Below are 121,896 nucleotides of genomic sequence, written 5' to 3' on the forward strand. Positions count from 1 at the left end.
TCGTCAGCCGCGGGAGTGCATCCTGCAGCCAGTGCAAAGACGTCAGTTCCGGAAGTGATGTCATTGTATTGGGGCCCAGGAGTGCACATGCGAAGATCAAGCCTCCAGTAAGTACTGGGTCCTGCCCCCTCCCACCGGAAGCCAAAAGTACCTGCCAACAAACCTTAGTAACAAACCAAACCATCTCAAAATGCTGTGTTATCTTCCTTGAGCCTCAGTAAGAAAGGCAGACTATAAACAAAGCAAATAAACAAACTGTTGCAAACAATAGAACACAAACAAAGCTGGCTCAGGAAAAATCTACACATGAGGTGGACAGTCCCAAAATACCACTTGTACACACGTTCCCATGCTAACTAAATGGAGCCTGAGCTATGAAGAATTTCCCTTATTGAAACAAAATGGGACAGTCCCTTAGGATCTGACTTTTTTCAATGGGGAAACAGTTCCACAGCTGTAGGGCATCCACCAAGTATGCCTCTCTGCAGGTCCTCAGCACATGCTGGGAATCTGTTTAAAAAAAAAAAGCATGAGACCGTGTGATCAGGAAGATCACGCTGCATCTCCCTGCATGCAACCCTTCGCCATGTTCTGCAGCTATGTTCTCCTCCTTAAAGTGCCCTTCCATAGAGCCACAGCTTTCCCCTCTGGAACGGCTCGGCAGAGTGGCTTCCGAGGGTGCCTTCACTGGTCCCAGATAGAGCAGAACCACAAGTGACAAAAGGCACAGATTGGACACTTGTCAGCTTCCCTCAAGTTTTGATGGGAAATGTAGGCATCCTGGTCTTGCAGCTTGACTCTCTGACTGCTGTCCAATGGACTTTTCAACTGTCACTTGTCCAGCATTCTGTCAAGCTGCCTACATTTCCCATCAAAACTTGAGGGAAGCTGACAAGTGTCCAATCTGTGCCTTTTGTCACTAGTAGTTCCGCTCTTAGAGAAAGGCATGCAAATCAGTCTTATTCCAGAGAGCATATGGCAGAGGGGAAATTGTTGCAGCCGATTTGGCTGTGCACCTTCTAATCCTGTGCCTTTGTTAAGCCTGTGGGGTTTTTTAGTGTGTGTTTTAAATCCGGAATAAGGCAGCTTCGTATATTCATATGTTCAAGTGCCTCGTTGATCTCAGTTATCAAGAACATTCACACTGCTCAACGGGCCACAATGTTTGCAAGTCTCTTGCAAAAAGATCCTAAAGAGGCTCCAGCCCCAACCGAGGGTCAAGGGCAGGGCTTTTTTTCAGCTGGAACGCGGTGGAACGGCGTTCCAGAACCTCTTGAAAATGGTCACATGGCTGGTGGCCCCGCCCCCTAATCTCCAGACAGAGGGGAGTTTAGATTGCCCTCTGCGCGGCGTGGAGGGCAATCTCAACTCGCCTCTGCCTGGAGATCAGGGGGCGGGGCCACCAGCCATGTGACCATTTTCTCCGAGGGCAACCCACTGAGTTCCACCACCTCTTTTCCCAGAAAAAAAGCCCTGGTCAAGGGAAATTGAAAACTTGATGGTGAAAAGCAGATCACCAAACAAGAATCAACAGGGGACACACTGACCCAGAAATTCCGTCCTTCGCCTTAACTCCAGGTGTGTGGGCATTGCTCGTGGTTAGCCCGTGAGTGTATGGGGTGGGGGAGATAGCACTCATCCTGTGCTCAGACACTGGGATGCCACATCTTTCAGGCTGAGGGCCCAGCTACACATGACAAATGACACTTGAACGGCAAGTGGATTGAGTGGAGGGCAAGTGAACAGGGAGAAATACACTTGCTGTTCAAGTGTCATTCGTCATGTGTAGCTTGGCCCTGAGTTTAAGGCTCCACTCCAGAAGATCATAGGGTTGGAAGGGACCTCCAGGGTCATCTAGTCCAACCTCCTGCACAATGCAGGAAAGTCACAACGACCTCCCCCCACTCCACACCCCCAGTGACCCCTGGTCCATGCCCAGGAGATGGCAAAACACCATCAGGATCCCTAGCCAAACTGGCCAGGGGAAAATTGCTTCCTGACCCTCTGGCTGTGTAAGAAGGGGCCACGAGAACTAAGCACTGATGTAACCCTCCCTCTCATGACCTGCCCAGGTTCACAGAATCAGCATGGCTGTCAGGTGGCCATCCAGCCTCTGCTTTAAAACCTCCAAAGAAGGAGAGCCCACCACCTCCCGAGGAAGCCTGTTCCACTGAGGGACCGCTCTGTCAGGAAGTTCTTCCTAATGTTTAGCCGAAAGCACTTTTGATTTAATTTTCAACCCATGGATTCTGGTCCAATCAGATGTGCCTCTGTGGTTCTCCACCCAGGAGTTGTTCAGTGGCTCTCAATTTGCCATGGCTGAAACATTTTGACTATACGGGAATACTAATATGAAGGAAAAGGGCAGCCAAATCCAGTCTGGGAAGAACGGAGCTCAGATCCAGACATAATATTGGATCACCCCAAGATATCCTTGGAATAAATTGAATAAAACAACTATTTGCATTGGGGGTGGAGGGGAACCTGATTCCATGATCTCACTCTTGTGGACATTTTCATAAGACGCATATTAAAGAGGCAAGATTAGATCACATTTCTATGCAATCACAAGCGTTTAAAAAGCAATAACCATTTTTCTCCATAAGACGGTTGGCGATGATAAATGGGATGTAATTTCATGGGCGGCATTTCAATTTCCCAAAGTATTAGCATCATCCCCCAAACGCCACTTCAGAGATGGATTCCTTCTGGCAGCCTCCATTTCTCTCTATTTCAGAATTCGTCGGGAGAAAACCGGGCATAAACTTAATGGCTCAGATTGAGGTCTGGAGGAATCCATCGGCCCGGAGAATCGACGTCATCTACCTTTGTCATCAACTAGGTTGGTGTAATCCAGTTTGAATTGGATTTCAGTGATGGATTGGAAATTCTGCAATGAAAGAGCCTCAAGGAAATGGTGGGTGGGCTTATTGGAAGAAATCCTAGCCCCACTTGCATGAGCCCTGCTGTGGCTCAGTGGTAGAACATCTGCTTGGCATACAAAAGGTCTGAGGTTCAATCCAGAGCATCTCCAGTTAAGTATCAGGTCACAGGTGATATGAAAGATTTCCACCTGAGACCCCGGAGAGCTGCCGCCAGTCTGAGTAGACAATACTGACTTTGATGTAATTCAGTATAAGTAAGCTTCATGTGCACATTAAACCATATGGTTTTGGGGATGCATGTTAGCAATGTGGTTTCCCTGCCACGAGAAAAACGTCTGTAGATTCAAGACCTGATGATCACTCTGGAATGGGATGTCTACTATGGAATCCGCAATGGACCCCAGAAATTTTGCTGAATTCCAGACTTGATGTTGGAAGTAGAAATCTGGCCATCTTGCTGCTGCCAGAAGGTCTCTTTTTGAGGTGGGGTGGCCAGAACTGCACACACAGAGATGTTCTTTCTTACCATTAGGCGCAGAAGGCTGCAAGGGGCAGAATTTAGATATGTGGGGTGGTGGTGAACAGAGGACTAGCTCCTTTGGCTCCTGTTTGTTGGCTCTGCAAAGAAAAAGAAAGGAAAAGGGGGGCAGCCAGGGGTGCAAGGCAGTATGCCCCTGTAGGCCTCAGTGTTGGGAAGGAAGGAAGTTATATCACTCCCACCCTTCCTCACCTGTCAGGTTGCTTGGGCTCTTCCTGTTCTCTCTGGGCGCTTCCATAGGAGAGCAGCCCACTCTGACCGTCTCCTCCACGGCCACGGGCTGCAACGCCTTACATACTCCAGGCCACTCCCCCAAGGCCCATCCCCCAGTTCCCCATTGGCCCTCTTCTTGGGGCTCCTCCCACCCTCCCTGTTGGGAATTCAGCCCTCTGCCCATACACGGCAGGGGCATACACGGCAGCTGTGAGAGCATTGCGGCGGTCCCGGCACCTCTCCCTGGTGGTCGTGCAGTACTCCGAATTTGCCCTATGCCTCCCGGGGGCTACCTCTTGACAGGTGCCATTCCTTTCAATGCTGGGGAGAGCTCGAGGCCTTGGATGAAGAGTGGGAGCTTGGGGTGTTGGCAAGATGTGCCCATTTGGCGCGAGGCCAAGGTAAAGTATGGTAGGGAGGAGAAGGCCAGAGGAAGAGATGGCCCCAATCTCCGGTCAGGTGCCATTCAGGACAGTATACAAATCATGGAGCCCAATCTATCATAAAATTATCTTGCCGCAAGCCTCAGAGTAATGAATAGGAGCTTCCCGAGAGCAACGTCACGAGCGTGCATAATGTTTTATGTATGCGTACGCATCCAGTGCTTTCTCTGTCCTAGGCAGGCCTCATACAAATCAAGCACTTTCTCTGTCTGTAATGATATACTATTGAAAATACATTAAGGGGCCATCAGACCAGCAGTGGAGTCAGATAATACCGAAGGGCATTTCCATTCTCGGAAAGCGCTTCCCTCGTAGATCAGAATGCCTTTGTTCTACTGCTGCTCCAGTGCAAAGCATCAAACTGCCTGCTCCATCACACATCAAAGCTCCCACTGGGTTGCTTGCAAAGGGACCCCTGATCAGTCCCAACCTGGTGCCCCACTGCCCTTTTGGCAGGCCCCCAGGAATTATTATTATTTATTATATTTATATCCCGCCCTCCCCGCAAGCGGGCTCAGGGCGGGTTACAACAGAAGATAAAATATACAAGATAAAATCACAATAAATTAACACAGCTTTCTAATAAAACATCCAGTTGAACACTAGCTTGGGGGGGGGGCAAGAGCATATCCGTCTTCCTTGCAAGCTCCATACCAACCTAGAAGAGGTAGGAAGCTGAGCCCTACGTAGCCCCGATGCCCCAGCAGCTCAGCAGGGAAAGAAGCAGGGCAAGGAGGTGCAGGATGAGAGGGCACCAGCTCAGACCTCCCAAGCCCCTTGAGAACCCCCCCCACACACACACCAATTGCTCAGGGGCCCCCTCCCTGTCCCAGGCAGCTCCAGTCCTCAGGGAATCTCAACCTGCTGTGCAAGATGGTTGTTGTGGGTTTTCCGGGCTGTATTGCCGTGGTCTTGGCATTGTAGTTCCTGACGTTTCGCCAGCAGCTGTGGCTGGCATCTTCAGAGGTGTAGCACCAAAAGACAGAGATCTCTCAGTGTCACAGTGTTCTCCAGCCATGAAAGCCTTCGACAATACTGCTGTGCAAGGATTCAATATACCCAAAAAGACAACTTCCAACCTTTACTTATTTATTATCTGTGTCATTTATAGTCTGCCTTTTTCACTGAGACTCAAGGCAGATTACACAGTGTGAGATTAGTACAGTCAATATCAAGGGCATTTCCATAAACAATGCCACGGGGTAAATAAACACATCGCATTAGCAAGAATCCAATGCAGAGTTGAAGAAATGCTGAAACAGAGCACAAGCCATTCGAGGGCGGATATTAGCTCACAGGAGCACATGTTTAAAACAATAGATAGTACATAAGGCAACATGGTGGTGAAGTCTATGGTCCTTAACTCATTAGTGGAGCATCTGAGAGCCCCTCCCTACAATACATAGGCCGTTTTGAATAATTCGGTTTTGCATTGTTTGCGGAAAGCTAGGAGAGTGGCGGTTCTCCTGACCTTCTCAGGCAGGCCGTTCCACAGGGTAGGGGCCACCGCAGAGAAAGCCTGTGTCCGGGCTGCTGTTGATTTCACCCACGTGCAGGCTGGCACCTGCAAGAGACCCGTCACCAAGACCAATCTCTTAAAAAGGACTGGATGCACCACACACACACACACACACACACACACACACACACACACACACACACACACACACACACACACACACACACACACACACACACACACACACACACACACACACCTTTTGCTTCCCCATTCAGCAGCCCAGCACCCATTCTGTTCCCTTCCTGCCCCTCTAGGCGTTGTCTTTCTCCCCTTTTCTCATTTTCCCAGGCCCTCCACCATCCAGAGGGCTGGGCATTCTTTGCTGTGCCTCCCTGTTGGGATTTTTACAAGTGTCATTCTCTTCAGTTGTAAAAGAGTTCATTTGTTCGTGTTAAGTTAGAGACAACTAGTTTGCATGAGACCAGGGCCGATTCCAGACGGGCACAAATAGAGCGAGTGCTTTCGCTTTTTCAGCGACCTCACTCGTAAAAACCCGCAATTTCCCGTCCCAGCTTACCTGCGGTCCATGGTGCTCAGTTGCGCTCTATAAGCGGACGGTGTGAATGCGGTATTGCGGGTTTGCACACTTCTGGACGCTTCGTCGCTGCGGAGAGGCCCTCCCCTTTCCCTCCTTCCTTTGCCGGCCAGCCGGCAACAATATTCCCTTAATTTTTTTTTAAAAAACGGGTGCCATTTGCGCAGTTGCACGTTTGCACACATCAAACTGCGCAAATGTGCACAAATGCACAAACGCACAAAAGCGCACAAAAGTCAATGCTACATATTCACATACTTGCACATTTGCGCATTTGCGCAAAACACGTAAAAAAATTTTTTTAAAAAAAACCGAAATGCGAACCAATGAAGGCCCCCGACGTCAACTGTGACGGGGAGGAAACAACCAATCCCGGGTACCTCAGTTGGCCGTGCGAACATCCGGAAGCGGGACGGCACGGCATGCTGCGAGACAAAGCGGATGGAGACAAAAGTGAACGCGTGGCCGGTAAGCGATTATTTCCGCAGAAAAACCGCAATTTCTGGCCATCTGGAATCAGCCCAGCTAGCTGTCCAGTTGTTTTTCCAGCCAAGGTAAAAGGGGAATAACAGGGGTAAAAGGGGAGTTGCATGTTTATTGAACAGATCTAGGATTGATTATTGGCTGACCAGTTTTATTGGGGTGGGGGCAGTTGACATTCTTTCCTATTCTCAGGACACCATTGCTCTCCAGTTAGCTAGACCGTTACCTTTAGACCATCAGGATGTAAAGAGGTAGGAACTAAGTTAGCTATTATTTATTTTATCTCCAATTTACCCTGTTTTTCCCTGTACACAGTAAACATTGATTCTAGAAGCTAAAACACACATGTCTATAATTCTTTATTTGCTGCGCATATTCTACTCTGCAACAAGACTTATCCAACACTTCCTCTTTGCAGCAGTCCCCAAACATGATGCGCCAGCCACTGGTTGGAGGGGGTCAGCGCTCAAACTAGCAAGTTATTGGGTTTCAAAGCTGGCATGATGTAAGAAATAGGTCTTCCTCGATGGAGTTTCACATGAGTAGGTGTGCCAGCTACCTCTGGAGCACTTGTTTGTCTGAGTGTCTCTTTGGGAAGACAGCCAGCGGGCAAACCCTTTCGAGGTGCGTAATCAGTTCAGTGTTTACTCACAGAGTTGCTGCACAAACACCTAGCGATGGAGAAATTAAACACACACAGCCTCTAAAGGCGGCATCATCAGCTTAAATTCAAAGGGCAATTAGACGAGTCAAAAAATCTAGCAGAAAGACAGATTGTCAAGCAGCAGCTTGGTGTCAACCGAAAGGCAGGTTAGCTTTGAAAGATAACCATGTGAGCGGCAATTCATGCCCCCGGCCTTAACAGTTACCGAAACCCAACATGGCAAATGGCCTCAAGAGAAACAAACAGGAAAGTTGACGCTCCTCAAGACATTTAAATCTGAACCTATGAATGCAAAACACCTCAAGGGCAAGGGTGGGAACCAAAAACATAACGCATCCCATTCACTCACAAGTAATTGGCACAAATTTAAAAGAGAACCAGTCTGGCAGCAGAGATGATGTGAAAGTCCTCCAAGGAGTCAGGTACTCCAAAGCCTTTCTGTGTCAGCCAGCAGGCTTTTTGCTTTGCATTTTTCACAAGGACCTGACAGGTGAGAGCCAGAAGGGAAACTGGAGATTTCAAGACAACTTAACAGACAACGGAGCTCCTCTGGTTGCTGAGGGAGACTGAGGTTTATTATTAATGACACCGAAGCAAGAAAAATAACAATCCTGATTAATATGGGGGAGGCAGCATGCTGTGAAGCTTAGAGAAAACTGGCAAGGTTTATATCTGGGAATCTACCAGTTTCCAGCTTCCATTTTAAAAAGTACGTCTCTAGCCCTTTCCATTGGGAAGTTACAAGGGGAAATGTGCAGCCTGCATGCTTTGCCTTGTAACTTAGCAAGGAAAACAGTTACAGAATTGGTTTTTTAATGAAAGCTGAGTATTGCAATATATGGTTATAACATTATTACACTATCGTGATCTGCCAAGTACTGATTTAAAAGACAGCCTGACAATAATCCCTCTGGTGGTAGGGCGGGGTTAAGGTAACAGCACGGATGTACACAGGCTTTCTCTGCAGTGGCCCCTACCCTGTGGAACTGCCTGCCTGAGGAGGTCAGGAGAGCCCCCACCCTCCTGGCTTTCCTCAAATGCTGCAAAACCAAATTATTCAAAAAGGCTTTTGTATTGTAGCGAGGGGCTTCTCAGATGCTTCACTAATGAGTTAAAGGTCATAGACTTCACCACTATGTTGCCTTATGTACTATCTATTGTTTTAAATAGGTGTTCCTATGAGTGACCTGTGCTTCATGAGGTCAAATGTCAGCCCTAGAATTGCTTATGTTCTGTTTCAGCATTTCTCCAACTCTGTATTGGATTCTTGCTAACGCTATGTCTTTGTAAACTTGTGTTTATTTCCCTATGGAATTGTTTATGGTATTGACTGTGCTAACCTCACACTCTGTAATCCACCTTGAGTCTCAGTGAGAAAGGAGGACTATAAATGACATAAATAATAATAACAATAATATGTGTGTGTGTGAGGGGGGAATGCACTGCCCCCAAAGTAGCGTTGCCATTCTCTCTTGGCATGCAAGGAGTACCCAAGAGAGTCAAAACAAATGGGACAGAAATGTTGGTTGATCATTGTTCTATCTAGTAAATTAGTGGATGTTACCTGCTCATTTTAATATGATCTATGTAACTTTTAATTTATTAATTATATGTACTTTAGAACTGGTCTTTGAGCCTAATAAATTATATTTCTGTAAAAAAAAAAGAAATGTTAGATTGGCAAGTGCCATCTCTTCCAGGGGCATCGTGCTTGAGGGGCTCCCAAAATCCTGGAGCAGGCGGGGGTGGGTGGGTGGGCAGAAGACCCAGTGAAATAGAAATGATTAATTCTTTCAAACAGAATTCAATTTGCTGACAAACCTGGAATTTCTACTGGGTTGCAAATCATGTTCGCCAAATTAACTGATGGCTCTCGAGCAGAGAGTTCAAAGGAAAGAAAGCGAGCTAATTATAAAGTTGGAGAGATTTATTGTCAGGTAATGAGTGTGTGTTCAAGAGTGTTGGAAGATCAATGACTTTCACATGGACCCCAGGCTCCTCCCCCACAAGTAACACCAGGCCACAGTTGCCGCAGCTGACATCTTCCCCATTTCCCCTTCCCACACAGACATCTTCCTCATATGTAGGGTTCCCAGGTACCCAGCAGTGGTGGGCAATTGCCTGGGGTTCCTGCCTCTGTCTGCCTCTTGCTGGCAGGAGGAGGCAGGCTGCTGGAGATTGCCTGCCATTAGCATGCTGGCTGGGGAAAGGTCCGCATGGTGAAGAGATGCCTTTATGTCCTCTCCCTGTCCTCAAGGGCTCCCTCGTTCCACTCGTTTCTCCCTTCAGGACATGAGGATGATGAGCAAAAAAATAACCCCTCCTCAGAAAAGACTGGGCAGTCTTCTATTGCAGATATGCTTTCCCTTTTTAGCTCTACAAAGAAAAGGACTAGAACAGGGGTCCCCAGCCTTTTCAAGCCTGTGGGCCCTTTTGGAATTTTGAGGAGGGGTGAATATGACCCCCAAATGGCTGCTGCAGAAGGTGGAGTGGGACACAAGACCTCCCTCCTTACTTTGCAAAAGAATTGCAGAAATTGGAATAAAAAGAAATGAAGGAAAGCACGAGGGGGAGGAAGGAAGGAAGAGAAGGGGAAATAAAAAGAAAAGGCAGAAGTGGGAATGAAATGACAAGCCTGCGTGCTTCTCAGACCACCCGAGCGTCCAGTAGATGTGCCTCTATTATAGCCATGGAAAAGCCTTTCAGCCAATAACAAGCCCTGTCTTACAGTGGCCCTGCCCACCTCTGAAAAGCTCAGCAGGCAGGAGTGGGGAGTACGTGTGGGCACTGCGGCGCCCACAGGCACCATGTTGGGGAACCCTGTGCTAGAGATTTGCTTTTTTTAAAAAAAATGAAAGCTGGAAATGGAGAGGAGCTAGAAGATAGTAATTGGATAGGACACCTCCAAAGAAGACCTGGGCCGATTCCAGACGACTAACCAGAAGGCGCTTCATGCCGCCATGTTCCGGATCGCGACGGGGAAAACGCGATATTTCGCGTTTTCCCCGTCGCGATCCGGAACATGGCGGCATGAAGCGCCTTCCGGTTAGTCGTCTGGAATCGGCCCAGGGTTGCAGAGGCAGGCAATGGCAAGCTGCCTCTGTTAGTCTCTTGCCATGAAAACCCCACCAGGGTTCACCACTCAGCCCACCACCCAGGAGATAGATTGTTATAAAATGATTATGCGATAGCGATTTGTTGACTACCAATTAAACCAGAAACATAAAAGCTTTGCATCCCCGGTGATGGGGGCAGTCGTTGCTAGAGATCTGGGGCAGGGGAACTGTGGGGCACTCGCCATGGGGAGGCCCCATAGCCGCTGCACCTAATCTAGCAGTCATGGCAGCCACCGCACCATTACATATAAGTAATAAGGAGAGAAGAAATAATTTTAAATCATATGTTATATCTTTTGCTCTTTACTCTCAGGTAACCGATTTTTATTTTGTTTGTACTACTCTATGCACTGTTTATTACTCTTTTGTTGTTTATCATCCATAACAATGTAAAATCGTGCATGGTTTACTATCGTTAAGGTTACCACAGTACTGTCCACACTTTGTTCTTCTTTTAAATAATTTTTAAAACTTTTTTTTAAAAAAAATTCCAAGATTGGCTGCTGCACAGAGGACAGCCATTGTCTGTCTGTGAAAGTTGGGGGAGGGATTCTTTGTGCTCGCTCTGAAGAAGGCTAGGGGGTCGTCAGCTCCACCTGGGCCCAGGTATGATGGAGGGGCCCCTAGCAGCTTCCTCAGCTTTCCTTGTTGATCCTTTTAGGTTGTCTATGAGGGCTGTGAATGGGGGACAATGGAGCTCTAGTTTATTTATTTTATTTATTTTATTTTATTCAATTTATATTCTGCCCTCCCTGCATCAGCAGGCTCAGGGCAGATTACAATCGGTATAGTAATTTAAAATACATATAGCTTTAAAACCAATAAAATCACATAAATATTTAAAACACACAACAGCAGACTTCTCCAAAAACCATCACCCAACCATCTCCAAAAGTATTTAACAGGCTGGGTGGTAGATACTTCTAGTAGGGGGAACGTTTACGTCTAGTTGGCCAGCGGGGAGACCCAACCAGCATCAACCATACGCCTAGCGGAACAGCTCTGTCTTGCAGGCCTGGTGGAAGGGTAACAAATCCGGCCGGGCCCTGGTCTCTTTAGACAGAGCGTTCCACCAGGTTGGAGCCAGGACCAAAAAGGCCCTGGCTCTGGTCAGGGACCATTAACAGCTGTTTGCCGCTGGATCGAAGTATCCTCCGGGGCTCATATCGGGAGAGGCGGTCCTGCAGATACGCCAGACCCAGTTCGCATAGGGCTTTATAGTTGCATTATAACCTGGAAGGGCCATTATTAAACCACAGCCTCTTTCAAGAATTGTTATCCAAATCATTTCCAAGGGGAAGACTTTTCTTTTCCAGCTGGCATCCCTCCGTGGTGGAGTTTTTAAGGGATTTAGAAGCTGTCGACTTCCACCCTATTCAAAGCGTTTCTCGAATCCGGTTGACCCATTTGCTGTTAGGATCTCCTTGGCAGTTTGCATTCTCCTGTTTCTCTGCAAGCCCGAACCTGCCTCCGTCCCTAAACACCTGCAAGCGTTGCCAAACGTGCAAAGACCGGCTGCCTCCTGAGGCAGCCTAAAAATGCTGTGCATGTCCCTACCACATGTGCTAAGAGCCTGGCGGGACTCCTTGGCTGCAAAGGGTTGCCTCCGAGAGGCACGTGTCTCATTTCACACACGATTCATGTGGAGCAGCCGCAGCCAGGCTTGTCACGATCCAGAAGCTGGGTGGTCTGGAAGCGTGATTCAGATGGCACCTCTCAGGGATGGCCTCCAAAATATTGTCGAAGGCTTTCACGGCCGGATAACGATGGTGGTTGTGGGTTTTCCGGGCTGTATTGCCGTGGTCTTGGCATTGTAGTTCCTGACTTTTCGCCAGCAGCTGTGACTGGCATCTTCAGAGGTGTAGCACCAAAAGATAGAGATCTCTCAGTGTCACAGTGTGGAGAAGATTTTGGCAGGTAATTTATATCTACTCAGGAAGGTGGGTTCGGGCTGAGTCATCCTGTAAGAGTTTCCCAGGGTGTGGAATGCCAATGGAGGGAGGCTTCACTGTATCCTGAGGAGGTTCTTTTGCATATCAAGCACCAATCCATATGCAGGAACGTCAGGAACTACAATGCCAAGACCACGGCTATACAGCCCGGAAAACCCACAACAACCATGGCCTCCAAAGTTTCTTCCTCTGTGGCCAGTTACCTCTTTGGGCCTGAGCCTACTGGGCTCCTGTCTTGCGGCTCTCTTTCCTCCTGCAAGGACAGAACTCCTCCAGGCTAACCGCAGAAACCCTCTCGTCGCCAGGGAGAGGCCTGTTCTGTGAGCAGACAGCGGGCCCTCCTTGCAAAGCTAACCAGAGAGGTGTGTCGATGGGACTTGAGTCCCTGGCACGTAGCTGGCGTGCCTTGCTTTTTTACCCGCCGCAAAGAATGCTCATCTCTCGTCTCAGCCATCTATAAATAGCTCGAGGAAGAATCCTACATAGGCAGAGTTGGACTTCTCCACTTTCTCAGGCGGAGGAGCCAAGCATGCTCAAGAGACGCCACTCAGAATGCCTTTCCGGTGCCAAGTTTCTTCTCTCTCCGAGCTTGAGTAGGTACTGCTGCTGCCATTCAAGCCCTAACTTGGCAGCTGCAGTGTAAGCAGTATTATCAAGCCAATTTTTTCAGGCTAGGGGAGGTTACCCGATATTCAGAAACCAGGTCTTTGTAAGGTCATAAACAAGGCACCCTGAGCAGCTTAGCTGAGATGAACTCCAAGGTGACAATCCCTTGGAGGAGGAAAAAGTGGTACTGGATGTATTCTTAAGAGGAAGGCATTTTCTTGGGTTACCTCGATGCTTTTTGTACTTCCAGAATGAACTGCACTTCTTGTGGCCATTCCTGGAACACATCCTTCGGCTAGAAATGCGCATCGGCAGTTTTCCTCACGCGAAGCCCAGTGACCTTTGTGCAAACACTCACCCCCATCACAGGGCTACAGCCTGAGGAAAGAACAGAGCAACAGCCCTCTTCTGAACAAATATAACGCGAAAGAGAAATTCTTGTAATTGCATGAGGAACTTTCTCAGATGTGAGCTCCCGTCTACAGGAAACCAATAGCGTGCCCCAGAAATCTCAATGGTTTGACTTTTCCATGGCCAGGCCAATTAAGACTTGGAGCCAAGCTACAAGAGATGAATTACATGAGGAGGAGCATGTGAATGGAGTCGAAAAGTTAGCCGGGAAGCTGAGTTTTAAAAGAGATCGGAAGGCTTTGTCAATTTCCCCTCCCTACAAAGCCAGGGAGATCCCTGCTCAGAGGGTTTGTTAATTTCCTCTTGGACTCCCTAGGGCTCTGTCAGTTTCACTTCCCCTTCTAGGAGGCAAAGAGGAAACCCTCTGACCAGGGATCTCCCTGGCTCTGTAGAGAGGGGAAACTGACAAAGCCCATCGCTTTTAAAACTCAGCTTCCCGGCTAACATTGCGACTCCCTTCACGTGCTCCTCCTCATGTCATTCGTCTCTTATAGCTTGGCTCTTGTTTGCATGTCAGTTTAGTGCAAGCATCAGCCGCAAAGGACGGACTCTCCTTGAGGGGAAAAGGGCTCTTTGTCAATTTTCCTCCACTTCCCTTCCCATAGGCAGATGGCACATTCTTATGGGCTTTAGAGAATACAGCGCCAAAGAGATGTTTACAAATTGCACAATCTTTGTTTGCAGGCAAGAGGAGGACTTTGTGGCGTCTTCAAAAAGCATTGGTTGTTGTGGGTTTTCCGGGCTGTATTGCCGTGGTCTTGGCATTGTAGTTCCTGACGTTTCGCCAGCAGCTGTGGCTGGCATCTTCAGAGACAGAGATCTCTCGGAGTCACAGTTGTGTCACGCTGTGACACTGAGAGAGATCTCTGTCTTTTGGTGCTACACCTCTGAAGATGCCAGCCACAGCTGCTGGCGAAACGTCAGGAACTACAATGCCAAGACCACGGCAATACAGCCCGGAAAACCCACAACAACCATCGTTCTCCGGCCGTGAAAGCCTTCGACAATACTTCAAAAAGCATCTTCAGTGGCAGTAATATCCAATCTATGTGAGCAGGTTTTTTTCCTAAACTGCAGTGACAATCTTTAGTGTAGCTTACTTGCATTGGAAGTACTTACACAAGCTTTAAAAATAATGAATCTGTGTGGTGTGAAAAATTGTTTTCAAATCTTTAAGGAACCATCCCTCATTCCATTGCCTCTGTCAGCCTTCCTGGGACCATACCATTTAGCTGTGCCCCTCCTAGAACAACTCGCTATAGCTGGTCCTTATAGAGGAAGTTATATAATAATAACAATAATAATAACATTCGATTTATATACCGCCCTTCAGGACAACTTAATGCCCACTCAGAGTGGTTTACAAAGTATGTCATTATTATCCCCACAACAAAACACCCAGTGAGGTGGGTAGGGCTGAGAGAGCTCTGAGAGAGCTGTGATTAGCCCAAGGTCACCCAGCTGGCTTCAAGTGGAGGAGTGGGGAATCAAACCCGGCTTGCCAGATTAGAGTCCCGCACTCTTAACCACTATACCAAACTGCCTATAAGTTATCTAAACGTTAGTATCCGATTTTTTAAAAAAATTATCTTCCCTTTCTGCCTCCTTTTTGTGTATATACTCATTTCAGTCCTTAGAAGCATAGGAAAAAGGCTGGCATATAAATATTTTAAATAAATTCCGTATATAAATATATTGCAATGATGTAACCCTTATATTCAAGCCAAGAGCAAGGTTCATAGAATCGTAGGGTTGGAAGGGACCTCCAGGGTCATCTAGTCCAACCCCCTGCACAATGCAGGAAATTCACAACTACCTCCCCCCTCCCATACCCCAGTGACCCTTGCTCCATGCCCAGAAGATGGCAAAACACCGTCAAGATCCCCAGCCAAAGTGGCCTGGGCAAAATGGCTTCCTGAGCCCAAAGTGGCAGTCAGCATTACCCAGGGCATGCAAGAAGGGGCCACAAGAACTAAGCACTGATGTAACCCTTCCTGCCCTCCCTCTCATGAGTCATGACCTGCCTAGGTTCACAGAATCAGCATTGCTATCGGGTGGCCATTTAGCCTCTGCTTAAAAACCTCCAAAAAAGGAGAGCCCACTACCTCCTGAGGAAGCCTGTTCCACTGAGGTTCACTGTCTCTTGTTCCAAGCCTTACCTCAAAAATCATGGGATATTTAAATATTGAGCATTTCCTCCCACCTTGGTAGCATAAAGCAAATCTATTTAACTAAAATGGAGAATATACAACATAAACAGGACCAGATGTTAAAATGTTACCTGAGTTCGCAATAGCAAGACGCCAGCCCTGAGTCTGATAATTTGGGTTGGCCTTTCAAGTCAGGGCCTTAATTCACAGTTCCAGTCGGAATTAAGGTTGCAAATTGGGACTCAAGAAACTCATGGAGATTGAAGGAGTGCCGGTGGAGTTTGGAGAGCAAAGAGAGATCAGTGGAGATGTGATGTGCTAGAATCCACTGAAGCAGCTATTTTGTGTAAGAGAATCATGTGTGTAGTAAGGAGATTAGTTGTAATTTCAGGAGAACTGCAGTAGGAGTTCTGGTGGTAATGTTGCAAAGGGTGGAAACAGGGCTTTTTTTCAGCAGGAACACGGTGGAACGGAATTCCAGAACCGCTTGAAAATGGTCACATGGCTGGTGGCCCCGCCCCCTGATCTCCAGACAGAGGTAGATTGCTCTTGGAGGGCAATCTAAACTCCCTTCTGCCTGGAGATCAGGGGACGGGGCCACCGGCCATGTGACCATTTTCTCCGAGGGCAACCCACTGAGTTCCACCGCCTCTTTTCCCAGAAAAAAAGCCCTGGGTGGAAACATTACTGGTAGTGAAGGATAATTTGTGGGAGGATTCCTGAATGATGCTGGGGTGAACTTCGTTATCCCCAGTGAATGATTTCAGTAGAAGTTAAAAAAAATGTAATATCAAAGCCTAGGTTGTGAGCTGTCGGAAATTTAGCAGGATCAGCTCTGGTTAATACTTGGATGGGAGACCGAAAGGAAGCTTAGGGTATCTCTACAGAGACAGGTGATGGCAACATACCTCTGTTCATCCTTGCTTAGAAAATGCTACAGGGTAGCCGTAAGCTGACTGCAACTCGAGAGCACTTTCCACCAAAGGTGGCGATGGAGTTGAATTTTGTTGCATTAGTGAACCTATGCAGATCATGAGAGGGAGGGCAGGAAAGGTTACATCTGTGCTTAGTTCTCGTGGCCCCTTCTTACATGCCCAGGGTAATGCTGATCGCCGCTTTTGGGTCAGGAAGCAATTTTCCCAAGGCCACTTTAGCTAGGAGTCCTGGTGTTTTGCTATCTTCTGGGCATGGAGGTGGTCACTGGTGGTGTGTGTGTGTGGGGAGGAGTAATTGTGATTTTCCTGCGTTGTGCAGGGGGTTGGACTAGATGACCCTGGAGATCCCTTCCAACCCTCTGATTCTATGATTCTAATAAAGTCCATTAGCCTCCTGAAATCATCTTCAGTAGAAGTGTTAGGCAAGACAGGCCTATACTAAACTAGTAAGATAACAATGACTGAAGAAAAGAAGCTCAAAAGAAGCTTGGCAGAAGTTATTGCTTTCCTACTTCCTCCTTCTACCTTTGCACTCATCTACGTCAACGACTTACCTCTATCTAGCGCCCTACTGACATCTCCCCAAACTTCTCCCGCCTGAACTTTTCTTCTCCTCACCTCTTGAGGTCTGGGTGGCAACATGTGCCATCACAGCAGTACAGCAACCAGTCACAACAACCAAAAATATAGACATTTTAGCTTCACCGTTGACCCAGTGGTTGTTACAAAGCAAATGTTGAAATCCCCTTAAGTATGCAGATTAGATGACTTTGCCTTCTTAGCCTTTCCACTTTGCCACTAGAGGGCTGCGATATTTATATTTCCCACACATTTCCACTGTCAACTGCACTTAACGCAATGGCAGGAAGGCAGTATAGATAGACATCAAATACAGAAATATCCTTCCTTTCACTATTTAGATACCAAAGAAAAGCCACTTGAAGCCAGCGGGGTGACTTTGTAATAACAACAACAACATTCGATTTATATATTGCCCTTCAGGATGACTTAACACCCACTCAGAGCGGTTTACAAACTATGTTATTATTATCCCCACAACAAAACACCCTGTGAGGTGGGTAGGGCTGAGTGAGCTAGAAGCTGTGACTGACCCAAGGTCACCCAGCTGGCTTCAAGTGGAGGAGTGAGGAATCAAACCTGGTTCTCCAGATTAGAGTCCCACGCTCTTAACCACTACACCAAACTGGCTCTCAGTCACAGCTCTCTCAGAGCTCTCTCAGTCCCACCCACTTCACAGGGCGATTGTTATGGGGATAATAATAACATTGTAAACTGCTCTGAGTGGGTGTGTTAAGTTGTCCTGAAGGGCAGTATATAAATCAAAAGTTGTTGTTGTTGTTGTTAAATGCAGTGCAGGAATTGTGTGGAGGGAGTCAAGAGTACAATCTGTCTGATACATTCACTGCAGTCATTGATCTAGCAAACAACCAGAGTGATGCAGTAGTCAATGTGTTAGACTAGGATCTGGGAGATCCAGGTTCGAATCTCCAGTCTGCCATGGAAACTAATCTACCTGACAGGGCTGTTGTAAGGATAAAATGGAGGAGGATAGAACAATGTAAACCACTTTGCATTTTATTAGGGAGAAAGGCAGGGTATAAAATATGTGAATAAGTAAATACTTGGCTCATTTCGAGGGGGAACATGCAGGAATGTAGCTCTGGTAGTTCCCCAAAGAGGTCACATGTCAGGTAGCCCCACCCACCTGACTCTCAGCCATTTTGGGCCCGTTTTGGCCTGGATTGGGGCCGAAATGGCCCGGATTGGGCCTCTGATGGGTGGTGTATCACTCTCCCGCTCAGCAGTGGCCCGATCCTGACCATTTTGGGCCCCTTTTTGGCCATTTTCAGCCCCTTTTTGCCATTTGGGGTCCAATTTTGGCTCTAAATGGCCAGGATTGGGTCCAAAACAACCAGGATAGGTGATGGCAGGGTGTGTGGCATATGCAAATCAGTTATGCTAATGATACGTTTCCGGTAATGGCAAGGGGTGTGGCATATGCTAATGAGCTATGCTAATGAGTTATGCCAATAAGTTCCTCCAGCTCTTTTTCTACGAAATGACCCCTGAGTAAATAAATAAATAAATCCCAAAGAACTGGGAGTCTTCTGTTCTATGTCAACTGTTGAGGAAAATCACTGGGAATTCCTTGTCTTTCTCTGCTAGCTACAAAACCATTCAAAACCAACCCACCTCTCTCAAGCAATCGGAATGGTATGAGATGGCTAAAATGTGTTATAGGCTGCAGAGGCAGGTGCGTTTGGCGTACCTCCCCTGGGCAGCTGAGTACAGCATCCCGTGCTTTTCGGATTTGGCTCTGGCCATTATATATGATAAAGGGCATGGATCGACTGCAAGGGAGTTAGCAGGAAAGTTACAGGCACAACACAAATATTCTCTTTTTAAAATATTTTATTAACATTTTTAAACTTAGTTATAAAACATAAAAAGGGGGAAAAGACATACTAAAAGAGAAAGCAAAAGAAGAAAAAGCAAAAAAGAGAAAAAGAAGAAAAATTGTATGACCAGGAATACATACCATTTTCTTTTTTTAAAGGTATAGCAATGTTACCTATTATATACTAACTGGAGATGGGCAGAGACTGGAAAACGGACCAAAATTTTGCACAAACTGGGCTGGTTCAGCGTTTGCAACTGGTGGGTCATGGATGGCCCGTTTTCCATGGACCCACGGACTTTTCCTCGGTCTGTAAGTCCATGGTCCATTAAAGCTTTCTGGCCCTGGAGCACTTTTACATTTAAATCCCCCCCTTGCTCCTGCTGACCAGTGGCTGGTCAGTCAACTGGAGCGAGGGGTGGTTAGAGTGCTTCCAGCGCTGCTTCTGGCGCCATGGGCCAGCTGGATTTTAAAGGGCAGCAGGGAAAGGGCCCTTTAGTCGCCAGCTGGCCGTGGAGGGGGGATCCCCCCTGTGTGGGCCACATGAAGCCCGGAAAGGGCCATTTCCCTGCTGCACAAGTGGTAGGGAAAGGTCCCTTTAAACGTCAGCTGGCTCACGGGGGGATCCCTCCAGTCAGCTGGAGCAAAGGGGGATTAAAGCACTCCCTGGGCTGGCTCAGACCAACGAACCAGTGGGTTCACGAACCGGTGTTGGACCATGAAAAGTTCGTGGTCTGTGAAACGCCATGGACCACGGACCCACAGCCCTTAGGTGTTTCCCGGTCCATGCCCACCTCTAATATTCTCAACTCTAAAATTACCGTAAATAACGACTTCTCCTTTCCATCTAGACGTTCTTTCCCTCTCCCTAATCTTCAAAAGCACAAATCATTAGTTCATCAAATATTCTCAAGAGCATCTGCATATTTTATTTGGGGAAAGAACCTAATTGGCCTATATGAAAATGAGGCCATGTGAAAAATCAGTTGGGTGCTGGAATAGCTGCCATGGTACCTGCTGTCCTTCTTCATGCATGGAAGGGAGTGCTTGAGGATGGCACCAGGTGTTTGCAAGGAGCTTCTTCTAGTCCCTCTTGGGGATTTGATCACCTTGATGACTGCTGAAGATTTTATCCTGTATAAAGACAGAGCCTCCAACAGCCAGAGATGGAATTACAAAAAGCTCAAGCTGTATACACAGAGCCAGCCACCTGCCGCCCCAATTGTGTAATAATAACCATTCCTTTTGATGATGATGAGTTAGGTATTTAAAAGCCTCATGACTCAATTTGGGTCTGACTCAGCAGCACACAAGGAGTGGACCCGATCCAGAAAGCCCTGGTGTCAGTAATGTCCCAGGATAAGCACAGAACTTTGGGACAAGCTTATAGTTGGAGGCAGGGGTCATTTCGTAGAAAAAGAGCTGGAGGAACTCATTAGCATAACTCATTAGCATAACTCATTAGCATATGCCACGCCCCTTGCCATCACCGGACGTGTGTCATTAGTATTGCTGATTTGCCTATGCCACACCCCCTGGGATCGCCTATTCTGGCTGTTTTGGACCCAATCCTGGCCATTCAGGGCTGAAATTGGGCCCCAAATGGCAAAAGGGGCTGAAAATGGCTGAAAAGGGGCCCAAAATGGTCAGGATTGGGCCGCTGATGAGCGGGAGAGTGATCCACCACCCGTCAGAGGCCCAATCTGGGCCGTTTCGGCCCCAATCCAGGCCAAAATGGGCCCAAAATGGCCGAGAGTCAGGTGGGCGGGGCCACCTGTCATGTGACCTCTTTGGGGAACTACTGGAACTGCATTCCTGTGTGTTCCCCCTCAAAATGAGCCCTGGTTGGAGGGGGGGGCATTGAGACCACGAAGAAAGTGACGTGTTGAGAAGCTGGGAGCACCTGAAAAATTTCAGAGCTAGAAAAAAATGCTGGTGAAGGCGATATCGAGGATTGCAGAGTTCTCCATTAGTACTAAGGCTGATTTTTAAAAAATTCCACAAGTGGTACAGCTGGAGAAAGAACACTGTTCTTGTGTGATGAAAACTACAATCAGTGTTTGGGAAAGAAAAGTCCTCTGTTGGTTTCATTCTTCTCTTTTTGGCAGGAAACTGAAGTATCGGAGGAGAGGCAGAGTCAGTTAGTTGGGACCTGATGGTGGGGTGGAGATTGCTAAGCATCCATTTAATCCCTAATGCCTTTGGCCAAGATCATCAGGAGCTTTGGAGTGGGTTATCACCAATGCCCTGATGAACTCGTGGGCACTCAATGACATCGCTGAGCAGTCGGGTTAGAACGGATAAAAGGAAGTACGTCTTCACCCCAAGAATGATTGACACATGGAATTCACTGCCACAGGAGGTGGTGGCAGCTTCAAGCATAGACAGCTCCAAGAGGGGATTGGATCAACATATGGAGCAGAGGTCCATCAGTGGCTGTTAGCCACAACGTATAGATGGAACTCTCTGTCTAGGGCAATGATGCTCTGTATTCTTGGTGTTTGGGGGGGGCGATTAGTGGGAGGGCTTCTAGTGTCCCTTCCCCACTAGCAGACCTCCTGAGAACACCTGGTTTTTGGCCACTGTGTGACACAGAGTGTTGGAGTGGATGGGCCATTGGCCTGATCCAACATGGCTTCTCTTATGTTCTTATGACACCCAGGATTATCCAAGCCGCTGGAGGCAGCTGTGGAGTTCCTTCCTGAGCCATTGCCTTGAGGCGGTGGCCAAGCTTAATCCAGACAAGACTGAGGAGACATTGGTTCGGCAGGCAGAATGTTTGGCTGATGTCACTCTTCCGGACTTAGATGGGCTTCGTCTTTCTATAGCAGATCAAGTTAAGCGCTTGAGGGTGTCTCCCGGATCTGGCCTTGTAAATGGATAAAAAGGTCACTGCTGTTCCTGGGAGAGCCTTCTTTCTGTTACATCTAGCTCATAAGTTGGGCCCCTTATTTAGACTCGGCTGACCATACTCCAGACTGGACTACTGCACTACGCGGGGCTGCCCTTGAAGGCTCCTTGGAAGCTCCGATTGGTGCCACTTGGAACATATAATTCCAGGGCTGCATCAACTGCCCTCGGTGTCTGTTTTTTCAAGGCCCTCAACTCAAAGTGCCGATTATTTTCTCCAGTTAGGTTCTTGCAGGGCTCATTTCGAGCGGGAATGCACAGGAACACAGTTCCAGCAGTTCCCCAAAGAGTTCACATGTCAGGTGGCCCCGCCTATCTGACTCTCGGCCATTTGGGGCCTGTTTTGTCCTGGACTGAGGCCAAAATGGCCCGGATCGGGCCTCTGACGGGTGGTGGATCACACTCCTGTTCAGCAGCAGCCCAGTCCTGACCATTTTGGGCTCCTTTTCGGCCATTTTCAGCCCCTTTTTGCCATTTTGGGCCCAATTTCGGCCCTGAATGGCCAGGATTGGGTCCAAAGCAGCTAGGATGGGTGATGTCAGGAGGTGTGGCATATGCAAATCAGTTATGCTAATGACATACTTCTGGTGATGTCAGGGGGTGTAGCATATGCTAATGAGGTATACTGATAAGTTATGCTAATGAGTTCCTCTAGCTCTTTTTCTACGAAATGACCCCTGGGTTCTTGGGGATCAAAATTCTTGGGCATAATCATGTATTTGTTTTTCTTTGTTTTCATGCCATTCTATTTGTTAAAGTGGTGCCTTCTCTTTCTGCTTGCTTTTTTGCCCCTTTTTATGCCAGGAAATCGCCTACAATAGGAGTTGGACTTCTGGTACCTCTTCGAACAGAAAGCCTCCCCTTGCGAGGCTGGTATTTACCTTCCCGTTCATCTACTGCATTTAATGAGAGAACTTAAACAGTTATATGAGCTTTTGATTAAACCAGTCCCAGCTGAAGCTGCTCCATGTCCGCCTGGCTTGCGCTGATGGATGCCCTTTTCATTTGGAAAAGAAGATCCAGTAATCTTGGGTATCTTAAGCTCCAACATCAACACAGGCTGTTCTCTCCAAGGGTCAGGGCAGGGAAACTAAACAAGGTTTGCTTGCTTTACAGACACCCATCAGGCAGGACTTTTTTCTGTTTAGAAATGCAACATAGTTTGGAAGAGCTAAATTGGGCCCGCCATGCACACAGGCCCCTTCACACACACTGCAAGAGCTTCAGAGGCACAGAGAGGCGTTTGAAACCCTTCCAGGCTCCTTCAAGACACTCTGCTGGGTCGAGAAGTGGACCCCAAAGATCCATGCGACGCCATAGGAGCGGGAGCTTGAATCAACTGATCTCACAGACGGAGATGAGCGGTTTATGTGTCTGATCTTCCATCCCCTCTCCATGGCACATTTTGAAACCATCTTCAAACCGTAAGTGTTACACAGAACTGTGCCCCTTTGCCCCCAACCCGATCTGAGACAAAGGAATGAGACGAACAAGGGCTGGAAAAGTTGATTTATATATTGCAATATAGAGAACACGATCTCAAATCAGGGCCCCATGTGTTCTAGTAAGACAAAGAAATGCCTGATCTTTTATACCTTTTGCTTACATCACTAAGAGCATCATTTTACATGCAGAGGAGTTAGCCGTGTTAGTCTGTGATAGCAAAATCAAAAAGAGTCCAGTAGCACCTTTAAGACTAACCAATTTTATTGTAGCATAAGCTTTCGAGAATCACAGCTCTCTTCGTCAGATGCCTGATACAGAGACTGGTCAAATACAGAAGAGCAGGAGAGAGAAGAGGCAATTAGGGGAAGGAAGGGGGAGGGAGCAATCAAAACATTCCTTTGCTAGTATATGTAAACATCTCCTTTTGGTGTGTGTATCAGTTGGCTTCAAAGGAGTTTGCCCTGTTAGTTTGTAGAAGCCAAACAGCTAGACCATCCAATTCCAATGCAGTATGGGCCTTCGATAACCACAGCTCTCCCTGCCAGATGCATCTGACAAAGAGATCTGTGGTTCCCGAAAGCCCACGCCAGGTACCACTGAGCTCCCCCAGACCCCACCTCTGTAAAGGAAATCTGTTACCTGTGGTAATGTGATAACCATTCATAGTCCCCTATTCAGTCCCAGCTTGACAGAGTCAAATTTGCATATGAATTCCAGTTCAGCAGCCTCCCGTTGGATTTTGTTTTTGAAAAGTTTCTGTTGAACTACAGTGACCTTTAAGTCTTTGATGGAATGTCCTGGTAGATTGAAGTGTTCTCCCACTGGTTTCTGGACGTTTCCATTTCTAATGTCAGATTTGTGTCCATTTATTCTTTTGCGTAGAGGTTGGCTGGTTTGTCCAATGTACAGAGCAGAAGGACATTGTTGGCACATGAGGTTAATTATTGGTTTTCACATACACCTGACCACCTATGTATCCACTGTATACCCACCTATACCCACTGTATACCCACCCACTGATTGGTTTTGTTCACACAGTTATTCTTGTGAGATTTCTGCAAGCGGTCTGGGTGCAGCCTGGCTTCACCCCACCAGGGTGCAATATAAGCATTGCAATATAAGCATAGGAAGTTCACTCCAGAAGGAAAAGTGACCCCTCCCCACATACACAAGGAGAGAAGAAGCTGTGATGCTTGTGTTAGCTCTGCTCCAATTTTGAATTTTTGCAGGGGAAGCACAGCAAACAAGCACGCGCACAGAAATGTTTCCTTTTTTGTTTTGTTTTGTTAGTTTTAGATAGGAAATAGGAAATGTTGTCAGGTCGGGATCCAGACCTCTCACCATTCCAAGGGGAAGATCCAAATCTCTTTGCAGCTTCTGCTACACTGGACAATTCAACAGTGATCCAAATGGAGAGTATGCACCTCACTTCCGGTTGGGAAGAGAGGAAGGAAAAGGAAATCAGGGAGGCAAGAGAACATGAAGAAAAGATGCTGCGCTTACAAATGGAAGGAGAACGTTTACAAAACTTGAGAGAGGAAAAAGCACATGAGACACTAGAGATGGGCACGAACTGGGAAAAAACCGAACCACGCAGTTCATGGTGCATCACATTTCACGAACCATGAACTTTCACAAACCTGCCCCAGTTCACGAATTGGTTCGTTTTGGTTTGTGAAAAGGTCACTTCCGGGTCAGCAGAAAGCCACTTCCAGGTCAGCAGAAGGTCTACAGGAAGTCCATCCCCTGTTGCCTAGGAAACTGATTAATCGGCGCCAGGCTGTCTGCAGTGACAAACCAAGAAACGAACCAAACAAACCAGCCTAAAGTTCGTGGTGGGTCGTCAGAAACGGGCTCTGATGAACCGTTTGTTCGCAAACCATGAACCGGCCTGGTTCGTGCTGAAATTTGGTTCATATTTCGGTTCATATTTCGGTTCTCTAGTTGGAACTTGCTAAGGCAAACGCAGCCTTGCCGAACATGGGAGGGAACCCATCGATAGAACCCCGGCATTTCCCCAATATACAAAGGATAGAGATATAGAGACCTTCTTTACTTCCTTTGAACGTGCCTGTCAGGACTTCCATATTCCTTCCCCCCCCCCTTTAAGACTAACCAGCTTTATTGTAGCATAAGCTTTCTTTCTTTTTTTTCGAAAGGTCTTTTTAAAAAATTTCATGAGGTACATACATTCTGAGATTACAAGAGGACTGAAAGAAGTCTACAGAGACATGGCCGAGATGGAATATGGGGATTATGACCTTCTTAAAAAGAAAGTGATGGTGCACTCTGGAAGCCCAGCTGTCTCTGTGACCTTTGATGTGGCTTCCAAGGGTCCAGAGAGGCTTCACATAAGTGCCCTGTTGGTTGTGTAAGCTTGCTGTGCTAAACCATTGTTTTCAGAACGGGTCTCCTGTGCCCATCCCACCACCAAGATAGCCCACTGCCCTGTCAGCTGGGCCCTCCTGCTGCCCCCAGGGTTGCCAGCACCCCAGTTCCAGTGTCATCTCCCTGGAATACCACTTGTGCACGTGTGCGTCAAAGGGAAGCTTGGGGGCAGGGGCAGTTTGAGCAATGGTGAACACCAAGGCAAGGGAAGGGAGGATACTGGCAGAATGCCTTCACAGGCCCTGTATGCAAGCTCCAGTTCAACCTCCAAGCAGTCTGAACAAGCTCTCTGACCACTGCTGCTGAACCCCTCCTCATTTCCATCTCCGTGCATGCAGGGCTCAAACCCCCAGTAAGTCTTGACTTGGTGGCCTGAGAAGGGATCTAAGGCAGGCGTCGGACCTGACTGCTACCACTGGGTTTTGACCCTCTGCAACGAAAGCTCTTGACCCAGAACAAGCTAAGGGCTGCTTCCTGGTTTCTGCCGAAAGCTTCCAGGACAGACTTGACTGTTGGCTTGAACGCCTAGAAGGGCTTTCCTTGCTGCTGGACACAGGCTGCCTTTTCCTTGCTCCGCCCCCCCGATGAACCACCCCACGTATGATTCTCTCAATGGGACCAAGAGGGGCGGCTCAGCAGGGCTTTGCTGGGCGCATTATTTCTGCCTGTCCTTGGCCAACCAATTGCAGGGCTAGCAACGACTGTACTCGAGTTGCCCGTCTGGGACACTGAGCGGGCTGGGCTGTCAAACACAATCCAACTGAACACACACTCTGCCACACAGAGGGACTGCACCTGCTTGCAATTTCCACCCCCCACCCCCCATTTCGACAAGGTTTCTGAAAACTTGCACAGTAATTTACAATGAAGACATAGGAGCGGTGACATTTACGGCAGGCCTCAGACTCATTAAAACAGCCTCGTTGCCTCATTAATTCCATTTTTCAGAGATTATGTTCATATTTATGCACCAGCTCATGCATTTCCCATTCTGCTTTCCCCGGTGCCAAGGGAAAGTGTCTCAAAGATGCCTCCAGATAAGCAATCCCAGTGACCTAGAAGCAAAATAATTATTTTTTCCCCACTGCTAGTCTCCTCTCGCCCACTCAAGATAAATAAAAATGAATGCACTGACATTTGTCAAGCGAGATTCATTATTCCAGACAGTATTCCCCTCCCGCACTAACGGTGCTGTAAATGAGCTTCATCGGTGGCCAGGCCCAGGACAGTGAAATGTAACGGCAGGCACCGGTGAGAATTGCAACCGCTCTGTCCAAAAACCGCACCAGGACTCAAGAGCCATCACTGTTGTGTGAAGCCCCATCAGTGGAGCCAAAGATGCTAAAATGTACCAAGGAAAAAGCTCAAGCAGACACCCAACCACCTTGCTCAGTCATTCACAGGACCGGGGGCAGCGCCAGGGTTACTGGCGCCCGCAGCTGCCCCTACGTGTAGCTGCACGTAGTGCGCCCCCCCCCCGGACTGCGTGATGATGTCACCCCGTGATGACATCATCACGCAGCAAAGCTGGCCCCATTGGCTGGCGGGTGGCTGGGATGGCGCGCAGAGGCTGCCCGCGCTCTGCATGCCACCCCGGACGCCTGCCGTGCCTGGCCTGTGGCTGCTGCGCCCAGCCGGGGGTGTGTGGTGGCAGCAGTGCAGGGCTGGCAGGGGCAGCAGCTGCAGGCCAGGCACACCAGCTCTGTTGCACACGCCTCTGCCCCTGGCACCCCCTCCAGCGCCCCCTCCAGCCCCCGCCTCACTGCTTCAATGGTGGCGCCGGCCCTGCACAGGACATGCCTGCAAAGGGCAGCTTAGGAATATGGGCCGGGCATAGGGTTGCCAGCTTCAGGTTGGGAAATTCCTGGAGATTTGGGGGGTGGGCCCTGAAGTGGGTGGGGTTTAGGGAGGGGAGGGAGCTCAGCAGGGTATAATGCCATAGAGTCCACCTTCCAAAGCAGCCATTTTCTCCAGGGGAACTGATGTCTGTCAGCTGGAGATCAGTTGTAATTTTGGGCGACCAGCTACCACCTGGAGCCTGGCCGGAGATCTCCCGAAATTGTTAGACTGGAATCTTTCTGTTGGAACGGAAGTCAGAAACCGATGTTACATATTTCTATTGTTATTGGATGTTATGAATTGTAATAGGATGTTGGTGGATCATTGTGAATGTAATTGCTATTTTGCACCTGCACCTTATATAAACACTTATAGATCCACATTTATAAATTGTAATTCTTTAATTGCTCTTTAAGCGTCGCTGAAGTGAAATGTTTATTCCCTACTAAGCGTTTATTGCGGGGGATTCTCTTCTTTTTTGTTATCTATAATTGCCGTAATACTCCTTTGTTTTGTACCACCTGGAGCCTGGCAACCCTAACTGGGTAACAGCCTGATGGGTACTGGGAAGATACACCATAAGGGTGCAGGAAGACACATTTCTGGCCCAAGTGTGCACAGTGTGGGGCAACAAGATGAGTGTCAAATATGGGCCTGTGAAGATGAGAACGAGGTAGCTATTCATGAGGCATGGCGGTGTGGCACGTGCAAGCGGTGGGGGAAAGGGACGCCAATCAAAAAACCCGCTGTTCTATCACTCGTCCAGGCTGCAGGTATAAAAGGGTGTCTAAAAGTCTGGCCATCACTCGTGAGCTTGAAAATGTACCCTAAAATCCCCCCAGACCACTGCAACCCAGAATTTGCGGGCCGGGGGATTCTGCCATTGCCTCGTGTTTTCCTTTCTATACCCTTTCCAAGTGCCCCGTTCGGCGGCAGAGCGCACCAATACTCATAGCTACGCAAATAGCAACCCCTTGTCTGCATTGTTTGCTGAGCTAATATTGACTCTCCCGCCTGACACAACTACCACCGAGTTTGGCTGTTCACAATGATGTTTGACTAGCATTAGAACAGCGCTGCGATCACATTGAGCACAACGGGAAAAACCATCCGTCAGCCAGAAAGAGGCTAAGGACATAATGGAAGCTGGGGAGGACCGAAGGGGGGGGCGGCAGACGGGGGTCAAGTACGGCTTTTGAATTTAATGCGGGCGCTTCTCCCCTGCGATTCAAAGAAGCCAAGGTTATCGGGCGCTCGTGCAGTGTACACAGTCGGCGGGGGAGCAGCAAAGGTGGGGGAGCTGCTCAGGGGTGATGCTTTGCATCTAGGTGAGGCTGGCTTCAGCTTTGGTGGGGCTTAGGGCAAGCTGCCCTCCGGTGGTCAATCCTACACGTTTAACCAGAAGTAGAGGTAGGTAAAGGTAGTCCCCTGTGCAAGCACCGAGTCATTACTGACCCATGGGGGGACGTTGAATCACGACGTTTTCTTGGCAGACTTTTTGTTACAGGGTGGTACGCCATTGCCTTCCCCAGTCATCTACACTTTACCCCCAGGAAACTGGGGACTCATTTTACCGACCTCGGAAGGATGGAAAGGCTGAGTCAACCTTGAGCCGGCTACCTGAACCCAACTTCCGCCAGGATCGAACTCAGGTCGTGAGCAGAGCTTGGACTGAAGTACTGCAGCTTACCACTCTGCGCCACGGGGCTCCTACCAGAAGTAAGACCTTCTGTATTTTACAGGATTCATACTCAAGCAAGCATGCACAGGATTGCAGACTGGACTGAAGGGAGTTTGGTTTCCTTTGAGCCAGAAAGGTTATACTGGGGCGGGGGGGAACATGTCAGCCTTGTTCGTTAAATGCATGTTATGTTCAACAACTGAGTTACTGAGCAAGAGTCCAGTAGCACCTATAAGACTAATAAAATTTGTGGTAGGGTATGCGCTTTCGTGAGTCACAGCTCACTTCTTCCGATACAGCTAGAATGTGAGTCCATCTCACATTACTCCGCTCACGTTCTAGCTGTATCGGAAGAAGTGAACTGTGACTCATGCCTGGCACCGTCTCTTTGGCAGCAGCCGTGGGCTGACTTATGGCGACCCCTGGTGGGATTTTCATGGCAAGAGACTAACAGAGGTGGTTTGCTGTTGCCTGCCTCTGCAACCCTGGTCTTTGTTGGAGGTCTCCCATCCAATTACTAACCAAGGTTGACCCTGCTTAGCTTCTGAGATCTGACGAGATCAGGCTCCCCTGGGCTATCCAGGTCTGGGTGCTGAGTAATTTATTTCATTTGTATTCCACTGTTCTCGCCAGTGAGGACTCACAGTGGCTTACATCATTCTCCCGTTCACCATTTTATCCTCATATCAACTCTGGCAAGGCAAGTCAGTCTAAGAGTGTGCCATAGGCTTTCCAGGTTCCGACATGGCTGGAGATCTCCGACCGCCTGCCATCGCTGCCTGCTGCCATTCACCTGGACAGCGGGAGGCGACTGGCTGGCAAAACAGAGTTGTGTGTGATCATTGCCCTGATGTGATGACACTTCTTCCAGTGCGACCTACAAGTGACATCTTCGTGTTGAGGGTGACACTCGGCAAGTGCTAGAGCATCGCCTTGGCATGATGATGTCACTTCCGGGTTGTGCTGGAAGTTACATCATCGCATCGTGGAAGATGATCCCCACCACTCCATATGGTCCTTGCTCCCGTATATCCTGCTGGTTGCCCAACCAACTTCCATGGCAGAGTAGGGATTTGAACCTGGAACTCTTAGATGCTGGTCTGACACTCTAACCACTTCACCACAATGGCAACACCAACAATGGCACCAGCAAAGGCAACACAGAAACTGGCTTTGCTGGAAGCCTCCAAGGCCACCCCCTGGCAGCAGCCTGAGTTGGTGGGCACTACCCCATTCGCCCTAACAGCCGGCTTCAAGGATGAACTGACCAAAATGAGCCTAATGCTGAGCATCGATGACAGGCACAAAAATGTTCCCTTCCATTGCCATGACTCTGTCTGGGTGTAGTGCAGCGGGCGTGTCCTTTTCTCCTGCTTCTCCATTCCAACCAAAACTCTCCTACGTTGTGTTCAGCAGAGGATTTTAAGCCACGGATTGGGGCCCTCAGATGGGCCCCTGAAGAGCTGCCAAAGGGTCTGCTGCCCATACACATGCAGAGAGAAAGGGCACCATGAGAAAAACACATCCAGCTCCTTCCGCTTTTCTTCATAGGGCCCATTCCCCAGACCTTCAATCTTTCCTTGTAGGACCCATTTTCTGGCCCCCAGCCTCGTTTATTAATTGCCCGCCTCTGAGCCCATTCTGATTTGTCTACATATTTTCTAAAGTGCCGTGTCCAGAACTGGCCACAGATGAGGTCTGGATGGCAAGAAGTAGATGGGAACTTTTACTTCTTTTGACTTGGATGCCACATTTCTCTTAACACAAGCTAAAATTACATTCACCCTTTGTGCATCACAATGCCAGATCATGTTCGCCATGGGAGCGGCCACAATTGCATGGCCCTCTTCTGCTACCAAAGTAGGTATTCCCCCATCTTCCATCTGTGCATTTGATTCCTTTTGCCTCAATACAGAACTTAGCATTGGTCTCTGATGAATTTCATCTTACTAGTTGCGGCCCTGCTTTCCCACCTGTGAGGGCCAATTTGAATTCCATTTCAGTCTCCTCACGGGTGAGCTATCCTCTCAAGTTTTGGGCCATCTACAAATCTGATAAAGTTTTCCTCCACCCAGCGATTATTGATAAAAATGTCAGGGCAATGGCCCAAGGCCCGGCCCACTTGATGCTTCCTTCCAAACTGATAAAGCATCTTTGATGAACACACAAACATTCACTAATTAATCTTAATACTGCCCACTTGATTTCAGTGTTTTACAACATTCACCTTATGCCTGGTGATCAGGTCTCCCCTGCACAGGGAGAAATCTGCAAGTTTGGAGGTCGAGGAAGTGGAGATCCAAGGATAATTGCTGGCTTTTGTCATCTCAGTGGAGAAAAGCTATTTGTTTTTTTCCTGCTCACAAAATCCAGGGTGCAACTGGGCACTGAAAGCAGATCTGTTTGCTTGCCAGTACAAAGCACAGGAACACTGGTAGGAACAGACCTTAAAATTATGGCCTGAAACACCATCTCTCTGTCCCCCCCTGCCCACAACCCTTTTGTATTGTAACATGCAGCCTGGTGAACTCAAAAGCTTGCTTGTGTCACTTGGGTCGGTCCTAATAAGAGACATTACATAGATTGTGGTTTGTTCTTTGTACATTAGTTAGTCTTACAGGTTTTACGCTTGTGTTTTACATCGATTGCACGCCAGCCAATTTCACATTGAATCACCCCCCCCCCCACACACACACACATTTTTGTTTCATCTCTCTTCCAGGCGTCTTGGACTTCTTTTCTCAAAACAGCCATAATGGTCATCCGGTACCTTATGCCCTATGAAGTGTCCGGTAGATATGCTTTACCAGGGGTTATTCTATGTGGCTGCTGTATTTTAATGCCCTGCAACTTTGTGTTTTTTTCCTGCATCAATTCGGTTGGCAAGCTCTCTTTGGCCGGAATGGAAATATGGGGTAGAAATATTTTAATCAATGAATAAACTGCTCTCAGGACACAGTAATCACCCTGAACCCAGAGGGACTTACTTCTGAGCAAATACCAGCAGGGCTAGGTTTGGGCTTTTCAGCTCCTCCAGTAAGAACAGCAGCTCACCGCTGCCTGATTTTGACAGTCAGAATTTGGAACAATTAGAACAGCCGGGAATAATAAATTGCAAATGCTAATAAATTGCTTGGCGGTATTGGGAGATGCAGGACAGGAGAATCAAGCCCACCTCCTTAAGCTGGAATAGGTTTTGAGTACAAAAATATCCTTCTTTCTGTGACTGCAGATCCACGTACACAAATTTCTGATTGGGCAATTGAGAAATCTGCTCTATGGAAGTGAGGTTTTGAACAAGACACCAGCTCAGGAGACCAAAACAAAAACCCAAATCCATCCACTTTCCTCTTGCGCCATCTTCTGTTTGAATTTCTCAATTGCAACGTCAGCGAATGGAACACATGGAACCCCCAGAGCAAAGGACTCTCCCCCAGTTATCCCGATAGGCCCATCACTGGATTCTTAATGCCCTGTCCACTTTTTGACTGTGGAAATCCATTGGACTATCAGATTCACCTTACAATCGTATACAGAGTCAACCCCCATGGAGGCCAATAGGCTTAGAAGGGTGTGATTCCACTTAGGACCAGGGCTTTTTTTCAGCCGGAATGCGGTGGAACGGTGTTCCGGAACCTCTTGAAAATGGTCACATGGCTGGTGGCCCCGCCCCCTGATCTCCAGACAGAGGGGAGTTCAGATTGCCCTCCACGCCGCCGAGCGGCGTGGAGGGCAATCTCAACTCCCCTCTGTCTGGAGATCAGGGGGCGGGGCCACCAGCCATGTGACCATTTTCTCCGAGGGCAACCCATGAGTGCCGCCACCTCTTTTCCCAGAAAAAAAGCCCTGCTTAGGACAGTGTGATCTTTCTGGTTGTCAGATGACGCAGCAGCTTCCAGAGCACAGAGTCTTGCCCAGTCAGGTCTGTCAGGAGGAAGAGCACCGCCTGACTGGGCAGGGCTCCTGGTCTCTGCATGCAGAAGGAAAAGCTCTCTTGTTCTTGAGCCATTGGCGAGGAGGATTGGCCTTGCTCATCCCTCTCCCATGAGCTGTCACAGCAGAGTGAGCCATTACCCTGCAAAACCTGATAAGCTCCCCTTTCAGGAGCTGCACTGGGAAACGGTCAGGTTTGTTCCCTGAGCCCAGCTGCGTGGAGGATTACTTAGCAGCACAGTCCACCATAACTACAGTCCAAACCAGGCAGTACGTTTGGACACAAGTCCGGGAAATTTGATTTCTCTGCATCCAGATGGCAGCTGTGGGGAAGTGATTTCCCAAGAGTTGTAGGGCCGAGTTCAGATCAGAACTGCGGTGCAGGAGCAGGGCCGTATCAACCCACAGCCAGGCCCCCAGGCTTTCAGGTATTTCGGGCCCCCTCTAGCACTTCAATCTTTCACCCCACTACAGCTGACAGCCTGACCCTGGTACAGTAGGTACTAGACTGCAGTACATAGCTCTATATCCAACTGTTTTGGCTGGTCCCAATGGCCCGTGGGAACGTTCAAGCACATTCTCCCACCGTTAGTTGTCAATTTTCAAGGCTGTATGGCCATGGTCTTGGCATTGTAGTTCCTGACATTTCACCAGCAGCTGTGACTGGCATCTTCAGAGGTGTAGCACCAAAAGACGGAGATGTCTCAGTGTCAATGAGAACCCGGAAAATACAGCCCGGAAAATCGACAACAACTAACCTTCTCCGGCCGTGAAAGCCCTCGACAATATAACATTCTCCCACCCAGGGTTTTTTTTTCTGGGAAAAGAGGTGGCGGAATTCTCAAGAGGGAAATGAGGAGGAAACACATGGGAATCGATTCTTTGAAATAATATTATTTTCAAGCACTATTTCCAAGTATTTTCAAGAGGTGCTGGAACTCCGTTCCACCACATTCGCCCTGAAAAAAAGCCCTGCTCCCACCTTTTATTACTCTTGCCAGAATATTGGAATAGAGATATGGACAAAAAAGGAACCAGTAAGCAATATGATGTTAAAGTAATGTATATAAATAAATATATAGTATACTTGTGAGAGAATATATATGGATAAATATATATGTATAAGTATTGATACAGCGCAGTGCAGAGCCCTACGGCGCAGGTAACAGTGCCTCAGCAAAAAAAATTGACAGGCCCCTAGACCCTGCGGGGCCCCTAGGCTTCAGCCTAGTCAGCTTTATGAATAATATGGCCCTGTGCAGGAGGGGAAGGGGCTGCTTCAGCTTCTCTCCCCAAGAGGTTTTTCTGACCCTAAACGGTCTTGAGCGGAGACTAACAAGTTTGGCCAGACAACTTGAGTAGAAGGAGCCAAGCAAGTGACCCCAAAGCCCTCAGTTCAGATCTCGCGCGGTTCTCTCAGCCTCAGGGATTGCTAATCGTACTGGCCTACTTTATAGGGCTGGTTAAGGATTATTGGGATCATTGTAAACGACCGAATGCTTGTTTCAAGATCAGCAGAAAAACAACTGGGATCACAGTGTACAAACCCAAAGACAAACAATGACTGTGATTTATGGCTACTATATTTATACTTAGTAAAAATTACATATGATCCTTACATATTACATAGATGAGGGAAAGTATCGTAACGAATAATGTGATCTTGAATCAAAAATGGTTCTCTCAGCCTCGCTAATCATACTGGCCTACTGTACAGGGCTAGTGTAAGGGTTATCAGTATTGTTGTGAACGACCCTGAATGCTTGATTCAAGATAAACTCATTATTAAAATTAGCTTAACTCTGTAGAGGAGAAGGGAGTCAGAACCCAATTCATTCCTAACAGGAGCTACCCAACACACACATCTCATCAAAGAGCATGTGCTGGTGGATTGGGCCCACAGGCAGCATCTTAGGGAAAAGGGGCAAAAGAGGGTTTCTCTCCCCCTGTATGTATGTATCAGACCTAATTAAGCTCTCCTTGGTAGCCCTTGAATGAAAATCACTCTTTGAGTCTCTCTAAATGAGATGCCTTGTTGCATGTTCGTCAAGTGTAGGGAGACGCAATGTTCGCCGGGAAGCGTAGTTTTAAAAGACAGAGCAGGTGGAGATCACTCCCCAGAGGGTTTGTTAATTTCATCTTTGCCTCCTGGAAGGCTCTGTCAATTTCACCTCTCCAGCCTAAAACTGTGTGGGATCCCAACCAAAGGGCAGCAAGGAATGGAAATGGGCTGGAGCTGCCTTCCTGAACCGGGCTTGGACCTGGAGAGATTATAGCGAACTGAAGTTTCTCTTCTGGCATTTCACATGCCCTTCACACAGCTCCAGCAAAGCCTTTGCCCTGCTGCCAGCTCTGCCTTTTTAAACTACCCTTCCCAGCTAACATTGCATCTCCTGACAGGTGTTCTTCACGTGTCAGATGTCTCGTGTAGAGAGACTCTCCTTTTTACAATTATTCTGACGTTTATCTCAAGAGAGAGAGATTTGGTTACCAAAACATGTTGGGGAAAGCATGGCCCAGCAGATCCCAATTATTGGGGGGATTCTCCAACCTTTCTTCTTTACAAAATGCGATCAGTTAAACATAACCTGAGCTACTCCAAACGGCCTCTAAACAAACTGCCCACGAAAGGAATTGCTATCCTAAGGATACACCTGTACAAGACAACCATCTGTCAACCCTCAGGGGGAACCAGAAGAGATCTAACCCTTTTATGCAAGTTGGGTTTTAGAAGGTGTGTGCAAAGGTACCCAAGAAGAGGAAGAAGCAAAAAGAGCCATGAGGGGGCAAGGGGGAGGAAGGCTGTCTACAGATAGCACAAACACACCCATAAACAAGAGCCGCCCGTTCAGTTCAGGACTAATGAGGACGTTCTATTTGTGAGCTTACATTCAAATGGCTGTAAGTGGATGCTGTCACTCACTCCTTGCACTTGACCTACAATAGCCATTCCCCTCCCTTCCGTGATCCAATCCAACAGGGTAGCTGCTTAGGTATTTATCACCATTTAATCCTGGCATATGTGCATCTCTCCAGCATTCACAACAGCCCCATAAGGTAGGTTAAACTGCAAGACAGTTGCCGGACCAAGATTACCCCTGCAAGTTTCATAGTGGGGATGGGAACGGGGGCCTCCGAAATCCTAGTCTTTATGTCCTCTGTAATTGGTCTTGAGCAGGGAAAGCAGCATGGGATGGCCCAGTCTCGTCAGATGGGGGAAACTAAGTAGGGTTGATTCTTGGATAGGGGATCACCAAGGCAGAGGAAGGCAAAGGCGCACCACTTCTGGCTTGTCTCGAAAGCCCCTTGCTGTGGCTGCCATTGGTCAGTTGCGACTCGATGGCTCATGTGTATGCAGGGCTCATTTTGAGGGGGAACGCGCTGGAATGCAGTTGCGGCAGTTCCCCAAAGAGGTCACATGTCAGGTGGCCCCGCCCACCTGACTCTCGGACATTTTGGGCCCGTTTCGTCCTGGATTGGGGCCAAAACGGCTCGGACCGGGCCTCTGACAGGTGGTGGATCACTCTTCTGCTCCACAGCGGCCAGATCCTGACCATTTTGGGGCCCCTTTTTTGGCCATCTTCAGCCCTTTTTGGCCATTTTGGGCCCAATTTCAGCCCTGAATGGCCAGGATTGGGTCCAAAACAGCCAGGATAAGTGATGCCAGGGGTGTGTGGCATATGCAAATCAGTTATGCTAATGAGTTCCTCCAGCTCTTTTTCTACAAAATGACCCTTGAGTGTATGTAATCTGCCTTAAGTAGCATTGAAAAAGGCAGCCTACAAATAAGCTAAATAATTAAATAAATTACCAACCACCAGGGCTTTTTTTCAGCCAGAACGCGGTGGAACAGAGTTCTGGAACCTCTTGGAAATGATCACATGGCTGGTGGCCCCGCCCCTGATCTCCTAAACTCCCCTCTGTCTGGAGATCAGGGGGTGGGGCCACTAGCCATGTGGCCATTTTAGCTGAGGGCGATTTAAATTTTAAAAAAACTCCTCCCCTTGTTCCAGGTGACTCAAAGTGACATCATTGCGCGGTCCTGGAAGCGTGCGTGCACTTTGCGCATGCGCATGCGGTACCAGGGGCACCGCCTCCCACCAGGAGCTGGCAACACCCTGCATTCCACCACCTCTTTTTCCAGAAAAAAAGCCCTGCCAACCACTACAGACTGCTTCCTACTGGTAGGACAGGGCCTTTGACCTGGGAAGGGAAGCATGGAAAGAGAGTGTGGGTGGATGGGTTGCCTTTTAGGGTCAGGTTGTTCCCTTCAATGACAGTGACATCCGAGGGCTTCACAACCACTACAGCCTGTATAAACACAACCTCAAACCCAAGGTCAGGCAGAGTTGTGCTGGCTTAATGGCATGGAGATGTTCTGTTTTTTAAATGACAACAGTCTGTGTTAACACAACTTATGCAAATCCCCCCTCCTTTTTTTTTCAAAGGTGGCGCAATAAAGACACTGTTTGTTTTCTGTTCCTTCCATCAGCTAGAATTATACATTCTGTTTGCTCAGAGTTAACCATTAAGCGAGAGCATTCTCAGCACAAAATGTCTGTTCAAATGCCTTTTATACTTAAAAAAAAAAAAAGCACCGAGAGTCAGTAAAAGTTTGGGCAAATATTGGCTTTGGCAGAGTTTGCTGTTTGTATCAGGAAACTGATTGGTGTTATTGATTGACAGATGGGACCCAGTGTTTAGACAGGGAGTCCCTCTATTGGATTCTCAGAGGTGTTTCGGCAAACAGGTCTAATGCTGAGCAAACAGAGGGATCGCACGAAGTACCGGCTTGTGTGAGCAGAGTAAACGGAAGGGCTCCGCAAACAGCTCAGGAGGAATGTCGCCAACCTTCGCCTAACCTTTGATGTAGTCACTGATCCTTCAGAAGGTGGCCAACAAAAAAAAAAAGAGAGTTTGAACAGGGAGTGAATGGACTTTGAGAGGGATCAGACGCATGCAAACACCGGAGAATGCAAATGTTATCTGTGCGAGCTGGCCTGGAGGGCTCTTTGGAATTTATCTTCCCCTAAAGCCTGAAATCCATGAGGCAATAAAAATTAACTGCAGCTTTTTGGAAGGCAGCCTCCCGTCCTCCTGTGTGCCGCCCCCTTCCCTGAATCAGGCTGGCCTCTCTGAACTCTTCTAAGCCACAGGGAAGCACTTGAAGTAACCCTTCCAGGGGGAGGCTGAGGCTAGGATGGGGAGGGGGTGTCTCTCCAGGGGTGGCCTGCCTCTTCCTTTCTAAAATGTGAGGTTCTAGATCCAGCCTAGAGGAGCCCCACCAGAAAGCCATTTTGGGAAAGACGGCTGAGCAGGAAATTCTGTCAACCCAAATATGGGCCAGTTGATAGCCTCCAAAGAAACACCACCAAAGGTTCCCGCAATTCCATGAATCCACAGGGAAGAGCTCTTTCCTGAATGCCTCCCCCCAAATCCAAGTGACTAGCACCAGTGCTCCTCTCCGGGCAGCTGTGGGGGAAGAGAAGGAGCCTCGGCAGTTATGGAGCGACAGTACAAGAGACAGCGCTTATAGCAGAGCGCCCCCAATAAGGCATGGATTTCCGAGGTTGGTTGTACACCATTTTCTCTCTTGTTTGTAGATGTAATAACAGCTTAGTGAATTCAGTGGTCCAATTCTTCTGAAATGAGCATACTCAAAGAGGAGATGCTTGACCAAACTGGTTCAAGAAGAAAATCCAGGCTTGGTCAAAGACCGACGGAGTCTCTCTGCAGAAGACATCTTACACAGGGACGCTCAAGTGATTAATTTTCTGTGTGGTCACAGGCCTTCTTCGGGGGCTGCCCTCGGCCATCCGCTATGCCCGTATACAGACTCCCAATATTTGTTTAAATAACCTGCTCCTGGACTATTTTAATGACTTAAAAAATTATCGATTTTATGTTTTTGTGACTTTTAATGTATTTTTAAAATGTTGTTAGCCGCCCTGAGCCCATCTGTGGGGAGGAAGGGGTATAAATGAAATTAAATACATAAATATTCAAGTGTATTCTGTCTCCCTAGCAATGCCTGTGTATCCACAATGGGAGAACAAGTGTAAGACGTCTTGTGCAGAGAGACTCCGAGAGAGTTACTGCAAGAGGGCTTTTCCTACTTGTACTGTGGTTGGCTGGGACATGCACAAGAGCAAGAACCTGGGATACCTGCCCACTTTTCACGTGGACCTTCACTGCATGGGGGAGAGGGTTCCCCCAACGCTGTAGAGGATGAGGAGGCCATGCGAGCGCCCTTGTTCCAATGCCACCACTTCCTCTCTCCTATTGAAAATGGGTTGCACTTTCAACTACGGCAGCGATGCCTCGCATTTGCTATCAATTAGGTTGTACTTGCAAATCATAATGGTTTCTACAGGGAGAGATTAAACTGCCCCTGTTGATAGACGAGTGAACCATCAATAAGAATGGGGGGGGCATCTGTTGCTTGAGGGACCCCCTGCTGCTTGAAGAGTCAGGGCTGTGCTTGACTGGGAAACAATTTGGGGTCCTCCTGTCCGTTCAGGAGTTGCCAGCAATAAAAAGCGTATAGTGTGGAGAGCAGAGCTAGCAAGTAAGTCATCATACATCACAAATCAGTCAAGGGTGGAAAAGTCAAATGAAGGATCCTTCCATTATTTCCAGTGTTCCTCCTTCCAGCTCTCGAGAGAAGTTTCCAAACTGCAGCTCCTGCCAAGTGTAAGAAACCCCGAGCGGCATTAGCGGTCTGGCTCAGAGCACTCAAAGAGCCTGGAGACACTCCCCCGCCCCTTGAAGCGCCCCTCCAGAAAGCACAACTGACTTCTCCGCAGGTTCCCAGCTAGTTAACAAGAAGGACAACAGCACCTCATACAATCCAAGAGCCCTGATTAAAATGACCATTACTTTGGAAAGATCAACATTGTTTACATAAGGAAACAGCCTGTTTAAGTGGCATTCAAATCAAAATTATTTGATCAATCGGTGATTGCAGTTCATGAAGCTGGAAAGGGAACCTTGATAAGACGCACTCCCCCATGCCAAGAACACGGGAACAGCAGGATTCTACATTGTACCTGAGGATTAATAAGTGACTTATGCATACATGAAAGGCTTCGCCACCCTTTCCAACTGGCTATTGTCTCGGCTGTAAAGGAAACGGTAGGTAGACCCAATGGAGCCCCATTCATTAAGTTTAAGCACTTTGGGGGCAACCTCCAGGAGTTGTCTCCATAACACAGTCCTTTCGAAAACACAAGTTTGGCTCTTGCTGAAAAGAAGCCTCCAATCTCAGAGTCTCTCTGCACAAGACATCTTACACAAGTAGGATCAAGTGAAAGATTTTACACTTGTTCTCGCATTGTGGATGCACCACACTGCTAGGGAGACAGAGCGGTGGTGGTGGAGAGTGCCATCAAGTCATAACTGATTTATGGCGACCTCTGGTGGGGTTTTCATGGCAAGAGACTCACAGAGGTGGTTTGCCATTGCCTGCCTCTGCAACTCTGGTCTTCGTTGGGGGTCTCCCATCCCATTACTAACCAAGGCCGACCTCGCTTAGCTTCTGAGATCTAACAAGATCAGGCTCACCTGGGCTACCCAGGTCAGTACAATTGAATATACTGAAATACCGAATATACCGAATATACCGAAAGTAAGTCACTTGAGTGTCCCCACGTAAGGTGCCTTGTGTAGAGAGGCTCTCCTGCGTTACTCCACATTTCTGAAAAGCAGGCCTACCAAGCTAAGGCAACAGAAACAGCTAAGCAATGGCACTGCGGCGTTCAGAAGCCGCCACCCACTTTCTCCACTGCAAAACGTGGCCCTATTTTTATTGCATCACTATTGTCAGATTCTAACGATGAGGAAAGCCGTCTCCTGAGCATGCTTGCAATGGGGTCATCCCTGCACCGGGGCTGGGGCAAGCTTTGAACTTCCTGCAGTTATTGAGATGATAGAGGAGGTGAGAATGCGAGCCAGAGGGTAGTGGGTTGAGGCTCTGTCCGCAGTGTTTTAGGACAGCCTGCCCCACTGGAAGCAGGGCTGCTAACAAGCCTGGAAAAAAATATCCCGTCCATTTAATAGTGGCTTAATGTGCGGAGAGAGGCAGCTGAAGCTTTTCATGGCATGGAGGTACATAACGTTGCCTGGTAAATAGTATCCTATTAAGCCACTATTGCAGAAACAGGAAACAACAAAGGGCGGCCCCGGTACCAATTTAAAGCAAAAACGACAAAACCGGGACTCCACAATGTTAAGAGCCAAAGTGTGATCTAATTTTCTGTATTATAAAGTGCAAACAGTGCAATAAATACAAACATGGATACAGAATACGTTATACAAAATTTTTAGAAGTGCAATAGTACAGAGTCCAAACATTTACACATATATCACAATACTTCTGTTGTCCGGAATAATCAGAAAAATTTTAAAGTAATTAGACGATCCAACTTTATGGACTGTGAATATATAAGTACTGTGCACAACTCCCTACCTACCGGCTCCCTTGAAATATTGGCAACTGGCACTTTAAAAAAAATTTTCTGATTATTCCGGACAACAGATGTCGCATCATGATGTTTTCTTGGCAGACTTTTGTTATGGGGTGGTTTGCCATTGCCTTCCCCAGTCATCTACACTTTACCCCCAGGAAACTGGGTACTCATTTTCAGGGCTCATTTCAAGGGGGAATGCGCAGGAACGCAGTTCCGGCAGTTCCCCAAAGAGGTCACATGTCAGGGGCCCCCACTCACCTCTCAGCCATTTTGGGCCCATTTCAGCCTGGATTGGGGCCGAAACGGCCTGGATCGGGCCTCTGACAGGTAGTGGATTACTCTCCCGCTCAACAGCAGCCCGATCCTGACCATTTTGGGCCCCTTTTTGGCCATTTTCAGCCCACTTTTGCCATTTTGGGCCCAATTTCGGCCCTGAATGGCCAGGATTGGGTCCAAAACAGTCAGGATAGGTGATGTCAGGGGGTGTGGCTTATGCAAATCAGTTATGCTAATGGAACACTTCTGGTGATGTCAAGGGGCATGGCATATGCTAATGAGTGATGCTAATGAGTTATGCTAATGAGTTCCTCAAGCTCTTTTTCTACGAAATGACCCTTGCTCATTTTACCAACCTCAGAAGGATGGAAGGCTGAGTCAACCTTGAGCCAGCTACCTGAACCCGGCTTCCGCCAGGATCGAACTCAGGTTGTGAGCAGAGCTTGGGCTGCAGTACTGCTGCTTACCACTCTGTGCCGTGGGGCTCTTCCTGTGGTATTAGCTCTAGAGAAATACTTTTACTACATATCAAGGGAAAGGGTACATTTGGTGAGAAAATAAAAAATAGCTGACTGACTCCTACATCTTGACGGTCAGACTAGAACACGATACAATCTGAACAAAGACTGAACAAAGAGCAAGGAATCCCTAGTATATGTTGCTAGTTAATTGCCCCCCAATAAACTGGTTCGTCCAATAGACAACCCTAATCCCTTAATTAAGCATAATACTTCCCCCTTTTTTGGCAGGAACTCTTACTCTATTCAAACTCCCTATTTAACTAAACAAACCGAAACACAATTTGACCCTTTCATGACTGAAGTGAATGACACTAAAAATCCAAACCCTATCACACCTTCAAGCCCAGTTTGAGAGTTTCCCAGAAGGGCTGGAGCCAAGGCAGAGCCAGTGGTTAAGCAGGCAAATCAGATTTGTCCCACTAAGGTAGTGGGGTTGTTTGGAAACTGAGGGCCAAGCTACACATGATGAATGACACTTGAACGGCAAGTGGATTGAGTGGAGGGCAAGTGAACAGGGAGAAATACACTTGCCGTTCAAGTGCCATTTGTCATGTGTAGCTTGGCCCTAAGCTTTTTCGTTTGTGACAGTACATCTCATATTAACAGCATGAAAGTAAGGATTTGGGGTGGGTGGGTTCTAGTTACATCAGGAGTCAAGGTTGGTCAGTTCCCTCCCCCATCCTGCCCCCAATTTCGCTGCAAATGCCACCCACCTGACTTGCTCAGTTCAGCCCATCTAATTCCCCCCCACCTTGACCATTTTTGCCCCTACTGTGCTTCAAGGGTAGATACGGGCTTCTGGCAGCCTCAATTTGGGCTAGCTTCTACAGCACTGAAAAAGAAGAGTGGCGGCTCTTTCTCACTCTCTCTAGGACCCAGCGGCAAAGAGGCTCAACCTGCAAGAAGCGTCTAATGACCTCACTTCATGACTCCTCCCTAGCATTGCCAACTCTGGGATGGGAAATTCCTGGAGATTTTGGGGAGGGGAGTTTGGAGAGGAAGCTCAGCAGGTTACAATGCCATACAGTCCACCCTCCAAAGCAGCCATTTTCTCCAGGGAAACTGGAGATCAGTTGAAATTCCAGGAGATCTCCAGGTCCCACCTGGAGGCTGGCAACCCTACTCCCCTACCAGCTCCTCTTACCATGAGCAAAGTTTAGCCAAGCTGAGGAAGTGCATATAGGAAATTGTTCCATGCCTGACAATTGAACTGCAGTGAACTTTCATTTCTTCAGAGTTGGTTTAGAACAAAAATTGCAAACATATAGTCCTATTAAATGTTATTTCATAATATTTATTCATTGTGGGGGACTTTTGGCAGTAATTTTAAAGCCCCTTTTTAACGCATGGGTTCATTTAATTTACTGTCTGCCCCAGTCCTTTGGGTAAAATCTAACTGTTCGGTTCTAAATCCTGTATAAATTGGCATCGTTCTCAACATTCCCTGTTGTTGTCGGGATTGTTTCCAAACTGAAGACAGCGCAAAGTCTTGAATGAATTCCTTCTAAATTAAGTTTAGATCAGCCATGCCTTTATGATAAAAAACATCATGTGTTTTTAAATGAGGACCCTTGCAAACAGAAACGTTAAAAAGAAAAGAGAGGTGCAGAGAAACAAAGAGAAGCCAGCAAAAGGTGTTGACCAACGAGGCTAGCAAGCATTACCCACCACCAAGCATGCTATGTGGGACTTTTTTTCTGAGAAGAGATGGTGGAACTCAGTAGTGGAACTCAGGACCGCACAATGACGTCACTTTGGGTCAGCTGGAACAAGGGGGGAGTTTTTTAAAGTTTAAATTGCCCTGGGCAAAAATGGTCACATGGCTGGTGGCCCCGCCCCCTGATCTCCAGGCAGAGGGGGGGTTAGATTGCCCTCCATGCCACTTGGCGCGGAGGACAATCTAAACTCCCCTCTGTCTGGAGATCAGGGGGCGGGGCCACTGGCCATGTGACCATTTTCAAGCAGTGCCGGAACGTTCCACCACGTTCCCGCTGAAAAAAAGCCCTGATGCTAGGGAACAAAAGCCCAGCAAGCCCAGCAAATGTGGGGAGCCAGAGCCAGAGAAGAAACGAAGGGCCGGCATCCTGGCCACAGCTGAATGTTCCAGAAGAGGTTCTCAGATGGAGCCGTTGGGTCCCAGGATCTCGAGGAGCAGGGCTAGAGCCAAGAAGGAGGCACCACATGGTTGAAAGGAATTAACATTATTTTTTATCATACACATTTTTATTTCAGCCAATAAACTCAAAACATAGGCTACAATCATAAAATCATCTAAGTCCTACATCTACAACCATCCACTACAGTCATTTTCTACAATCCTCTAAGTCATACGCATTCTATAAACACAATCATATAAATAATACAAAAAGCCCATACGAGATAAACTGGTGGTGGTGGAGAGTGCCCTCAAGTCATAGCTGACTTATGGCGACCCATGGTGAGATTTTCATGGCAAGAGACAAACAGAGGGGGCTTGCCATTGCCTGCCTCTGCAACCCAGGTCTTTGTTGGAGGTCTCCCATCCAATTACTAGCCAAGGTTGACTTTGCTTAGCTTCTGAGATCTGATGAGATTGGTCTCACCTACATTATCCAGGGCAGGGCAAAAGAAACTACTATCATTTAACTCATATAGTCATCAATCAAATCATGTATCTATATAGAATTTGCTTATATGTCCTTAATTTTCCACTTCTATTTAAATATCTTTATTCTATCTTTTCCGTCTATCTTCATATCTAATAATAATTTTATTACAAACATATACTGCCAAATTCTTCTCCCCACTTTATCCTTTATGACATTTTCTGTTTTAATTTAAATTTATTCTTAATTATTCTTAGTTTTCAGCTACGTAATCAAAAAATACTTTCCATTTTTCTTGAAATTCTGAGATCGGCCTGTTGTGTATATAAGATGTTCGTTTTGCCATTGCCGCATATTCGTATAATTTGTTCTTCCATTCATTCAGATCTGGACCTCTTTCTGCCTTCCAATTTGCTGCAAATATTACTTTTGCCACCAAGGAATGAACATTTTCATCTGGAAGAGGATTGGAGTTCACAGCAGCAAAGATGGTTGTAATTTAAGGAAAACGAAAAATGCCTATTGTTGAACTGGGTTAAAAGTTAATATTTTAGAATGTTGAATAAAAAATGCTGAGTAGCAGAAATCTAAGAAAAATGGAAGAATGGTTACTGTTGAAGTGGATCAGTTTTGAAGTCAAAATTTTAGAATGCTGAATAGAAAATGCCGAGTACATATAAGTAATAAGGAGAGAAGAAATAGTTTATAGTCATATGTTATACCTTTTGCTCTTTATTTTCATGTAACCGATCTTTATTTTGTTTGTATTAGTCTATTCACTTTTTATCACTCTTTTGTTGTTTATAATCCATAACAATGTAAAATTGTGCATGGTTTACTATTTTTAAGGTTACTATAATACTGCCACTCTGTTCTTCTTTTTAAATAAAATTATTTTTTTTAAAATTTAAAAACAGCAAAGATGGATGGGAGTGACAGTAGGCAGCTCCTCGGGAGCCACAATGCAACTTCAGCAAGAAAGAACAAAATACTGGGCTTGGGTCCCACTCCTGAGAAATGTAGCTACAGTGACTACAAGGCACTTATTTACAGTATTTATACCCTCCCTTCCTCTCCAATGGGGACCCAAAACACCTTGCATTTGAATCAGCGGCTTCAGCTTTGGCTCCTGCTTCAAAGCAGATGTTCCGGTAAGACTAACAACATTTGTGGTAGGGTATGTGCTTTTGTGAGTCACAGCTTCAGTATCTGGTACTGAAGAAGTGAGCTGTGACTCGGGAAAGCTCATACCCTACCACAAATTTTGTTAGTCTTATAGGTGCTACTGGACTCTTGCTCTTTTCTACTGCTACGGACAGACTAACACAGCTACCCTTTTTAAAGAAGATGTTGTATGGAGAGAATTTTTCTGTGCATGTGGCTACATGGTGAGAAGTTAAAAGCTGGTATCACAAGTAGAGATGGGCACGAACTGGAAAAAAAACCGAACCATGTGGTTCGTGGTTTGTCAAATTTCACGAACCACGAACTTTCACGAACCTGCCCCTGGTTTGCGAACCAGTTTGTTTGGTTTGTGAAAACGGCACATCCGGGTAAGAAAATCACCACTTCCGGGTCAGCGGAAGGTCACATCCGAGCCAACAGAAGTTCACTTCCGGGTCAGCAGAAGGTTGGCAGGAAGTCCATCCCCTGTGGCCTAGGAAACAGATTGATTGGCACCAGGCTGTCTGCAGTGACGAACCTAAAAACAAACCAAACGAACCAGCCTAAAAGTTCATGGCGATTCATCAGAAATGGGATTTAATGAACCATGGTTTGTGAACCACGAACTGGCCTCATTCATGCTTAATTTTGGTTCGTATTTTGGTTCGTGCCCATCTCTAATCACAAGTGATCCCCCTCTCCACCCCTTATTAAACAAACTTAAGTGTTGCCAGCCTTCAAAGGAGTCGGGTGCAACTAAAGTGGTCCTACCTCTGCACTCTCCTTCCCTCACTGTCTTACAAAGGAAGCTCTCCTTCAGCACTCCATGTTTATTTGCAGTAATATGACTTGTTTCTAGATGGGTTCCCTGCAGTAATGAGCAAGAAGCCAGCGGTTTCGAAATCCCCCATCCCCCTTTATCTTTGGAGTGAGCTGTTTTTGTGTATTTCTTTAAAACCAAATTAATATTTAGAACTTTCCAGCGAGAATGAAAGGCTGTTTCATCTAGCAAAGAATGGCTGGCATGGGGGCTTAGAAAGCATTTATGTTTTTACTCTAAGGGAGCAATGCCTCCCTTGGAAGTGAAACTACTTCCACCTTGAAGCAACTCTGGCATCCTTTTGAATTTGCTATGTGCAAATTGAGGAACTCCTAACGAGCCAGCAGCCATTGTAGGCAGAAAGCAGAAAGCCAATTAACTGTCTTTAAAATGATGTGTTCATTAGCATGAAAATAAAGCAAAACTTTTCGAAGATAATTGCATTTTTTTTGGATGAGAGGAAAGGTATTTCTGATCTGTGACTGTCTCATAAATATGCATTAGTGTATAAATCATTTTAAAGGCATGTTTCCCTTAATGAGGTATATACCCCTCAAATGTGTAAAATATCTTAGAGAGCGACAAGAACCCCGAAGAAGCCCCTTCCCACAGCAAAGGAGCTGCAGAACGGTTCTCGCCCCAGTGATGCCCAACCCCCCCTATGCTGCTGGAATGTGAAGATGGAAGAAAGTGTATGTGGTGGGGAGGGGGCATGTGGCTAAAAGGGACAGGCTTCTATAGAAGGCTTTCCTGCCCTGGAACTAGGGTTACCAAGGTCCAGGTGGTGGCTGGAGAACTCCTAGAATTACAACTGATTCCCAGGCCACAAACATCAGTTCCCCTGGAGAAAATGGCTTGTTTGGAGGGTGGCCTCTATGGCATTATACCTTGCTGAGGTCCCTCTCTTCCCAAAACCCTGCCCCCTCTCCAGGCTCCACCCCCCCCCCCAAATATCCAGGAATTTCCCATGCTGGGGCTGGCTACCCTATCTGGAGCTCTGATAGTATGACATTGTGCCAACCAGGGCTTTTTTTCTGGGAAAAGAGGTGGTGGAACTCAGTGGAGGAACTCAAGACCGCACAATGACGTCACTTTGGGTCAGCTGGAACAAGGGGGGAGGTTTTTAAAGTTTAAATTGCCCTCGGCGAAAATGGTCACATGGCCGGTGGCCCCACCCCCTGATCTCGGCGGCACAGAGGGCAATCTAAACTCCCCTCTGTCTGGAGATCAGGGGGCGGGGCCTCTGGCCATGTGACCATTTTTAATTGGTGCCAGAACTCCATTCCACCGCATTCCTGCTAAAAAAAGCCAATGTGCCAACCATATGGCTGTTGCCAAATAAAAAGCTTCCGCTGAAGAGCGCCAAATGATGGCCCCATCTGCCCCTCTGCCCTCCCCCAACAATAGCAGAGACTAAGGGCCCAACTAAAAGGATGCAGGTGATTATGGTTCCTCTGCAAGCCTTGCCTACCTTGCAGGCTTGTGCGGGGATAGCTAGCTTGGAGCTCCTTTGAAGAAAGGCAGGAGAATCTGGGAGTTTCAGATTAGAAAAATGGTGGCTGGGGCGGGGAGGAGGTATGTAGAGGTTGATAAAATTATGCATGGGGTAGAAAAAGTAAGAGAGAACTTTTTCTTTCCCATACTACTAGACCTTGGGGGCACCCAGTGAAATTGTGGAGAAATGGGATCAGAACAGAGAGAAGGAAATACTACTTTACTCAGTGAGTAATTAAATTGTGGAATTCACTGCCAGTGCATGTACGATGGCCACAGGCACAAATGATTCAAGCCCTCTTCAATGAAAAGGGGCTTAGACAGATTCATGGAGGATGGAGAGGTCCATCAATGGCTACTCTCTAAGGTGAGTTAAGAGAACTTCCATATCCAGGGGCAGTCAACCTCTGAAAGCCAGTGTTAGGGGGCAGCAGCAGAGGAGAGCCTCAGGCTCCATGCCCTGTTTTTTGACCCTCTGGGGCCACTGGTTGGCCACTGTGTGAAATAGGATGCTGGACTAGATGGACAAATAGTCTGGCCCCTCTCTTACGTTCATAGGAGATGGAAGGGTAGGATAAGAAATGAACCAAGAGTATAGAAAGTCTGGATCTCAGGCACCAGGGCAGCCAGGAGAGGTATGCTTTCTCCTGATCTTGGCACCTGGGCAATGGGTAACTTTGGACAAATAAGATACCCATCAGGAACCTCGACTCCTATATGTGGCTGAAGGGCCTTAAATTTATGTTAAGTTCGAGGTTGAAAGACATTTTTTATAAAATGATGCATAGATGATATCTATCACTGGGAAAGTTAGCAAAAATGTATAAGAAGTTTTCATATAAATACTGGAAATGCAACAGCCAGAGGGAACATTTTACCATTTATAGTGGACATGAAACAAAGCTAAAAAAATTTGGATACAAATATACACAATTGTCCAGAAGATTTTAAAGATTAGTATACAAATGAAACCGGAGGCATTCCTTCTGGGATTAATGGACAAACAGTTAGAAGCTACTCATGGTACACTCTTTTTGTCTATACAGCCATTTGGGGCCGGTTTTGTCCCAATTCTGGCCGGAAATGGCCAGGATCAGGCCACTGTTAGGCAGGGAAGGGTTCAGCCGCACAGCAGCAGCCTGTTCCAGGCTGATCCAGGCCATTTCAGGCCCAATTCGGTCCGATTCTGGCCTGAAACAGCCAAGATCGGACCACTGCCGGGCAGGGGAGTGCTCTCCCACGTGGCAGGGGCATGTTCCAGGCCAATTTCAGCCCAAATTGGGCCCCTTGTGGAGCACGGGAGCACTCCCAGGGTGGCCACGGCCTGAGGGATGACGCCACTTCCTGGAAGCACATGTGTATAGGACCCAGTGAGTTCCACCACCTCTTTTCCCAGAAAAAAAACCCTGATTCAGGGGTAGGGCAGTTTAGAAATCAAAATTATAAGTAAAGAAATAAATAATACCCTGGACCCAGATTTCAAGAACTGTTGACCAGTCTCAAATGTTCCACCGTGGAGCAAGATGACTGAACGAGTGGCGACTGGCCGCCTTCCCTTTTTCCTGGATGAGGCAAATTATTTAGATCCCTTCCAATCTGGTTTTGGCCACAGCATGAACTGCAGGAGTTTGCCATTCCGTCTCAGTCCTTTCCTACTGGAATGACAGCTGAGGTTAGTAATGAGCAGTGCATGGGCTTGAACCCAGATGGTGGTGTAGGGAGGAAGGAGGCAACTGGCAGGCCTACACCTATTACCCCTACCAACAGGAGGGTTTGTGTCAAGCAATCCCTGCAAACATTGCTGCAGGGGCTTGGCTTACCCTGGCCACCAGCATCTCTTCAGGGCGGGCACTCACTAGGAACTCCCCAAAGTTAAAGGGCTGATAATCCCCAAAAGGCCTTTTTCAAAACACATCTGAGTCCCAGAAACTGCCATTACATATTAGTCTGATTTATCAATTGGACTGTCCTTAGGACATGTTTTCAATCAAGGAGCAAATTCAGAGCATAATAAAATATCGCGCAAATGTTTACGTCAATTCTGTCCTGACTTTAAAAAGAGGTTGGTTGTTATTATTTGTTGTGGGCACTGCCCAAGTGGTTAGCTGGCAAAGCCTCTGAAAATAAGAGTTGTGGAGGAAGAGAAATCACATTTTCCTGTAGGATATATTCCACGCTGAGCAGTTGGTTTATTTTTCCCAGACCTAGCCCAGATTCCGTCATCTCCCTTGCCTAAAAAATCCCATATGTGGCCAGAATGTTCAAACATACAGGTGAAGGAGACATATGCAAGGGGCAAATCTATCAGAATTAAAGGAGATGGGGAAGGCTGGCCAGGTGCGTGTGTGCGCCTGGAGGGGATTGGGTGCAAGCCAGAAGGCATCGTAAAGAATTTATTAGATGTGTTGGGTGGTGCCAGCTAAGTTTAATATGAATCTGCATCAGATGAAACCATCTAGTTCTCCATAATGAATATTTAATTGTGCACAGATCAAGCCCTTTCTGCCGAGGTAATTAAAAGCTTACTTGTTCCTCCAAATTACAGGTTCCCCGTGACCTGCTGAGCAAAGAAGATTGAATGTTAACTGCTGACACTGCGTTATTAGATGAGGATTAAGGCCAATTGCCTTCCTCCTTCCTAGCTAATAGTTCTGAAGATCTCTTGTCTTATTGGCCCACGGGGAGAGGAAGAATCCCTTCCCTTGCTGCCCCATGGAAGGAGAGCTCTTCAGCATATGAAATCAAAGGGTCAACGAGAGCATCAAATCTTGAAAAAAACATGGGCAATAGTGGTTAATACAGCCCTGATTTTGTGCAAAGTCAAGGATTATAGAATAAGATGCAGTGGGAACCAGGACTCAGATGTGTTTTAAACAGCTGCCTATACACCAGCATTCTCTGTGGCAGGCCCTACCCTGTGGAACGGCCTGCCTGAGGAGGTCAGGAAAGCCCCCACTCTCCTGGCTTTCCGGGAAAGATGCAAAACCGAATTATTCAAAAAGGATTTTTACTCAGGTAGGAGGGCTGTGTTGAAGGGAGAAGATCTCAGATGATCCGTTAATGAGTTAGGAACCACAGACTTCACCACTATGTTGCCTGACATCCTATCTGTTGCTTTAAGTATGTGTTCCTATGTGCTACTTGCGCTTCAAGTATGATCCTACTGGGTAGCTCTATGTTGTCTGATGTCCATCCTAGAATTGCTTATGCTCTGTTTCAGTATTTCTTCAACTCAGAATGGGATTCTTGCTAATGCTATGTCTTTGTAAACTTGTATTCATTTACCCTACGGCATCGTTTATGGAAATGTCCTTGATACTGATTGTCCTAATTTCACACTATGTAATCTGCCTTGAGTCTCAGTGAGAAAGGCAGACTATAAATGACATCATCATCAACAACAATAATAATAATATAAATCAATGGAGGGAAAATGTTGATGGTTATTTGCTTACACAAAAGTTGCATGTTTAAAGGCAGGTGAACTTGAGAAGATCAGCTAAGAGGAGGGGAAGGCAAGCAAAGGGATCGGCCATTGCTTTTCTGTCCAGCCTGTAGGTTTCTCAGGGGTATCTATCTGGCTTCGGTGGAAACAGAACGCCAGATAAGATGGACCCACCTTGATCTTCTTCATCAGGTACTCCTAGTGACATGTTGTTTTTAGTGCAGAAAGTTGTGTATTTTTTTTCTGTAACTGGCTGCCTAAAGGAATTCTTTTTTTAAAACTGAACTGTCCTTGGATGAGAAAAGTTGGGCGAGTTTATTTGAACAGTGGTGTCAATCCACAGAACTGTAAATCGCAACTTGATCTCTATTAGGCGAACGGCCCAATGAGCAAAACAGCAACAGTTCATGGCAGAACACATCCTGCCTTGAGTCTCAGTGAGAAAGGCAGGCAATAAATGAAGAAAATAAATAATAAACAGACCATGGTGCAACCCAAAGACCACAAATTGACATCTAGTGACAGAAGGAAACATTAGCTCTCTGAAGGCCCGAGAAGAGAAGAGCGAAGCTTCCAAAATGGTTGCTCCTTCCCAAACGAATCACGGTAAGGCAGAACAAACTTCTCTTATTGTAGGAGAAGAACATGGGTATAATTTCCAGTTACACAGAATCATGCAAGACAAAGAACAAAACATCAAAACCTCCAGAGGAAAACTGGTTTTAAAATCAACCACATGCTTTTAATCGTAGGAAGCAAATTGCCTGTGTGAGAATGGCAGTCAAACGCCTATCTTGTCTTATATCTAATTCTGAAACTTGGATCCCAGCACGCAGACCAAAAATCCACACAATGAGGCCACGTTAGGCAGAGGAGACGTTTCTACAACCTTGAAGGAGCCACTTCTCATATTTCCTAGATCTGAAAACACTGTGTTGTTTTTCTGGTGTCTCAAAATGGGAAATTCCCAAACTGTTTAATCAGTTACTTCCTGCAGCGCAAGAGCTGCTTCCATGTGGTTCCTTCTACAGTCGAATGGCAAGATCCTATGGACCGACAGGCACCACAGCGGGCACCTCGAGGGAGTCTCCCTGTGGTAAGGAGCTGAATTATTCCGGACTGGACACCATCCCCTCCCCCTCCAGTTCCAAACATTAAGATAATGTGAACGTTGTTTGGCCACCATGGATTGCGGAGTACTTTGTGGAAAAGAACAATTTAAGGTGATGTCTGTCCAGTACTGCAAACCCTGTTATCTTATGTATGCTAACGTTAATGCTGGTCACATAGCATAATTAAGATATGAATTCTGATTTCTAAGCCAAGCGCCGCTTTCTCAAGGTCAAAAAACAAGTCCAGACCCCAGCATTATCTCCTGCGTCATACAACTGATTGCTTCATCTGCATAAGGAATGAAACATAATTAATATTTGCCATGCACAGTCAACTGCAAACCGTCTCCCTTCCCCCAGCTCCTCTCTACTAATCTGTTAGCAGCATCTGGCCAGCTGCACATTGCAATACATGCACAATCCTCCTGCGACCAGAGATAAACCTCTGTTGTCAGCCAGGCTGGAAGGCACAGAGCGGCTTCACTGGAATCCATGACCTTACTTTGGACCCATTTGCTTAATTAAGAGAAAATGGTTTTTCACTAGATCGAGTGGTTAATGAGTAACACCAGAGGAGTAGCCTAAGGAGGAAGGTTTGCAAGCGAAGAAATGGAGCAAAGGGACTAATTGTCCCCTCCACCCAAAATTACTCTGGGACTGAAAGCGAGAAGGTTCATAATCCTATTCATAGACAGCAATGCTCTTTGCAAGCAGAGCTCCTTTCCATAACACATACAAGTTATTTGCTCCATTTCTACAATCTCCAAATGATGTAGAAAGAGGACTAATTTTGATCCCGCCAACCACAGGTAGGAAAGGCAGTGGACCGCGTGTGCACAAAGCAGCCATTCATCAAGGGGCCTCCAAAGCCTGGTTCCCCCAACTATGAGCAGCAGAGCTTCTGAGCAGATCAGCCTGGCTTTGCAGAAGACCTTGTCCAGTTAGCCCTCTGCCTTTCAGTACAAGGACAGAAAGCTCCAGGACATCCTCCCATACCTAACTGGGAAAATTCACCAAGAGGTGATTTTTTTCAGGATAGTCTAATGAATATGTTCATGCTTCTGAAAACAAATATTCCAGGTAACCAAATCTTTCTGGGAATCATGCACTCACAACATCTGCCAAATGTTGCCCCTCCCACTGCCTGGAAGACTCAAGCCAGATAGCGAGGCACCAGGATAACTAGTCAATCTCTGTCAGAAATCTCTGTCAATCTCTGTCAGAAACTAGTCAATCTCTGTCAATCTCTGTCAGAAATAATTTGGCCTTGTAATATTTACAGTACTTCAAAATGGGACTGGTTTGCAATGGATCTTGATTCGCACTATCTGAATGCACATTCCTCGTGTTTGGAATGCTTCTTTCCACCAATAAGTCTCTCCTAAGGTAAAGGTACTCCCCTGTGCAAGCACTGAGTCATTACTGACCCATGGGGGGATGTTGCATCACAACATTTTCTTGCCAGACTTTTTATGGGATGGTTTGCCATTGCCTTCCCCAGTCATTTACACTTTACCCCCAGGAAACTGGGGACTCATTTTCCCGACCTCGGAAGGATGAAAGGCTGAGTCAACCTTGAGCCGGCTACCTGAACCCAGCTTCCGCCGGGATCAAACTCAGGTCATCACACCAGGCCAGGGACACTGAAAAGACCTGTCAGTTAGAAGCTGCCAGCAACTGGGAGAGGACTAACATCTGGGAGGCTCTCCTCCCATCTCTAGCAAATTACTATTCCACCTTCTCCGTGTTCTGTGGGGCTGCAGATACATCAAAAGAAGTCAAAACCTGTGAAATGTTGCAGACGTTTTCAGGTGGGTTGGTCTAGAGTAGAAGAGCAAGATTCGAGACTAGTTGCAGCTTAGAGACCGACTAGATTTCCAGGGCATCACCTTTCAAGAGCCTTTGTGCCTCTCCCTTGATGGGTCCACCAAGACAAGAATCCCCAAACCCTCCTCTTTAGCAGCAGCTCCGAAGGGGTCTGCGGGGAGCATGCATAAGCACGTGTGTTTCAGGGCATCCATTTGTGTGAATTGTTCTCTCTCATGCACACACATTTTTTAAAAAAAAAACCTGGCATCACACTGACATCTTCTGGTAGAAACTCCTCACTACAAAGCTGAAGGATCAGGAAGTGAGTGGAGCAAGCAAGCATGCTGTTTTCCCTAACAGGCGGGAAGTCTGGGATCAGTTTCCTTTGAAAAGGTACTTTTGGGTTCACCGCGACGCAGGTGCAGAACCTGCACTTCCAGCGACCTGGGATTTGTCTCTGGGCCATGCAGACATGCACGCCTCGCTGGGCCCATCAATTAAAACAGTCTATAGATCCCCAAGCGAGGGCCCCGACCTGGTGGAACTCTCTTGTCCCCAAGATCTTCCATCCTTCCAGCGGGCCTGCAAGACAGAGATGTTCCGCCAGGCATTTGGTTGAGGCCAACATTAAATCCATCAAATAAGTCTCCCTGCCGGCCTCCCACCTGGGGGGGGGGCTATATGGTCATTTGCCCTCCACATACGAGCAGCTGCAGGATATCAATCCACATCTTCACCCTTGAGCGGGTGAATTGTTGAAGTGCTGTATTGTAAGGTTTGCGATTTTATTGTATGCCTGTGTTTTTATTTTGTTATAACCCGCCCTGAGCACACATGCGAGGAGGGCGGGCTATACATTAAATAATAATAATAATTTTTAAAAAGCTACAGATGCAGAGGAGTTAGCCGTGTTAGTCTGTGGTAGCAAAATCAAAAAGAGTCCAGTAGCACCTTTAAGACTAACCAATTTTATTGTAGCATAAGCTTTCGAGAATCAAGTTCTCTTCGTCAGATGCATGATACAGAGACTGGTCAAATACAAGAGGTGGGAGGAGGAGGAGAGAGAAGAGCAATTAGGGGGGGGGAAGGGGGAGGGAGCAACCAAAACATTCCTTTGCTAGTATATGTAAACATCTCCTTTTGGTGTGTGGATCAGTTGGCTTCAAAGGAGTTTGCCCTGTTAGTTTGTAGCAGCCAAACAGCTAGACCATCCAATTCCAATGCAGTATGAGCCTTCGATAACCGCAGCTCTCCCTGCCAGATGCATCTGACAAAGAGATCTGTGGTCCCCGAAAGCCCACGCCAGGTGCCGCTGAGCTCCCCCAGACCGCACCTCTGTAAAGGAAATCTGTTACCTGTGATAATGTGATAACCATTCATAGTCCCTATTCAGTCCCAGCTTGACAGAGTCAAATTTGCATATGAATTCCAGTTCAGCAGCCTCCGGTTGGATTTTGTTTTTGAAAGGTTTCTGTTGAACTACAGCGACCTTTAAGTCTTTGATGGAATGTCCTGGTAGATTGAAGTGTTCTCCCACTGGTTTCTGGGCGTTTCCATTTCTAATGTCAGATTTGTGTCCATTTATTCTTTTGCGTGACCAGTCTCTGTATCATGCATCTGACGAAGAGAACTTGATTCTCGAAAGCTTATGCTACAATAAAATTGGTTAGTCTTAAAGGTGCTACTGGACTCTTTGATTTTAAAAAGCTACAGGATCTTGCTCATGTTTCCCACACAAGGGAATTCTCATCCTCTCTTGAGCGAAGGGCTATGGTTGCTCATTATTATTATTATCCTCAACAACACTGACAATGGTAACTAATATTCCCCTGCTGTTGGGGAACAGAGAAATATGGGAGTTCAAATCTCTGTCTGCTGCTGGATAGCGTGTTCAAAACACACAAAGCATACAGGAGGCAGCATTCCTGGGCACTTGGAGCTTAGCAAAACTGCAGTAATTGTTTTCGTGCTCAGAGCAGAGATCTTGTAATGCCCAGCAGACGTTATTTGAGGTAAGGCCCACTGAACCAAAGAGGACTACCCTCAGAATAAGAATACCGAGCAGCTCATTGCAAGACTATAGATCTTAGTAACGGAACACCTACTTTTGCCATGGGACAGAGCGTTACGGAATTGTTATGGGGAATCAAGGCAGGGCAGAACTATGGCAGCTTTGCTGAGAGTTAGCAGGGCAGAGGAATGGGAAAAGGATCCGTTGGTCTCTAAGAAAGGCTCACGCTGATTCAAATCAGCTGCCCAACGCACATCTGTTCTTCCGCTCCTGAGTCTAGCCCTTTTCCTCCCCGTCAGGGGGTTGATTCTGTCCCCTCCCCGCCTACTTCAGGGGCAAAGGCAATTGATCTGGCCACGCTGATCCATGCTTCTATAACCTCATGGTTGGATGACTGCAACACTCTCTACGTGGGGCTGCCCCTGAAGCCAGTCTGGAAACTACAGCTGCTCCATGTCTGTTGTATATGCTCACTGAAAAGCCCTTCAATGGTTTCACTCTTTCCTCTCAATACACAGTTTCCACTGGAGGTGCAGAATCAATTGGGATTTATCTCGTGGAGTGCCACAGATCTCTGTTCCCTCACCCATGCGGGTGTGTATGAGGCTACTGAATAAGATCACCCAGAGCTTTGGAAGCCATCAATACACAGATGACACCCAGCTCTGTATTTCATTATCCAAGCCTCCAGATGCGTTCATCTTAGTTCTAAACAGGTGGCTAAGGCAGAACAAACTGGAGATGAATCCAGACAAAACAGGTAATGCTGGTTGGGAAGGCTAATGTCCCAGAGGGACTGCGTCCACCTGTCCTGGATGGAGTGAATCAGGCTTTCTCAGAGCAGGTCAGGAGCTTGGAGGTACTCATGGAACGAGCCTTGCTCTTTGAAAAGCCGTTGGCATGGTGGTCCAGAGTGCCTTTTATCAGCTGCATCTGGTGTGCCAACTCTCTCACTAGCTGGACTCCGCTGATCTGGCCACACTGATCCATGTTTCTATAACCTCATGGTTGGATGACTGCAATACTCTCTACGTGGGGCTGCCCCTGAAGCCAACCTGGAAACTACAACTGGTCCAGAATGTAGCAACCTGATTATTGTCCTGCCAGGGACATGTCCCCCACCTGGAAACAGCCATATTGGCTGCCAGTTTGTTTCCAAGTTCCATACATGGTGCTGACCATGACCTTCAAAGCTTTTCATGACCATTTGAAAGACCACCTCCTTCCGTACGTTCCGATGTGCCAGCTATGATCCTCAGGCAGCCACCTGTGGGCTGTTCCACCACTTCAGGTGGTCCACTTGGCATCGACCAGAGCCTGGGCCTTTTCCACTGTGGCCCCTGCTTTGTGAAATGGCTTCCTTGAGGCGAGGGGAGTCCCTGAGCAGGCACTGCAAGGCTTATTTGCCATGGCTTTTGAGGGGGTGGGAAGAGAGGGAGAGATTTTTATATTGGTTTTAATTTCGAGATTTTAAAATCATTTTGTAATTTTCCTTGAATGTGGAAAGGGCGTAAATGCTTCAATAAAATAAAATTAGCTGCCCTTTAAGATCAGACAGTTTAGCCAAGCCAGTGGGGCAAGGAAGCAAGGAGGGGGCAGGCAGCCCCTTCCATTCAGAGGCAGCCAGATAACAAGGCAAACATGCAGAACAAAGGAGGGGATCTCCAGAGCATATTTGATCACAGGCCTCGCAGAGCCAGCTGGAGGGACATGCGATCGTGGTTGTTGAAATCACTTAGCAGCTGTCGTGTTACCAGAGAACAAAACCAAGGTGTTCCAAAGTCAATATTTTTACAAGCCATCAGCAGGGCAAAGGACCAGAGCGCCACAGCAAAAGGCAAGGCTCCGTGCCAAGTTTAAGGTGATTTTGATCCACATTTGGGGCATAGGGGAGAGAGGCAGGGCACCATCCTCCACCGATTGGCCAGCAGACATTTCCCACCCACTTTTTTGCTTAAAAGTTTTGGGTTGAATCCTAAAATATTTTGGGTGGGGGGAGAAGAGACCCAATGGCCAGAACTGAGCTCCCATAAATAAAAGAATGCTTGTGTGAATTGGCCACTTCCGTTTCCTGCAAAGATTCCTTCAAACATACACAACTGCAGGGCACTATTAAAAAAAACAAAGCAATAGTAATGGGTTGTGTGTCTGAGCAGCGTCTGCCTCTCCCTCCCCTCAACAGAATACTTGTAACTCAGGAGCAATTGGGAGAATATTTGGATACTGCAACTGGTTTTCTTAGTGTTATTCCCACTATATGAGAAATGGGGCCATTGATGTCCAGCACGCTAGCCGAGATTTGCCTGTGTGTGCTTGCAACTTACTTCCCTGATTTTTTTTTTAAAAGCCTAATTTAAGAACTTTGCAGACTGCAAAAAGCTTGCATTCTGTTAACAAAAGGAATTAGGCAGACTTGTCTTGGACCAATGGAACTGCCTGATAGAATCGCCATTAATGAAGACCATTCAGCAAAAGCAAAAAACCAGCCAGGACACACAGGCAAGGGTTAGATCACGAGTAGCCGTTTTAGTCTACCTGCAGCAGTAGAAAAGATCAAGAGGCTAATAGCACCTATAAGACTAACAAAATTTGTGATAGGGTATGAGCTGGATCTGAAGAAGTGAGCTGTGACTCACGAAAGCTCCTACCCGACCACAAATTTTGTTAAGTCGTATAGGTGCTACTAGAATCTTGATCTTTTCTACGGAGACAAGGGGATCGGCTTTCGGAGGGGGGGGGGGGAGGGAAAGGTCAAAATGAGACCAAGTGGACAAGTCAAAATTAGGCTGTACCCAGGAAGCCATGTGAACATTTCACTCGTGTTCCCTCATCCGAGTTCTGCTCTTTCACAAGCCAACAGGCTGCTGTTGTGATGTTCCTGTACCAGTCAGCACTTCAGTCCAGCTGACCATCCACACCCACACCCACCGAACATCTGCACACATACAGCGCCAGACCTCCCCAGGGGCTCTTTTTGTCCCTGCTTTGCTCTCATCTAATATGCTGGCCTCCAGCTTCACTTTTATCTCAACTGCAACTTCACCATGTTGACATGGTTAGAAACAGTGATGTCAATAAGTTTGTTACGTATATTTGGACATGGATCCAGAGGAGTCAGCCGTGTTAGTCTGCGGCTGCAAAATAGTAGAGCCCAGCAATTCATCTGACGAAGAGAGCTGTAGTTCTCAAAAGCTTATGCTACAATAACGTTGGTTAGTCTTAAAGGTGCTACTGGACTCTTTATTTGTATTTGGAGTGTTGCTTGCTTTGGAGATGGAAATGATTTGGGAGAAGCTGAGGTACTCCACGGGGAAGGGATGCTGCTCCCTTGTAAGGGCCGTCTCATCTGGACTGGGCAGAACTTTTCAGCACCAGGCCTCACTTACACCAGAGGGACAAAGGTCTCAGTTGGTTTTGACAGAACCCAACTGGGTCATAAAAATACAAATACATGCAGCTGCCTCAGTCTCTTCTGAATACACCCAACAACCCTGTACGGCCGTCTGTGTGTCCCCTTTACCCTTTCCTATCGCAATTCAACTAAAACAACTGTACCTCTGCAGCTCAGTTTTGAGAAATGGGTCCCATTACTGGAGGCTGCTGGAGTCAGGCCTCCCCAAAAAGCAGCTTCCTAACAGTGGGGCATTTTGCTTGCGAGCTGAAAGCGCGATGCACAAACAGAAAAGGAATTCAAGTTTGTCCCTGACCTTGTTGACACATACCTAAGGAAGCCAGCCTCATATTTTAGGCATGTGTTGGGGGCAGGGTGGGGGAGAGACTCGAGACCTCAGCCTCACTCCAACCAAGGGAGTGACAAGAGATAACCAGCCTTAGTAGCAGTCAATTATGTGCTTAGCTGTGCCTTACAAGACCCTTTGCAAGGTAAACACTTCTGCTATACCAGCACTCAGGCAAGCTAGGCAGATCTCGGAAAGGTGACTTCAGCCCTGTGCAATGTCACCCAGAGAAGGGGACTCCGGCCTTGATCAGGAAAGCGGGGGGCTGCTTCTTCCCTTGTGATTCTGCTCGCTTCTGGTGGAAGTCACCTTGGCAAGGCAAAACACTCCTAACCACAAACCCAGTGGCGGAAGCAGCTCTGCCAGCTTCTTCTAGAAAGGGCAAAGGCTGCTGCTCAACCACAACTTGTTAGGGCTTTAAAAAAAACCATCCTGCCAGCAGAAAAGCCTCGTGTCAGAAGGAAGCTCCTTGTGCTAGAGGGATGTGCTGAGCCGGGTGGTACAATACCTCCTGCTGTTTGCATGAGGAAGACCAATTGTAGCCCATCTTTGTCAGTCAGGACAGGAAAAGGGGCTCCTGTTGTAGGATATAACGTTTAACAGTCAGGTGTAGACAACCCCAAGTGTGTGAATCCAAGTACAGGCGGCCATGCAAATTGGGGGAGGAAGGAGAAAGCGTGCTGTTCCTGCAGCGCAGCGTCGTTCTGGGAGGACACCCTTCCCTGCCTGCTGTGGGTGGCCGAGGAGACACTCCCTGCTTTAACTCCTTCCAGAAGATTGGCTTCCTCCAACACTTCCAGGAAACACGTTCTCTGAAAAGAGGATGCAGGTTGGCTCTGACCCTTGCCGGGAGGGCGCCAGACAGGTGAGGAGACGGACAGCAAAATATTGTGCATTAAGTCTTTATTTGTCATTTGAGACTTAAGAAGCGACGAGTCCTTTTGCTCTGCACTGCACGTTGCGCCAGAGGTAATAAATGGGCAAAAGGAAGCCAGCTCCTGGGGATCCGACGTCCCCACAGCTCGGAGGGGTTGGGGACAAGGTCCTCCTCCACCCCCCGAAGAGCCACGCTCCTGCTTCATGGGCAGCACTTTCGCCCCACGAGAAGCTCAGGCGGGAGCTGTTCCTAATCAAGGCCGCAATCCTAACCTAGCACCCAGACATCCTAAAACACTTCAAGAGAGCTAAATAAATAGCAGCATACTTTGATACAGAGTCTCTTTTAAAAAGACATGGGAAGGCAAGAGGAAAAGAAGGTTGTGCTACGTAGAACACGAATGGGTCGTGAGGGGCAGCTTTACAAGGCGGTGGAGTCGAGAGGTAAGAGTAGAAGCAGGCCGTCTTCCTTAAGTGCCGAGGCGTAGAGCGAGGCCAGATGTCGTTTCTGTGAGCCACTGCTGGGTATAGCCGGCTAGGAAGCCCGGAAAGATCCTTTGGACAAAGGAGCAGCTCTAACAAGCGCCTCACGGTCTCCTGCGCCTACAAAGAGAGAGAAAGATTGCGCTTGGAATAATCATCCCTCACAAGCAGCGTAGGAAGCAACTGGGAAAGTGCACTTCCGCTCAATGCAAAACTCACCCAATGCTCCTCCACCCCCCCTCCCCTAAAACCCTCTTCTTGCCAACAGGAAGCAACAGCTTCTGCCCTTGGATCTTGGGAGAACTGGTGCCCAAATGCAGAACTCTCCCCTGCAGGGAACACTGGTTTCCAACTCTCTTTCCCCCTCCCAGCAGTTCATCTAATGACATCACAGAAGGTAAACCAATAGCTGGCTAAAAAGGGAACACACAGGGAGCAGCCAGTTCTTTGCATCCACATGAACAATGCATCTGTGGTTAGGGGCTTGGCAGGGGCAGGAGCCAGCATCCCAAGAATCGCTTTTTGAGGAGAAGCAAACAAAACTCTTGTTTGTATAGCGGTAAATCTACCTTTACTTATTTCATTAATATACCCCTGCTTTTCTCTCCAATGGAGACCCCAAAACAGCTTACATTATTCTCCTTGCCTCAGTTTTATCCTCATAACCGCCCCCTGTGAGAGAGGTCAGGCTGTGTGTGACTAGCCCAAGGTTCCATAGGCAACCCGGCATGGCAGAGTGGGGATTCGAACCTGGGTCTCTCAGATCCTAGTCCGACACTCTAACCGGTACACACAACACTAGTTCTCTAGACCTGCAAGAGTGAGCAATGCTTAGATCATATGGGAATGGGGAAGTCTCCGGTGGCCCCCCCGTACAACTCCTTGCCCCTCCTCAAAGCTCAGGAACAGATCTGCCTAGCAGACTCCAGAAGCCAGATTTCTGCCTTTTAAATAAAACAACCAAATAACTAGTGTGTGTGTGTGTGTGTGTGTGTTTTTACCTCTGATGTCCCTTCCTGCCTGTTAACTGCCTTGTAAAACTGCCAGTTTTCCAGATTGCTTCCACAGTGTGGCCGGCACCTATCTGCAAGAGGCCAAACCTTGATATTTACTTCTCTTATCTTTAGAAGGTTTTTTTTTAATCCTGCAATCTCCAATATCTGCCTAAGATGTATAAACACCATTTGAAATAAAAATATAACAATTAAAATCATTCAAAATTCTTAACACACTAAACCAGCAGAACTGCCATAATTAGAAGAAAGAACAGGGCAAGGAGATAAAATTCAGTTACAAGCCTGCACAAACATTATTTTATCACTGTACAGTGTATCACGGTATAATGTTGTAACCCGCCCTGAGCCCATTTTTGGGGAAGGCGGGCAAGAAATCCAACTAATTTAATTAACAAAAAGTTTTTAGTTTGGCACCCAAAAGCTGGCAACACGGGTGCCAAATGGACCTAAAGATGGAAGACATTCCAAAGACAGGGTGCCACCACCAAGAAAGCCCTGTCTTTAGTTGACATTTGCCTCACCTCTGCAGGTGCAAGTGCAGAAAGCAGGCTTTGGGGAAGGTTCGTAACAAGCGAGCAGGACAGAAGGGGAGGAGGTAGTCCTGTGGGTACCCTTGGTCTCTCAGCCCATCAAGAATAAGGACCAGCACTGTGTATTGAGCCTCACTCCAAACCCACAGCTGATCGCTCCAGTGTCACATGGTCAGCTACCCCCATCATAGGAGTAGTGGGATCTCCTAACTTTTTGTGGAACCTCCCAACTTCTTGCAACTGAAGAATGCACAATCATTTTGTGATCGGTCCCATCTCCATGGCAGCTATTTTGCTGTGGTGCCTGCGACCTGTTCTCAAAATTCTAGAAGTGCCCACAGGCTTGACAAGGTTGGAGATCCCTGGCAAACAGCATAACTGCCGCAGGGCAAAGCAGCAGCTCTCCCCGCCCCACACCACTTTCTGAAAGCAGCCAGCTAAGGGTGGAGCCCTGACCTCCAACACAGCTAACCACTCCGAAAGAAGCTGTGGCCCGTGATACCAATAGCCGCCAAAGAGCCCAAGAGAATGAGCAGGGATGCATTCCCTGTCAATCAGGGCAGCCGAGGCCGACGGTCTTGAGGGACACCAAGCTCCTCGCTTTTGATGATGCTCGCTGGCTCAGTCAAGATCCTAGGGGTGATACTGGATGCAGTACTATTACTGAAGAAGCAAGTTAATGCAGCTGCCGCAAAAGGCATTCTACCAGCTTTGTTGAGCCTGGAAGATGCCCCCTACCTTTGACTTGGCGGATCCAGCCAAGTGGATCCTCACTGTGGTTACCCTGAGGCAAGACTGTTGTAATGCACTCTATGTGGGTCTACCCTTAAAGACAACTTGGAAGCTCCATACGGCAAAATGCCTGGTTGCTATTAGGCACCGGACAGGACCCAGATTGTAACGGAAATATGGATTAAATCACAACATACTCTAGTTATGCACATAAATTCTAGCAAACTTTGTATGAATGTCAATGTAGTTGGATAGCGGGTTGCATAAAGCAGAACCGTTTCTTTTCTCTTTTGATAACCCATTAAAGATAGTCAGGCAATGGTAGATTAATGAATCCTTAATTGCTAGAATGGACCACTAGTAATCTGCTCATCTTAATTTTTTTTTTAAATTGGGTTGAACATGCAAATACAAAATACAATGATAAACAGCGATATATCAAGTACAGTCTTTGGGATAACACTTGTTAGATTAACTATATACATTGCTTTTATTGAACTTACTAAAATCCTATATAGTATGACTATTATGCTATAGATAAAGAAGATGTTGGCATAGCTGGTTTGGAGTTTGAAGATCCTCATCTTAACTTTTTGACAACCTTTAAAGATTTATAGAGTCTATCATGCACCTGACCATTAACATCACACTTTGCTTTAATAAAATGTAACATGATTGAAAAGAATCAGCTATATCTAAGACCAATCGTATTTTTTATTGTCACATGTAAAAGTATATGCCAGTTAGTATAAAAGATGTCACCCACATATGAAATTAGGATTTTGACAAACGAAATCCCATGAAGAGTATTTAGCTGAGAGATGTGTGTGTTTGTGTGTGTTGAGAATTCAATGCATTTCATAGTAGACTAGGATGACCAGATTTTAAATTATTCTTAGAATTGAGAAATGTAATAATTACTTTTTACTGCATGTATACATTCATTAATTATTGGTTTCACAATAAGCCTTTGTGGTTTAGTATCTTGCTTAACTGAAGATATTAGAGTTTATTTCAATAAAGTATCAAGATTAAAGGAAGTCTCTGTGTGCCTTGACGGAAAGGGTTAAATAAGAACTTACAAAATAAACTGTAATAAGAAGCAGGTTTTTTTCTAAAGAAAAACCTCTGCTTTTAGGCCTGATTTGAAGTTTCTGAGCTTAACCAGAATTTGAGATATAAATCTCAGGAACTGGACGGTTTAGAGCTTTAATGTGGCAGATAAAATTATTCTGTTTCAAGACGTCACACCCGTTCCACAGACACTCCCATCAGTTTCTGAGTCCAATTCAAGATTCTGGTTATTACCAACCAAGCCCTGAATGGCCTTGGACCCACATACCTGCGGGACCACCTCTCCTGCAAAGCTCTCCTGACAGCTTTGCTCATCCGAGCAAAAGCCCTCTGAAGGTGCCAGTGGGCAAGATTGGCAAAACTATAGTTGAATGGAAAACCCCAGGAAGACATGGGGACAGACGTAGCCCGTTGCAATGATTATTGAAGGCATCTCCTGCATTTACTGTATTGCCTTTACCTGGCAATTTCACTTTCTGTATTGTTTACCTTTGTCTTAGATCAGTGGTTCCCAATCAGGGGGCTGGGGACCCCAGCACAGGGGTGGGGGTGGGTGGGGAGTATTGCAAGGGAATCCATATATATACTAAGCACTGTCATTTTGATCTTTTTATTGCTATGTATTTTCTTAGTCAACGGATATAAATAGCTCAACTACTGTCTTGTGGGGGCCTGCAACATTTTTTGGTTTTAAAAAGAGATCCTCATATTCTAAAAGGTTGGGAACCACTGCCTTGGATAGCTTTTGTTCACATTGTTTTCCAATTCTTTATTCCTAGTCCTATTGCATGTCTTTGCTGTCTTGATTTATATCGTGTAATCTGCCTTCGGTCACAGTGAGAAAGGTGGACTATAAAGTAAACAAATTCCATCCTGAATTCAAGACAGAATCTGGATTGAAATGGGCCTGGATTCCCATCTCCTTCAAGATGGCCTGATTTATATCCTGTAATATGCCTTTGGCCACAGTGAAAAAGGTGGACTATAAAGTAAACAAATTCCATCCCAACTCCAAGCCAGAATCTGGATTGAAATGGGCCTGGATTCCCATCTCCTTCAAGATGGCCTGAAGCTGCGTAGCCACTACATGCTCAAGCAGCAGAAACAGAACACTGGCCAAAGGACATTCATCATTTCGGTCGCTGAGGTCCAGGAAAGCCACATGCAAGAGGGGTTTCACACTGAAGGTGGCCAGCAGCTCCTCCCCTTCATCAGCCCTCACCGAGAGAAAAGTCATCCATAAAAATCTGACAACATCCCAAGATTAAACTTAACGGCCAAGCCTGAATTGATGTCAATCTGCGAAGTGCCTCCTGAGCAAGGGATGGTGAGCCCATCCATTTTGCCTTACCTTCCTATCGTACTGAGAAAGAGACTTACTTGGGCTGAGCGTGATGCTGGTATCCAGGTCCAAGGTTGGAGCCTGCCTTCATTTCCACTGCAACGGAACACTGCAAAGAAACGTATGCGAGTTTGCGCGTGCAGCCTGGGGTCAAGAGGCAGCTCTGCAGCACACACGCACCTCAGTTAAGCTTAACACACACAGACACACACAGACACACACACCGTTCCTCAAACTTACTCGTGTTTCTACATCGGTCCATTCCGACTCTGCAGCGTCATTTGGTGGAGGATCCGAGGGAGATGATCGGCGCTTTCGACTAGAAGCAGCAGAGAACAGTTAGAGCCCAACGATGGTTCAGTACCAGCCATTGTTAGGGACTTAATTGGTCCACAGACTCCTGTGCCAACCTTCTGCCTAAAAGCGGCTAGCTGACAAGGGGCAGGCAGAACACCCACCAAGACAAGCAGGTTGCTTAGGACCAGATTTGGGTGTTCACCGTGTCTTATGATTTCAAAGGGCAAGAGGGTCATTTTATTAGATATATTTTTTTCCCTTTATGAGATGCTTATTCCTTTTTGGGAAAAGGACAATATATTTAATCCCAAGTGAACAGAACACACCACTGGGAGATGGTTGTCCTGGACTTGGTTTTCCCCATCAGGGATCTACATGCCGGGCCAGACTCACCCGGTTGGTGATTCCTGTTTCAGGGTTTCAATCTCTGTAAAGTGGACTGCCTGGCCACCTCCTCTGGTCTTATAAACATCACCCTAGAAGCAAAACACAGTTAAACTTTTCGCTGCGTAGATCACTGAAGTGGGAAGTCACTTTGGTATTTCCAGTTTGTTCAGATGTTGCAGACCAGGCCCAAAGGAAAAGTTCTCTTCTCTGAACATCCAGCTAAGCTGTGCCTTAGAGAAGACAGTCTAGCCAAAAACCAAGCCTGCATACTCCCACCACATCTTGTGTCCTTCATCACGCACCTACATACAATATCTTTTGGCATAATCCTGCCACAGTTACCACCCCAGCAACAATCCCAGGGGCTTTTGACAAATGATTAATGGCACAAGAACGGCTGCTGCTTTGGAGCCATTATCTCAGTCCTCATGGCCAAAGTCTACTTGAGAGGGACTTTGTTAGTTCTCTTCTACAAAGAAGTCGAACATTTGCATCCTTTAATTTCCCCATCTGAAAGAACCTGCGCTTCTCCTTTCCCCCACAAAACCTTTCAACCCTCAGAGCCCTGCCTAAAAAATCCCTTTTACCTTGATCAACTTCGTCTCAATCTCCCCGTCGGAAGCCAGCTCCTGGTGGGTCAGCATGTACTTGTCACACTTGGCCAGGGCTTTCTCGCTGGCAGAGGCCACCGTGATGGCATGGGGGACTTGTGGCTGCATGACCGTTTCTGTCTGTATGTTGGAGGACGGCTTGTGATCCACCCATCTCTCCCCAGCTGAGCGAGAGCGCCTGTGCCTGAGGCGAACTGGCGGAGCGTTCTAGATCAGACCGCAGAGACAATGGGAAGAGCCACAGGTGAGCAGCTACAGAGTTCTCCCAAGCTCAGAAATGCATCTTTAGCGGCCTCCCTAAATCACATCACCAAGTTACTAAATAATACAAAAAAAGTCAATAAATGTCCCTTGATTCTCAGCACAAAACTGGAAGGCAAAAATAGGGTCATTCTTGCCAACATGAGTGAATTTCTAGCACAGGGCAGGGGAGAAAGATAATCACACCAAAACCATACTGAGTTTGAAGAGACTACTGGCTGCCTCATACACACTATGGGGTCCTGGGCACGAAAGATGTGACATCATCCATAGGAAAATTTTGGATTACACTCATTCTTGTTCCAAAGAACTCTATAACCAACCAACTAACACAGATTGTTTTTAAACAGCCACTAAATTTAACAGATTTACCAAGGCATTTGTTTCTATGGACTGTAGCCCACTGCACTGGAGACAGGACATGTGCCCTCCCCCTCATTGGCAAGCAGGCACCAGAAAGGAAAAAAATCGGAAAGAAGTGGGCCAAAAAGCCATGGCGTTCAAGGGATCCCACTTGACATTTCTACACAAAGCTCCACCGTTTCCCAGGTGAGAAAAGAGATCACCTGGAAGGGCAGCAACAGGCAAGGACTTCGCTAAGGATCTCTGTGCTCACTTGATATGCAACACAGCTTTGTGACAAACCGTCAGGCTTGTGTGTCAGGGCCCTGCCACTTATTTTTTGGCACAGCACTTTCTTTTTATTAATTCATTCCTTGTTTCAGGTCGCAGGATCAATGCCTGCTACTACTATTCACAATAGTTCATTTTGATCCCAGGAGATCTCTACCAAGGTGCTAAGAGATACCAAGAGAGGTTTTTTTGTTTTAAAGACTTGACTGGATTTGGGCAAACGGACGCCTCAGCTGTTGCTATTGACAAGTTTCAACTTTAAGCTATAATGAGCTGTCCAAGGCGGCCACAGCCTGGGCACCAATGGGGCAGGCTGTTCCCCAAAGGACCCAGCAGGCGCACAAACCACTGGGCTACCCTCAAAGGGAGGAAGGCAGCTTCTCTAAGGGGATTGAAATCAGACTTCCCAGATTCTTCCTTTCCCCTGGCCATGTACCCTCTAAGGGCCAAGTGGTAGTCTAAGGAATTGTGCTGTAGAGGACTTTTGTGTCTGCGTGTGAGCAGTGCAGGGCTGGTGAAGAGAGAAAGAAAGAATGACCACAAGAAGATCAGAGCTCTGTCACCAATCAGGAAGCCATTCAAAGGTCCAATGAGCCTCTCTTGTGCCACTGAGCCCCGCCACCTCTGGCCTAGCGAACAGCAGGTTCATTACAGCCCAACATCATAAGCAGCAGGTGCAGAAAGGCCACTTCCCCCCCTAGTTTTAAGCAATACTCTATCATACGAAATAAGAAGAAGACCTGTGAGGATTCATGGGGGAAAAGGACATCCTATCCTCCCCTTCTGTCCTCATCCCTGCAGTCGCTGATAAGCGCCCCCCCCCCCCATACACACACACAGGCCAAAGGATGGGAGGAACTTGGGCGGAAAGTGCACTCCCTGTGCTTTCTACACCAATCCCCTCCCATCAGCTGGCCAGCAGCAGGCAGAGAGATTTGGAGCATAAAGCATGTGGGGGAGTCTATAAAGATCTGCTTTCTGTTCCCAACCCAGATTGGGCCAATAGTAACAGGATGGTGGACAAACTTGGTGCACCCCAATGGCACCCCATTCCCCAGTTGCCATTTCTGCTTCCTCCATCCTTCCTCACCTGCTGCCGCCACCATTTTCGCCACCCACCTGCACAGCAGCTGCTAAGCAACACCGCCTGGCTCCCCTCGCGCCCCCCCCCCGCCGCCCCAGTAGGTGGTGTCTGCCACCTTGCCTTTTCTCCCTGGAGGTAGGTAGCGAGTTCTTTTTCTTTAACCTGAATAATCTGGGGTGATGTTTAAAATTCCCCATTTTCTTTTAACTTTGACCAGGCAACAATGGCCGGTATCCCAATGGATGGGTCTGCCAGGTGGCTATCCCCACATAGCAAAGCTACACGTGGCCCAGACACAACTTCATCCATCCCATCAGCTACGCTTTCCAACAAAAGTCATGCTTGTTCAACTGGGCAATACAACAGTAACAGGCAGCGTCAGGCTGCTCTGCTCTCATACGACACAGGCAGACACAAAAGGACCTCTCTGCTTTGCGGCCATGATAGACCTGACTGAGATGTCAAGGAAGATCTTCACAAACGGAGAGCCTGTCTGGAAGTGGTAGCCAACATGCTCAGGTGTGCACTGGAGGCAGCTCCCCAATGGAAGGACTCTTGGTTAAACTACGAATCTTCAACCATAATGAGAGTAAAGTGCCAAGCTGACATTTTACAATGTAAGAAAAACAAGAGGCAACATAAAGAAGAGCCCTTCTGGGCCAGACCAGGGGGCCATCAAGAGCAGCATTCTGGTTCCCACAGCAACCGGCTAGTTGTTCTACATACAAGATGGTTTGGATTTTTTTTTTTAAGTCAAGTGATTCAACTGAAGCCACCTAATCTCAAATACATCACAGTTTAATTCTGGCCAGGCAAATCAAAAATAAGAGCTAGCCACGGCTACATCTAGGCAATGATTGCACGTGTAAAAGCCTGTTTTTCTGAGTGCAAAATTCATGCAGCAGCCTGCTTATCAGACCCTGTTCAACAGGAAAGAGCAGAGGGACTCGTGGCATCTATCCAACGGGGACCAGCAAGCCTGAAGAGAGGACAGCGTAGAGCGAGGAGCCACACTCATGCCTTACATTACCAGAGAGACAAACACAGACAGACAGAATGTGTATGTGAAGGACGTACACATGTATGAGAGCACAGAGGCCAAATCTGGAGGCAGCTCAAACCAACTGCAGCCCCCCAAAGCCCCGCCTGCATCCCAGCTCAAAGGCCAGCCTGCGCACTGGAGTTAAGGATCTTCTTGGAACTCCTGCAGAACAGCCGTTCCCAGGGAACGAGAAGACAATTCTGCCTCTAAGGCCCTGGGGCCTCTTCTGCTACTCTTTGGGGCCTGACTCTGCACCTACGCACTGCTGGGAGTAGCTGTAACCCTGCGACAGAGTCCCTCTCCTACCTCTAGCACCTCTCTATCGCTGGGGAACTCAAGGGCTCCGGTCCAGTGCATCCCCCGCCTTCTGTCTGCCATGGCACAGGGCCTGGCTTGCTCTGGCTCCTGCAGCCTAGTCCTGGCTCGGGGTGTGCCGCCACTGACGCCACTGAGATGCTTGCTGCTGTAGGCAGGCCTCCTCTGCTCCCATTCCGAGATGCAGGAGGCCACGGAAATGCTGTCGCACGAGTTAGAGCGCCTGTGCAGCTGTGGCTCACTTGCGGCAGGCGGGTGAGCAGGGAGTTGAGTGACACAGTTACTAGAAAACTGAAGAGAGGTGAAGTTAGGGAACAAGGCACAGGGAAAGGCAGGCAAGACAAAACCAACACAGCCAGGAGACTCTTGGAGGGCAGAAGCAGGCTGCAGACCCCCACGTTCTTCCAGCCTGGGTTTAGAAGACTCATGGCAGGGAAGGGGTGAGGGAAACCTGCTTCCAGGTATTTAGAGAGGGGGGGCAGGCTGGCAAGAACAGAGACCCACACACAGGATGGGCTCCCTGCAGCCTCACAACCAAGGATAATGCCCAGCCACAACACACACCCCCACTCTCACACAATGATTTAGCCAGACGCCCAAGAGACTTCAAAGCTACCTACGGGGACCGGTGGAGGCGACAGCGATCGTGGCAGGACTTTCTCCCGATCCTTTTCCCGAGAAGGCCTCTCTGGCTTGCCACTCTTGGGTTCCGTGACGATTGCTTTCAGCTGCTTCAGCTTCTCATCTTTCACCCAGAGTTTGTTCTGCATCTCGAGCTGCTTGGCTGCCACTCGCCGCTCCTGCAAGGGACAATGGAAGAGTAGAAGCTCACCTTTGAAAGTTTGCCAGCCACATGTATCATACGTGCAGTGAATTGTTACGAACTAGAAGGCGAGAGAACCACCATTGCAGAATGGCAAGTCAGACTTATGGCGACGGTCCCACCAAATGCACAGAACTGGGTGTTTGGGCCCTGGGCAACCCTTCCCGTCTGCTTCAGGAAGCAACCACCCCCAGCAAAAAACAGTGGGAAATATTGGTGGTTGTTGTGGGTTTTCCGGGCTGTATTGCCGTGGTCTTGGCATTGCAGTTCCTGATGTTTCGCCAGCAGCTGTGGCTGGCATCTTCAGAGGTGTGGCACCAAAAGACAGATCTCAGTGTCACAGTATGTAAAAGGTCATTACACACATTACAAATCTTTTCCACACTGTGACACTGAGAGATCTCTGTCTTTTGGTGCTACACCTCTGAAGATGCCAGCCACAGCTGCTGGCGAAACGTCAGGAACTGCAATGCCAAGACCACGGCTATACAGCCTGGAAAATCCGCAACAACCATCGCTCTCCAGCCGTGAAAGCCTTCAACAATATAAGTGGGAAATATTTTCCCAGGTTTCAGGAGTTTTTTTCTTTCCCAGGAGGATGAGACTGAGGCTATGCTCAAAGGAGGTAAACTTTCCCCCTGGGGTATCCCCAGGAGCAGTGGTTGGGCTGCAAATCAGCACTCTGCTAGTTCTGCTACTGCCACGAACTCTGCAGGTGGCCTTGGGTGGGCCTCTTCTCTCAGCCCCAGGTCCTCAAGCGGTATCATGGGGTTAATAACAACACTGACTTTGTTCACCACTCTAAGCGTGGCACTAATCTGTCCAGAAGGGTGGTGTATAAGCACACTGTTGTTATTACTACGTCTACTACTACTACTACTAGGGACTGACAGCGGAAGGGAGATGTCAGCATCTCAGTTCTCTGTGCTACCTTTCGCCAGCTGTCTTGGCAAGCTGTAGTATTACATTGCGTCAGGCAACTTGGCAGGGCCAGACCGACTCAATGCTCAAGGGGAAATCAAATCTGCGCCTCATTCCTTCTCCAAAACACTTGCAGAACGGGTCTGCGTTGTGCTCTCTGCTTTACTGGGTCCTTTCTCCCTGAATGTTGGGAAGCTGGGAGAAATGGCGCTGCCCAGAAGGCCGTGTGGAGAGTGTGCACCAATTCTTTCCCCACTGTAACGGGAAGGGGAGCGTGCTGAGGGCGGGCTGCAGGCAGTTCCATTAGTTTCTCAAGAGGCAAACAGGAATGAAAGAAACACCCCAAAGAGCTAGACAGGTTGGAAGGCAGTTTTAGAATTCGCAAGGAGCTCAATAGTTCTGTCCCTTAACCTAAAATGCAAAGACAAAACCTGTAACATTTCTCCAGAAGAGGGACTTCAAGCTAGCTGGCCCTACCTTCAATGTAGTTAGAAGAAAAGGCCCTTTCCTACCCACTCTCCTTCAGACCACACACTTGATTCCCCAGTATCACTCCAGCATGGTGGAATTACTAACAGGGAAAAAAACTGGGAGGATCTTGTGATGGGCAGGTGAATACCACATAGGGCGTGAACTTATTTTCTCCTCTTACAGCCTGGGCTTGCGAATCAAATCAAAGGGCAATGGTACCTCAAGCCTTGGCTCGTGGCCTAGAGACTGTGTTAGCCAGTTCAGTGACTTAGACCCCACTTTGGATGTTCTTGTTTTGTTTATTCAACTTCTAATATTTAAACTGATTGTGTTGTAATTTGGATGTTTCTATAAGTTGCTTTGGCTCCCTCACTATAATGCCTCCTAGAAAGGGGGAGCGCTCACTTTTCCATCAGAAAAGCTTCACCATGGATGCCTTTCCCTCAGCACTCGAGGTTCCAAAGCCCAGCTTACACAGAAGCCCCCCGCGACTTACACATTCCTTCTCCCACTTCATCGTGGTCTCCGTCACCATGCCCTGCAGCCGGTTTTCAAGCCGACGTTTCTCAGAAGCCTGTCGCTGCAGCTTCTGGCTCCTGGTGTCCAACTCCAGCTGCAGGTTGCGCTTCTCCTCTTCATAAATGGCCGTGGTTTTCTCCAAGATGTCAATCTGTTGGGACAAGCGGCAGCTAGCAACAAGGGGCTTTGAGGGTGCTACCGTCTACATTCTAACGGATGCTGCGACAGATATCCTCTATGGATAGTAGCCATTGTCAGTTCAGTATAAGCATTTCCAGTGAACCCAGCTTCTAGAATGGTAAGAGGTGCATTCGGTCTCCAGGTGATTTCTGAGCAAGGGGACAGACAGTCACCGTTTATACAAGGCAAGGCCACCGAACACAAACCTTATATTCCAGAGTTTTGGCTTTCTTCTCCAGCCGCTCGATCTCTGTTTTTTGTCCTACTATCGCTTTGTCTTTTTCAGCCATTTTCACCTGAGTGTAGTTCTCCCTGGAAGCAAGGCTGGCATCAAGTTCCTGCAGCATACCCTTCACAAAAAGCACTGCAACGCAAGGGGGGCACTGATTAGCCAGACTGGTAGTGGAATTACCCCGGCTCAGGCCAGTTACCACCCTCCAGTCTGCACTCACATCTGTAAAATGGGGAGAAGTGTAGAAACTGAACATGGATTTTACAAAACAGATAAAAATGTCAGAGTTTCTTTTGGCAGCACAGCTGACACAAGCCAGGCCAGGTTCAGTGCTTTGGTCTCATCAACTTCATCACTGGGACATGATTAACTCTCTCCCTCAAAAGTCTAGGGGGACTGAAATGTACGATTTCTGGCCAAATAGGGAATTATCCAGACCTGTACAGAGAGTACCAGTTGGAGAGAATTCCTCCCAATGCCAGAAACACGCTGGGAAACAAAACCCAGATCGCATCATCTGCATGTGCAAAACACAGATCACATCTGGTTAGAGGGCCATCTTCTGCTCCAATGGCCATCAGCAAGAGGGTAAGCTGGTCCACGTAGTCCAGATTTTCTGAAAAACACTCCAATTGTGCCATCCCCAAGAGAGCAACCAGGCTATCACAGACATCTATTTTGGGCACTGCTGAACACAGCCTATGAGGGACTACCATTTTTGTTGAACTCTTCTGTGAGTATCTGACGGATACTATGGCGCTTCTCAAGCACTTCAATCAGTCGAGGAAGGGTCTGGTCGTCATTGATGTCTAGGAGTTCACAGGAGGGCATCGGAGGAAAGCTCTGCAAGAGTGCCTCCGTGACAGACCGCTCTCGATCTGCAAGAGAAAATGCAGGCTGCATGGGTTTGTGCCTCCCACCTTAGCCACAGGCTGAGCTGTCAGTGCCCATCACGTTCTTGCTTCCCCTCCCAGCCGCACATATTTATTCCCAAATGCCCACCCACGTAGAAGTGGCACTGCACCACTTCAAGAATAAGAGATACACCTTCAGTGTTGAGCCACTGCCAAGAACCCTCAACATCAGCTCTCATTCGAACATGATGCTCCAATCTGATGGCACACTTACAAGGTGACAACTACCAAGTACCAGATGTTGCTGGCACCACTCTGGGCTAAATTATACATGATGCTGCAACCTTGTCCCAGGATAGCCTGATGGCCAACTGAGAAGAGCCTAAGTCAGCGCTTGAGATATAGAAAGCGTCTTGGGACTTACCACCATCTATTGGGCCACCTCGGATTTCCAGCTGCCGTGAAAGCTCCTCTCTGAAGGCCTGATTCTTAAACCGGCGGCCGGGGGTTAACCCACACAGAGGCTTGTCAAGAGGTCTTGCCACCTCTACTTCTTGGGTTATCTCTGCAAACCGCATCACTTGCTGTAAGAAAATAATGTGTGGGTTCATTTGCCACACTGAAAAGCAAACTTGTGGGCCAATTAATGGGGCACACCCTTGCTTAGCTGTATTAGAAGTTCTGGGTCCCGCAGAGGGATTCTTACTTCCTACGCAACTGAAGTGCCATGCTTCCACACATGCTGGAGCTGAGCATTTGCTGTCAAGGACATCATGCAACCACACTGATGCCTACAGGAATTAGCTCAGAAGACTTCAGGATCCTTCACCAGATACAGGGACACAGTCTTCCCAAAAAGCTACCCTAACCCCACACATAGCACCGATTTTTAAGTGTACCTTAATATTAAAGGTGCCCACCCCCAATCATAGGAATTCAACCCCTTGCAATTACCAAACTCTCATCGTAGTCTTCAGCCCTTGGGTTCACACAGACAATCATCCGTACTTTTCCTTCTCCGTCAAAGTAATTCTTGAAAAGATGGGTCAGTTTGGAGTCTCGATAGGGGACCATCTAAAGAAATTGTGTTTTTTTTTTAGTAAGCACCAAACAGTAAGAGTAAAGACCACACAAAAGTCACACAAAAGCCATGCCACACACCTTGTTAGTTCCATAGGTTTGGTTCTCCCGCAGAGCCTCTATGCAAGTCCTTAACGTCATCAATGACTGATTAATATTCCCTGCAAGGAAGGACAGCTGTTAGAATCAAGGACCATGCTTGTCTCCCTTCCCCTTTCGGGGACCCTGGTTTCCACTTGTACACTTTAGGGATTCCAGGGCAGACGGCTGGCACTTGGCTTTTGCTCCAGGCAAAAGGGGCACAACTGGATGCCAACAAACCAGCCCCCCACAGCACTTGCCTGCTTCACGTAATCGGCTGCCTTCCGCTTTGGTTCTGTTTGTCCTTTCACTTCCTGCCAGGTCAACCAAAGAAAGCTGGCTCAAGGTTATCAGTTCCCTCTCCTGGGAGAGAAAAGTGGAAAACAAACTTGTGTTTTTAATTGAGAACCACTCTTCAATCCTTTCTCCCTCTCTGCCAAAACAGTTTTGTTATCTGCAAACTGGAAATAGTAGCACCTTGCCCAAGGCTTGGTGAGCGGACATACAGTGCCACACGTGACATCCTAGTCATCAAACTAGTTTGTGTTATGCGTGGGATGGGGTGGCATGCAGGGAATGAGGATAAGTGCTCATGAGCCCCTCTTCATTTCACCTGTAAAACATTGTCTCCATCCGCATCCAGCGGAGCCTGGGCCAATTTAATTAGAAACACACTATGCGAACGGCTGGATTCACGATTGAGTTGAGTGTTGGCAATGCGTCTCTTCTTCTGGCCTGTTAACAAAAATGTTTAATGTGAACCTGAAGAGGGGACTGAGGAGAAGACGGCTAGTGTCTTTTTTTATTTGAATTTTTTTTTATTTTTAATATCTAAAACAGAAATCTACAAAAAACCTACAAAAGTACTAGGAAAGGGGAAAAGGGAAAGAAGAAAGAAAAGGGGAAGGAAGGCTGGAAAAAAAGGGGGGGTTACATACAAACAATAAACACTACACTACAATGTTTTCCCTTCATACTGCCATGGTTAAAAATTTAAGCCTTCATAAAGTAATGATGGAGTGGTTGACCTTGCAAAATACAAAATACAACCCATATTAAATTTTCTCCCCCCCCCCCCGGGCCTCGGACGCAGTTCTCTCTGAGCAGCTACAGCCACTGCGCTCACTGCCTCCCCCCTCCCTTCAGGCTTCGAGTCTTCTTCATTTTGCATGGTATCTTGCCCGAATTCTTGATTTTTGTCCACAAAATCCCTTAGCTGATCCTCTGAGTTTATCTTGTAGGCTTGATCTTTATAATTAAACCAAATTCCTTCCGGAAATAGCCATTTATACTTTATTCCTCATTCCCTCAGGAGAGCTGCGAGCTTTTTGTACTTAAATCTTCTTTTCCGAACTAGAAATGGAACGTCCTTCAGTATCTTGACTTTATTTCCCAGAAAGTCCAAGTCCGCATTATATGAGTTAAATAGGATAGTGTCTCGGACCTTCCTGGATGAAAACTCAATAAAAATCTCGCGAGGCAGCTGCCGCTTCATTGCATATTTTGAAGAAGCCCGGCGGACTTCCAAAATGGCGCTTTTCACCTCTTCCTTAGTTGCCCTCGCGGGTGACGCCAATAATTCCCCGAGGCAAGCTCCCTTAGATCCTCGTTTTCCTCCTCTTTAACATTCTGGAGACGCAAAACAGTCTGTGTTCGTTCCACTTGCAGCCCGATCAGCTGGTTTTCGACCAGCTTCAGCTCCTTGTTCGTTGCTCTCATGAGTGATGCATTTTCCCGAGCAGACTTCTCTGCCCCCCCCACTGCTTCCTTAATGGCTTTCACATCGCTCTCAATTAAGCCCACCCTTTGATCTGTTTCATCCAGCTTGTCAACAAAGGGTTTTATGGCTTCGATGACCGATCTTTTCACCAATTCCTCGAGCGACTCCGCTTTTCCCTGCAGGGCAGCCGAGATCGACTTGCCCAAAGCGGGACTCTGCTTTCTCGCTGCCATTTTAGGGGGGGGGGGGACCGCCAACCTTCTGAAACTCAGCGAGGGGGAAGAAATCCGAGTCTTCTTAACTTCAGATCCCACCACTCGTTCGTATACGCTTGTAATAACAGAAGGGATTCGCTTACTTACAGGCTTCCGCCTAGTCCTGTTCTTTGCCGTTTTCCGTGGCCCGGCAGCACACAAGGTGCCGCGCACGTCTGCCGGCCTCCATGGGGACAAACGGGCAATTTACCCCCTGCCTCGATTTGCCAGAGGGCTCTTCCCACAGCGTCCCGGACCCTGACTCCCTCCCTGGGAGTCCTGGGGGCTAATCTTTGCAGATCAGCTGCCCGGTCAGGCTGCTCGGACGTTTCCTTTCGGACCTGCGGAGAGGAGCGTCCGACATGGCCGTGAAAACGAAACCGAAATCCGAGAAGATGGTTAGTGTCACTGTGCCTAATGCACATGTACGGTATTTCATGTCATTTCTCAGACTTATATCACACCCTCTCTGCAAGCAGGCTCAGGATGGGTAACAACACTAAAAGATAGATATAATTTACAATAAAACAATTTACATTAAAACAATTTTTAAAACCAACAGTTATCAACAGTTACAAACACAAAGAGGCGTCTGCGATCAGATTCAGTTTAAGGCTGAATATGCCATAAAGCAGCTGGCAGATTAAAATTCATATCCTGGGCAGGGGTGGTGGGAATTGGGCAGTCAGGAGAGACAAATTGCCTCAGCCAAAGGCCTGGCGGAACAGCTCCTTTTTACAGACCCTAGGGAACTGCCGCAGATCTTGCAGGGCCCTATCTAAACCAAAAGAGCATTCCACCAGGCCAGTGCCAGGGCCAAGAAAGCTCCGGCCCTGGTCGAGGCCAGGCGAACGTCCCTCGAGCCAGGGACCAACAGCAACTGCTTGTCTGCAGAATGCAGAGCCCTCCAAGGGACATCTGGGAAGAGGCAGTCCCGCTGGTACGGTCACCCGCAGAGTAGCACACAGTCCAGAGCGGGAAAAACAGCATAACAGGATAGCCAAAAATATCCAGAAAGCAGGACACCTCTTCTGAAGAAAGACTGAAGAATTTGTGACTCTGGAGTTTTAAAAAGCCAACTAAGTGGAGATTTGCATCAATGGGGTAAAGACACTGATTTTTTCCCTCCTTCTCCACCAATACTGGAACTCAGGATCGCCCAGGGAACTTCTCAGTAGGTAATGCGAGGCAGACAAATACCACTTAATCACCCTGCCACTCCTCCAGTGTGCCCACCTGTCAATCCTGTGGGTATCATTAGGCTGAGAACGGACAGACCTAAAGAGGAGATCTGAACCAACCGCCCCAGCCCGCTGCATCAAGATAAAATGTCACCGACACAAAATGCAGAGACAGCCACTGGCCTAGACAGCTTTCAAAGAGAAATATATGGCCAGGGCTTTTTTTCTGCAAAAAGAGGTGGTGGAACTCAGGACTCAGTGTTCCACACTGGAGCGGCGCGGAGGGCAATCTCAACTCCCCTCTGTCTGGAGATCAGGGGGCGGGGCCACCGGCCATGTGACCATTTTCAAGAGGTGCCGGAACTCCATTCCACCGTGTTCCAGCTGAAGAAAAGCCCTGTGTATGGCCTCTCAGTGGCACACAGTCACTAAGAGATTCATGTTCCCTTTTACAGATTAGCTGAACAGAAAACAAACAGCAGGTGTCTGTTGCTTTTCTGCTCTGCTTATGACTCTGTAGAAGCACGGCAATGAACTAGAAGGGGTTCCGTCCACCAGGACCACAAAGATCTTCACCACATGCTTAATGCCCAAAGCCACCCCTTCATTCTGTTGAAGGCACACAGCAGGAAAGTTCTTACCTCTCCAGAAAACTTCAAAAGCTTCCTCTGTGGACTTCACTTCCACTTCTGTGCATCCTGCGACATACATGTTGTGATTCTGATCCTCACGGAGTATTTTGGACTGTGGAGGCCTGCAATGGGTAGGATCCCAATGTAGTCCGTCGCCAGCACCACATGTATTTTGAGACAATTACAGCGCAAGCTACCAGACAGCATTAACAGTCAGGCAAGCTGCAAGGGCTCCAGGAGGGTTAGCCACAAGTCATATTTTACATTTAAGAGGGAGGCGTTCACTCTGCCATGCGCAAACCATCGAGAGCAAAAGCCTCAGCGTGAGAGAAGCAGAGAGCAAAGAAATTCACAACAGGAAAAAAAACAGCAGCTCACTAGTTATCTCTACTACTACTAAGAGGGGAAGAGTCTGTGCACATACATAAAGTCAACGTTTCGCAGCGGGGTGCCACAGCCGTTCCACCTACCAAAGGAACACAGTTAAAGGGTTATACTCATCACCCTTCCCCTTTCCTCCCAGTTAGCATAACAAAGTGGAGAACATTTTCTAAAGATCATCATAAACCAAATGGCTGTATTTGTGCTCTGAAAAGCTATTTCTGCATTTTGCTAGATCTGGCCAAGTATGTGGCCTATTTAGGAGCTACTTGCCTTATCTATTGTCAGCCAGCAAACTACCAGCTGGACAAGATTTTGTTTCCAGTTAAGCTATGCCAACCTCCGGAGCAAGCAACACTCAATGTTTCTACATGACCTTGGGAAAAACAATTTCCCAAACACTCCAAAACAGCAAGAATCAGTTGGGTACATATGAAAGCTGGATCGAGCACCCTGCTGAAGAAGGCTGACTCACTTTGGCTTGATGGGTTCAAAAGGGGCTTCATCCAGTAGATCATAGATGTAGTTGTTATAAATCTCGATGTAAGAGACAAATACGCTGTAAACATTGTCTTCATCGACTTCTTCCAGTTTGCAGTTATCTTGAACGTTGATCATGTCAGCAATTTCTGGGTCGATCTGCCGCCTGCTTAAAAACAACAACGTGCAACGTCAAGACGACACAGCAACAGCATCGCCCCTTCTCTGCTCCGAGAGCAACTTACTTGCCAGATGGAGTTTTTGGAACCGGCAAAGCTTCCCTCTTCTGGCGTTCAAGCAAGGCATCAACTTCACATTGTACCTCGACCCCATTCTTCTCATCAAGCTTAAAAACCTGAAAGCAAGTACATCACACCATAATGGGGGAGATTTTCCAAGATCTCTGCCTCACAGTGTGGAAGCAAAGGTCGCAGCAAAGCAAGGATCTCAGGCTGCAGGGACTCTGTATATTGCACTGAAAGATTTGAAGACAAAAGTTGTACCGCTCTAAAGAAATGGTTAGTAAGATTTGGCCGACTAAATGCAATAGACTTTCAGGTTGCTCACCTGCCCCTAAGAATAGTCTGCATTGTGAAATATCTAATAACATAATAATAACATTCGATTTATATACCGCCCTTCAGGACAACTTAATGCCCACTCAGAGCAGTTTACAAAGTATGTCATTATTATCCTCACAACAAAACACCCTGTGAGGTGGGTGGGGCTGAGAGAGCTCCAGAGAACTGTGACTAGCCCAAGGTCACCCAGCTGGCTTCAAGCGGAGGAGTGGGGAATCAAACCCGGCTCTCCATATTAGAGTCCTGTGCTCTTAACCACTACCCCAAACTGGCTCTCAAATCTAGCACAACGCATGCCTGTCAGTCAGATTTGGTGCCAGTTGCCAAATGTCAAGATCTGAAAGCAAGAAACTTACATATCGCTTGGCCTGGAACAGTCCTATGCTGTTGAAGATCATGTCTAAACACCGGGGAAGAAGTCCACCGTCGCCCGGGGAGCCCGTCATCGTGTGGGTTTTCCCACTCCCTGTAACTCCATATGTAAACAGGAGACCTAGGAGTCAAGGAGAAAGTCAACGCCAGTATTTGAGAAAACTTCATATGAGCCAACTACGATAAAAAGCTCTACTGCAGATCAACAAGGCTTCCCACCTGAAAAATAAAAAGTACTCTCATGTCCCTGCAAGCATTTTCCATCCATACCCTCTAACTGCAGGAAGATTGCTGGCTGTAGCCGTTAGTACCACAGAATTAATACCTCGTAAGGAACAGGAACATATTGTGGATCTGAGAGGTACAAGTGCAAAAATAAAACAACTCCCTGGGCAGACCAAGTTTGAAGCAGGCTTACAAAACCACAAGGAATGTCCGTAGGACTGGGAGAAATGTCCCCAATAGATGACGCCCATGAGGAACAGCCGAACGGAGAAGAGAAGGGAGCATACTTTATTACGAAGACTCCAAAGAGTAATGCTTTAGGAATGAGCCTTTGGGGCTGTGCTCTGAACTGTGTTGACCAATTGACTGGAAAGCTTGCCTTGTTGGGGGAAAGGCAAATTACAAACTGAACATCACCGCTTACGCGCATTCCTTTCAAGGCGAGCAAACCACACAACAATTTATTTCCTTCCAACTAGATATTCTGATTTTCTTTTCAAATTCATTCTGCCATAACAGCATTCTGTATCGATACTGAATGAAGCCAGTCCTCAACAGCCCTAGCAGGCAGTGCGTTCAAGGGAAAAAAAGAGAAGGTGTGTGCGAGTTGGTCGTGGCCCATAGCATCAAATCATTCCAGCAATCAGAGCATACCATTTTTTCCATGGATGAGGTCTTCAACGAGAGGTCTAGCAACCGTATCAAAAACCCATTTTTGAGAGACGTTGGTTCCAAACACTTCTTTAAATGAATACTGGACCTGAAGAGAAAGGCAACAAGTTGTCGCGAGGCAAAAGGACGCAGGCATTTGGTTACAGTTCGCTTGTTTCGGCAAGTTAGGCAGGCCATGCCGCAACGTTGCTGCTGTTCTATAAAGCTGTCTATCCGGCAGCTCTTCCTAGTCCAAGTCATGAAGACAATAGAGGCACTTGTAGCATAGTGGTTAAGTGGTTTGGCTGCAAGTTAGCACTCTGCTGGCACTAATCCCACTACTGCCCTGAGCTCAGTAGGAGGCTTTGGGAAAGCCAGTCCTCTCAGCCCCAGCTCCCCAGCAATACTGTGGGGATAATAACACTGGCTTGTTCACTGCTCTGAGTGGGGCACTAATCTGTCTAGAAGAGCGCTATATAAGTGCAGTCGTTATTATCATCATCACCACCACCACCACCACCACCACCACCACCACCTCATGGCCCTTGCCACCCCTGCCACGGATTGTCACTACCTGCAGTAGGGTACCATCTCACAGCCAATGAGCTAAGCTCCAGCAATATCCAGCTGTGGGCCTTTTCCAACACCCTTATCTGCAACAGCAGGCTTGGGGACCTGCGCAAGATATATAACCTGTCTCCCGAGGCAAAGGCAGCTTTCTACTCAAGGATTCAGCAGATCCAGACTTGTAAAATCCTCAGTTCGGCAGTTTTGAACTTCTAGGTATTCTCAGCACACCTCACCTCTTTATACTCCCCATTGCGGCTGCTGCGGTATCCATCAGGCGGGTGAACCTGGACTGTCGTGCTACTGATCACTTCGATGCAGCACTCTTGATCCGGCACTGGGCGCACCCGGCAGTACACCTGAGCGGTGAAAACCACAATGCTTAGAAAGCCAAGTAATAATTTACAAGGTTAGAGCCTTGTTAAGCATAGGAAAACAAAGCTTGTCTTTTCCCTCCATTCAAATAAAACAAGTAGGATTAGCTTCTAGGTATGTTCAGGACTGGGGACAGGGGGCAGTCGGAAAGGCAATCCGAAACAGCCATTTTTTAAAAAAATGCAGTGAAAAACACTGGCCTCCTAAGAGAATACTTAATGTAAAACATATTCTCCTTATGAAACTAGAAAATAAGGCAGTCCCGATTCAGTTTTTTAACCAGATGGTTAAAGCCTTCAGTCTTCGGTAAGCCTTGAGAATGCTATTTGCATTATCAAGCTGAGCTTACGGTTGCTGTCAGAGAAGTATTCTCATGCAAGCAGGAAGACATGCTGTGCAAAATGTTTTTGGTTTGATTTATATCCACCCTTCAGGACAACTTAACGCCCACTCAGAGTGGTTTACAAAGTAGTAGTAGTATCAGCAGCAGCAGCAGCAGCAGCAGCAACAACAACAACAGATTTATATACCGCCCTTCAGGATGACTTAACACCCACTCAGAGCAGTTTACAAAGTATGTTATTATTAGCCCCACAACAATCCCCCTGTGAGGTGGGTGGGGCTGAGAGAGCTCCAAGAAGCTGTGACCCAAGATCACCCAGCTTGCTTCAAGTGGAGAATCAAACCTGGTTCTCCAGATTAGAGTCCTGCTGCTCTTAACCACTACACCAAACTGGTTCTCTAATATCAACAGGGAGAGAAAAAGCTGGAGCAACAGGCAAAAGGGAATTAGTCCTGCCCCCACTTACCCCAACAGGGTCCTTCAGACTGTTGCTGGATACTTTCTTCAGCACATTCCGCCTGGGGGGTTTAATTCTACTGGGAGTAAAGAATCAAAAGTCAGACAGTCACCACATGTGACTGCTCTGAAACCGGCATGACAAGGCAGAAGAGAGTCCGGAACAAGCCTTGTGAATCTCTGCCCCCGTGGTGGCCCTCCGCAAGAGGGCCACCACGGCTGCTGACAGCAGTTAAAGGAGATTGTGTATGACAATGAAGTGTGTTCAATTTCACACCATAAACAATCACACAAATATCCCAAATGCAACCCTCCCCCTCTCATGACATCTGACTTGGTGTTGAGGATCCCAAGTGGATCATTCTGGGGAATTTCAACATCCAACAGAGAGGTCACATTCAGGACTTCCTGGCTGCCATGGAGACTATGGGACTGCCCCAGCTTGTTATGGGCTCAATACATGAAAAACGTCCTATGATGAATTGTCTTTTTTAATAGAGCAGAGTGGGGAGGTCAGATTAAGGCCGTTATCATAGTCAGATCACTGCCTGATAGAGGCACTGTTGATAACATCCCCTCCACTCCACAAGGGCTCTGACCAAACTTGAACAGCCCCACCCTGGAAGACCAGTTGATTCAATTGTCTTCCAAAAATGCTCTTGGTGTTTTGGGACCCTAATAACTGCTCAGAGGCCCTGGTACAGGCCTAGGACGACAGACAGGAAAAACACAGAGCTGCTCTCCAGGATCCTCTCCTGCTTGGGCCTTGCTTCCCTGATTTATGAAGGAGCTGAGGGAATTAATGAGGGTCTTAAAGGGCCATCGTGGAGGCCCATCGTGCTATGGCTGAAAAATCATTTCTTTCCTTGCTGCTTCCTTACATCAATTAAGCCATGCTGCTGCAACCTTAAGACTAGATTAGTGCAACATACTACAAACTGAGATGTTCTGAAACACATCCCGGGATACAACCGATGAAGAACACAACTTTTTACTAAAGCTCAGCACTGTAAACGTTACATAGGTCTTAGAACCCCTGCACAGGCTTCCTTTTTCTTTCAGAGCTCAATTTAGGGTGCTGGCTTTCTCCCATTATTCCTTATATGGCCTGTGACCCACATGTCTACACAGCTGCCTCTCCCAGTATGCCAATATGAGCATGCAAGTTCTCTTTACCATCCCCACCCTCAGCACAGCAAAGACCAGTGACCCATTTAAGAACTTTTCCAGGAAGAGGTCTGAAACAGGCTTCTAATGGAGCAAGCAACACTCTCTCATGCCCTTTCCTGCCACCCCATCTTTGCAAAACATTCTTTTAAAATTCATTTTAACTGGAGATTCTGAATCCAGTAGTAAAACTTCCAGAAGCAGTTTTTAGACAACTAGTGTTTTAATTGAGTGGTCTGGTCCTGTTTTCTTCACTACCTTGGGTTCACTTGAATGAAGGAAAGGCAGCTTAGTACCATTTTAATAAATCCATATATTAACCTATATTCAGTCTTTCTTCTTAACGGGGAACCCAAAGTCTGCTGCATTTTAACAACCCTGTGAGATCGCAGTAGAAATGAGTGGGCGTCCAGAAGCACCGCTAACAACATTTGTGGTAGGGTATGAGCTTTCTTAAGTCACAGCTCTCTTCTTCACAAGTGAACTGTGACTCACAAAAGCTCACACCCCACAACGAATTTTGTTAGTCTTAGAGGTGCTACTGGACTTCTGGTATCTGAAAACGTGAGCTGTGACTCATGAAAGCCCATACCCTACCACAATTTTTGTTAGTCTGACAAGTGCTACAGGACTCCTGCTCTTTTCTACTGCTACAGACAGACGAACACAGCTGCCCATCTTGACCTACTAGGTAGGTTAGGCTGAGTGACTACTCTGAGCTCACCCAGCAAGACCCCATTGCATAGCGGGGACTCGAAATGGGTATCCCAGGTAAACAAAGCCACAGCCAAGCACGACCAGCAGATTTCCCACAATAGCCTTTTATTCTGAATTATTTTAACGCAGCCTCTACACGGGGAACCTGCCACACGCAGCTCCCAAAATAAAACATCATTAAAAAAACCCCAATATTAAAAGTTCTTAATTGAGAATCCAGCATCAAACCCCCAGCCAAAGCATACAAGCACCCAGTGGCAGTGCGTTCCACAGGCACTACTAAGAAGTGGTGGTTGGTATGACGTTCTACAGCCTTAAGGCGGAGGAAAAGGAGGAGGCCGCCGCTCCGGTGCTCGCCCCAGGCACAGCGGCCGCCGCGGACCCTCCCCTCGGCCGGAGCCCGCGTGGGGAGGGGAGGAACTCCGCCGCCTTCCCTTCCCGCCACTCACGCCGCCGCCTTCATCCCGCCTCGGACTTCGGCGCCGTCCCGCTGGTTGCCTCACGCCGGAGGGATTCGGTTTGAACGCTCCCTCCCGCTTCCCGGCATCCGCTGCGCGGCCTGCTATTTTTCAAATCCGACCAATCACGGTGGATGGAGCGCAAGGGGCGGGGCCAGTAGCATCGCCGCGCGCTTTCTTTTCCCCCGACAAGAGTTTGTGGTGCGTCGTGTTGATGTCATAAAAGCGCGCAGGGGGGAAAGGATGGAAGCGTCTTTCTGTTGCCACGGCAACGCTTCTTGATCTGATGCTTTGGTGCCCGCGACCAGACCCGAGGAGATAAAACTAGGAAAGAACGGAATAAAAAGAAAGGGATGAAGGTAGTCCTAAAGATCACATTTCTCCCCACCGTAGTCTTTCCGCCTAGCTTATCTCACAGGGTTGTTAGGAGAGAACTATATTTATTTATCCTTGAGCAGAGGTCATTTCGTAGGAAAAGAGCTGGAGGAACGCATTAGCATAAGCCACACCTCTTGCCATCACCAGAAGTGGTATTAGTATAACTGATTTGCATACGCCACACCCCCTGATATCACCTATCCTGGATGTTTTGGACCTGATCTTGGCCATTCAGGGCCGAAATTGGGCCCAAAATGGCTGAAAATGGCCAAAAAGGGGCACAAAATTGTCAGGATCAAGCCGCTGCTGAGTGGGAGAGTGATCCACTACCCGCCAGAGGCCCAATACGGGCCGTTTCGGCCCCAATCCAGGCCGAAATGGGCCCCAAATGGCCAAGTCAGGTGGGTGGGGCCACCTGACGTGACCTCTGGGGAACTGCTGGAATTGTGTTCCTGTGCATTCCGCCTCGAAATGAGCCCTGTCCTTGAGTCACACAGACTGAGAGCAGGCTGGGGGAAAAGAAAGCTGAAACGGTTGACAGCCTCCAGGTAGTGGCTGGAGATCTCCCGGAATTGTAACTGATCTCCCGATGACAGAGATCAGTTCCCCTGGAGAAAATGGCTGCGCTGGATGATGGATTTTATGGCATTATACCCTGTTGAGGTTCCTCACTTCCACAAATCCTGTCTTCTCCAGGCTTCACCCCCAAATCTCCAGGAATTTCCCAATCCAGAGTTGGCAACCCTACCTATATTGGGGCCTGGATCTCTTCTGGAATTAGAATGGATACCCAGGCTATAGAGATCAGTCCACCTGTAGAAAATCATGGGTGCTTTGGCAGGTGAACTCTATGGCATTATACCATGCTGAGAGTCCTTTCCCAGGCAGCACCCCACATCTCTACGTTTCCTAACCCAGAGACTGCAACCCTATGTGGTCATCTCTAGCCTTGGTGGCAAAGCCTCAGAGCTGCCATCCTGAGGGACAGATCAGGGTAACTGCCTTGTGCCCTGTGTGTAGACTTCCCCTAGAGATACATATCTGACCCCTGGTTGGAAACAGGAGCTGCACAAAATGCATTTCAGTCTGGTCTGGCACAGTTCTTATGTCTGAATGTGCAGTTGACCTTGGAGGAGATACAACCAAGGCTGGGGACTGAGAGCAGGTCAGTTGTGTTGGAAATAGCAATGTCTGGTGTACTGCAGCAGCAAGAAGGAAGAAGAGCCTTCTATGCAGGGGGCAGCAAGGATCACTTAGTTAGGATAGTGAGAGCAGCATCTCTCTTGATTCCTGGGGTCATTTCCTTGTCTTGTCTCCTATTGGGCTAAACAGGGCAAAATCCTGCTTCTTCTCTCTCCTGCCACACTTCTCTCTGCAAGATGTAGTCAGATAGCAAGGAATCTCTCTCTCCTCTTCACTCTCAAGTATGTATTTCCTCAACCTTTTTGCCTCTTTAATCAGCACAGCGTAACTTAACTGCATTATTTGCACTCAGCTATCAAGTTGAAGGACCAGAGACTTCTCCTCTCTCTACCCTCCTGTGCTGCCCTCCTCTCTCTACCCTCCTGAATTCACACAGGAATGGTTCACCTTTCTCTCTGTCCACAGACCGAGGTTTCTGAACACAGCAGGTGACAGCAAAAGGATCTGAAAGCTGCTCCCTCCTCCTCTCCCCACTCTCTAGCCATCTCTCTCTTTCCCACCTCAACCTGCCACCTCCTCTGGTGAAGGTGAACCCTTCAAATCTTGGGGGGCTGAGAGGGTGAAAGTGTCGCAGCTACCAACCCTCCAATGGGTTGGTTGGTGGACTGGTTCAGGGAGCCAGAGACAATACCAGCCTGGAACCAAAGATGTGGCTCTTGTGTTAGTATTTGTGGTAAGCTAAGGTGGATGGATCTTTTCAAGACTACTAGTTATCCCTAAATTGACTTTATTTTTCCACTGTTACTGAAAAGTGACTGTGTGACATTTCAGCAGAAGCTATGTACAAAAATATGGGTGTATACAAACAATTTTCAAGAAGTTTGATAACTTTTCATTGCAAGTTTGTGTATTAGAAAACCATGTACAAATGCTACAGAAATATTACATCCAGGTATGCTTGGCAGCACCATGCCTTCCCAAGTAGAGTGAAAATACTTGAAAGGGTCCTGGGACCTCTTTGGCATGTATCAGACTGTGAACTCTGACAGCAGAAATTAGCTCCACTTGATCAATGGCCATTGGTGCAGTAGTTACAGCTGTTGCAAATGTCGGTGTTTGGTTTTCTATGAAAGTCTCCAGATATCAAGTCCTAAGGTATGCTAAATGGTCAAGATCAAATGATAGGAAAAACTGCAGTACAAAATCTCACTAATAAAAATCCCGATTGAGTAATTTCTCAAAGAATAGTTTCAACAACTTTATCACAGTGTAATTATTAGCACCTGATAAGTACTAATGCATGTTAACAAAAGTATAGTTATTTTAAAAAATTTAGTCCGCGTGTTTCTTTTCTCTCCTGGAGAACTTTGGCATGGAATAGAGAGTCATTGAGAAAGCAGCAATGATGAGGAGGCTGATGGTGAAGGAAGCCACCGTTGGGCCGACTGTCTGAGAGAAGGAAGGAATTGGTGAAGAAGCCAGCAGCTGGTCACGACGGTCTGTCATGTCTGTAAGGAGTGCTTCCATTTGGAAGTGTGTCCCTGTGATCCCACAGATGTGGAAAAGCTGATGGCTGTGCCCTGGAGGAAAAAGAAAAAACACAACATTCAGCAGGCCCTTGGACTCTTGAAAAACACCACGAGGAACATCTTCCGTTCAAGCCGTTTTGAACTGATGTGCGGGAGAATGTGCTCTTCCAGGGCTCCCATGTAGGTGCGCTTGGCATGTACAGAGAGTGAGTTCCTGTCGGGTGCCCAGGGACATGAGAAGAGATCGTCGACTTCGTAGCGGTACAGTGCAGCCATGGCATAAAAGAGCAACATTTATTTAAAAGTGAAAACTGAATATCGGGCACCTACGAATGCAGAGATTTTGGAAATGTGATGGTTAAAATTGCTAACAACTTCAAGAGAAGAAAAAGATGGAAAAGCCTACAAATTCATTTACTTGAACTGCACTCTTTTGTTGCATAGTTTAGAAGAGGGTTCATCAGTACATGTTAGATATATCCATGGCTAAGCCACTTTTTTAATGCTTCAAGGTATTTTTATCGGGAAACAGAATATAGTATTAAAAGTTTGTTTACCAGCAGTATGTTTACATTCTCTGGGTGTCTGAAAGACTATAGACAAAATAAGGAACGTCCTTCCTTTCATTCTAGGATAAGCTGCTCAAGTTCAGCATCGCAGCATTTATTTACTTTCCTTCTTTTCAGGGCTTTTTTTCTGGGAAAAGAGGTGGTGGAACTCAGGACCCCACAATGACGTCACTTTGGGTCAGCTGGAACAAGGGGGGAGTTTTTAAAAGTTTAAATCGCCCTCAGCGAAAATGGTCACGTGGCCGGTGGCCCCGCCCCCTGATCTCCAGACAGAGGGGAGTTTAGATTGCCCTCCGCGCCTCTGTCTGGAGATCAGGGGGCGGGGCCACCGGCCATGTGACCATTTTCAAGAGGTGCCGGAACTCCGTTCCACCGCGTTCTAGCTGAAAAAAAGCCCTGCTTCTTTCTACCCCAAAGTGGCCAGGGTGGCTCTTAAAATATTTTAAAGTATAAAAACAATCACAACATTTCCTAATTGCAACAAAAGCCTAGCGAAACACTCTCTTCAGATGCAACATCTAGCACAATTTCACATCCCTTATAAGTGTCCCATTTTGTTACTCCCACGGGTTATGACTGCCAATGAAACAAACCAAACACTGCGCAGTCTGCATTGGTTTCAATGGCACTTGCAGGGGGGATCGTGTCCTATTTTTTGCTCTCACCAATATAGTCAAAGAGTCCTGGTATCAGCCGCTCTGGCAAGTGCGTAGCAAAGATGAAGCAGGTAAGGAAGGCAAACACAGTATGCCTGTAGTGGATGGAGAGGACGCTGTCCGCACAGCCTCTTATGGCACATAAGTAGAGCTGTGGAAAGGGAACATTTTTAAGATATAGCAGCAAAGAAATGATGGGCACAGAGTTAGCACAGTTAGAGTGACAAATTAAGATATGGGAGATCTGGATTCAAATGTTCACAGTGCTGAATAATTTGGGGCCAGTCACATTCTTTCAGCCTAACCTACATTACAGGCTTGTTATGAGGGTAAACAATGGAGAAGGAAAAGCTATTGTGAGCATCTTCACAGTACAGCAGAATAAAAATGTTCTAACAGATACAGAAAAGTGGCATTGAGTGAGGTTATACCAGCAATGCCTTCAGCTTCTTCCACTGGAAAAACCCATATGCACAAGATTAATGTGCGCATAGGTGTACATACAATATTTTGAGAGAGATTTTTCAACATCACTGTACATATGTTTATTTTAAGTTCAGTGGAAAGTACCACTTAGTAAGTCTGCAGCAATGATCTCTAAATTACAGATTAATTCTTTCATTTCAAGTGTGTTTTGTCAAATATTTAGATCTACATTTCTAGCCCATCCCATGCCCAAAGTTCCAGTCTTTCAAAATATGCATTACAGTAACCAACACACCAATATGTATTCACAAACAGCCCATCTGGAGGGAAATTGCTGTAAATTCATACCCTGTAGAAAAGTGGCAGGCTGTCAAACATATAAGGATACGCAAAGGCTAAAGTGCGAATCGCTTTGGTGTACCTGGGCCGCTCTGCTTCAGTGAACCTGAACAACAACAAAAAAATCCAAGTAAACTGGCAAAGAACAAGAATTTGGCTTGCAGAATGCCTGGTGGTTGGTGTGTGGGTTGGTGTTTGTGCCTCATGTTAGCAAAGCAACCGGGTACCACCAAAAGGGAAGCAGTTCCAATAACTTTTAATAACCAAAGTGGGTTCTTGAAAGTTACGCTCAAATATACAAAAAAGTTGGAACTGGCTAAAGTAAGAGTGGCAGCCATTGCCCGTTCTCTGAGAGCCAAGCTACAAGTGACGCCTTACACAGGTTGGACACTTGTCAGCTTCCCTCAAGTTTTGATGGGAAATGTAGGCATCCTGGTTTTACAGCTTGGCTCTCCATTACAGCTGCAAGACCAGGATGCCTACATTTCCCATCGAAACTTGAGGGAAGCTGACAAGTGTCCAACCTGTGTCAGGCATCACTTGTAGCTTGGCTCTGAGTTGCACACTGCTAAGGCAAGACCAGAAAGCCCAATGAGCACCTGTTTGTGTTCAAATCACTGCTTTGGCAACAGTCCTTTAAATGCAAAATATGCCCACACTGTCCAGGTTTACCCCTGTCCCTTCTTGGACCACACCAAAGCTTCACTTTTGGCTGAGATGGTTCTGAAATCTTTGTACAACTGAGAAGAGTTTATACAGTCAGGGAGAATCAGAGCAGAAGCAGCCAATCAAAACATTTGGAATGAGAATAAATTGTCTGAAGCTATTAACTTTTGTTATTGTTGCCCCCACTTTCTGACCGCACAACAGTATTAAGGAGTGCCTTGACAGATGAATGGTCCAGATGTGTTGCATGCTGGGACCATCTTCAAGGCAGTTCAAAACTCCTGCACCATAAGAAGATTCTCCATGTTGACTGCAAACCAAAGAGCTTCCTTGACCTCCTGACGCCAGGCTTTGGAGTTACTCAACATATGCACTGCATAAACACAATTGTGCTATAGTCATTAAATTCACTGGGGACAAGTCAAAATGTGGCAGCCCTGACTCTGCCTATGACAAAAAAAGGATTATGGAAATGTCCTTGATATTGACTGTACTAATCTTAAACTGTGTAATCCGCCTTGAGTCTCAGTGAGAAAAGCGGGCTCTAAATGACATAAATAAATATTTCCAATGCGTCGGACTACAGCTACACAGAACTGCTGACCTTTTACTGTTGTGATTTATTTATTTATTAAAATATATCACGCCTTTCCTCGCGGCTCAAGGCAGACTGCAAGCTGCTATTAAAACATCACGGCTCTCATTCCTCTGTAGATGCGATTACATTGTGTCGTGTGGCAATAAACCAAGATAAATTTGCACTTCACACTGTGGCCACCAAGTCACACATTAAATCGGAAGGTTGCTTCACTGTTCAGCGCGTGCAATCTGCTTCGGAATATGCACATCTGCCAGAATGAACTGCAGGAGGAGGGTATGTGGATGCTAGTCGAGGCTCTTGGGCCGTCGTCACACGGGGTTTTATTTAGCGCTAAAATGGCGCTATTTCCCGGCAAACACCCACCTTATTCCAACACTGTAGCGATTTTCCCTCTTCTGCTTTGTGCTTGATAGTCGCGCTATATTGTGCCTCAGTGTGAATGCCTCACATCGATGTATTTCGCCTCGCAACGTCCTATGCCCTCCCTTCAATCCCAGGATCCATTTCTTCCTGTGACTCCCCTTTTTAAAAATTTTATTATGTCCTTATAACGCCATAACACAATGCAAACTTTCTGCTGAAGTAAAAATGACTCAATCGCCATGGCAGAGTCTTCAGCGATGGGGATCACCGGGCAAAGGGCTATTTATCTAATTTCAACGTTGGAAAAACAAAAGGGTCATAATGTTTTGCTCTAATGGAATGTTTATATGCTGTTATTCCGTTATAGCGTAATTAAACGCCAGAATAATAAAAGGGGGGGGGAGCTGCTTCTGCACGGTTAGAGAGAACAGAACAGACTGCTTCGGTGTGGACAGCTGGTGGCGCGAAGAGCCGTTAGGTGACCCAAAGAAACGTTACTGTGCCGATAACAGGTAGGACGCTATATGCTGTAAATTTAACGGAAGAGATGCCCGTGTGACGACGGCCTTGGTTACAGATATCCAGTAAATACAAAAGTGATATGTACATCTCTTAACAAGCCGAGTTATTTTTTTTAAGGGCATCTTCTCCCCTGTGGTGTCTGAGCTTAACTTGGTGCTTTAAAAGCAATGTCCAGGCTACAGAAATTTTGCTTGGGTGCACAGACTCTTTTCTAAATTCCCAACTCCCCTTAGTAAAACTGATGGTGGTCTTGCACACACACACCAAGATCCATTCATAGCGACTATTTTCCCTTGTGTTACTCTAAACCACCAGGTACATGGATGTGTTTCAACACAACAAGCAGTGTCTGACAACTGCTGAACTATTTTACATACTTCATGGGGGAGATGCCTCTCTGTAGTGTGACTGGTGAGGTTCTCGCTGAAATATTTTCCTCAGGGCTTTTTTCAGCTGGAACGTGGTGGAATGGAGTTCCGGAACCTCTTGAAAATGGTCACATGGCTGGTGGCCCCACCTCCTGATCTCCAGACAGAGGGGAGTTGAGATTGCCCTCTGCCGAGGGCAATCTGAACTCCCCTCTGTCTGGAGATCAGGGGGCGGGGCCACCAGCCATGTGACCATTTTCTCCGAGGGCAACCCACTGAGTTCCACCACCTCTTTCCCCAGAAAAAAAACCCTGATTTTCCCCAACCTGCTTTCCCAAGTTCCCGAGCTCTCCATGGCACTTCGGCAAGAAAGTTCTACAATACCTAGAATAGCAGGAAAGGCTTGTGCTCAGAACCGCGTTAAGCACAGCAGTGAAGACGTAGCAATGGTGGAAGGTGCTGCCGATCCATTCGTCTGGGAAAATGTAAGCAGAGTAAGCAATCGCAGAACCTGAAAATACACAAAAGGCATGCCCCAGTCAGGCTACGTGGGCTTCCACCCCAATTGCATACTTGTGGTTCCGCCAGCCAACATAGTCTACAATCAACTCTGCGCATATATGCTTTTCACTTAAGGTTTTTGAGACCTCAAACACCAACAAGATTCCTCTAACAGGAAAGGAACATTAAACAGCAAGAGCTGTTGTTTGGAGAGGAGGCCGGACAGGGCAGAGGCCAACATTCCTGCTCAATGAAAGCAACTGGATTCCATTCCTCAGAACAGCCAACACCTCTGATGTCCCGGCTGTTTCCAAAGATGCAGCGGGGCACCTCCTCCAAAGAAAGGGGAAGATCAACTGTTACATAATTCCTTTGGGGAAACATCTTTTTAAAAATAAAAGGAACCATACATTTTTAAAGGCCAGTGTGGTCACTTTGACACGCCTCTCAAAACTGATAAGGAGCTTTATATTTTGCTTTCTCACCATACGTAAGGTCAAATAATAACTAAGCACAAGAAGCAGGGCTCATTTCGAGGGGGAACACGCAGGAACGCAGTTCCCCAAAGAGGTCACATGTCAGGTGGCCCTGTCCACCTGACTCGGCCATTTTGGGCTCGTTTCAGCCTGGATTGGGGACGAAACGGCCCGGGAGGTGGATCACTCTCCCACTCAGCAGCGGTCTGATCCTGACCATTTTGGGCGCCTTTTCAGCCATTTTCAGCCCCTTTTTGCCATTTTGGGCCCAATTTTGGCCCTGAATGGTCAGGATTGGGTCCAAAACAGCCGGGATAGGTGATGTTAGGGGGTGTGGCATATGCAAATCAGTTATGCGAATGACACACTCCTGGTGATGGCAAGGGGCGTGGCATATGCTAATACATTACGCTAATGAGTTCCTCCAGCTCTTTTTCTACGAATTGACCCCTGACAAGAAGTATTCTTCTTCTGAGGATGCTGTCACAGACATTACATAAAATGAGTTTATGACACTCGGACAATTGCATCTCATGTAACATTCAGCATCTCAGTTTGTAGAGAAAAACACATTTCCTATGCTTTGCAACGTCAAAGTTAGGAAAAGGCCCTAAAGAACACCGGAGCACATTCACAGCACCCTCACCTAGGCTGTATAAGGAAAGAGAACCATAATCAAAGAAATAGCAGATGTGCCTTGCTTGGCTGGACATGGTGCTGAAGGTGTGAGCTAAGCTGGATGCCAGCGGGTAACTGCAGCACGTGACCATATAGGTGAGAAAGGGCCAGGTGTAGGGGTCGTTCCAGACGTCCCAGGAACAGAGCAAGACGAAGAGCTTCCATAGGAAGTACCTGAAATGCAGAACAGCCAGTCAGCCCTGTTCTTTGACAACTTCTGTCCAAAAGGGCTGGGGTATGTTTCTTAGGGCACAAGAGAGCCAGCATGGTGCAGAGCAGGGCTTTTTTTCAGTGGGAATGCAGTGGAACAGAGTTCCGGCACCTCACGTCAGGTGGCCCCACCTCCTGTTCCTGTCTCCTCCCATGCGCAGCCCAATGTGTCCAGCTCTTTAGCTTCGGGCAAAGAGCAACACTTTTCTTGCTGCTTGCAAGTGGCAAGAAAAGTGTTGCTTTCAAAGCCCACTGCTTTTCAGCTGATGGGAGGGGAATCCCCCATCAGCTGGAAACAAACCCACAAGCCTTGAAAGCAGTGACACTGCTTTCAAACGCCCGCTTGCTTTTTTCAGCTGAGGGGGAGAATGAGGAGGTCCCTCCTCTTCCTCCCCCTCAGCTGAAAAAGGCGGTAGGGTGTTTGAAAGCAGCAACGTTTTTCTTCCGTGCGTTTCTCCCTCATTTTCCTTTGAAGAGTTCCACCACCTCTTTTCCCAGAAAAAAAGCCCTGGGGCAGAGGTTAGAGTGTCAGGTGAGGAACTGGGAGACCCCACTCTTCCATGGACGCTCACTGAATGAGCTTGGGCCAGTCTCTCGACCTAACCTACCTCACTGGGTTGTTGTGAAGATAAAATAAAGGAGGGGAGAACAATGTGGTAAGATGCCTTGGGTAACCATTGGAGGCAGAAAACTGGGAGGAAAAATATATAAATATGTTTAGATAAAGAGGAACCCTGATTCCTTATGGTTATACTGACATGGAGTCAGGGCTCATTTCGAGGGAGAACACGCAGGAACGCAGTTCCGGCAGTTCCCCAAAGAGGTCACATGTCAGGTGGCTCCACCCACCTGACTCTCGGCCATTTTGGGCCCGTTTCAGCCTGGATTGGGGCCGAAAAGGTCCAGATCGGGCCTCTGACGGTTGGAAGATACCTCTCCCACTCAGTAGCAGCCCGATCCTGACCGTCTTGGGCTCTTTTTCAGCCATTTTCAGCCCCTTTTTGCCATTTTCGGCCCAATTTCAGCCCTGAATGGCCAGGATTGGGTCCAAAACAGCCAGGATAGGTGATGTCAGGGGGTGTGGCATATGCAAAACCAGTTATGCTAATGACACACTTCCGGTGATGGCAAGGGGTGTGGCATATGCTAATGAGTTATGCTAATGAGTTCCTCCAGCTCTTTTTCTACGAAATGACCCCTGCATGGAGTAATATAATGAACAAAAACAGGACTTTGAATCAATTGAAGACTTCAGGAGGTGGTGTGGGGATATACTGACCTATGAGCTTCCTTAGCCCACTTGTGATCATGAGTAGAAGGCATTTGTGTGAGTGTCGCAACTGTGATAAGAGACACCTTAAACTCCATGCCCACTCCATTTGTATGTGTACAGTTACCCTCAGTAGTAGGATTAACAGCTTTAGAGTTTGAATTAATTCCCCTATTCATATAACTTGCTCATGTGTACACATAGGAGTGGCCATGTGGCTGAAAAGCTCAACCACCAATCTATCAAAAGCCAGTAAAGCCTACCCTCTCTGCCTGCAACAAAGCCTTGCCATTTCACCAACCTTCAGTGGCTTACTTTTAGAGTAGGTTTAGGGTGGAGGTAGTGGAAAGAAGCAATAGAAAGGTTAAGCCGCACCTCTTCTGGGCATCCCTTTATAGTGAGAAACTCAAGGACTGAGATTGGGGGTGGCACTAACAATATCATTGGAGGTGGAAGAATAGTCCCCTGGAAAGCCCCAAAGAAGGACGTGTAGTGTGCAAAGCGCACAGCGGCACCACAGAGGTTCAGGATAATGGTGGCGCAGCCCCAAAAGCCCGCGGAGGCCTCAAGACCAGTAGCAAGATGGGGAGGGGAGTTGTTTAGATATGTTACAAACACACCAAGAAGGGAGGAAGTGCGTCCATATATTGACAGTTTCATTTGTCATTTGGAAGGCACTGAAGATGCAATCCGTCGCAGAACTCCTTGGGTGACGATACCCAAACAGGATGCCCTGCTCGCGGAAAACCTGCAAAAGGACCAATAATTCCTGATGAGTTTAGACTGACCTAAGCCTTTGTGGCTTACATCTTCTCATGACACTGTGTCTGATGTGCTGAACAGGAATTTGGGAGGTGATACATGGAACATGTCGAAGATGTCACCTCTAGAGATGGTTTAAAGTTTTTAAAAAATCTCTGGTGTGGCCAGCCAGCTGTACCAAGATTGAGCCCCCTTTGCTCTCCAAATGGCCACCAGGTGTCTCTACCACCCCAGCTATCGAGACAGCCAATAAAGCACAGTCTAATTGCCCTTCCTCTGGACACATTTTGCATCCAAATACCAATGTTCTCTTGACCTAAATGTCTCCCCACCCTCCTTACTTAGGTCTACAGGTTACATCTTGTGCATCTCAGTGGGCCACATTTACACAAACGCAGCTGGGTCAGTCCAATGAGTTTTGTGACATCTTAAATAACAACAACATTCAATTCATATAGCGCCCTTCAGGACAACTTAATGCCCATTCAGAGCGTTTTACAAAATATGTCGTTATTATCTCCGCAACAAAACACCCTGTGAGGTGGGTGGGGCTGAGAGAGCTCTGAAAGAGCTGTGACTAGACCAAGGTCACCCAGCTGGCTTCAAGCAGAGGAACGGGGAATCAAACCCGGCTCTCCAGATTAGAGTCCCGCACTCTTAACCACTACACCCAACTGAACAAAACATTTGGGAGGGCCGCAATCCACTTTGCCGGATGCATTCAGAGGTCACCTAAGGTTGCCATCGGGCCAGTATTCTACCGGCATGACTTTCTCTCCCCTTTTGGCATGTTGCCAGATGCCATTTTAAAAAATGATAATGGGGGGAATAGAAGAGGGGCGCACTTTTAACTGTTTAGCGCCTTTTAAGGCAAAGGAATTTGCTGAGCTGGACTTCTAAGGCCTTTACGACATTAGGCCTGCAGCCAATTCAACTGTTATTCGCAGCCCAAGCTATTCTGTGTCTCAAAAGCAACGTGGCTACTTCTGCTTCCCTTTCCTTCCTCATATTTCTTTAGCCAGAGAGTGGAGGGGAAAAAAAAACATGTACCGTGCACTTCAACCTCAAACACTTGAACCCTTAGTTCCTCTCTTAGATTTGTCTGCTCTGTCCCTGGGCACACAGGCTCAATTCCTTGACCTCCCTTAGCTATACAGTCCTACCCCAGGTGGGCCAGGGAACCAGAGAGAGAGTTACTTTCTGTGGTAAAGCTAGCAGCCATGCCCAGCCTCCACAGTTTCAGACGCGCTAATGAATTCTCATTCAGCAGCTTCACGCTGGAGTCTGCCTTTGGAACCATTCTCGGACTGTGGTCCAGGATGCCCTGGGGGACTGGAAGGCTCCCCCACCTGTTTCTCTGTGCAACACTTGTGTTTGACTGAGGAGAAAGCCTCCCTCTTTTCTACAGGAGCCTCCTCCTTAGTGGCCTAGCTGTGCAGCAGACAGCTAGCACAACAGAGGTCCCTTCTTTCTTGGGAACTGGCAGCAAGGAAAGCAAAATGCGATCCCAACAAGCATCAGTTTGGAACTCCGCTGCAATAAACAGCACCAGAACAGCATAGATGGAAAAAAATGGGGGTCTTGAATCGCTGCCTGACTGCTGTGGTCTAACGGCCGAAAGCAAGCAAATTAAAGAAAGTAACAAGTTTTTCAGACTGTAAGCTTCTGCCTGAAGAAGGGAGCCTTGACTCTCGAAAGTTTATACTCTGAAAATCTTGTTGGTCTCTAAGGTGCCACTGGACTCAAATCCTGCTGTTCTACTGTAGACCAACACAGATACCCACCTAGAAGAAACTGAACCCGGACAAGACATAAGTGATGCAGGGAAGGCGGAGCTCTTGAGGGGCACTGTGCTTTGATGGGGTCCAGCTGACCCTGTCTGACTCATGAAAAGCCTAGGGGTTATATTGGATCCAGCACTGCTCCCAACGTAACATGGAAGATGGCCCCCTACCTCAACATGGCTGATCTGGCCACCTGGATTCATGCCACGGAAACATCGAGGCTAGACTACTGTAAAGCATCATGCATAGTTCTCCCCTCAAAACCAACCCAGAGACACCAGTTGGTGCAGAACGCCGTAGCTTGGCTATTACTAGGAACTAGACAGAGCATGCGTATTATTTCTGTTCTGCAGTCATGCCATTAGCTATCCATCAGTTATCAGGCTCAATTCGAGGTATTGACCATTGCATGCAAAGCCCATCCTGGCTTTGGTCCCTCGTGTCTCTGGGACCACCTGTCTCCTTATACTCTACTACAGCAGCTTTGTTCATCTGAATGGAGACTTTTACAGGTGCCACCTTGCAAATGGGTAGAATCAACAACTGTCCATCCACATACATTTTCCACTGGGGTCCCCGTCGTAAGAAACGGCCTGCCTGATGAATGTAGGAGGGTCGTCGTCACTCTCTTGGCTTTCTCTGTGTAAAACTGGGTTACTCGGGAGGGCTTTCTAACACAGGTAGGAGGGCTGTGCTATAAGGAAAGGGTACCTGAGAGATGCTTGTTAAGGGGACAGGGTTGCAGACTAAACTGCCTGCCCTTTGTGTCCTTTCTGCATTATATCATGTTAAATTTGCTTATGCTTTGTTTCAGCATTGTTTTTCAGTTCTATATCAGATTGTGCTTGTATTCAAATTTTCGCAATCCATACCTGACTGTATTGTTTTTAAACATTTACTCATATTGACCCATAGATCCAGAGGAGTTAGCCGTGTTAGTCTGTAGTAGCAAAATCAAAAAGAGTCCAGTAGCACCTTTAAGACTAACCAATTTTATTGTAGCATAAGCTTTCGAGAATCACGTTCTCTTCGTCAGATGCATGGAGGGCAGAAAGAAACTCGCCCTCCCCTCTATAATTGGCCAGTTTCTTTCTGCCCTCCATGCATCTGACGAAGAGAACGTGATTCTCGAAAGCTTATGCTACAATAAAATTGGTTAGTCTTAAAGGTGCTACTGGACTCTTTTTCATATTGACCCATACTGTGTAATCTACCCTGAGTCTCAGTGAGGAAGGAAAACTATAAATAAATAATTTTTAAAAAAACTAATGCCCAGGTATTTTATAGAGCGATCAAGATGAGTAGCCATGTTAGTCTATCTGTCGCAGTCAAAAAGAGCAAGAGTCCAGTAGCTCCTTTAAGAGCCAAGCTACAAGTGACGCCTGACACAGGTTGGACACTCGTCAGCTTCCCTCAAGTTTTGATGGGAAATGTAGGCTTCCTGGTTTTACAGCTTGGCTCTCCATTACAGCTGCAAGACCAGGGTGCCTACATTTCCCATCAAAACTTGAGGGAAGCTGACAAGTGTCCAACCTGTGTCAGGCATCACTTGTAGCTTGGCTCTTAGACTAACAAAATTTGTGGTAGGGTATGAGCTGTGGCTCACGGAAACTCATACCCTTCCACAAATTTTGTTAGTCTTATAGGTGCTATTGGACCCTTGCTCTTTTCTATAGGTATTTTATGCGCTCAAGCAGCATATTCAAGAGATTCCATGCTTACGTACTTTGGGAACTTGATTAATGCTGAGGAGTCGGGGAAGCTTGAGGCTCAACATAGTCAGGAATTGTGTGGGGTCTTAGCAGCCGGCGACAAGCTTGGAGTTCACTCTTCCCCTGGGCCTTTGTTTCGAGTTGGCCTTCCTTACGCCCTTGGGACACCTTCCCTCATCTCTTACTGCTGAGGCCCTGAGATGTTTTCTGAGGGAGAAAGATAACAAACAAGTGTCAGCAACGTTACTATAGGAATTAATATTATCAAAAGACGGCTTGCTCCAGCTCAGCACAGGAAACAGCCAGTATTATGGTCTGGACAAGAGAGGAATTTGGTACTCTAGCAGAAAATCTATCCCCCCCCCCCGCCTCAAACACACACTACTCATCAAGGGGCACAACTCACCTGAAAGTTCTCTTGTGCCAAACTTCACTATAACGAACAGAATCCATATGGAAGCACTCTGAGACTTTCCCAGGTGAGCAAACAGGTGACATCCCATGCAGCTCAGAGAGTGGAGTGGGAGAATCCGGTTGGCCAGATCTGTGCACCCTGAACGTGTGGCTTTATGCATAGCAAGAGATGGCTGGAAAGGGGTATTTCTGTGCCGAAATTTTCGAATATGCTCCTTAACAGCCCAACTCATTTGCTAAGAGGCCCATAAAAATACTTTAGACTACCAATGAAAAATCAAATGAAATTTCCAAGGTTTAGTCGACAACTTTTAATTACTTACTTACTTGATTTATACCCTTCATTCATACGCTGCCTTCAGTGGGGATCCAAGCAGCTCACGTCATTCTTCTCTCTTCTATTTTATCCTTTAACTAAGGCTAAATTATTTCACGGTACTTAAAAGAGTTCTGGGCCCAGTCTGATGTTAGTATCTGAGCTATGCTGTTTGTTGGTGGTGTTCTTATTACATTTTTATAACACTTTGTAACCCGACTTGAGGTTTTTTTTGTTAAGGAGAGTTTTAAAATGTCATGAATAAATAGCTAAAATATTTGCAGGAAATCTGTTTGCTAAAGTGACCACTTCCTTTCTTGCATCTCCCCAGGAGCACCTGCAGCACCCTGCCTCAGCGCACTTTCCATGTGCCATGCTGAGCAGCAAGAGCACATGAGCGGCCACCACAACAGAGCCCTGGACTCTGAAGCCCAGGCAAGACTCACCAGAACTTATCCTGGCTGTTTTGGACCCAATCCTGGCCATTCAGGGTCGAAATTGGGCCCAAAATGGCAAAAGGGGGCTGAAAACGGCCGAAAAGGGGCCCAAAATGGTCAGGATCGGGCCTCTGCTGAGCAGAAGACTGATCCACCACCCATCAGAGGCCCGATCCAGGCCGTTTGGGGACCAATCCTGGCTGTTTTAGGCCTGATCCTGGACATTTTGGGCCAAATCCAGGCTGAAACGGGGCCAAAATGGCCAAAAATCAGGTGGGCGGGGCCACCTGACATGTGACCTCTTTGGAGAACTACCGGGACTGCGTTCCTGCACGTTCCCCCTCGAAATGAGCCCTGCCCCCACCTCTGCCCCAGTGGCTGGGATCACTTTGGGAAGAAAGCTTTGTTTTTTGCTAGGTGAGGGGCTGGTACCAAACTTTCAGATCAGGAAAGCAGCAATAAATAGATGACAAGGAGGTCACAAAAAAGGCTCACCAGAAAGGGTTCGTGGCATTCTGTCCCCCAGCCCCGCTCCTTTCCTACCCCAGATGAAAATCCAGCACAGCTGTCTTACTTACTGCAGTTCCTTGGGACTGGGTGAACGACAGATTCAAGACGACAAACAATCATGTTATATTTACCGCAAGCTACTCAAATATTTTCTTGTGTTGTTCTTCCCTGTGAACAGCCACCCGAACTTGAGTGGGATTCTGCTAGGCACCTGCAGTCCCTGAGCGCCTGGCAGGAATGGACTTGGAAGAGAGGTACTGATCCACCCCAGAGAGAATCCCTGAGCCGTGGGAGAACCTGCATTGCTCAGCCATGCCCCACAACTATCAAAAACTTCCCCTCCTTGCCTGTCATTCTGTTCTGCACCATCTCTCCTTGCAACAGAGGCCAACAAATTATTTCCCGGGGGTGGGGAGGTTGGCTCGCAGTGCTGCCAGCCATGTTAAAACTCAACATTGAGGTAGCACATGTCAGGGCACATCAGTGGAGCATAAAAGGCAGGCATTATTAATTTCCCCTCATCTACCAGTGGGGACTGTAGGTAAGAGAACAGTGGCTGGCCTCACTTTCCAGGTTGAAGAGAGAGATCTGAAGCAGGAACTTGCCCAGCTCCAAGCCCAGATTCTCAGCCACTCGGCCGCCTCACTTCCACAAACGCCGTGCTCTTTCCCTCACATCAAACCCTTGCAGGCTCCCCCTTCCCCTTGGCTGCAGGCAGAGGAACACATACCTGCCCTGTTCCATTCAGCAAGAGGCACCCTGGAGGGGCATCCTTCTCCCCTGGCTTTTCTCTGCAGACCAGCTTGCAAATCTCTCCCCTTGCTGGCTTCTTCGGGTGCTTATCTCCAGACACCAGCATGCATGCAAGCTCTTGCAGAGGGTGGGAATTCACCCGAGCCACAGCAAACTAGAACCACACCCGCTTCTGCAGAAACAAGTTTTTTTTTTCCTGAAGGAACCTTTCTGCCTGGCTGCCGAGGACCCTGGCCAGTATCTGTCTGTCTCTCTTGCCTAGAGCAGTCTGGCCAACTGGCCTGCCCTCCAGAGGGGAAGTGGCATGCCGGGCATCTCTTGCTGGGCAACTCCCAAATGGCACCTGCCGAAAGACTCCAAAACCCTGGGCAGATATCGGAGCTGTTAATGAGTAACTTTTTTACAACTTGCCCGTTTGTTTGGGAGGTAGCTCAACCACGAGAACTGAGATTAAGCCACGCAGTGGGCAGCGATCCGTGCAGGGCATGAAAGGTGAAGGGGACAAAACATGTGCGGATCTTGCACAGGAGAACTGGGTTTGGCTAGCTCTGTGATGATTTGGGGGCTGCAACCTCCTCTCCAGCCAGCCCCCTGGGAGCTGGAGGAGACGCGCATTCTGATCAGCTCACTCCCCCCAAACTCTTCAAGCTGAGCATGCCCTATAGGGCCTCCTGAACCCTCACGAGATTCCCTCACAAGCATCGAGGCACCATTTTGGTGTAGTAATAATAATAACATTCGATTTATATGCCGCCCTTCAGGACAACTTAATGCCCACTCAGAGCGGTTTACAAAGTGTTATTATTACCCCACAGCAATCACCCGGTGAGGTGGGTGGGGCTGAGAGAGCTCCAGAGAACTGTGACTCGCCCAAGGTCACCCAGCTGGCTTCAAGTGGAGGAGTGGGGAATCAAACCTGGCTCTCCAGATTAGAGTCCCGTGCTCTTAACCACTACACCAAACTGGCTGTAGTGGTTAAGAGCATGGGACTCTAATCTGGAGAACCGGGTTTGATTCCTCCACGGTGATTGTCATGAGGTTAATAATAACACACTTTGTAAACCCCTCTGAGTAGGTGTTAAGTTGTCCTGAAGGGCACAGTAGTTGAGCGGTTCAGCTGCAAATCAGCACTCTGCTGGTTCAAATCCCACTCTTGCCATGAGCTCAGTAGGTGGCCTTGGGTGAGCCGCTCCTCTCAGCCCCAGCTCCCCAGCTGGATTGTGGGGATAATAATAACACTAACTTGTTCATCACTCTGGGTGAGACACTAATCTGTCGAGAAGAGTGGTATATAAGTGCTGTTGTTGTTGTTGTTTTTATTATTCAAATTACACACAACACAATAATAAATAAATGGCCAATCAATGATAACATCATCATCATCATCATCAATCAATCAATTCCCAGTCTAAAGAAAAACCCAAGTGGGCAGACCAAGGCAGGTCCCCATTGAGTCAAGCAGAGAGTGCATCTGCCGGCAGCCAGACTGATGCCTTCATGAAGACCAGAGAGGCTTTCCCTATGGCATGCATCTGCCAGCATCCGGTGCCCACAGGTATAATGCCTCTGAACATGGAGGTGACCTCTTGGCTGCTTGTGGCTATGTCGAGCCCTGGCTCCTCCCAAGCTTTGCCGATGCTGCAGAACACATCTTGGGATGGGGCCGAGGGAGTGGCAAAAACAAAACCAGCCAACATAGTTGGGCTGTGTGTAACTAGGGCTGTATTTTGCAGGCGCACAACAAGAGGTTGCCCCGGGGAACACAGCAAGGTCAGAATTTCCATGGCAGGCATCCAAGGGGTCAGTGACTCGACAAACAATGCCAGCCATCCTGGAGTTGAAGCGGCTGCACCCCGTGACTCACTAGCGAAGGTATCTTGCGGAGCGAGCAAGAGAGCTTTTAATGTTTAAACCTAGGAGCACTTTATATATTACAAAAACTCTATACCAAGGTCATGTCTATGGAGGAAAGTGCAGCAAAGTCTGTCAGTTCCAACAATCCTACATGCGCAGCATTCTGTCTGCATGGCTGTGCTGGGAACTTAAGTTGCCCACTTTCAAAAATGGCAGCAGTTTAGGATGCGCTTCTGAAGATCAGCTGCTATTGCCTGTATATTGCAGATGGGAAGCTGTAGGCAAGTGACTCGCTCTCAGCTTCTTGTCTGCAATCTAGGGGCAATGGTACAACCACCCTGTAAAGTAGGTCAGATCAGGGCTGTATTAACCCATGGCCGGGCCCCCAGGCTTTCAGGTATTTCGGGCCCCCTTCGGCGCTTCAATCTTTCACTCCACTACAGCTGACAGCCCGACCCAGGAACGGTAGTTATGAGACCGCAGAACATAGCCCTCTATCCATCTTGAGGGTCTCTTGAAGAATTCTATTCACAATTTTAAAATATTTTTATTGCGCGAGAAGAACTCTTCAGGAAACCACATTTTCGGGGGTATCATTGTTCAATACTGTAATATTTTGAAGTAAACAAAATTATTATTTGTTGAAAGTATATAATTTAGGAATAATTTTTTTAATATGAGATAATTTGTTTCCCTTCAATAAGGAAGCAGTTAACTATCTTATGAATAGAGGTTATATAAGAGAACGAATTAATTGTAATTTATGTGGGGGTGTGCCTCAGCAAAAAAAATTGACGGGCTCCTAGCCCTTGCGGGCCCCTAGGCTTCGGCCTAGACAGCCTTATGAATAACACAACCCTGGCTCAAGTTGGGATCACAACCAAAGAAGCATTTTGAACACTAGCACCATTGGTTGTTATGGATGGCAGACGGTCCCTCTGAAGGTCCCAATCTTTTTGCTTTAAAGGAAGTTGAAAAATAACTTTTTTGCTGTCTTTGCATTCTCCTGTTTTGGCACAGAGAAGCACACGTGAAATTTTGGCTGGATGGCAGATATTTGGGCCAGCTGACACTGAAGAGGGAAGCGGAGCCCAACAGAGCGGCCTCCTACAGGCATTCGCCCGCAGTGTGTTTGGTGACGTTTCGTGTGCCAAATAACCTGGTGCCTGTCATTTGGTGGGGGGGGGAGCGCTATTCCCCACCACAACGTTCAGCTTCATTGTACTTCCTCCTTGATACTTAAATTCCTGGTTTCCTTGCCCACAAAACCTCCACGTACAGAACCACGCCCAGGCCAAAGCCCAAATAAGTTGTTTTTAATGCTATGATACTTCTCTACAAGCAAATAAGATGGGAATGCCCCTGAACATGTACAGAGTGCTTTGATTCGCTCCTCCTATGATTAGGTCAGAGATAGAGTGTGTTGTTTCCTAGCAGGCAGAGACCATTCCAAAATGAAGCCCTGGATCGATTCACTAGTCAAAGCCTCCCCTACCTACCTGACGGAAGAAAGCCCTTAGGCCTGTCTCTCATGGAGTTCAGATTAGATTCACACAACCAGGGGTTACTCTGGGTGTTCAGGAGAAACCATCAGCACCCTTGCTTAAATCCTCTGCTGGAGACATGAAATCTGAATTGCTCTAAACTGACCGTGCGGAATGGGCCCTAGTTTTTTCTGCCAATTTAATTTTTTTAGAACAACAATACTTCAATGCTGTTGTTTAAAAGCACTTTTTAAAAACCTTGCAATGTTGGAGGAGAGCCAAGGCAGCAATCTCTAGGGCTGATGACTAATGGAAGAGAAGACAGACAGTAAAAGTCTCTGTGACTCTAGTCAGCCACAAAGCAGCAGGGGCGGTGGCAGAGATGGCGAGAGGTTGCCCAGGCTGGCTTCGTTGTCTCCAGCTGTTTTTTTTTATATCCAGCTGCAACATGCCTGGTCTCTTTGCCTCACTACAGCTGTCACCTCTGCCCCCCAACCACAGGGCCAAGCTAGAAGTGACAGCTTCCCTGGGTTTAAACCTGTGTAGACTGACACTATTTTCAACTGATTTGTAGTTTTTTTTAACAAAGAGCCATGAGATCCACCCTGTAGGACAGACCAGCAGTGGGGCAGCCCTAGTTGAGTGGGCTTGCTGACCGCCAGCTCGCCTGTGGAAGATGCAGGAGGAAGACAGCAACCCAGTTGCCCCTCTCCACACCACTCCAATCATAAGGCGGATGCTGCCTGCCCGTGTCCCCTTGCCTAGCTTAGCACTGAATTCATGTGTAGAGAGGGGAAGGCTCAGACTCAGCTTTGGGCACTTCTTGGCAAAGGGGCCAAGGAGAGAGATGGCAGGGCAGGAGCACTAGAAACTAGAGGGGCACAAGAAACTAGAGGCATCTAGCCCCCCCCATCCCAGCTCGTTCCAGTATTTTCCCCCAAGATTATATTATATACTATACACCATACACTATATACACTATACTATCAAGATGGGTAGCTGTGTTAGTCTCTCTCTACACAAGACACCTCAGCACATGTCTGTCAAGTGTAGGGAGATGCAATCTTAGCCAGGAAACGTAGTTTAAAAAGATAGAGCCCACGAAGATCGCTCCTCAGAGGGTTTGTTAATTTCATCTTCACATCTTCACCTCTCCAGTCTAAAACTGTGTGGGACCTTTCCTGGCTAACATTGCCTCTCCTGACACATGTTCTTCACATGTCCGATGTTGAAAGCGTCTTAGTCTGTCTATAGCAGTAGAAAAGAGCAAGAGTCCAGTAGCACTTATAAGACTAGTCTTACAGGTGCTACTGGCCTCTTGCTCTATACTCCACTCCCAGTTTGGAAAATTTCGTGAACTCATCACTGTCAACATTCACAGGATGCTGTACCGGGTTTGTAAGCTAGGCAGAATCTGTGCTTCCATTTGGGCACTTTCACAATGCACCCCTCCCACCCCTTTCCAGGACAGTTGCGTGGTCATGACTCACTCTGTGCTTTTCCTGAGGAACACACTGACACTGCTTTTCAAAAGAAAGAAAAACAAGGCAGCCCATAATACAAAATCTGTTCATTTTTGTACACAGTGAGGATTGCCAAGTGACACCCCCCCCCCCCCCGGCACAGTAAACTGCTTGGACATCTCTTGCACCTTGAGTACATCCAGTGGGTATCGTTAACAGCAGGGAGACAGCAGTAGGGCTCGCTAGCCAAGTTGCCATCTTCCTCTTATGAAAGGAGGCGTGAACAGGAAGAAAGCTGTGGTGGTGATGCGCAGAGGGCTGAGGGGCAATTCCTCCCCCCCCCCCAGCATGCTGGGGTGAGGCAGCAAGGCCAGATCTCCAGGCGAGCTGTGTGACCAGCAAGCCTGCACAATTAGGGGGTGCCCTGCTGTGTGCCTGTTCTGGAGGGGGGCCTTGCGGCTCTGTGTTAAAAAAAAAAACACCCACAAATCAATTAAAATGGTGTCAGCAGACATGGGTTTAAACCCAGGGAAGCTGTCACTTTCTAGCTTGGCTCTACAGCCACGGCGGCCTCTGCACCAGCAGGGGCAGTACTTGGGCTGCAAGAAAGAAGAAAATGACAGCGAGGCAGGATCTCTGGTGCACAGATTTCTCCCCAGGTTGCTGTATAAAGGGAAGTCAGGCCAGGCGCTTTGTCACAGGCACCATCGCAGGTGCACAGTGTGCATTGCAGAGAGTCCTTGGGGAAATTACACACTGAAACCAGCCACTGTTTTCATAAGTCAGGATATTTAGCAATCTCCTCTCTCTAAGTTTATTACTAAATGGGCAGAGGAGCCAGGAAAGGGCAAGGCCTTACTTGCAACTGCCCCGTAAACAAACTCCAGTAAAATCCAAGAAGCAGAACCGCAGTACAGCAACCTGTTGGCCAATGGCAAAGAGATGGCGGAATGTTAGCAATCCTTTACTAGAGGGACTTCAAGAGTTTTTGCCCAGCTAACCAGCAGGGATTATATAACAGTAAACACGTAAAGTCAAGAACAGCCAAGAGGCTTCATTTGGCAGTGCCCTGGGGGAAAAAATTTTTTTGACCTCTGAATTAAAATTTGCCCGTACTCATTTTTAGTTTCAAAGGAAAAGGTTGACACTTTCCCTTGCAAGAAAGGAAGCTTGGGGGGCAGAGCAGGCAGGGACTTATTGGGGCTGATCAGAAGGACTGGCCAACCACAGAAGGCGCTGCAGCCTTCCTGACAAAGATTTTGTGTCTCCAGAGTAGTGCCCTGACCTGGATAGCCCAGGTGAGCCTGATCTTGTCAGATTTCAGAAGCTAATCAGGGTTGGCCTTGGTTAGTAATTGGGTGGGAGACCTCCAGCGAAGACCAGGGTTGCAGAGGCAGGCAGGCAATGGCAAACCACCTCTGTTAGTCTCTTGCCATGCAAACCTCGCCAGGGGCCGCCATGAGTCAGCTATGACTTGAGGGCACTCTCCACCACCACCTCCAGAGTAGTAGAAATTCAGGCAGCGCAGCTTTTTCCTGAAGAGAAACCAGATCTGTTGAATTTCTGCATGTTACAAGGCGGATAAAAGTATGCATTGCCAGAAGAAAACCAAAAGTAGGTTTCCTTCCAGCCCATTTGCCTTGAATGGGATAGAAAGCAGAGACCTCACCAACTGGGTTTGGGATCCTCCAAGCATTTTATCTTCAGAAGTGGATTTACATTGCCCAAACTATTTGCAACCCACCTTTCACCTCCACAGAATGCCCAAGGTGGCGCCTCCTCTGAGGTTCCAGAAAAGACCCCCTGGGCTTCCTTAGGTAGCTTGTCCTGATGTCACATAAGAATTAAAGCCTTAATAGGTTTGTTGTGACAAGGTTTATTGTGCCTTGGCCAATGCAAACTACCGCAAAGAGCAAATTGCAGAGCCCACTGCCACCGAATCTCGGTGCCTAAAACTAATACATCTCCCCCTCCCTTTCAAAGGACACCAACCAACCCCTGGCTCTAGGGAAGGGTCATGGAGGCCACATCGCTGCTCAGAAAAACTGGGCACCATCTTTCCAGAGCTCCCAAGGTATTCATCCTTCAGACTCTAAGGAAAGTGACCAAACATGTTTGAGCATGTGGAAACGGAGGGCTGCTCTGTACAATCAGGAACTGCCTTAATTAAATAAAATAAAAAAACTTTTAGCAGCCTGCAAGACAGGAACAGCATGAAATCAAACATAACAAAACCAGGACAAACAGCCCAGTCGAAAACCTCACCTTTGTTCCCAGTTAAAACAACTGTGATTAGTTTATTCCTGCTACAACAGAGAGGAACTTGTCTTTAAGCCTCTTGCTGACCCAAAAGTGCCAGAGGAATGAAAAGGGCGGTTTCTTAAGAAAGCCTGAGGGCCAAGCTTCAAGTGACGAATGACACTTGAACGGCAAGCAAACAGACTCACGTGTATTCCTCCTTGTTCACTTGCACTCCACTTGACGTGATAAAGTGGAGCGCAAGTGGAGCGTAAGTGAACAGGGAGGAATACACAAGTCTGTTCACTTGCCGTTCAAGTGTCATTCGTCACTTGTAGCTTGGCCCTACGTCTACAGTCCAAAGTGGCTCCTTTGACATTGGTGGACCAAGAAAGAGCCATTAGAAAGCCAGATGCACCCAATTTGCCCACTTCCCCAAACTCAAGATACGGCATGCTTTGTAGGTCTCAGGTCATCAAGAAACAGCACTCATGGGCAGAGAGACCCTTGCGTCCAAGGATTAACCGCAAGGCTTGCTTTGTGATACTTCGAAGGAAAGGCTAAAGGACCACCCCCTCAATTCTTTCCCGTTGTTGCTTGTGCTCTCTGCTCTGCACGTGCCCCCTCTGTGGGCGGAGGAATAGCCCACACCTCTTCTGCAGGTCTGGTCAGTTGGGGGACCCAAAAGGGAGTGTGCCACATGGAGCTAGCCAGGCTGTTCCAATGCCCGCTTTCCCTCTTGTAGTGGGAGCTGCCCTTCTGGCCCACTAGGACTCCTCTGTGCTTATTCCTACCCTTCCCAAATGCTGGTTTTAAAGTAAGTCTCTCCACGTTTTGATTTTGCACTAGATAGATATCTGCAGTGGCTTAAGCTGAGGTCCAGACCTTCACAGAACTCTCTTTTCCAAAGTTGCTAGGACGCTCACTGCAGTGGGAGACCTTCCCTCCCCTACCACTGGCTTTTTGCACTGCCACCCAGTGGGGAAAGGGTTAAGCCTAGAGTTTGGGGTGAATACTAGAGTATTATCCCTACATGATGGCAATGTCACCAGCAAGCCACTCCCTTCCAGTAAGTTGAGTCTCCTTCCAGTTGCCACCCACAGACTGACAATCCACCTCTCTAATTTGAAACCATATAGGTCATGGAGGCACAGACCTTCTCCGCACAAGTTACTTGTCCTGGGTTTGGTGCTGGGAGGCTATAGCCCACCCTCTTGCCCCACTCACCTGGCTGGTGGGGGGGAAAGGTAGGGGAACGGGCTTCCCAGGGAAAACAGGGTTGTACATACCTGTAACTATTGGGTTTTTTTCCCCTCAAGTTTTTTGAATATATATTTATTTTATTTTATATATAAAGAAGTACAAGAACAGTCAACACTATACATAGATATACATAGAAACCAAATAGTTAACATCTAACTAGGCAATCTGAATGATTATATATACAAAGATATGTCACCAACACCATAGAGATTTATGCAGTTTGATTGAGGGTGTTCTTACAAGCTAAGTAGAACATCAAAACAGTCTTTAGATTTAACACGTTTTTTAGTATAATCGTCTGTTGACAAATATTCTAAAACCGGAAACCAAAATTCAATAAACTGCGATTTGTAGTTTGGGTTTTCACGTTGTTTGGTGTAATCAGTCAATTTAGCTAAAATAAATAAATCCCAGATCTTTAGTAACCAGTTAGATATGGTTGGGCACTTCTCACTTTTCCAGGGTGCCGCAAGAACAGATTTACCTGTTGCCAACAGTTGAGCTATTAATGCTTTTCTTTCCTTCGGAATGGTAACTATTGTTAATTGCCACCGACAATAGAAGAGAACTGAAGGAAAGGGCCATTTCTTGCCGTTAGTCATGTGACTGATTAGGCAGGAAAATGGGTCTCAACGTGACTTGAGGGAAACGGCCCCTAACAGAGCCTTAAAGAAGCGTTGAAGAATTTCTCCGGTCGGCAGGCCTGCGCATGCGCTGTCCCATGTGTGCCTGCACAGAAGAACGATGATGAACACTCCTGTCATGGAGCAACAATATCATTTCCAGGAACGAAGTTATTGCACTGTGCCTGGGGTGCACACAAAGTTAAGGTTGCCAGATCCAGGTTGACATTCCTGGAGATTTGGGGAGTGGAGTCTGTAATAGGTGGGATTTGGGGAGGGGAGGGACCTCATCTGGATATAATGCCATAGAGTCCACCCTCCAAAGCAGCCATTTTCTCCAGAAGAAATGAGCTCTATGGCCTGGAGATTAGTTGTAATTCTGGGAGTTCTCCAGTCACCACCTGGAGGCTGGCAACCCTATGCAAAGTGCTTCGACAAGTGCATGCCGGGTTCCTCACCCCTCCTGCCCAAAGAGTAAAGGGACTGGGCAACCCTAGTTGCCAGCCTCCAGGTAGGGCCTGACATTCTCCTGGAATTACAATTCGTCTGTTGACTACAGACATCAGCTGTCCTAGAGGAATTGGCAGTTTTGGAGGATGGGATCTGGGACCATACTCCTGCCCGGCTCCCCAGACTGTTCTTCCCAGGCAGGAATTCCCCAGACCAGAACTGGCAATCCTAGAAAGATCACAGCCAAGCCTGGATGTCTGCTATGTAGGTGGGAAAGATGGGATTTCCCCAGTCCCAACCACAAGGCAACTATGTTTCCCTGCTCTGTCCCTCAGCAGTCACTCTCTCCTCCTGCCACCAGGGAAGCATTGTTTGTTTTTGTTATAGAGATATGTTTTTCCCCTTATACCTCCATAACAAAAAGGGCTAGAGATATTTTTTTAAAGGAAAGCCAGGAATTCAGAGATACACATATTGTAATGTTACAAAGATATAGTGATATCCAATTGCCATTTAAAAAAAAAATTTAAAAGCCCCATGGCAAGTGGGAGGAGGGCAACCGCTGCCAGCTGGTTGGGGCAGGGAAAATATGGGGAAACCTACCATGTGGCAGCCCCACTGCCATGTAGTGCTTCAGCAAACCCAATAACTGTTTGGGTTTGCTGTGGATGATGTAAATTACTGAGGAGGAATGCAGAAAAGCAGGTCTAATTTCCGTCTCTGAACTTTTCTCACACAAACATCCATGTTAAATGTAAATTAGAGGCCTTTCCTGTGGGCCACTTCCTTCTCTTGCCTAGTCAGATTGAATAAATAGCCAGGGGCGGCAATGGAAGCTTCTAGAGATGGAAAATGGAGGAGTTTGGGGGAAGTAAAGGGCTTCCCTGTCCTATCAGTTAATTTATAGACCATCTTTCGACTAAAAAAGCCCTCCAGGTAGCTTACGGCATGTTTAGTACTTACAATGCAATAAATATAAACCAATAAAACTACCTCAAGAACATCAACTAACAGTTTCAACCCTACACACAACTTTTACACACTGCATCACAGTCAACATGGCAGATCCAAAGCAACGTCCCTTTAGTCCTGCGAATCGGCCATGATCACAGGAATGCTGAATTCTTTAGCTACTGTCCGTAATTCCAAAAGAAAAGGAAGGACAGGACAGCCGATGACAACCAGCCAAATGTGAGAAAGCAGCTAACCAATCAAAGGCCAGACACATACTCACGGCAGGATTCACAGGTGGGTTTTCGGTGTGATAACTAAGGGCCAAGCTACAAGTGACGAATGACACCTGAACGGCAAGTGAACAGACTCACGTGTATTCCTCCCTGTTCACTTGCCCTCCACTTGAAGTGGACACTTGCTGTTCAAGTGTGATTCGTCACTTGTAGCTTGGCTCACAGTGATACAGCAAAAGAGTGCCCCATCACAAAGGAGCGCAGTTGCAATATCCATTAAAACGCATTTTGAAAGAAAAAAAACCCCGCCCTACGACCCTTTGCATTGCATTAAAAAGTGTTATAGGTTTACTATTCAATGCATTAGAAATAAAACACATCCCAGGATTAAAATAGCCCCCACCTCTGCAAAGTATGCAGTTCAGGAACTGGCGGAGGGGGCAACACTGTACCTCAGCTGGAGTGATGCACTCCCTCAGAGCGGACTGGCTGTTCTGCAAACGCTCTCCTGCAAAAAAGCCATCCCTGTCCCGGCCCAACTTCACCCTGCATGCCCCTTCCCTTCCCCGCCCTGCCTTGCTCAAATAGGAGGGCCTGTTCTTATCAGGCATTTCCATGCATCAAAAACTGGCAACTGTTCCTGGAACCACCTATGAACGGCAGCTAAATACAGAAGCAAACTGGAATTGCACAACTGCGAAGCAGCTCGCTTCTGTGGCGTCTCGGGGCGGGGGAGCGCCAGCAGGTGCAAAATCACACACGTACCCAACAGCAAGATACAGTAGCCATCGCTGTGCAGCACCAGACAAAACTCTTTCTCACCTCTACAGCAGCGGCATTGCATTGGGTCAGCTCCATAAAAAAACAAAACTTAAAGGTTGCCAGATTAGGGTTGGTAAATTCCTGGAAATTTTGAGGGTAGAGCCTGGGGTGGGCAGAGCTTGGGAGGGGACAGAGCTCAGCATAGTATAATGCCATAGAGCCCACCCTCCAAAGCAGCCATTTTCACCAGGGGAACTGATCTCTGTGGCCTGGAGTTCAGTTATAATTCCAGGAGCTCTCCAGCTACCACGTAGGGTTGCCAGACCCTTCCCCACTCCCAGTGCGGGTGGGGTGGGGGGAGAGATCTGGCACTTACATCATGCTGCTCACTTGTCCTTTGCATTTGTGCTCCTGACACATGCGCCATGACGTCACTTCTGGGAGTGACATCATCGTGCCAACCCCACGAATGCTCCTGCGCTCCACATGGAGCCGCTCTGGCCCATTTGAGGCCAAAATTGGCCCCAAAGAAAGTGTGGGAGCACGTGACTGGCTGGTGCAATGATGTGACTCCCGGAAATGATGTCGTTGCTCCCTCCAGGAGCACGTGCACCATGCGTGTTCCCAGGGTACTTGCAGGTGGTGTGCAACCTCCGGGAGGGCTTTCCACGTCCTGCCGGTCACGGGTGGATTGATGGGCAAGGAGGCAAACCCCTGGGAGTTTGCCCACCACTGGTGGGCACCTGGAAATCCTAGCAGCGATCTTACTTGAAAACTTCAGGTGTAAAGAGAAAGAGATGCAAGCAGTGAGTAGAGAAAAAGCAACTCATTGTATACATCTGGATATTTTTTATCTTCTCCCCTCCTCCCTGCCCCAGGAAAGGAGGCTCACAGAAGTTCTCACCAACACAACAGTCCAGCGATGATACAACCAACGCCTTTGCAGAACAAAGCGTTGCACAAGTCAGACTCTGGTCTGGCTTGAGAGCAGCTCTTGAGACTCCGTCCCACCTCCCCCATTAAACCTCGGCGTGGGGGAGAGATGCAGCCAGCTGCCAGCTCCCCAAACCTATTCGTGTTTGCAATGGGAGGTTGTATTGAAGCTCTCTTTTTAAATGTGTTGCAAATACTTGCTAACTTAATCACTAATTAACTGAAGATTTTAAGCATAATGGATAGTCGAAGTGTAAACAACTGAAAGCAAGTATTTCCAGTTCGGCCTCAGAGACGATGGTTTTGCCTCGCAAAAGTGGAAAAAAAACCACGGCTTCTGTACTTGGCCTCTAGTAAACTGAACAGGTCGCAGCGTTAAAAACAAAAATGAAAGCCAACCAAAACGATGAACCCACGAAAAGCTGCTTTGGGTCTGTCCAGGTCACAACTGTCTGCTTTGGCTGACAGTGGCTCTCCCAGGCCTCAGGTGGAGGTGATCAATGTATTTTTTTCCTCAGGCAAAAGCAAACCAATGCCATTCTTACCATGCATCTGACGAAGAGAACTTGATTCTCGAAAGCTTATGCTACAATAAAATTGGTTAGTCTTAAAGGTGCTACTGGACTCTTTTTGATTTTTTGCTAAAAGCCTGTTCCCCAGACGGGCAGCCTGCATAAGTCAGAATTTGGGCAGACGTCAATTTGAAGTATGTACATCCTGCCTTTCCACAATGCCGAAGGAGGCTTACAAAGCAGACACGCACAATTAAAAACATAATTAATGCACATAAATCAACACACATCAAGTTAAAGCTCCAACTTGTGCAACAAACATCACCTGCTAGGGACATTCATTAGTTACTTCCGCCAAGCGTGCTTCAAAATAATTCCACTTTGCGCCTTTTACAGAAGAGAGGGAGGGCAAGAGCTTTCCCAAACAGGTCTGATGGGCGATTCCAGTCACTGAAAATGATTGTGCACGAGCTGTGGTTGAGTGGACCTCCCAAAGAGAGGAGACTCCCAAAAGCGAGGTGGAGGGTTACCTTAGCTGGCACACGGGATCATATGGAAAAAGGCAGCCCATTAGACAGGTGGGTCCCAAAGGTGCCTTGCTAGGGTTGCCAGTACAAAGCCCCGTGGCGCAGAGTGGTAAGCAGCAGAACTGCAGCCCAAGCTCTGCTCACGACCTGAGTTCGATCCTGGCAGAAGCCGGGTTCAGGTGGCCGGCTCAAGGTTGACTCAGCCTTCCATCCTTCCGAGGTTGGTAAAATGAGTACCCAGTTTCCTGGGGGTAAAGTGTAGATGACTGGGGAAGGCAATGGCAAACCACCCCGTAACAAAAAGCTTGCCAAGAAAACGTCGTGATGCGACATCCCCCCATGGGTCAGTAGTGACTCGGTGCTTGCACAGGGGACTTACCTTTACCTTTAGGGTTGCCAGGTTCCTATACCCTCCCAGCAGGGGCTTGGCATTTACCTCATGCCTTCGGTGTGACTTCTTCATGCACACACACTCCCAGTGCTTGTGTGATGATGCCACTTCTTTGTGTGATGATGTCACTTCTGGAAGTGACTGACTTCTGGAAGTGACATCGACACACCGGCCACAGGAGCGATCCTGTGCTCCGTGCAGGGCCGATTCTTTGAGAACCAGCCCGTTTGGGGCTGATTTCAGCGCCAAACGAACCACAGGAGCACTTCTGCAGCTAGTGCAACGACGACATTTTCAGAAGTGATGTCGTCATGTCTGCTGGGAGCATGTGCGCCGTGCATGTTCCCGGAGTGCCTACTTTTGGCGGGCGACCTGTGTGTGGCTGAAAACCTCCCACTGGCCACTGGCTGGTAAACCACTGGGAGATTGCCTGCCACCGGTGGGCAGCTGGGGGTCCCCGCTCGACCCCGCAGCCCTGAAGTCCAAGAAGCTGCGGCCACTCACCATCTCTCTTCTGAGCCACAGCAGAGAAGGCAGAAATTCTGGTGAGCTCAGGGGCGTGGTCCTCTAACGAACAAGACTAGCATCAGGCTACACGTGTGTGCTCAAAAATGGCCACATAAATCTTAGATTCACCCCAGTCAATTGACCATTGGCCTTGTGCCTCAATTCAGGTTAAGGATGCTGAGAATTTCAATACAACATGCATACCTGGTCTGAGCTCCATCAGTGACTCGAGAGGCCACCTCCCAATCAGACCAGTGTTTCCTGCGAATCATCTTTACCTCTATGTCGAACAGCTTCTCACCTATGCAGCACCTGCTTGTGCTACAGGTGATAGTCAGGTTGTGCCTTGACAATAAGACATGGATTTATTTATTATTTTATTTATTTCGAACCCGCCTTCCCCGCAAGCGGGCTCAGGGCTAGGTACAACATTGATTAAAATACAACTTAAAATCAATCAGCAACAGATAAATTACTGTACCCCTTTCGGGACAGATAAAATACTGTACCCCTCCCTCTCCATACCCCTTGTAGAGGGAGACCAGTGGAAGGCTCAGCAATAATGGGCTAAAATTAGCCTCCACCATATGCCTGGCGGAACATCTCCGTCTTACAGGCCCGCCTGAAGGAGACAAGATCCTGGCGGGCCCGAGTGTCCTCAGACAGAGAGTTCCATCAGGTTGGGGCCAGGACCGAAAAGGCCCTGGCCCTGCTTGATGCCAGCCGAGCCTCCCTAGGGCCAGGGACCACCAGATGATGTTTTCCGGTTGAACGAAGTGCTCTCTGGGGCACATACAGGGAGAGACGGTCCCTTAGGCATGCTGGTCCCAGTCCGTTTAGGGCTTTATAGGTCCAAACCAACACCAATTTGAGTTGCCCTTTCTGGCTGCTTTCGGTACGTGCACAAGCTGCAAATGAAATATTCTGAATTACCCAAGAAGAGGCAGGGATCCCCCAAGGTCGGGTCAGGTCATTTTATCAAGCACAGCATCACCTGCAGTTCACCCCCCCCCCTTTGTGCTTGCGCAGTCAAGCGCATCCTTTGGATAACCTCCCAGAAGAGACGTTTCCTGCTTTTTGTGCCTGTGCACTCATTGGCTGCATCAGCTCCCCATGGGGGAGAAAAGCAAGATATAAATAAAACAATAATAAAGTCGGCAGCAGTTACAAGAACTGTCTACAAGATTAGCTTGATTCAGGCCACAAGTTCAGACCACAAGCAGACTGGGAGGACAAAACAGCCCTGTGAAGGACCCCGCCTTACCCCTCCCCTGCCATGCCCCCCTGATGGAGGAGGGGGCATGGCAGGGGAGGGCCTGAGCCTGCTGTGTGGCAGTGCAATTTGCCAGGACTAATCCAGTCACTCCTGGCCTGGCTGGGCCTGGGAAGAGGGTTTAGCAAAGTCCATTGGCCCACCAGAACCTTGCCAGGTAACCATAATGGCCAATCCATCCCTGCTTTAGGGCAGACACCAAAGTCACACAGAGACACCTAAGTAGTAAGCCTCAACTGGTGAAAAAAAACTAAAATAGCATGTTTTTCCTTCTAACAATGTGCCTTTTATCAGCTGGAGGTGGTAGCAGATAGGTTGCATGGGTAGCAACTGTGAGAAAGCAGACTATAAATGTGCACGTGGGCAAACCCAAACAGCTCAGTGAATGAGTGGCTCCCTGATTCAGACTATCAAACAGGACACCGGCTCAGTAACCTGCCGATTCAGCAGTTCCGATTCAAATGCATCTTTGAAAAGTGCTATAAAGGGATTCGCTCCTGCCCGTTACTAAGTCTCTCTACACCAGAGCTCTTACACGGGGAAGTGAACTGTTCTAACGTAGAGTCTCTCTATATGAGACCTCTTTACACAAGGACGTTCAAGTGAAGGGAGACGCAATGTTAGCCGAGAAGCGTAGTTTAAATTTCACCTCTCTACAGGAGAGTAGTTTAAAAGGACAGCTCCTCAGAGGGTTTGTTAATTTCATCTTTGCCTCCCAGGTGAAACTGACAGAGCCTTCTAGGAGGCAAAGGTGAAATTAACAAACCTTCAAAGGAAAGATCTCAGCTGGCTCTGTCTTTTTAAACTAGGCTTCCCGGATAACATTGCGTCTCCCTTCACTTGAACGTCCTTGTGTAAGAGGTCTCATATACAGAGAACAATTCACTTCCCCTTTTACCTCTTTACTGTACCTCCACTGAAGTTAACCAGTTTGTTCATTGAGTCTGATTTATAGGTGATGCACACAGACAGGAAAGGGGGAAAGGAGATTTTATTTGAATACAATTAAGCAGGGGGGAACAGAAGGAAGAGGAGGAGGAGAATGCTCCCCAAACCTTTTGCTGCTTCTCATAAGCAGGACCCAGAATTATTCAGCCTTACATGGTGGCAACTGCCATAAACTTCCCTGGAAAATTCAACAGGCAAGCCCCCCGGTATATTATCAACTCATCCCCTGCCTTATAAATACACAGCACATACAGTTTATATGGATGCCAGAATTCAGAAAATGCCAGGCTTCGTGATCTACAGAAGCTGCTCACATTAGGAAAGAGCTATTTATCCTTTGGCTATTGAAGGGAAGGAACTGTGCACAGTCCTGAAGCCGAACCTCCTCTAATGGGCTACAGAGTTGTCAATCTATACCTGGCGATCCCGAGCGTACGCTTTTGCAGGATGAGAGCGGGAAACAGCTTCCGAGTCTTCTACCTCTTCAACACCTGTCCTCCTTTGGTGAAAACAAGCAGGCAGCCAAATCAATCATTGACATGCTAGAAAAACCTCAGGCGCCTGCCTTTCCCTGCATCTGGGCACGCCCAAGCAGGCCTGGCTCACAGCAGTCCGCCCTCTCCAGGGCTGTCTGCCCAAGGTGAGCAGCCAAGGAAGGTGAAAAGCCAAGGAAGCAGCTTGTTAGTTGGGGTGGGGGGAAGCATCTTCAATGCCAAGTGCTGGTCATAACCTTTAAAGCCCTTCGCAGCCCAGAACCCACATCCCTCAAGAACTGTCACTTCCTGGGCGCCAACACCACTGCCTGTGTGTTCCCTGGCTAAAGGGAACATCAACAAGAGCTGGAGAAGTATCTGAAGAAGTGAGCTGTGACAGCGGTGTAGTGTGGGTTGAGTGCGCCCTGGGCAAGGCAAGTATTGGGGCTTTTTTTGCTCTATATCACGCTCCTGGGCCCACCCGATGACGTCACTTCCGGGGATGTCATCACGCAGGGCGCGCCACCCCCCTCTGCTGCAGCGGCTCGTGCCTCCGCAGCCAGCTCGGTGGCTGCAGGAAGACCAGCTCGGCACTCAGCGAGCTGGCCACCCGTCAGCGCGCAGGCGGTGTGGGTAGCCTCCCCACGAGCACGGCACAGGAGAAACTCAGATAGAGGAGAAACTCTGATAGAGGATGGAGAGAAGGCAGA

The 121,896-nt window shown here is 47.6% G+C and overlaps 2 protein-coding genes across 13 annotated transcripts; both read right to left on the minus strand.

Annotated features, from left to right (window-relative positions):
- Positions 1-61,397: 61,397 nt before the first annotated feature.
- Positions 61,398-86,992, minus strand: KIF23 (kinesin family member 23). Of its 8 annotated transcripts, none has more exons than XM_055002576.1 (24): positions 86,907-86,992; positions 84,584-84,650; positions 83,636-83,758; positions 82,836-82,941; positions 81,941-82,077; positions 81,249-81,358; positions 80,999-81,172; positions 80,567-80,608; positions 80,152-80,264; positions 76,969-77,090; positions 76,616-76,718; positions 76,356-76,435; positions 76,149-76,268; positions 75,619-75,778; positions 75,054-75,218; positions 74,315-74,472; positions 73,906-74,079; positions 71,815-71,994; positions 71,186-71,485; positions 67,836-68,066; positions 67,255-67,337; positions 66,805-66,883; positions 66,603-66,673; positions 61,398-61,990 (listed from the first exon to the last, which is right to left on the minus strand). In XM_055002576.1, exons 1-24 carry the CDS (start codon positions 86,918-86,920, stop codon positions 61,975-61,977), a joined length of 2,928 nt encoding a protein of 975 aa, XP_054858551.1. In that variant the 5' UTR covers positions 86,921-86,992; the 3' UTR covers positions 61,398-61,974. The 8 variants fall into 8 exon arrangements, with proteins under 8 accessions (XP_054858551.1, XP_054858550.1, XP_054858549.1 ...); XM_055002575.1 differs by having other exon boundaries at positions 80,999-81,169; positions 84,584-84,653; positions 86,907-86,967; XM_055002574.1 differs by having other exon boundaries at positions 84,584-84,653; positions 86,907-86,967.
- Positions 86,993-89,325: 2,333 nt separating this feature from the next.
- On the minus strand, positions 89,326-121,206 carry PAQR5 (progestin and adipoQ receptor family member 5). 5 transcript variants are annotated; one of them, XM_055002457.1, is made up of 8 exons: positions 121,131-121,206; positions 101,883-102,075; positions 98,231-98,358; positions 96,099-96,304; positions 94,860-94,986; positions 91,965-92,061; positions 91,200-91,341; positions 89,326-90,016 (listed from the first exon to the last, which is right to left on the minus strand). In XM_055002457.1, the coding sequence occupies exons 2-8, from the start codon at positions 101,931-101,933 to the stop codon at positions 89,769-89,771; spliced, it is 999 nt and encodes a 332-aa protein (XP_054858432.1). In that variant the 5' UTR covers positions 101,934-102,075; positions 121,131-121,206; the 3' UTR covers positions 89,326-89,768. The 5 variants fall into 5 exon arrangements, with proteins under 5 accessions (XP_054858432.1, XP_054858429.1, XP_054858431.1 ...); XM_055002454.1 differs by lacking the exon at positions 121,131-121,206 and adding an exon at positions 115,313-115,400; XM_055002456.1 differs by lacking the exon at positions 121,131-121,206 and adding an exon at positions 115,264-115,362.
- Positions 121,207-121,896: the final 690 nt, after the last annotated feature.

This window comes from Eublepharis macularius, chromosome 18 (assembly GCF_028583425.1).
Source record: "Eublepharis macularius isolate TG4126 chromosome 18, MPM_Emac_v1.0, whole genome shotgun sequence".
NCBI classification, from domain to species: Eukaryota; Metazoa; Chordata; class Lepidosauria; order Squamata; family Eublepharidae; genus Eublepharis; species Eublepharis macularius.

What these genes read in the sequence shown, in the direction of transcription:
- KIF23 (XM_055002574.1), bottom strand. An exon ending in CCTCATCCATGGAAAAAATG is followed by an intron (nt 82,078 to 82,835) that starts GTATGCTCTGAT and finishes CTTGACTCCTAG; the next exon opens with GTCTCCTGTTTACATATGGA. An exon ending in TGTTCCAGGCCAAGCGATAT is followed by an intron (nt 81,359 to 81,940) that starts GTAAGTTTCTTG and finishes ACTTGCTTTCAG; the next exon opens with GTTTTTAAGCTTGATGAGAA.
- PAQR5 (XM_055002457.1), bottom strand. Translation starts at nt 101,933, where the DNA reads ATGTTGAGCCTCAAGCTTCCCCGACTCCTCAGCATTAATCAAGTTCCC. An exon ending in ACGCACTTCCTCCCTTCTTG is followed by an intron (nt 96,305 to 98,230) that starts GTGTGTTTGTAA and finishes TCTGCATTTCAG; the next exon opens with GTACTTCCTATGGAAGCTCT. An exon ending in AGCCTTTCCTGCTATTCTAG is followed by an intron (nt 92,062 to 94,859) that starts GTATTGTAGAAC and finishes GTTGTTGTTCAG; the next exon opens with GTTCACTGAAGCAGAGCGGC.